The 144,179-nt window shown below is 40.4% G+C and overlaps 1 protein-coding gene across 1 annotated transcript; it reads right to left on the bottom strand.

Moving 5' to 3' along the window:
* Window positions 1–31,092: 31,092 nt before the first annotated feature.
* On the bottom strand, window positions 31,093–131,508 carry LOC124616248 (the record flags this gene model as incomplete). Its single annotated transcript, XM_047144551.1, has 9 exons — window positions 31,093–33,959; window positions 34,174–34,403; window positions 58,380–58,712; window positions 61,396–61,561; window positions 71,936–72,159; window positions 91,177–91,342; window positions 95,134–95,382; window positions 109,598–109,779; window positions 131,314–131,508. Coding segments are annotated over 9 exons (2,079 nt in total), but the record flags the coding sequence as incomplete, so codon positions are not given.
* Between the last annotated feature and the right edge of the window lie 12,671 nt (window positions 131,509–144,179).

The following is a 144,179-nucleotide window of genomic DNA, read 5'->3' as shown; positions in this document are numbered from 1 at the left end:
CTTGAATACGTTGGTTTTTCAAAAATTTCTGATAAAGTTGTCATTAGTGAAACTGGATGGTAGTCATTAGGGTCAGACCTATCCCCATTTTTATGCAGTGGTTTGACAATAGCATATTTCAGTCTGTCTGGAAAAATGCCTTGTGTCAGTGAGCATAGAATCCTACTTACCTATTTGGAACAAGTATTTAGTACTCTGTCGAAAATGCCATCAGTTCCATGCAAGTGAATTTATTGTTTTCCAGATTTCAGTAGGAGAAGTGGATTGAATTTCAATTTTATAAAATTGCAGAGGTATTGCCTCTTCCATATACGACCTTGCATATTCTAATGAAGAGCTGGATCATATTTTCTCTATAACACCTATAAAATTATTATTAAAAATATTTTTTACTTCTGACTTTTTGTTAAAAAACTTTTCATTCAGTTTGATAGAAACACAGTCTGAAGAGTGTAAAAAAAAACAGGCAACCAGTTGCAATCCAAAAGTTGATTTCGCCCTTGACTTGGGCTTCGATATTTATAAAAATATACTCTTCAGAAAATTACATTTACATATTTAGCATATTGCATTTGCCAATATGTGATGTAATAAGGCCTACTCTTTATGAAAAAGATATTTTTATAAATATCTATGCCTAGGTCAAGGGCTGAACAAACCTTTGGTTTGCAACTGGTTGGCTGATTTTTTCAACCTCTTCAAATTTATATAGTTGCTGAATTGCAGCATCTTTATGGTATTGAAATGCAGTTTTCCCATGTTCTCAGCTACCCTGGTTTCCTTTTAACTATATGTCATATTGTTTTAATTTTACTATCAGAGGTGCTATTCTCAGACATGATGCACGTACTACTGGACTTTTTAATAACTTTTCTTAACATAGCACAGTAGTTTTCGTAATGTTTGGCTGTTTCTGGATCATTACTTCTTTTAGCTGTAAGATACATTTCCCTTTTCTGTTTACAAAATACCATTATCTCTTTAGAAAGCCACAGCTGTTTAGATAGTTTCTTACAAATACATTTCACTGTTTTCTTAGGGAGACTGTTCTCAAATATACTCACAAAGATATCATGAAATAAGTTAAATTTTAACTTTTGGTACTGGTACAGTGTGCTGCGCTACAGTGTCACATTTTGTGTACTTTAGCACAACAAACCGTACTAAAAATGACGTATTTTGGAGAGATCTTTAGTGCGCTATTTCACATAAATGCATATTTTCATAATACACAATAAATATGAGCTGTTCGCTTCTCAAACATGTGAATTAATATGGCAGTTGCACGGATTGCTCATGCCACCCAATCACAGCACAAGACCTGTGACGTCACCAAAACATCACAGTATTGTCATGCAAACTCGTAAACTTCAAGCTTTGGAGGTAAACCAAAGTAAATGCCTTAAGTTTAGAACTGAAAACACCAAAAATATTAAGCAGCCGCAAAGTTAACATTCATCGCACTAAAGATCTCTCTGAAATGCGTCTTTTCATATGATTTGCTGCAAAGTATCACAAAATGTAATGATGGCATATAAAAACCCCAACCAAAGCTTTTAACTCGAAGTTAGCTTCTAAAGATATTTAATACCTGATTATAGAAGATACAGTACGTAAAATTATGGGTAGAGAGTGATCAGCCCATCACCCTCCCCCTGAATTCTTAGTTGTTTATGCCAGACTAATCTGTAGCGTAACCCAAGGTCTATGTTGGCTCCGATCGATAAATGCCGGAGCCTTCCCCAGTATAGAAACCACGAGCCGCGCCTGGTTTTAGGTAAACTAAAAAGCACTTCATCCAGTCTATAACTGAATTTTCTGTAACTAAAACATGACCTGTAATACGGCTCACTTATCACTTGCAGTAACTTAGAAGCTTCTATTTTGTTCAGAACGAAGGGACAGGATACCTCAGTTCATAACATTAATTTCCAGACCATAAATGTAATCTTTCCCGAGAGAAAGGCGAGCAATGTGATGTTCTAGTATTACGTCAGTCTGAAAACAAATAACAAAACCGGAGATTTTGTTAAGTTTTTACTACAAATTAATACATCTTGGGTTTTCTCGTCTAATGTGATTGCTGCACCTCCTCTCGTGCAAAATCTTGTGGTCCTAGGTCACTAACACATGACCTGTAATACGGCTGCATTAACTTAGTAGCTTCTATCATGTACAGAATGAAGAGACTCGATATATCAGTACGTGACATAAATTTCCAGCCAATAAATGTAATCTTTTCCCTAGAGAAAGGCGAGCAATGCGATGATCTGGCATTACGCCAGTACTAAAAGAAATTGACAATAACGGGTGGTTTTGTTGTGTTATTACTACTAATTATTACTTCACGCGCTTTCTCGTGAAATGTGGCTGCTAGACTTGGTCTCGTGCAAAATATTAACATCATAGTTCAACTGCTAGGTACTTAAACCCGTCAATAATTGAATTTTCGACAGCTAAAACATGACCTATAATAAAGCTTACTTGTTGATTGCATTATCTTAGAAGCTTCTAGTTTGTACAGGGCGATGACACTGGAAACTTCAATACGTGGCATAAATTTCCAGCCATTTAATGCAAACATTCCCGACAGAAAGGGCAGCAATGTGACGTTCTGTCTTTGCGTCAGTAGGAAAACGAATGACAAAATCGGGAGGATTTCTTAAGATTTTAATACAATTTATCACTTCTCACCAACGACCTATATAAACAACATAGACTGGCTATGGCACCGCCATGTTGGAAGCAACTTGAAAACTGAGCCGCCATGTCTTGTAACGTCAAGGTGCAGCCTACACGTCGTCTGCTAATACTGAACGTTGCTATTATTTACTATGCATTGCGTAAAAAAAAGCCAATCTGTACTGACAATCAGATTTCTCTACTGTGAAACATTTAGTGATGAAAGCTAAAAGAAATGAAACACACTTCTGACATCGATTAATTGAAAAGTTTATTTCGAATTGTTGCAGTTCATTTCGCTGCAATGCCATATAGATTAGGTCAAAAACTATTTTAAATAATTCAGTAGGTCCAAAAACGATCAACTGACAGCGAAGGACCTTTCATTGTCCCTTAAACAATATAAGTTTGTTTATATTTGCCGAATATGTTTCCCTCTTTCTTCCAGTTGCCTGGTTTTTGCACAAATGGTGTTACCTACAATTAAAATACTATTTTAACAGCATCCTGACTAGAAAAGAGTAATGTGACTCTTCTCCAAATTCAGCTGGCACCATTAGATGGTCAAATTCGAGTAAATAAATTCGGCCTGTCACCCAACATTCTGAACAATTCCACACACAACTACAGAAGATAGTTGTTCTTCCATATTAAGGTTTGACAATCCCTGAGAACCCTTTCTGCTACTGTTAACAATTTGAATGCACCCTTTGGGCAGTATAAAAACTATTTTTGATGCATTTTATTGCAATGAAACCTGTTTTCCATCAGTTTCCTCCAATTTACGGAAGTACTACTGCAGTAAATTAAGTTTCACACTTGCTGTTAAACCATTAGGGGAAAACAATAGCCAACAGGAATTTTCCAACTCCTATTAATCCCAGTGACCATAAACACTAGTGCTCTTTTGCTATTTGGCCATCATCACTTTCCGCACATCCTTGCCCTAAATCAACATAACCCCAGACCTTATTACCATCCCATATTCAATCGTTTTTAAGAGCCACCTCATCGAACATAAGTGCAGCTCAAATAGGTCCTGAACTACATTGAACCTCATCTGCTAATTTTTTTTTACGCTTTCTTCTGTAAATCCAGGACTGCCATTTACTGGAGTTGCCCACCTGCGAAGTGTTTGAGGATGGGGTAATTTAACAAACTTCCTCAAATAATTATAAGCTTTGGAGGAGTAAAAATTGAGTGTAAGGGCAAACTGTCTTATTTCTTTAGGATATTCAGGAATTGAACATTTGTTTTGCATTGCAAAAAGTGCTTCAGAATATCACTATTTTTGTCACATCCTATCATTTCAGAAGCACAGTCTTGAAGTCTCTTATTTAGGCCTACAACCACTGTTTTATATGTCACAATTTGTTTCTTCTTTCTTGAAACACTTTGCCTTGCATGTTTCGCCTGCTTCCTCAGCTTCTCGGTCCTTTTCTGTAGTGCCTCATAATTCTATTCAAATTTTTGGGGCTAGGCAAACAATAAGAATAATCTGCATGATCATTCTGATTCACTCTATCACCTACAAAAATGAAGTATTATCATTAAGCTTTATTTTTCTTTAAACATACATTGGTTAATAGTACAATTCACACATAACCCATATAGCAAGTAAATAACAGAAAAACTATTTTACCTGGCTCATTTGATAAGGAAGCTCATTCTTCACTGACAAGCCATTTCCTTGGTTGTTTCTATACTATAGTTGTTTTCTGCAGATGGTCAGGAAACGTAAATTTGTCGGTACTGCGTTTGCCAGAAGTCGCCTTTTCTCGTTTGTACTATACATGTACCAATCTTTAAAGTGAAACGAGCATATGTAGCTATGGCTGCCACTTATCTCGCCTCATATTGGCTACCCACCGACTTAACAGCTCTTTCATTTTCAGACGAAATCTAAAAATAAAGAGACATGTATACAGTAGCTTATTTACATTTTTTATACAGCTTAAACACGAAAATGATGCACAAGACGCTAAGTACAACACGCATTTAGATACTCACCTGCAATATGATATTCCAGTTGTTTTATCACCTCTATTAGCGCAATTGTACGCTGCACATACACTGCGCATGATTCGCGATTGGCCAATAAGACTTTTAAATCAAATTGCAACCGGAAAACAGTTATTTTCTAACGCCAGTACTATACACCAAATGTAAATATACTGACATGTAGACGTTTCAAAAAATAGCGGCCGCTGTTGCTTTTTGCTGCCGCTGGGAGCGCTGTTACCTCACAGATAGCCACTCTACGTAGTTTATATACCTCCTTGCTTCTCACGGTTTCTCGTTCAATATGGCTACTTCACCTCATCTCGTGCAACAAGTTAAAATTTCATAGAGTGGCTATAGGTCCGCCATGATTGAAGCAAATTGAAGTTCTGGCCGCCATGTTTTCTTTAGTCAAGGCATTCGTCTGCTGTGTCCCGCCCCCTTGTAACTGCGTTTGACTTACTTGAAATACTATCTTTATTTTTTCTAAAACAAGCAATAGACAGCAGTCATTTCAGTGTACACTGACAGCAAAAAGGGATGTTTTTGCCGAAATATGGCTAAACTTTTCGATGTAGGTAACACTACAAGACAACTCAAATAAGTCTGTCCATCCACTATAACGTTACTTGTTGCCCATAAATTAATGTAATTAGAGCAGGTACCACCAGAATATTATGGTGAAACTTCTAAACATGCTGTGGTTAACTATTAGAAACAGTAACGGGCGCAGAAATGCGATATTTTTGTCGCTATTTCAAAGTAAACAGTCAAAGCCTCAAAAACCAGCACACTGTGAACGAGAATTTATTTGAAATATGTGTTACAAGTAGTTAACACAAGCATAGTAATTCAATAACAAAGTCGAAGCGTTCTTGGGTGGGGTAATTTCACAAATTTTCGTAAGTAGCTGTATGCCTTGGCAGAATAAAAGTGTAGGGTCAGGGCAAATTTCCTTATTTGCTGAGAATAATGGCATACCTTAGCACTGCACTGAAGTTCCAATAGCTCCTTCAACAAACCAACTACATGTTCACTGTTTAACATTTCAGAAACTGAACTACATAGCCTTCTTCTCAAACCAGCAACTACAGTCTGTAACTGCACTATTCTTCTTTTGTGTCGTACACTAAGTTGCTTCATTTGCTTTATCCGCTTCTTTAGTCGCACATTCTCTGCTTGTACTCTGTTATATTGTGTTTTCAACTTCTTAGGGCTTGGTAGACAGTAATTGTGGTCAGCAGAAACAGATGTGGGTCCGACAGGCACTGAAAGAATGTAGTTACATCATAAGTTTATAACAGTTACACCATAAGATTATAATAGAAAGTATGTAATTCAAAGTAATAAGAACACGGAGTAAAATTAAATTATTGACTTACTTTGTGCTAATGATGTCACTGTAATAGCACTATCTTGCAAATTGTCGAAAGATCGCTTTCTGGGTTGTGGTCGTAATACTTTATCTTGCTTTTGTAAATGTGGTGGAAAGTTAAAGATAGTAGGTACTGGTTTTGACAAAAGGCGCCTCTGGACATTTGTGTGGTACATATATTTTTTTTCAAAATGAGCTGAACAGAGGTAACTGGCTGTAGTAGGAAACCAGTTTTCTCGCTTCATATTTATAGCCCATCTTTTTGTAATTTCCTTATCTTTTAAAGGAAATCTGTAATCAACGATAAATAAATTACTTCCTGCATTTGTCTTAAGCATAATTACAGTTCCAATGCAAATGACTCTTTAATAAACATTAAAAAACGTGTGTCGTATTTCGGTACTAATATACTTACTTATAATATGAAATATTTGTTGTTTTATCGCTGCGATTTGTGCAGTTGAACGCTGAGCACACTGAAGGCATGTTGACTTCATATTTTGTAACAAAAAAGTCAACTAGAAAAGTTAAATATTGCAGTAATATCACAACATCTGACACACTTCCAACACAAACAACAGTAACGCTTTCCTAATGTTTTGACTAAGGAGAACATGGCGGCCGAGTTATCGTTGGTTGCCGCTAGGAGCGCTGTAACTAGTATTTCAGCCACTCTATGAAATTTTAACTCGTTGATCCCGTGCATAATCTGAGGGTCTTAGGTCAACTCCAAGGCACTTAACCATACAATAATGGAATTTTCTATAGCCTAAACAAGACATGTAATACGACTTACTCGTCGATTGCATGAACTTAGGAGCTTCTATTTTCTACAGAACGATGGGACTGAATACCTCAGTGCGTGACATTAATTTCCAGCCGAAATACGTGAATTTTCTCGAGATAAAGGCGAGCAATGTGATGTATTGGCACTACGTCAGTACGAAAACAAATGCCAATAACGGGAGGTTTTCTTACGTTTTAACTACAATTTAATACTTCTCACGTATTCCTGTGTAATGTAGTTGCTACAACCCGTCTCGTGCAAAATCATAAGGTCCTATGTCAAATGGAAGGCATGTAATCCGGTCAAGAATTGAATTTTCTATAACTAAAACATGACTTGTATTACGGCTTACTTGTCGATTGCATTTATGTATAAGCTTCTATTTTGTACAGAACGAGGAGACTGGATACCTCAGTACGTGACATAAATTTCCAGTCGATAAATGTGAACTTTCCCGAGAGAAAGGCGAGCTAACTGATGTTCTGGCACTGCGTCAGTACAAAAACAAGTGATAAAAACGGGAGGTTTTCTGTAGGTTTTACTACAATTTAATACTTCTCGTATAATGTGGCTGCTATATCTCATCTCAAGACAAACCTTAAGGTCTTAGATCAAATGCAAGACACTTAATCCGGCCAATAATTGAATTTTCGATAACTAAAACATGGCATGTATTACGTCTTACTTGTCGATTGCATTAACTTGGAAGCTTCCATTTTGTACTGAACGAAGAGACTGGATACCTCAGTACATGACATAAAGTTTCAGCCGACAATTGTAATCCTTACCGAAGGAATGGTGAGCAATGTGATGTTTGTGCAATATGTCAGTACGAAAAAAATTGTCAAAAACGGGAGGTTTTCTTAAGTTTTTACTACAAATTAATGCTTCTCCCATTTTCTCGTGTAATCGTGTAATGTGGCTGCTATACCTCATCTCGCGCAAAAGGCTGAGGTCATAGGTCAAGGAGGATGCTAAGTTCACCCAACCTGGATATGATGTGACGTCATTATGACGTATATACGCTTTAGCCGATTAACACACCTATCGACTTTTACGAACGTTCGAGATTCTAAACTGTCGTCAGCTAGTAGCTTGTTTCGACACGTGCGATTCTGAAAACAGCTCAGTGTGGTAGCGTATATGTATTTCGCCAAAATAAAAGCGTTGGATATTAATAGAAATATTCCTGACCGTGGCCTTGAAAACACCACGTAAATTAGAGATGAGTCGAACTCGTTCATTCCCGTGAACTACTTCATTCGTTTCACTCTTTGCCGTGAAGCGTTCAAATGAAGTAGTTCATTCATGAAGTACGGAAGCCTGGCGAACTTGCCCAGTTCGCAGCTCAGCCGCGGCTACGCTCCCTCGTACAATAAAGCTTCGTAATACTTCATAATTTTCCCAACAGATGGCCGATTTATGCAGTAACGTGCACGCAACGTTTTACGCTCTTACAGCGTCTGAGTTAACTTAAATAGAGCATGGTCGAAGGGGACAAAGGAAAGATAAACAGAGAAGCCTGTCACATATAAAGAAGGTGATACATTTAATCTTGCTCGACATTTTTTCATGAAGCGCCCAAAAAAGCCTTTATCTGCCAAGTGAAACATTATTTGTTGTATTCATGGACTGAAAACTAGGGCTACCAACGAAATGCAGTCCAATTTTATGTTCCTTTTGAAATTTAATGCAAAATAGAATGAGTATGTTTACCACTGTCACAAAGTCTGTACACCTACGTTAAATAATTATTCAGAAGTTTTCCTGTAGATTTTATTGTTGTTGAGAATAATAACCCTCCACATTCAAAACGTAAACTGTCACCTGTAGTCATTGGTACGATTTCAAGTAAAATCCCTCTTTCAGGCCGGCCGGATTGGCCGTGCGGTTCTAGGCGAATTGCCGGTACGGTAGCTCAGCGTGTTCGGTCAGAGGGTTAGCTGCCCTCTGTAATAAAAATACTGAGTTAATCGATCAACAACGAACTTGAACGGATGTCTTACGACGTCCGCCACGAGCAGATGCAACGAACAAAATCGAACAAAATGAGTAAAAAAAATAATAATTAAAAAAAAAGGCGCTACAGTCTGGAGCCGAGCGACCGCTACGGCCGCAGGTTCGAATCCTGCCTCGGGCATGGATGTGTGAGATGTCCTTAGGTTAGTTAGGTTTAATTAGTTCTAAGTTCTAGGCGACTAATGACCTCACAAGTTAAGTCGCATAGTGCTCAGAGCCATTTGAACCATTTTGAACCCTCTTTCAGTGTTATTAACAAACCTTTTATTTTCATGTTGGCTGCTCGTGCTCACACAGCCAGCCTCTTCGTTTGGATCTTTAATATTCATTTGTCTGCAAGCGCTGCCAACGGTAGGCTACTCGTAGACGCGAAGTATAACTGCACAAATGGTCACGGGTAATGATGCCAGCACTGCAGGAAGCAGCTGACGCTGCCTTCCCCTCGCCCCTCACCGCCTCAACACCTCGAAAACCTATCGTTCCCCACAAACACCGCGCGATTCGTCGACAGGCAGTGGAGGGAGGACTGAAGTGAAGGGAGGATGAGTGAAGTAGCGCTGATGTAGTGGGAGAGGGGAAGAGAGTGAGTGAACTAGGAAAAAGTGTGGAGTATGCTATCTCTGAAGAGTTTGAAGTACCAGTTCATTGAAATTGAGTGGTTAGTTCACACTTCACTGGAGTGAAGCGTTCATTTGAACGACTCATTCACGAGCTCCCCATCACTAGTCGTCAGCTAGTAGCTTGTTTCGACACGTGCGATTCTGAAAACAGCTCAGTGTGGTAGCGTATATGTATTTCGCCAAAATAAAAGCGTTGGATATTAATAGAAATATTCCTGACCGTGGCCTTGAAAACACTACGTAAAAAAGTGAAGTCTTCTTATGTCTCGACCAGATTAGATTGTGTGATTGTTGTATTGAATGCTTACGCCGAAAATAATATTTATTTATTATCAACATTTTAGTATGGTTTCATACAATGTCAGTACATATTAGATTGTAGCAGCATACTCTTGCTGACTTTTTTTCTTAATTTATATAGGTGAAAGAGAACTCGTGCAAGTTTGTTAGCTAAGTAATTTATATGTCCATCCCACGATAGTCTTTTATTAACCATGATTCCAAGTAATTTTACACTCGGACAGGTGCCTTAGTGTCCAGTAATGACTGATGTGTAGAATGATTGAATTTCGAACTTAAAAAGAAAAATATGAGGCATTGTTGAAGAAAAATCGTCGACCGGAGATGATATACGAGGGGAAGTGGATTTCTCAATGTAATCTTAACCAAAGGTTAGTGTCTAGTACTGATTGACGTATGAAATGATTGAATGCAGTGTCAAAGCATTCCATGGTGGTAAGCTTTCCTCTCATTAGTCTCTCGAATGGTGAACACACAATTAGAGACGAGCAAACGAAAAACAACGCACAGGACACAAACACAGTACAATACACGATTTAAACGCAAAACACATTTAAACGAATGGCGCAGAGCACAGCGCCACCATGTCACAATCTCTCGAAAGTTCACAAAAGTCGAATAGTCGATATACGGTTTCTATCGTTTTCGATGTAGCGTGCATGCGTCATAATGACGTCACATCGTATCCAAGTCCGGTGAACTTAGCATCCTCCATAGGTCTACTCCAAGGCACTTAAACCGGACAATAATGGAATTTTCGATAGCCAAAACATGACCTGTAATACGGCTTACTTGTCGGGTGCATTAACTTAGAAGCTTCTGTTTTGTACAGATCGAAAAGACTGGATACCTCAGTATGTGACATAAATTTCCAGCCGATAACTGTAAACTTTCCTGATACAAAGACGTGCAATGTGATGTTTTGCAATTACTTCAGTACGTAAACAAAAGCCAAGAACGGGAGGTTTTCTTACGTTTTTACTACAAATTAGTACTTCTCTCGTTTTCTCGTGTAATATGGCTGCTACACCTCATCTCGTGGACAACATAATAGTGTGAACTGTAATTTCTCAGCTGCCAACACGAAACGGTGTAAAGATGGGTCATGCGCAGCCAATGACATGAATTGGCGTAACACAACACAGTCTGTACTGCTCACTGAAACTACTCCAGTCACCAAGGTCAATGCTCCTGCACCGGCCGAAAAATCAAACCGGTCGCAGTGAGCACCCACTATTCTGACCAAGGGAGTGGCGGCAATACACGTGCAAACACATTATTTGTGAGACACAATGAACAAGTGGATATGAATGATGATTTATATCGACATGAGTACACAGAGTTCGCGAAAGAACTTGCCCCCCTTCTAACAACCGTGTACCGCAAGTCTCCAGAGGAACGGAAGGTTCCAAATGATTGGAAAAGAGCACAGGTAGACCCAGTCTTCAAGAAGGGTCGTCGAGCAGATGCGCAAAACTATAGACCTATATCTCTGACATCGATCTGCTGTAGAATTTTAGAACATGTTTTTTGCTCGCGTATCATGTCATTTCTGGAAACCCAGAATCTACTCTGTAGGAATCAACATGAATTCCGGAAACAGCGATCGTGTGAGACCCAACTCGCTTTATTTGTTCATGAGACCCAGAAAATATTAGATACAGGCTCCCAGGTAGATGCCATTTTCCTTGACTTCCGGAAGGCGCTCGATACAGTTCCTCACTGTCGCCTGATAAACAAAGTAAGAGCCTACCGAATATCAGACCACCTGTGTGGCTGGATTGAAGAGTTTTTAGCAAACAGAACACAGCATGTTGTTCTCAATGGAGAGACGTCTACAGACGTTGAAGTAACCTCTGGCGTGCCACAGGGGAGTGTTATGGGACCATTTATTTATTTATTTGTTCGGCATATACAAGGCAAATATTACACTGTAATTACAATCCACCAGGAAATTACAACACTACACAATGCTACTTATAGTTTTGAGCCAATCTATGGCTAGGTCAGGCAGGTAATGTATGTCCTTCAGTTCACCACTATATCCTACCACTTCACAGACCAGTAGGTGGTCCATTGTCTGGATTTCACCACATTCACACACGGGACTCTCCGCAAGTCCCCACTTATTCATGAGATGTTTGCATCTTCCCACGCTTGTTCTAAGGCGATTTAAGGCACCCCAGAACTTCCGAGGCAGACCAAAACCATTTATCTTCTTGCTGGGGTCATCGATAAGCTTTTGGTTCTTGTGTGTCCCTTTGCGCCATGATTCCCCCCAGACTAGCTTTGGGTCGAAGTCCTGTAATTCCCTGCCAATCTTCCAAAAGGGGGACCTAGATTTTAGCCTGTTGATGGGTGATAAGTCTTGGTGTATAGGGAGTTCTGGATTGTGTACGATCTTCCTATATATTCTTGAGGTCGCCATGGAGCGCCTTATATCAGGGGGTTCTATGTTGGCAAGGACTGGGAGCCAGCCACATGGGGTAGCCCTAAGTGTGCCTGAGATAATTCTCATCGTCTCTTTCAATTGGGTGTCTACTTTTTTTACATGCGCACTTTTCGCCCAGACTGGTGAACAATATTCAGCCACGCTGTACACGAGGGCTAATGCTGACGTCCTTAGTGTATTAGCTCCACACTCCCATGATGTTCCGGCCAGTTTAGACATAATGGCATTTTGAGATTTTAATTTCTGTTTGGTGTCTTCCAGATGGGAGCTAAACGTTAGTGTTCGGTCTAATTTTACTCCCAGATATTTGGGCTTATCTTCATGTCTGATATGCCGGTCATTCAGGGAAAGCTGTAGTTTCTTGCTTGAAGCTCTGTTATTAAGGTGCATTATGGTACTGGTACTGGGACCATTGCTTTTCACAATATATAGAAATGACCTAGTAGATAGTGTTGGAAGTTCCATGCGGCTTTTTGCAGATGATACTGTGATATACCGAGAAGCTGCAGCATTAGAAAATGGCAGCGAAATGCAGGAATATCTCTAGCGGATAGGCACTTAGTGCAGGGAGTGGCAACTGACCCTTAACATAGACAAATGTAATGTATTGCAAATACATAGAAAGAAGGATCCTTTATTGTATGATTATATGACAGCGGAACAAACACTGGTAGCAGTTACTTCTGTAAAATATCTGGGAGTATGCGTGCAGAACTATTTGAAGTGGAATGATCATATAAAATTAATTGTTGGTAAGGCGGATGCCAGGTTGAGATTCATTGGAAGAGTCCTTAGAAAATGTAGTCCATCAACAAAGGAGGTGGTTTGCAAAACACTTGTTTGGCCTATACCTGAGTATTGCTCATCAGTGTGGGATGCGTACCAGGTCGGGTTGACAGAGGAGATAGAGAAGATCCGGCGCGTTTCATCACACGGTTATTTGGTAAGCGTGATAGTGTTATGGAGATGTTTAGCAAACTCAAGTGGCAGACTCTGCAAGAGAGGCACTCTTCATCGCGGTGTAGCTTGCTGTCCAGGTTTCGAGAGGGTGCATTTCTGGATGAGGTATCGAATATATTGCTTCCCCCTACTTATACCTTCCGAGGAGATCACAAATGTAAAATTAGAGAGATTCGAGCGTGCACGGAGGCTTTCCGGCAGTCGTTCTTCCCGCAAACCATACACGACTGGAACAGGAAAGGGAGGTAATGACAAAGGCACGTAAAGTGCCCTCCGCCACACACTGTTGGGTGGCTTGCAGAGTATAAATGTAGATGTAGATGTAGAAGTTCAAGAAAACTTGTACAAAGACCAGGTACAGGCAGTTATGTAACCAATGATATTTGACATGGAAGTTCACTTAGTTTTAGACACATTTGCAACTGCTAACTTACTGTCAACTGAATTTATCCAAGAGTTGGAGAAAAGAGGTAAATTCCCATGTTCCCAGTGCAGAATTGTAGAATACAGACAGCCACTGGAAACAAATCAAAAGTAGTTAAGATACAAGCACTTATTCCATTGAAAATAGGACACTTTACTATCAACTGTAATTTTCTCATCATTGACAAATTAATAGTGAATTGTTTGATTGGGATGGACACATTTAGAACTTACAAGACACAAATTGACATAGGAATTGGTAAATGCTACTTCAGTGAAAATGTACAGATATTTTCTGTTGATTTGATAAAAATGTCAGACAAGAAGATCAAGCAGAAGGACGAGTCTGATGTGACAGTTCAATTTGTATTTTCTACTGTATTTTTGTAAACGTTCACTATAATGAACAAATGTCAGAATCAGATGTAAACTATGAAATGACAGAGCAAAAGGTAAGTGGGTCCAGCATCTTAAATGAACTCAAGCAACAGGAACTTACAGATCTGTCATTTGAGTATGCACATGTACTTGGAAAACAACCTGGAGTTATTAAGGATTATGAGTTCAAAATGGATGTTTATCCACATGAAACTTTTTGTGCATCACCATATCCCATTCCTTGGATGAAAATAGAGGCAGTATGGGAAGAAAGCAATCAAATGATTAAATGGGGGATCATTCAACCTTCCTTTTCACCTTATTGTAGCCCCATATTGCCTGTAAGTAAACCAGACAGATCGGTAAGATTGGGTCTGGATGCTCAAGATATTAATAGGATCCTAGTACCAGTTCAAATCAGGCTTGGCAACCTGTACAAACAAATGTTGAAGTTCCACAATATTCAATATTTTACAATATTGGACCTTGGATTCTGCCTCTGGCAAATCAAACTCCATCCAGAAAATAGAAAGTACACAGATTTTGTATGTGGTGGTAAAAGCCTGGAGTTCTGCATCCTGCCATTTGGCTCGAATATAATTACAAGTGTATTCATCGCAGCATTAGATAAAGTATTAAGCCCAGAGCTACTCAGCAAGTTTACGATCTATGTTGATTACTTGTTAATTGCCACCCCCACTTGGTCAGAACACATTCAGCTGATCCAGAAAGTTTTACAACGTTTTTCAGAATACAGGGTGACAGCCAATTTAAGGAAAGTCTGACTTTGGCAGGGAGACAGTAAAATTTCTTGGTCATATTATCTCCGAACAAGGTGTCCTCCTTGATCCTAAGAAACTCAGTGCCATATGCAATTGTCCTGCACCTATGAACAAGAAACAACTTAAAGCTTATTTAGGTTTAGCGTCATTCTTCTGTAAGTTCATACCCAAATAACTGATGAATGTAATGCCATGCTTAATTTATTACGCAAAACAAACAATGGCTGTGGGATGACAAGTGCCAAGAGGATTTCAATAATATTGAAGAGGCATTAGTGAATGCAAATATACTTTGTCACCCCAACATGGAGAAGGACTTCTGTCTGTGCACGGACACCTCCTCCCAGGGTCTGGGGGCAAGTCTGTTCCAAATGAGAGAGGAAGACGGTAAGATATTGCCAAAAGTAATTAGTTTTGTTAACTGCACATTAACTAAGGCAGAAAGATCATATTCTGTATCAGAATGAGAAAGTTTGGCAGTAGTCTACGGATTCAAAAAATTTGAGTATTTTTTATGGAGTAAGAGTATAAAAGTACATTGTGATCACCAATTCCTTTCATTTTTGTTGACATGCAGATTACTGCACAGGAGACTGGCAAGGTGGTGTCTACAGCTGCAAAAATTTAACTTTGAAATTATTTATCTCAAGAGCAGTCAGAACATCATTGCCAATGCTCTATTAAAGTTATCTCAAGGTCTAGATGAATTTAGTGAATTTTTGGAACAGGATTCTGAGATGAAAGCTTTTCTTATGTAAAGTAAAATACCACAATCTGACTACAGTATATTTAGTAAACAAATAAAAACCATGCAACAACAGGACCTAAGATGGAGTAAGGTCAAACAAAAACTAACACAGGAAGGCAACAAACTGGTGAAAATGTGGTACATCGAATATAAAGGTGTTGTATTCCATCACAAGCATCCTGACTCAGAGCAATGGTGCATTTGTCTTCCTGAGAAGTACTTTGAGGGATTCATAGTGTACACCTATGAAGTGTGGGGACACTATGGGGTAAGTAAATGTACTGAGATCATAGGTGAACATTGCTACTTTTCAAATTTGAGACAATGAGTACTTCAAGTATTACAAAAATGTATAGTGTGTCAGAAGGCAAAACATTCTAACTCTTCTAAACACATTGAGCTTCACCCGATTTTAACTAAGAAACATTTAGATTTAGTGTCTCTGGATGTAACTGGCCCCTATCCAAGAGGCAAGGGTGGAGTAAGATACATAGTAGCACTATATGATGTTTTTACAAAGTATATTAAAATGTATATTATATATAGTGCAACAGTGATGTCCATCACGAAAAGGATTGAAGAAGATTGCTTGAGGAGGATGGGAAAGCCACAAGGGATACTTACTGATAATGCCTCATATTTTATAGGACAGAAATAGAAGCAATTTATGACATCACAGGGCATAAAACACATCTTAGTATCAAGATTCCAGCCCGAGGCATTGCCTGTAGAAAGAGTATTCAAGGAATTTAATCAGTTCATAAGAACATACATACTCCACAAACACAAAATTGATGCAGGTCATTAATAATCTTACAAATTCTTCCACTGGCTTCACACCAAATGAAGTAATGTTTTACACCAGACAAAAGGACAAATGGGAGTAACCCTTACCAAAAATACCAGTGGTGGATATGACATTAGAGGATAAATTAAACAGGCAGGAATCACACTGGACAACAGGGCTGAATATAGGAAGAAAATCTATGATTGGAAATGGAAGCATTTTACACAGTTTAGTGAAGGCCAACGCGTTCTGTTACAAACCCTTTCTAAGTCAACAAAAACAGGAAAGTTAAACAAGAAGTGGCAATTACTTTATACAGTACCACATATAATTTCCAAAATCTCATATCCTGTAGCTTATAGATTGGTTTCCAAGAGGACTGGTTGAGACAAAGTACTCTACCCCAACAAGGCCTTAAAAGCATTTGTGGAATAAACATTTTTGACACAAGTATTTTTACTAAAAATGACTGTACATAGTGTACATAACAGTAATTTAATTTATGTTTTCTTTTGAATACTAGTGTTAAGGGAACATGTTTAGATATAAGAGATTTTACTTGTATTTTGATGTAAACACATCAAAAAAGTTTCGCATCAACTTGGTTCTGAGAGTTCCAAAACCTGTACATAAAATTGGAATAGATATCAGCGTAAACATCATTTCTGCCCTTTTTATTGCCCATGAAAACCAAATATTGTGTGTTTTACCACCATATAGCAAGACCTTCAGAGGTGGTGGCCCAGACTGGTGTACACACCGGCACCTCTAATACCCAGTAGCATGTCCTCTTGCATTGATGCATGACTGTATTCATCATGGCATACTATCCACAAGTTCATCAAGACCTTTGGTCCAGATTGTCCTGCTGCTCAATGGCGATTCTGTGTAGATCCCTCAGAGTGGATGGTGGGTCATGTTGTCCATAAACAGCCCTTTTCAATCTATCCCAGGCATGCTCGATAGGGTTCATGTCTGGAGAACATGCTAGTCACTCTAGTCGAGCAATGTCGTTATCCTGAAGGAAGCCATTCACAAGATATGCAGGGGCATGAACTGTCATCCATGAAGACGAATGCCTCAGAAATATGCCACCGGATTGGTTGCACTATCGGTCAGAGGATGGCATTCATGTATCGTACAGCAGTTATCGTGCCTTCCATGGCCACCAGTGGCATACATCGGCCCCACATAATGCCACCTCAAAACTTCAGGGAACCTACACCATGCTGCACTCACTGGACAGTGTGTCTAAGGCATTCAGCCTGACTGGGTTGCCTCCAAACATGTCTCCGACAATTGTCTGGTTGAAAGCATATGCGACACTCATTGGTGAAGAGAACGTGATGCCAGTCCTGAGTGGTCCATTCAGCATGTTGTTGGGCCCATCTCTACCACACAGCATGGCGTTGTGGTTGCAAAGATGGACCTCGCCATGGGCGTTGGGAGTGAAGTTGCGCATCGTGGAGTCTATTGCCCACAGTTTGAGTTGTAACTTGACATCCTGACGCTGCATGAAAAGCATTATTCAACATGGTGGTGTTGCTGTCAGGATTCCTCCAAGCCACAATCCGTAGGTAGCAGTCATCCACTGCAGTAGTAGATCTTGGGCATCCTGAGCAAGGCATGTCATTGACAGTTCCTGTCTCTCTGTATCCCTCCATGTCCAAAAACATTGCTTTGGTTCACTCTGAGACACCTGGACAGTTAGCTTGTTGAGAGCCTTTCCTGGCACAAAGAAACAATGCAGACATTATTGGACCACAGTGTTGACCATCTAGGCATGGTTGAAATACAGACAACATGAGCCGTGTAACTCCTTCCTGGTGGAATGACTGGAAATGATCAGCTGTCGGATGCCCTCCATCTAATAGTTTACATCTTTGAGCGGGTTTAGTGACATATCTGAACAGTCAACGGGACTGTCTCTGTGATATAATATCCACAGTCAACATCTCCAGGAGTTATGGGAACAGGGGTGATGCAAAACTTTTTTTGATGTGTGTATAAAGTAGCAGGTAAGTGAAATTGAGACAGATATTTTTTTCTTTTCAGTGGCCAGTGCATCGACACAGCATGAAAGAAAAAATGATAAGCTTCAAGAGTGACATGGTACCATACAAATTTAATGGGCTGCACCTAAAGTAAATAAAATTTAGTTGTAAGAAATATTATATATGAATGATTCAAAGTATATGCAGTAACAATCCGGTAAGTAATGTAATGACATAGGTTTGATTCTACCAAACAAGGGGCCAATCTACACACAGGGTACTGTCACTGCTTCAGGAATTCCCAACACCCAATTTTCTCTTTACAATATGTATATATGTATATGTACATGTCGAATGAAAAAAACATTCATGGCAATTGAACACATCATGAATACTTAAGTTACAAGTCATTTGTAGTAAACAATGGTTATTTCTTGTAGTAGGAGCATAACAAGAATCTACCATGAATAATGCTGATTGAGAGTCTTCTTGTAACACAATATATGAGTTATATGTCCTTTCCTTAGTAATCCAATGGGCCTGTAGTCAAGTAGATGCCTTCCTTTGTTCCTAGAGACAATGCTATGTGTAATGACGTATTCAGAAGAATGTGTCTTGTGTATTGTACAAATAAGTTTAATCATTACTGTTTCTTTGTACATGTGTAGTGTACCATTCGATGTTGAATAAAGCTATTATTATTATTAATATTATTATTAGTTACTATTAGGCAAGCAACACGTAGTGTATTTGAAGTAGATGCCAATGCTTTCCCAAGTGCTCCATAAATAAATAACAAGCACCTATGAATAATGTAAAAGGAATTATGTATACCATATTTCTTATGTGAAGATTTGCTAAGTGTAGTTACTATAAGGCAAGCAGTGCATAGTGTATTTGAAGTAGATGCCGATGCTTTCCCAAGTGCTCCATAAATAAATAACAAGCGCCCATGAATAATGTAAGAGGAATTATGTATAATATTTCTTATCTAAAGATCTGATACCCAAACATACTGATGTATATACATATATAAGGATTATCGATGTAACTGAGGTTACGCATGTTTATAATGTGAATGTAAATGAATCTATTATTTACAAACTAAACTGAAATGACTGTTTATGAAAATAATCAAAGCTAATGTAGCATTTTAACTATTCCCAAAATGAAACTCAATGTGAAGTAAGTTTGAGTGGATTTTCAGCAAAAATATGTAATATATGAATGTATTAAAATAGTAACTATGTAAATAACAATCTGTTTAAAGAGTAACAGCATACAAATGCAGACATTTTATGCAAAATAGTTGACTAACAGAGTTGGATGGCAATTAGGTAAGGAACCTGTGTAACAGTGATTTTTTTTTCAAAAGTGAAGTGCATTGACTCTTAGTACATTCATGCAAACCTACAAAAATGTGTACTAAACTGCACTCAACTCTGAATAAATGGAGAAGTGTTTTAAAAGGAGTGAACCTTTTTGGCAGGTGCTGATCGACAGATTTCCTCTCTGCTGAATAAGCATGTTACAAGGATAAACAGTGGGTTCCAGGCTGTAAAATTGGATGTCTTCTGTCACAGCATAGAAATTACCACAAGTATGCACACTCTTTCCAAGAAATGAACAAATATTTGTGGAGGAATCCATAGTGCAACACACAATAACTTCACTATTTCACTCCACATAAAATGGACAACACTAACTGCTTGCCATGCACATGGGCGAAATAATGAAAAAGACTTGACTAAACCAAGCATTGTTGAATATGCACAGTATCTGATATTTGTACCACTTTTTATAACTTGTTTTCCTATTAGTTCTTTGTATTAGTATGTGTAGATATAATAAGGTAAAGCTGACATCTCCACTTAACATAACATACATCTATCTAAAAGACTGAGAAACAAAAGGCCTTTGCCCCCCCCCCCTCCAATCGGTAATAGATAGAAACCAATTAATCATATGATACTGCCTAACGATATATTTATACAATGTCTGTACAGTGTGGAAGGGGGGGGGGGGGGCAATTGTGCAATTGTGTAATACCTAAACATCTAGCTCCCAATATCATATCTTTTTTATTTTTTCTTGTTATTAATTTACATGAATGTTTTCTTTTCCTCATTAGAAATAAGAAATTTGTACATTTCCGCAGAAGATGGCAAAGATAGGCTTTTAAAATTATCTTTGTAACAGAAGAGCAATGTCTGGAGAATATTACAATTTTTTTAACAACTTTTGTTTCAATCTAGCTTCAGAGTACTTATGATTAAGATCCCACATAAAAAGGATGTGCAATTTTTACTAGTGCGTCAACATAGTGTTTAATATATGCTATAGTCATTCATAAGCATGACTTTTGCCTCCAGTCATAAGAAGAGGCAATAATTTCTTCCATCCTTTAAGATATATGTATGTGCTAATCTTCAAGATTTAGTGGGCAGACTGTATGATCAACAACCACAGAAAATTAGATGAAAATTAATGATATCAGTGTAACTTAATAGTGACTTCTATTAAATATATATGTGTAATAATCGAACAACTGACTTTTTGTTAAGCACCAAGTTTGCTGCAAAATCAGACATTCTAAATATCTCCATGGACACAGCAAGAATAATTACTCTGTATGCATTATTCAGTTTTGTGAATTCACTCTTTACACGTTGCATTGTATTTTTTTTTATGCTATGAGGGAGACTGCTCATGCCACTAATTTAGTTTCAACAAGAATCCATGAGTTAATTCCAGTACTGCAAGTAGGAATTATTACTCATTATGTAAATTTCATGCCGATTCATACTCTGTGTGTTAGCTGTTGGGCTGCCTCCCAGCACGATTATTCCAAAACCAACCAATAGACTAAAACACACTCCAAGATTGACCAGCCATTCTTTTCTGTTTTCTGTTGGTAGTTTTTAATCCATTATAAAACAGTAAGGACCTTTCAGCTTAACAGATTGTTGCTGGAGTACAGTTGTCCAATGTCTTGAGTGCTATATACACAATTCGACAAAGTATACATTCTTCACCAAAGTTGTTCTCTGTGTCAGACTTATAGATGGCTTTAAGTTTCTACGCAGCATCATAAATTTGAACAACTCTCTTTAGCACATTTCTCCAATACATAACATCATGTCCACGCTGGAATGAGCAACCGTCTGACGATTCTATTCATCTCATTTCCTCGTTTTTCAATTTTAACAGGCAGTCTCTGTGACAGGCACCATTTTCATGTTTAGTCTATTCGTATTGCAGCATGACTCCAAGCACGGAAGCCAAATGTTGCAAATTGAGATGCACCACCAAGTAATTTACAACATGCACAGAACAATGATTCTTGGCTAAGAGAATATACGATATTGATGGCTGATAATTTCCTCAGTCACCAAAACTCTCTGAAACAATTTTTTGCTGCAAAATAGCTTCAGATCTGTCAGCATATTTTTAACCAAATAATCCAATGTGTGGTCATTTTTTTCCAATAAATTGTGTCAGTACTGGGGAGAGGAAAATCCTCAACTTTAGAGGGTGTAGATTCTTGACATACCTCCGGAATTCCAAAAGTTAGAACTACTGCATTTTGTTTGCCATTTAGAACGCTAATTTTGTCTGCACTTTAGGGCTACACTATTCATTGTTACCGTTTTGAACCACAAATTCACCTGAATGTTCAGAGGCACATGGTTCACCTTCACTTTTACCACTGAAATATGCATCCAGTCCATATATTTTCTGTAACAGCTTACTATACCTCTGTCTTTTTTAATCAGCTTTCTTTCTATATGCAGCACCACTTACCTCCTGTAGATTGTCCAATCATACCGCTACTGTGAACTGTAGGGATAAAAAAAAAGGTCTGCAATGTAGAGTGCTGGAAACTTGAACATACAGCAGAAACCACTATCTGACATAATGTGGTGGAATAGGTCAGAGTTTTATAGGTTCTCTATTCCAACCCCAGCAGTATCATTACGAACACCCTTTTCTATACCAAAAACTAATTTTATCAACATTTTCTGACTTTCATAATCTCTACAAGTTTATTTCATTTATCAATATTTTGGACTCTTTAATTAATACACAAAGGACAGCACAAAATAATAATTTAACACACACACTTTGGCCATCTGATATATAACTGAAGAAATAAAGAACACAGGGTTGCCAAGACAGCTGTTCTCTAAGTGTGTTCATTGTTGTTTGTGATCGCTTCTAAGTATTGTTTTTGAATGAGTGGTTCCCGTAATTTATTCCATATTATAATTGTGACTCCAGATGTGTTAGAATCATGTAAGATTTATGAGACTGTTTGAAAGGCCACGCAGCATTGTAGCCAGAACCTGTTTTCTAAAGCTTGGTAAAAATATAGCATGCACGATAAATTAATTCTCATTTTATAACACAAAAGTATTATTGCGATATTAATTAAGTAGGTCAGATAGTCCAGAGGCCAGATGGTCACGAGCTGGATAGTCAGGGTCTACTGCACTTTGATTATATCAAATACAATGGCACCAACTTCACTATGACCAGTTAATACTCATATTATGTACCTTAATTTTAAGTTGAGGTCCACATGAAACATTGTGTTGTGTATGATGGCAACATGATCATGAATGGATGAAGAACTGAGCAACACACCACATGCAAGATCTTGTAAGCAGCGTGATTACGTGGAGTAAGGCTGTGTCAAACAGAGAGCAAGCTGCCCACGTCCTCAGAACGCTGTGTTTCCCTTTGGTCACACAAGATGTAGCGATCTAGTAGTTAAATGGCACTCTTTGTGAGTGATTCATAGCACTGCTCATGACATTAACTGTTGCATTTATTTGCACTCACCTCGAGTGCATAAATAAAGCACAAATATGAAATTAACACTAAATGACAAAGTGACTGGGAATTTTGCCATCTTTGCAAGGAAATTTGGTCTTGTGGAAGCCATTTGTTCAGTTATTTTTGAATGTCTCACAAACAATTGGAAACCTTACACAAGTTAATTTAACTGAAAATCTTGAAAACTGAAACAAACTAGAGAAAGCCAGTAGGTTCAGAGGAAAGACTTGTCAATTTGCTTGAGGCAAGTGCAAAAACAGTAATAGTCACAACATGTGGAATAATATAACTAAATGGTAAAATGAAAAATATTGTCAACACTAGATTCACTTATGTTTCTCTGGCTCTAGAAAAGTTATTGGAAGATACCCTAGTTCCAGAATTGCAATGGTTTTCTTCTTCTTCCGTATCCAGATGCACCAATTATATCTTCCCTTTCTAGTAATTAGCAACGTAGGTTGCTTTGTCATTGACTTTCAAAATATCGTCTTTAGTGCATGTTATAGACATATCTGGGCAAATGAATAGGTGGTCCAAGTCCTGTATTGCTCCGCATTCACACCTATCACTATCTCTGTAGCCCCATTTAAATAGGTTTGATTTGCACCCAGTTACTCCAGTGCGCAGCCAGGTTAGTGACCTCCAAGCTGTAAAAGGTAGTTGAAATCCTGCAGATCCCTCCTCAAGTAGTTCCATTGTGGAGTGTGGCACCATTTCTTCCCAAAGAGATAGCTGCCTTGCGATGGGCTTGGTGGCAAGCTCTTCAGTAGTTTCAATGAAACTCCTGCGGTATTTCAGCCGGACACGTTGTTTTCGGCGCATATGCATCGGGTGTCGAGGATCATTCTTTTGTTTTGATCTTTCGATCTCGGCGGCTACTTGTCTGCGGATAGTGGGTGGTGCACTGGTGACTTCATTTTATGATATAATATCAGCACTACAACATGACACCACTGAGCTGAGTGATTCAAAGACTTCAGGAAAGATGTGGTGGTGTTTCATCATTTAATATCACAAATTTAATCTCTCAAAACACTGTGCCAGCTGAATTTTTAAATGAATTTGTATTCAAGCTGGGAATATCTTGAAGGAGTGTTTATAATTAAAAATTAAGTTGCCATGTGGTAGAACTCGTGCTTCTTCTCCTGTTACTGTCTGTGGTGTATTGATAATGTATGACGGCAGCTAAATCTTCATTTACTTCTTTTTGTATCGACTTTTTTGCTGAATGAACTGACATTACAGATTCCATTAAGCTTATTTTCCTTTTTCCCCATCGTCAGGAAATGGTTCCTCTGACTCTTCAACATTTGATTATGCATGACATGGCAGCAATATGCCAGGAAGAAACTCCAAATGACCTGCCCAAGACCAATTCTGATACTTCTTGGCTGAACCTGTGCCTCCGTTGAAGAATTTTAGGTATTTGTTGAGGAGTCTCGTAGATTCTTCCATTTTGCTCGAACAGCCTGATCTGTCAGTCAAGCCATATACCAATTATTATGTCTGATTTGAATTTATTACTAACAAATAGTACATTTTGGTCGAGATATTTAGCCACTGGTGATTCACACTATATCATTGCATTTTAATTGCACATGGGAAGGACAACAGTCCCAGCTTAGTCAAATATGTGTGTCAAGAACTGTACAACATTTTATAGCCACCCTATTTACATCAACCAGCAGAGGAAATCTCAAAGAAAATTGAGATGGGATTGATGGAACAGTGGCAATTTCCTAACTGCACTGGCAGCATATATGGGAACCATGCCAGAATGAATTGTCCTAAAAAGGTGGCTTCAATTATTTTCATTATAAGCCTATTTTTAAGTTAGTTCCTATGAGACCAAATTGCTGAGATCATCAGCCCCTAGGCTTACACACTACTTAATCTAACTTATGCTAAGGACAACACACATGCTCATGCCCGAGGGAGGTCTCAAACCTCTGACAGGGGGGAAGCTGCGTGAACTGTGACAAGATGCTCAGACTGTGCTGCTACCCCGCATGGCAAAAACTTACTTTCAATTGTTCTGTTTGCAACTACTGATCATGATTACAACTTCTTGCTTATCAACATGGGCAGCTATGGCAGACACTGTGACAGCACAAGTTTGGAAAACTCTCCATTTTCCCATGAATTCATACAAGGAAAATGTATTCTGCCTTCAAAACATTGCCATGCACAAACATGCCCGTCCTTCATGTGCTGACAGGTGATGAAGGGTTTAAATTACAGAACTACAGGGTGTTTCAAAAATGACCGGTATATTTGAAATGGCAATAAAAACTAAATGAGCAGCGATAGAAATACACCGTTTGTTGCAATATGCTTGGGACAACAGTACATTTTCAGGCAGACAAACTTTCGAAATTACAGTAGTTACAATTTTCAACAACAGATGGCGCTGCAGTCTGGGAAACTCTATAGTACGATATTTTCCACATATCCACCATGCGTAGCAGTAATATGGCGTAGTCTCTGAGTGAAATTACCCGAAACCTTTGACAACGTGTCTGGCGGAATGGGTTCACATGCAGATGAGATGTACTGCTTCAGCTGTTCAATTGTTTCTGGATTCTGGTGGTACACCTGGCCTTTCAAGTGTCCCCACAGAAAGAAGTCACAGGGGTTCATGTTTGGCGAATAGGGAGGCCAATCCACGCCGCCTCCTGTATGTTTCGGATAGCCCAAAGCAATCACACGATCATCGAAATATTCATTCAGGAAATTAAAGACGTCGGCCGTGTGATGTGGCCGGGCACCATCTTGCATAAACCACGAGGTGTTCGTAGTGTCGTCTAAGGCAGTTTGTACCGCCACAAATTCACAAAGAATGTCCAGATAGCGTGATGCAGTAATCGTTTCGGATCTGAAAAATGGGCCAATGATTCCTTTGGAAGAAATGGCGGCCCAGACCAGTACTTTTTGAGGATGCAGGGACGATGGGACTGCAACATGGGGCTTTTCGGTTCCCCATATGCGTCAGTTCTGTTTATTGATGAAGCCGTCCAGGTAAAAATAAGCTTCGTCAGTAAACCAAATGCTGCCCACATGCATATCGCCGTCATCAATCCTGTGCACTATATCGTTAGCGAATGTCTCTCGTGCAGCAATGGTAGCGGCGCTGAGGGGTTGTTGCGTTTGAATTTTGTATGGATAGAGGTGTAAACTCTGGCGCATGAGACGATACGTGGACGTTGGCGTCATTTGGACCGCAGCTGCAACACGGCGAACGGAAACCCGAGGCCGCTGTTGGATCACCTGCTGCACTAGTTGCGCGTTGCCCTCTGTGGTTGCCCTACGTGGTCGCCCTACCTTTCCAGCACGTTCATCCGTCACGTTCCCAGTCCGTTGAAATTTTTCAAACAGATCCTTTATTGTATCGCTTTTCGGTCCTTTGGTTACATTAAACCTCCATTGAAAACTTCGTCTTGTTGCAACAACACTGTGTTCTAGGCGGTGGAATTCCAACACCAGAAAAATCCTCTGTTCTAAGGAATAAACCACGTTGTCTACAGCACACTTGCACATTGTGAACAGCACACGCTTACAGCAGAAAGACGACGTACAGAATGGCGCACCCACAGACTGCGTTGTCTTCTATATCTTTCACATCACTTGCAGAGCCATCTGTTGTTGAAAATTGTAACTACTGTAATTTCGAAAGTTTGTCCGCCTGAAAATGTACTGTTGTCCCAAGCATATTGCAACAAACGGTGTATTTCTATTGCTGCTTGTTTAGTTTTTATTGCCGTTTCAAATATACTGGTCATTTTTGAAACACCCTGTATCTGATGACACCTTTCCCCAAATCAGCGGCCTTGGAATATCCTTCAAACTCAATTTTCAATAAAAAAATATGCAGGGGCCATCGTCTGGTGTACTCACTCAAGAGTGATGAGTCTTTTTATGGCCAACAGACTTACAATCGATACTGCAGAATCTGTTGACAAAGAGGTATATTTATAGCTTAAGCTGTACTACAGTGAAACCACTGGTTTGTGCAAGCATATTACTATTACAACTGAACTGTATTATACACTACAGATTAATCAGTACTATATCATGCAACTGCAGATTTAGTTAAAAAGAGAGAAAACACCTGTTTGATATACACCTACATCAATTTCTTGCCTTGTTGCCACCTTTTTCACATTTTTATAATCACTTTGTCGTATATTGTACAAAATACATTTGCACACACCAACTTAGTGTATCTTTCTGTTGCTGCTGCCATATTGAGCACACCACAGGCAAGGGTGGTTTAGCACAGGCGCCCGCCTCCTGTCTGACCGGGCAATGGCGTAGCATTGCATAGCGTGCAACACAGAGACTGCGGTGAGTGTCTGCGCAGGTTGAACCCTCAGTGTTTTGACAGAGCCTTAATGTACTTGTACATTTATGACATTATACAGGTGTGCTAGGGTTAAAATATGAGTTTAATGACAGGTACAAATATTTGTCAACTCTTTGCCAATACGTTATTGAATGCCTGAATGCTGATGCAATGAACATTAAAACTGTACTTAAAAACAATTTTTCAGTGATAACATTTTGCCACCCCAAAAATTTTGCTGTCCTGTGCAGATGTACATGTTGCACATGCCTAAATACGGACCTGCATATTTTAAGTATGAAGTTATTTGAAAGTAAAGAACAGAATCAAATTAAAATATGAGTCTTACTATGTAATTGCAAAGCATTATCCTGTCTTTCAGGTTCATTTTCGAAAGACTGTTATTACAGAAATGAAGTACATTTTTATTAAAGCTAGGACATACATGCTAGGAAGAAATTATATTCGATATTTTACAAATAATCCTGGAAAATGTAGTATGCATTGTTATATTTACATATCTAACATTTTTTAATTGTGACTGAGATTGATTTATAATTAGATTAATATATTGCATAATCTCATTTTATTTTACATTTCTTACAATTTTATTTACTGTTGTGATATCTGTCAAAATTCATTGTACTTCTTTCATTTTCTGTTTTTAATGACCACATTATTGTAGGAAAAAGGCCCATGTAAAACCATTTTTGTGTTCCTAGTTTTGCTCAAAATTTTGAGGTGGCATCTGTGTTAATCTGATGTGTAAACATGTAATTGATTCTTAAAGGCACATACTGTGCAACTTTGTGCAGTTGTACCATGGCTTGTATTATTGCTAGAACGACTTCAACACAAAAATAAACTATGTTGAAATTCAAGTGTGAGCATTACTACTGACTTGGACAATCTTTGTTGTGCCAGGACTTTAATGTATCTCTTTTCTACAGCAACAGCAATAAATCAACTCTATGAAGCATATAAATCATGTTAAACATTTGATCCCAGTCAAAAATGGAAACATTTCATCTGGTGGAGGAGCTGGGATCAATGTAGATCTCTGACTGAAATGCTTACACAATTTTGAAGCTTCAGGCGCATTTTTATGACATATTGTAAAAACCCAAGATTTGAAACGGACAAGGGAAAGAATAAGCAAAGACAAACAACTATTCGGACAAAATACAATACAAAATTTTGGCCATGAGTACAACAAACTGCAACACCGTACAACTGAGCCGGCAGCAACATCGTGATTAGCAACAAAGTATTTCCAACAGTTGTTTCTACTTTTCCTCAAAGTGATAGCATATGTAGGTTGTGTGAAGAACTTTTTTTAAAGGATTGCAGTTTTATTTTTTGATTTTATTTGGAGTGATTATTCTTCATATTAGTCTCTAGTAACCTGATTTCTATGTTTGGAGCTGTTTAATTATTGTATCTTTGGTTGTCTTATTGAAATTTATGTGTTGTAACTGATCCTCTACCTTGTTGTCTAAGAATGTCAACTGTATGTTAATTTCTTCTATGTGTTTGAACCCTAGGTCAAGTCTAGTTTCCAGTCTATCCATTCTCCCATTGGCTTTTGTTGCAAAATTATTGATATTAATTTCACCAGTTGTAAGCTGGTAACCATTTGATTCAACCTTGAATCTAATTGGGTAAAATTTTCATTCATCTGATCTGTCATTTTTTCTGTAACCTGATGACAACATGATTCCATGTGTGGAAATCGCAGTTCATCTGTGAAAATTTTCATTGATTTGTTGCATGAATGTATGTAACAATGTAGTCTTAGATAAAGGAGAATGGAGGAGGAGGATAAACGAGGAAATCTACCTCTTGAAGCAACAACCAACAATACTCCATAAGCTGAAGAGAAACAGAATCCAGTGGGCAGACACACAGCCCATATGCCAGAAGGATGACAGGTGAAGAAAGCACTTGAGGGGGAACCAAACACCACTCACCCCATAGGACGACCAAAGCAGCACTGGATGGCAGACCCAGTGAAGGACATTAGCCCTGGGGATTGAAGACACCTGGAGGAACCGAGCACAAAACAGAAAGGAATGGAGGCAGTTCAGTTTGTGGAAGCAGCACTTGGTCTGCAGGCCTGTTAACACTGGATATGACATATGACTGTGTTCTCTTTTTCCAAAAAGTTTGATGTTTAACCTCATCATGTAGCCTTCACAATGAAACTTAATTCTCTTTTGAACACACTGCTGCATGAATCTCACTGTTACTGAGGCCTACACAATTATTGTTGAATGATTCTCTACACAACAATCCACACACTAAAACTATTTCTGTGCTTTTACTGTTTTTATACTTTATAAACGATTTATTATCATCACACATCACCATCTTCATGCACTCAACTTCAGGGGTTCAGTGGAAAGATAATGAACCAGAGAGATGACTGTGAATGCGCACAACTGTGACAGTAGTACTGCGGGGGCAATAGAACGAAATTGTACTTACTTTCTGGACACATCTTATACTACTAAACTTGTTTATTCACTTGCTGCCATTCTACAAATTATGTCACAGTGGCACATTTGTAATGATTATGTTTGTATTAGATAATTTCATTGGTAAGTTCTTATAACATTGCAGGTCCGTCTTGGTTTCTTTTTTATACACATCATTTCTGAAGCCTGTAATGACAGCATGATCATCTTTTTTTGTCTCTGTTATAATATTCTCCATATCTCTATTTAATGTGGTACCAGACTTAACCCTCATGAAAACATAGTGCTGTGAATGTATATTTCCACAGATGTGTGTAATACTAAAACACTTATTAGTAGGATCAGATTTTCAACACTGTGTCATTTTTTGAGTCTTAAATTTTGAATATTTCCCAAAACCCCAAAACAAAATGCTTCTACACAAATTATTTGTAACCTTGTCATCACCCAAAACTAAGTCACACTCTGAATGATGAAGATAGTACGAGTCCATCTTTTAAGACAATTTTAATATTTCGTGTACATAAGGTATATGGATTACATAAGCAAAAGAAAAAAATTGTGTCTGGAATGATATTGAAGAAAGTGGAGCTATTGAAGGCGTATGTCATCACATGATTGACTGTGGATATGTTACTCAGATGTACCACCATTTAAAATATTTGCATTACACTACATGCACTGACACTGTATGATTTATTGATCCATTTTCATCTACAGCTGCACAATGTGCAAGATATATTTCGATTTTTATGTTAATATTAACAATTTGAGATATAATAGACCTTTGTACATAAAAATACACATTAATATATCAATTAATGATGAATACTTAAATAAATTGTACTATGACTTGAAGGGATGCTAATGCCTTAGTTTTTCTTTCCTTGTGACATGTGATAAAGTATCTATGTCTCTTGGTAGCAGTCAAATTTTAAGCACAGCACTGACACATGTGTGAGGTGCAGTGCAATAGATCATCAAAAAAGAATAATTTCAATATACTTCTGGAATAATTTTACTTGCCGAGAATACCAGTTGTTAGTGCATAACTGACAATTATAATCAATATTATTTGTGACTACAGGAGGTAAACTAATGGAGGCCAATAAATATTCCAGAAAAATAAAAGATTTAAATATTTATTTTACAACCAAGTATAAAAGATACTTTCACAAATATATGACACACTTATGAGTAAATCCATTGTTAATATGTGAATGCAGGTACACTTATAAGCTTAAGTCATAACATCTCATTCATTCACTTAAATACACTATCACACTTATCACAGAGGTAGCTTAAAAGAAATTGTAGTTCATATGTAATAAATCTGAACAGTCTTTTGAGATCTTCAGAACAAAAATCATCCATTCCGATTCTTATAATACTTGTTGTATCCCATTCTTCACTTCTAAAATATATTCAAACCCAGTGCACACATGATTAAAACCATTCTCTTCATAACAAATGAAATTTATAAAAGATTAAGAATTGTAGAGTATGTATCTCAATGAAATTACAAATGAAGTTTAAATGAGGGGTGTCTTGGTATTTACCTGAAAATTTCCATTTTGGCTTACAGACAATAAAATGACTAGATTAGGAAATTGCTTTCAGCTAATTCAGCTGAATTAGCTCAAAAAGTATTTGTTCACCTGTCTGGACTGGAAATTGTTCAAGGAATAAAAGGTCTTAACAATTATCTTCCATATTTCCATAAATTTAACAGGAGCCTGAAGGAAACAAATGCCTTAGATGACAGAAAAATCAAAACCCATACAGTAATATGCCAACAAGTGACAATATCATAAAGGCAGGTAAAACAAACTTTTGATCCTAAAACTGTAAACAATAATGGAAAACTCTAATAAGAGAAAGGTAGGGCACATGCCATTAAGTTAACTCAGGACTGAACAGATAAAGATAATGAAGTTACTCTGTTTTTCTTCTATTACTTTGCATTTTGCTCACCTATGGTTGTCCACTGAAAATATTTGTGTTTTTGTGTTTGTGTGTGTGTGTGTGTGTGTGTGTGTGTGTGTGAGAGAGAGAGAGAGAGAGAGAGAGAGAGAGAGAGAGAGAGATCAAAATTATTGCAAATGAAAATGACAATAATTGTGAGATTTGGAAGTTTTAAAAATCTAGTGAGAAAGTTTTAAAATGAGTAAAATGAGAATCAATGCATTCATTGAATACAAGGCACACAAGATCGGTTATGTAGCATTTCTGTTTCATGCAGGATTGAGTGGGAGAACAGAGTTATTAAGGTTGTCAATGACTATCTGTCAAAGCAGAAATATGGTTTCTTCAGGCTACATATCATTTATGACACAGGCTTGATGTTGTACATGACTGGATAACTCTCAGCTTTGCATCATTTCTGAATATCAGGTTGTGTGTTCACACAGCATATATTTTACTCCTTCTGTGCAGTTTTATGAATATGGCTGACTTCTTAAAAAGAATTTCTCTCTCTCTCTCTCTCTCTCTCTCTCTATACAGCAGTGTATTTTACTTGTAAGAATTGAACTGTAAACATTGTAAGAACCCATGTATGTTTTAGTTCATCAGAAACAATTGACAACTTGGATACAATCTGCATTGTTATACAGATGAATAAACAAGTCAATCAATCAATCAATCCTTCTGTGAGGGATTTTATGCTTATGGCTGATTTCTTAAAAAATCTCTCTCTCTCTCTCTCTCTCTCTCTCTAAGGTTAAAAATTCTTACCATGATCTCAGCAAATGCACATTCTCTTCTGTGTATGAGACTGACATTCAGTACTTAGTTATTAATGTCTGTGTTTGACTTTTCATTCCTCTCAAATGTGAGAAATCCGATTTCCATTAATGTTATACACTTTGGTTTCTTTTATTAAAATCATTAAAAATATTCACTATTCCTCATTTGAAAGGAAATTTATCTTCTTCAATAGCCTTATAGGTATAATTCTGGGAAAAGCAATACATTAACAAAGAAGGTAGTTCTGTTACAAATACATTTCACAGAAAGTACATTTATTTTTTTAAAATAATTTGTAGTCTCTCCTGTAAATTTTTAATATTTTTGAAGAATGTAATGCTCAGCCAAAAACTCCTACTTTATGTTTCCAACAACAATTTAATTATAAGTTTTATAAAAACACATACAGATCAGTTCAACCTTTATTACTGATACAATGGTAGTACCTAATTTGAAATAAAAAAATTGCCATTGACACTATGATAATATTGTCTTTTCATACAGTAACAGAGCAAGTAGAAATTCAAGTGTGATATCTGTTTGATTGCCATATTTCCAGTTATTTATGAAGACTGAAATATGATGATAAAATAGAAATGCCAATGAAGTAAAGTGCAAAATAAAGTTGATGGGTTAAATTCTATCATGTAAATATTTCAAAAACTATACAGAATAATAGTTTCTCAATGTATGGAGGATGATAAAATGCATTTTATCTTCTCATTTACTGGTAAACTTACTCAAAATGACAATTTATTGAATGGTTATGTAGAACAACTTAAGATGTTCCCTGTGCTCAATTTTTTTTTTTATGGGAAGTTGTGATGATACACTCATTACCTGTATACTAAAATCACTGCATTCTGTAGAGAAAAATATTGTGCTTTCTGTAGAGAAAAATATTGTGCTATTTACTGGAATGCAAAAATTAGAATGAGCAAGGGGACAGCTATTACACAAACCAAGTAAAGGGCAGTGCGAGGTTCACAGGTGGACTGAATAACATATTCATTGTTCCATTCTGAATCATTTGGTTTCAAAGGTGCTGGTAGCTCCAGGACTACCTTCTCATTTGACCAGAAGTCCAGTGGCAGAGAACATGCTTCTGTTGAATTGACACATGCATCCAGGGCATATGAAACATTGTAGACTCTCTTCTCCAGTTGGAAGTATGCCCTCATATAGTTGGTTTGTACTTCATTTTCACTGTTGAATACAAAGAAGTAATAACCAGTGGCTGGAATGCTGCAAATACAGAAAGAAATGGGATTAAAAGCAATTTATGTACAATACTAGGAACAGCTTTGATAAGCTAAATTGGAAACTATTATTTTCTTAAAACAAATTTTGAAGTTTCCCAAGTCACACTTTATATATGAAATATAGTGATAGCATTCCCTGGCTAGTGTCCCAGCACTATGATTATAGCTTTCAGTGAAATATAATATTTGATACTTACATATAAGTCAATGTGTTATGCAGTCCTGCTTTGTTGAGAGACTCTTCAGATTCACTAGCATTGCAGAGCCTACTTGGTGTGAGTGGCAAATTGAGCACAAGCCCTGCACAGTTGAGTAAAGCTTCTTCACTGCTTGAGAATGATGACCAGAATTCTGAATTTGACATGTCTAGTGGGTCTGTTTCATTTATTACAGCATGGTGATCTGCGAAGCCATCAGGCACCAGGTCCTGTTCAGAATGAGAAGGGTTTAATTACCTCTGTGACAACTGCAACTTATAGAAAAGAGTAACATGTGTGAATCAATCAGATGTACACTGATGAGTCAAAACATTATGACCACTGCTCACTGCAAAACTGTATGCCTCCAGTAGTGATTTGGGCATATGATGCAGTAAGGAAAGAATGTTAGTAGAGCAGAGACAAGTGGATAGTCATTATAGTGAAGATATAGGCCACAAATGTGCAAATACACTGATGTAAGCAGTTTTGACAAAGGGCACATTGTTGTGATGCTATGACTGGAAATAAGAATCTTTGAAATGGTAAAGCTGCTTGCCTGTTGGCATACTGCAGTTGTGAACACCTATCTAAAGTGGTTTACAGATGGCCATCTTGTATTGGACAACCACGTCCCATCACAAAGTGGAGAGGTTGGAGCATCCCACACTGTGTAATCCAGCATAGGCAGCATTCTGTTGCAGATCTGATGACAGAGCACACTGTCCAAAGGCCATTGTTGGACATGGAGCTCCACATCATACAACTCCTTCATGCTCCTGTGTTGACCCAATGACACCATCAGTTATGAATGCAGTGGGCACAGCATAAGTGAGTTTTCACCATGGATCAGTAGAAATGGGTTGCCTGTCAAATGAATCACTTTTCTTGTTATACCAGGTCAATGGTTGGGTCCTTACACGCCATCGTCCAGATGAATGGCTGCACAAAACACATACCACACCACAGATGCAGACCAGTAAGGACAGAATTATGCTATGGAGTACACTGAGTTGGGTTTCCATTGGATCTGTGGTGGTACCTGAAGACATCACGACAGCAGCGAAATACGTGAATAGTACTGCAGACCACTTGCATCACTTCATGTCCGAAGTCTCCCCTTACAGCGATAACATCTTCCAGCAGGTTGCAAGGTCAGAATCATACTGCAGTGGTCTGAGGGGCATTATAGTGAACTCACATTGATGTTTTGGCCAACAAATGTGCCTGATCTGTACCCACTGGAACACATATTGGGCAGCAGCTGCGTGCCCGTAAACCACCTGAGCATAGGCATCTGGTGCCATATACTTCTGGAATCCTGTCAAGGACTTGTAGAATCCATGCCAAGCAGGATGTCTGTTTCACTGTGTTTGAAAAGTGGAACAACATTTGGTGAAACAGGTGGTTGTAATGTTTTGGTTCATCAGTGTAAATTAATTTTATGTAATAATATGTTTAATATTCACAGTTAACTCACTCGCATTTTTCTTACTGTTCTACAAGATTCTTCTTCATGGCTCTTAACTTTTGCCATTGGCTAACAGATTTTAATGCCGATAAAAAAGATGAGAACCTGTCTCAAACAAACTGCATGTGAACTGTTGTACCCCCGTCATTGATTGTGAAGCAATTTCCACCAACTGCTTCCTTAAAAGCAAGTGAGATGATGCAGTGATTAGTACACTGGAATCATGTGCAGGAGGACGATGGTTCAAATCCCCATCCAGCATCCAGATTGCTTATGGTAAATGCTGGGACGGTTCCTTTAAAAGGGCATGGGTGATTTTCTTCCCTAATGTGCTCCATCTCTTGTGAGTTAATAGTCAACAGGTTGTTAAACACCAGTCTTCCTTCCTTTTACAGGTTCCAAACAAGTGGATGTTATAGGGTGAGATGTACAGGCTATGTGATGGATGTTGAAGGGCAGTCCATAGCATTTCATCTCATTTTTGTTGGGTTATTGCTACGTGTGGGATCACCTGTTACAATGGAGAAGTAACACAGTTCTTAACAGGGTGATAAGTCTTTTTTTGGTTGGTAGGCATCTCAGACTTGGCAACAAAAATTCTAATAGTAGGTAGCATTGTTCAATAATTCCTGGTGGAAACGGACCAGCAGAATGGATATATAGGCTCAAAACACCATATTGGCACTATTTGATTTGTGGGCATAATGATGGATCCAAGTCTCATCACACGTGACAATTTTGCCCAAAAATGTGTCACTTCAGTTTCTACTATTCATTCAGCATCCTTGACATCCAATGAGCTGACACTTTCCATAATTCCATCACCTTTCAAATGATTGAATACACACTTCCATAGCTGATTTTAAGTTTCAAATAGATTTAAAGCACAGTTATGAGTTAATAAAATTTGATGAAGTCACAAATAGTCTTGATGCTTTTCACTGAGATGCTGCTGAATGAATGAAGCAAGTGGAACATGTTTTCAAAATTCTCTCACCCCTTCTTGAAATTATTATATCAGTACTTCACTTGGGGCCATGCACATTTTCATTGCCAAACTGTTGTTGTGAACAGTAATGATTTTCAGCAGTACTGATTTACTCCTTCACGAGGTCTCTGCTCACTATAAATTAAGCTATGTCATCTAGACAGAAAATAAAGTGAATCAAACAAAACCTTTAGGAGTTTTCCCTTCTGAATGGGATCATTTATATACATATTTCTTCTTTATCCTCAATATTTCCAGTCCTATAAGATTCTTTCACTCCAAATTTTTGATTGTTTCATTATTATCTTCTCCTCTCCCTTTAAAGACAGTAATATACACTGTTAGACAAAAAAGTGAAGCACCCAGAAGACATCATTGGGTATTAATGTAATGTCAAACACACTGACACCATCGACAGATAAGTAAAGAATTAGAGATGGAATTCTCTGTGACAGACAGAATGGTTGCCAGAGTTCATGAGTGTTGTTCACGTTTAGTGTTGTTACCAAGCCTTGTAGGGTACATACTGAATATGAACTGTGACACAAGTTGAGTGATCACTGTGAAAGACATGTAGATGTTGAATATTTGTGTGATGTTATGTTATTGGCATCTAACAAGAGTTTGAAAGGATCCTCACTGTGGGTCTCGATTTGTCTGGATAGTTGAATCATGCAGTATCCAGATTTTTACAGCATTTGGATCTAACAGTGGGCTGATTTCATCAACATAAGATGTGAACAAGTAAACTGTAAAACAAAATTTGGCGAAGTAGGTGCTGAGTAAGTGGATTAAGGACAGAACAGACCCATCATTGTTTAATATCAAAATCTGGAAAATAGTGAGGAAACAGATTGTCACTTTCTCAATTCAACAAAGAATGCAGAAATGTAAACAGGCAGAATTTAGCAGAAATTCATCTGTCTATAAAAAGATTGATATGCAAAGCATACAACAATTTTCACTGTCATACTATAGCAAAAGATCTTACCAAGAACCCAAGAAAATCATGGCCCTATGTACAAACACTAAGCAGATCAAAGAGCATCTGTTCTGTCACTCATCAGCCAATCTAGTGTGGTAGCAGAAGACAGCAAAAAGAAAGCAGAAGTTTTAAATTTCATGTTTTTATTCACACAGGAGGATTGTACATGTGTACCATTGTTTTACCATTTCACAGGCTTTTACATGGAGGGCACAAACGTAGGAATCCCTGGCATTGAGAAGCATTTGAAAGAGTTGAAAATAAATGACCCATGAGGTCCAGATGGCATCCTAGTTTGATTTTACAGAGAATACTCTTTGGCATTGGGCCCTTACCTAGCTTACTTTATCATGAATCTCTCACCCATGCAAAGTGCCAAGTGACTGGAAAAAACCTTAGGTGACTCATGTAGGACAAAAGCACAGACCCGCAAAGTTATGAGCCAATATCTTAAATATTTGTTTGTCCAGAATTTTTGAGCATATCCTAAGTTTGAATATAATAAGTTCTGTGGAGTCCAAAAAATGTCTTTCAGCAAATAAGCAGGGATTTAGGAAGCACTGCTTGTGTGAAACTCGCCTTGCCCTTTTCACAATATTCTGCAAACCATGGATGAAGGGCAACAGGAAGATTCCATATTCCTAGATTTCCAGAAAGTGTTTGACACAGTCCACGCTGCAGATGTTAACAAAGGTCCACACATATAGAACAGGTTCTCAGATATGTGAGTAGTTTCAAAACTTCTTAGGTAATAGAAGACAGTGTATGTTGTCCTGGATGGTGAATGTTCATCAGAGACAAGGGTGGAGTACTGCCAGGAGTTCCCCCAAGGGAAGTCTGATTGTATTGCTCTTGTTTTCTATATACATAAAAAATGACAAACAGTGTGAGCAGCAATCTGCGACTCCTGCTGCTGATGCTGTAGTGTATGGTAAAAGGTCATCACTGAGTGAGTGTAGGAGGTTCAAATGGCTCTGAGCACTATGCGGCTCAACATCTATGGTCATCAGTCCCCTAGAACTTAGAACTACTTAAACCTAACTAACCTAAGGGCATCACACACATCCATGCCCGAGGCAGGATTCGAACCTGCGACCGTAGCAGTCACGCGGCTCCGGACTGAGCGCCTAGAACCACTAGACCACCGCAGCCGGCGAGTGTAGGAGGATAAAGGGTAATTTATATAGAATTTTTATTTGGTCTGATGGATTGCAGCTTACTCTAAATGTATAAAAATATAAGTTAATTGCAGATGAGTAAGAAAAGTAATCCTTTAATGTTCAAATATGGTTTTAGTGATGTGCAGCTTGACACGGCACATTGATTATACATTGCAAAGTTATACAAAATGATATGAGTACATTAGGTTGGCAGTAGGGAAGATGAATGTTCAACGTCAGTTTATTGGGAGAATTCTAGAAAAGTGTAGATCATCTATAAAGGAGACTATGTATAGAACACTAGTGTGACCCATTCTTGAGTACTCCTCAAGTGTTTGAGATCACCACCTGGTAGGATTAAAGGAATACACTTAGACAGTTCAGAGGTATGCTGCTAATTTGTTACAGTTAGATTCAGTCAAGATGGGAGTATTATGGAGATGCTTCGAGAACTCAAATGGAGACCCTTGGAGGTAAGACGACATTCTTTTTGTGAAACACTATAGAGAAGACTTAGAGAACTGGAATTTGTGGCTGACTGTAGTATGATTCTACTGCCATGAATGTACATTTTGCATAAAAACCACAAAAGCAAGATAAAGAATGTAAGGGCTCATATGGAGGTATATAGACAGCTGTTTTTCATTTTCCCTCACTCCATCTGCGATTGCAACAGGAAAGGAAAAAAACAATAGCAATATGAGGTATCCTCTGCCATGCATCGCATGATGTGTTGTGGAATATGTATGTAGATGTAGATGGATGCCCTGCAATATTCTGTGTTGTCCCACAGAACTGATCAGAGACTAGCAGTAGTCAGACTAGAATATTACACCATGCATAGGATGCCATTAACACAACAGCACAAATGGCTGCACTTAGATGATGCTGTTACAGGGAAGCACGGACTCCTGATGAATGAGGTCACATTGTGTTTAGTGATGAATTATGGCTTCCCACTAACCAGGATGACCACTGTCTATGAAGTTGGTGGCAACCTGGCAGGAAGTCCCATTCTGCCAATGTTCTGGAGAGATGGCACAACACTGTGACTTCTGAGGTCATCGCGGAGGGGGAGGGGGGGGGGGGGCAGTCTACTTGTTGGTCACAGCTAGTAGTGATCTATGAAACACCAATGGCACAACAGTACATCACGGACTTCCTGCATTCTCATGTGATACTCTCATGTGACAGTATCTTAGTGTCATTTTTCAACAGACTAATCACATCTGCATATGGCAAGTGTCTCTACAAACTGTCTGTGTGCTGTTGAGGCACTCCCATGACCAGCAAGATCCCCAGATCAGTCCTCAATAGAGCATTTGTGGGACCAGCTTGGACGCCAACTGAATCCCAGCACCAGTATCCAGGTTATCAAGGACTAGTTGCAACAGTTATGGGTCAACTTGCCTCAGGATGGGATACAATAGTTTATGACACTCCTTCCAACTGAATCAGTGGATGCATCCAGGCCAGAAAGGGTGCAGCATCAAGTTAATAAGTCAGCTCATACTGCCAAGTTATTTATGAATTTGACTTGACTTTGTAATCATCTAAGTAACATCATGTACCCACTCAAACTATGAAGTTTAATTTCATTTCCTCTTTCCCTCTGATTACTTCACTTTTTTAGCTGGGCATCATACGTGAAGACTAAATGACCATACACAAATTTCTACATTGGCAACACCCAATATTCCATTTCTGAATATTCTCTTGAAGTGAACAGCAACACTTGAGTACTCATTTCCCCGCACAAGTAATTTGCATTGTCCTATTACTATTTACCCGATTACAAGATGAGTTTTTGTTTCCAAATTCGTCATCTGAAAAATAAGACCATCTTCTATTTGCAGATTAAACTATTGCTGCTGTGGCCAACATTGCTACATTGTTCAGTAGAGTATGTAGGGGTCATGTCAGATTTATAAGTGTCATCTTATATTTAGAGATGAAGCTTTGACTATGGAGGTCACGTGCAGATTTATTTTAAAGAATTCAGAAGGCCTGGGCTCAACAAATGATACTCATGATCCAACAGACTTGAGATTTCACAATGCGCTGAAGCACTTGATACAGTATTGACATTGCTCGAACAATCACGTGGCATTGACTTGCATGGCACTAGTGCAAGAGATAAGCAAGGAACTATGAACTAGCCCCTACAACAGTCTATTGTTCTGATTTTATTTTGACAATTTTGTGAAACACAGGAGGAAATAGCATTCTCACACATGTACGGCTACTGTATAAAAACATTAATGCTGCTTTTTTAAGGAAAGGTAAAACACAAAAATGGAAATTTCATCCTACAAAAAACATTAGGAGATGGTAAAAGTATAGATAGGGGCAATTGGTGTGCTTACCTGTTTCTTGCAGCAATGTTGTCAAAACTTGCCGTGAGGTATGACAGGAATAAATTGAGTTGTGTCAACTGGTTCTACGAGGCCAATGAGAGCAGCCAGTAAGCAATATGCTTGAAAGCAAGAGACATTGTAACAGTCTCATGTCAGTATAGAAGCAAAATCAGAATGAATTCAGAAAAAAACGGCTGTATTCTCAGGTTCCACCACAAGAACAACCTCAGAAATAGCAACATATTCAGAAGAAACAGCCAAATATTTGTGACAATGAAGATATAAATTTCTCAGCTGTCCTATTAGGATGACAATGATCATTAAAACTAGTGATACCACAGACTACAGAATCAGTAAGCAAAAACAGTCGAAAAGAAAATGGTCTGAAAATTAATGAAGGCTAAACCATTTCTTTTGGTTTATTTTATTTCTCTCAGTATTACAAACTGTAGATAATCAGTGGCATACATTTAGAATAGGTATAATGTTACACACACACACACACACACACACACACACACACACACACACACACACACACACACAAAGGCCTTCCTGTTTCACTAACTTTTTTTTTTTTTTTTTTTTTTTTTTGTGTGTAAATTTTTTTACTTTGTTATTTTTCTATGTAATATCTTTCAAATCTAGAACTGCGACACCATCTGGTGTAGCCAACAAAGAGACACTGTCAGCAGAGATACGTACCCTGCAAGAAGACACATGTTTATCCCATGTTATAGCTGGGGCTCATTGTAATTCTGCCATAGGAGATCAAGAGAGAACTAGGAACATCAGTGCTCTCAGGCGCTTTTTTACTTGTTTCAGCTGTTTCTGTCACACTATATGTTGCATTGTACTCTGAGATGAACTGAGTTTTATTTTGTGACTCCAGCTGCTTAAGAAATTCGGATTCAGACCCATCTTCTCCCAGCTCAGTAACAGTCCAAGTACTCTATCATATCCTGGTGTAGGTTGAGTATGTGTTGCTGAATCGGATGATGAGGAGTGATAGGTAGCTAGCAAAATCATGACAGTGGGATTCTTCATTTATAAGGGGCAGTCAATTGAAAATGAGGCAGATGGGGAAAAAATAAGTAACCTGTTCAAAAGTAACTGTTAACACATTTAGCCCACTGTGAGACAATACAAGACATGCCTTCATGGAAAAGTGTTTGTGTTTGCCTCTGGAACCATGATTTCATTTCTTTGTCTAAAGCAAATCATCAGTAACAAATGTTTTTCTTCATGGATACAAAAATAAGGAAATTTAATGCAAAGAGATCGAGACCATATGGATGATGTGTAAGGGCTTCCCAGGAAAACTTCTACAATTTACTCAAAATAACATTGGCCACCTGTGAGCACTCACATACTCTGTACAGCTCTCTACCCATGCAGTTTCCATTTATTGAGAAAGACATTTGTGGGCATCAGTTTGCTTTGGATGAAGAGGTGCATGCCTTGGTAGAATCATGGTTCCGTAGGCAGCCACAAACATTTTTCCATGAAGGCATTGACAGTCTTGTCTCATACTGGGACAAATATGCTAACATTTATGGCAACTGTTTTTGAAATAGTTAACAGTTTACTTAATTTTCCCCCATCTGTCTCCTTTTTATTTGATTACCTCTTGTAGTTTGTAAGTGTTTAGTCATATCATTGCACATCAACCATATTGCTATTGTTATCGCTCTAGTAGTATGACTTATATGTAGCAGCTACTGTTAGAATGTATTAAGTGTTTGGACATGCTTGGAACCAGACATGTTAACAACTTGAGAGTCAGAAACAATAAAATTGCTTCCAAATTGTTGCAGTCATACTAAAGGTTGTTACACTCCATCTGGAATAATTTATGAACAGATATGTAAATATTATTGACTTTTAAATACATGTGTCATGTCATGGAGATTAATAATCATACATGTTGGGATGGTCTTCAAACTTCAGAATGAGCACAATTGATGGTTGAGACTATACATTACAATTTATATGACAAAATTTCATAAGTGGCTACGAATTCACTCCATTACTGTATGACAGTGAGTACTTTAAGCTGCTTCGCAATGGTTATACATGCTGCTGTGAACACAAACTGTATGTTTGTGACCATTGTGAACTTTGCATATCAGGAGTTATAGACTGTGAACAGTGCAGCTTGCATTTTTCTGATATCTATGGATGAATTATTTTGCCAGAATCACATGTGAATGATTTCATGGTGTATCTTTCTCCAGTGCTGTAGGCATTAATTGAATACAGCAGTGCATACTCTTGGTGGAACAGGAGCACATGGCTGAGCATGCCACAGCAGAACAGGTAAATAGAAACTAGTGACAAAATCAGCAACAAGGAGCATATAAAGTGTTTGTGCACAAGTCTGTCAATCTATATTTCTGCTGACCTGCTTACAAGATTACTTTAATTTTATTTTTCTTTATTTCATGAATTGTAATACTGTATTTACTGATGTGCTGACTGGCTGTGTATAACCACAGACATAAGTGAAACGTGTTTTTGCAAAGAACTACTACCCGCATTAAGTCCCATACTGCATCTACATCTCCATCTACATGACTAATCTGAAATTCACACTTAAGTGCTTGTCAGAGGTTTCATCAAACCACTTTCAGATAATTTCTCTACCATTCCTCTCTTGAACGACATGTGGGAAAAACCAACACTTAAACCTTTCCATGTGAGCTCTGATTTTTGTTATTTCATGACAATGATCATTTTTCCCTGTGTTGGTGAGACCTAACAAAATATTTTTGCACACAGAGGAGAAAGTTGGTATTTGAAATTTCTTGATAAGATCTCATCGTAGTGAGGATCACCTTTGTATTAATGATTGCCAACTGAACTCATGTGTCATATTGCTGACACACCCCTTCCTCATGATAGTACAAAATAAGCTGCCCTTCTTTGAACTTTTTCAATGTCCTCCATCAATTATATTTGGTAAGGATCTCATACTCCAGAAGAGGACGGACAAACGTAATGCAGGAAGTTTCTTTGCTACAGTTGTTGCATCTTCGAAATGTTCTCCCAACAGAATGCAGTCTTTCTTTTGCCTTCCCCTTAATATTTTCTTTGTGATAGTTCCAATTTACATATTTAATCCTGATTTTTCCTTTGCAATAAACCCAATTAGAAAAGCAATAGTGAGAATCTCTTCTGATGTGATAGACAAAGATAGTATCAGTGTTACCATCATCAAGATAATTTAATACCAGACTTGACAGACATATCTAAATTTTCACTCTTCATCAAACACAGTTTAACACCAGTCTTGAAAGACATATTTAATCTTTCTCTCATGGGTGGAAAGTATCCCACTCAACCCACTCAATGAAAAAGAAAAATAGTCATACCTATGCCTAATAATGAAAGGCCCCAATCACCTTTCAAATACTGGCCAATTGGCATCCTAACCACAGCATCCAGAACTTTGTAATATATTTTTCAGCTCCAAATTACTGAAAAGTTATGTATGTAAACTTGGCAGATATGAGAAATATCAGCCCAGATTTCAAAAACACTGCACTAATTAAGGTAAGATGTGACCTGAAATATGACACAGACAACCATGCAGCCACAGTATTGACACTGCTAGACTTCAGAAAAGACTTTGATGCTGTCAACCTTCACACATTGCTCAAAATGTGATACCTAAAATTTTCAGATAGTGCATCTAAAATGATTTGAAAGATACTTGGGAAACAGATAGCAGCATGTCATTTGTAAGAACAAAAAGTCATCCTGGGAGCAATATGTTCAGGTGTGACACAGGAGTCAATCTTGGGCCAATTAGTTCTCATAGTGTGTGATATATCACTGATTCTTTTCTCTTGTAAAGATCATTTCCATACTGATGACCTTCGGCCTTATTCAAGAATCAGACCTGAAACATCAATACTTTTGTTGTCCACATGAATCATGATCTGTCTTCAGTGATTAGATGGGTGCAAAATTTAAGAGTTAAACTAAATGCAGTGAAGTTACAAGTAACTTTAGTATACCATCAAAAATTAATTGGTTCTGATTCACACAAAAAAAATGCCTCCTATTATTCTCAGTGGTACCCCAATACCATATCAGAGAACAATGAAGAATTTGGCATAACTTTAGATGTGCACCTCAGTTGGGCAACTAATACTGTTGAAACATGCAGGAAAACTTCTGATTACCTGTGTGCCCTCCAGAGGTTTCAGAAAATATAATTTTCTGCATTACATTCAACATTAGGGTGCTATTCCAGTACCGGAGAGCCTCAGCAATAGTTACAATCTAAGGAGGAGAAAATACGCCCAAGGTGTGAATTTAGGTTTGTGTTGAGGTAGGCATTGTGCTAGGGTATTCCATATAGAGCAATGTTAGCTATATCACTGCAGTGGTGTAATGGGTAGCACACCTTCCTGGTAAGTAAGGAGACCCAGGCTCAGGTCCTGGCTGTGGCACAAATTTTAATTCATTTCTTGAGCTTCTGTCATTATCACAGTTTCAGAAAATATTTCCACAGGATGTGAAACATACACTTGTGCAATCATTTTTTTTCTACCAAACCTCCACTGCAGTGTGTAATCCAATATGTCATGATAAGTGAAAGCTCTACCAATGATTAGAACAAAATATGAATGGTTGTGTGCATTAAATCTGCAACATCCATCTATTTCACCAAGTCAGTGCTGCAGTGCCCAATCAGGATGGTTGCAACCAGACAAGTTGCGTAACTGCCATCTGCTATTTAACTTGACTGCCTCCTCATTGTGCATGCAGCCCAATGACTCACATCAGAGATCAAGTACCTGTCATCATAATCACAACATCAGGTCTCACTTATCTAGCATCCTAGCTGTACCCATACATAAAACAAAAACATTCACAGAACTTACTTGTTGCATATAATTACATGTACATCTACATATATACTCTGCAAACCACTGAGGTGCATGGCAGACAATACTTAACATTGTATTACATGTTAGGGTTTCTTCCTGTTTCAGCCACATATGGCATGGATGAATGATTTTTAAATATCACTGTGCATGCTGTAATTAGTCTAATCTTGTCTTTTTGGTTCCTATGTATGGAATATGCAAGGGGCTGCAATGTATTCCTAGGTTCTTTGCATAATAATGGTTCTTCAAAATATGTAAGCAGGCACTCCTGGAATAGTTGGAATTTATCTTAAAGCACCAGCCAATTCAGGTTTTTCTGCATTTCTGTGATACTCTTTGATGAAACAGTCAAACCTGTGACCATTCTATCCTACGATGGAAAACAGAAGTGTTCTGTAAGCAGTCTCACTGAATCAACTCACAATGTTTTCCCAATATCCTATCAATAACCAAATTCTGCCACCTACTGTACCAATGACTAAGCTTGGATGGTCACTCCATTTCATATCCATACATATTTCTACTCCCAAGAGTTTGTGTGAGTCTATTGATTCCAACCAGAACTCAGTTACATTGTAGTCATTGGATACTACTTTTCTGCATTTTGTAAAGAGTGTAATTTTAAATTTCTGTACAGTTAAACCAAACTGCCGACCTATCACCATTGCAGATGAGTTACTTCTATAGCTCGGTGCATAAAAAAATGTAGTAACACAGTTCACGTTTTCCGTCGCATGTTACATAGCGTAGACCAGGAACTGTCTCCTAGGCATGCCAGATGTGAACTGACTGGGCAAGGCCCGTGCTGCCTGAGTTGTTGTTGTTGTTGTTGTTGTTGTTCCGCTGGCAGAGGTCGCGGCCGAATTCTTGCGTGCCCTCTGGTGGACGGGACTCTACTTGCAGCAACTACCGTCCGTGATGCGCCATGCTGATGTGCGCCTCCCGCGATCTTTCTGGTGGCTACTGCACTCCTCCTCCTTCAGGGGGTGAAGCCACTGTGATCCACTGCATCAGAAGGTGGAGCGTTGTGCAGGAGCGATGACCTCCACATCCATCAGAAGGCTGGAGTCGAGGGGATCTGCCAACCCTTGAGCCGGAACCTTCGAATACGGCTGGAAGTGACCCACATTAAGAGGCCCCCGTCACCCCACCACCGGAGCCCGGGACAGAACGGGAGACAAGCTGTCGAACTCCGGATCCTGGACCACCTCAGGAGGGGCAAGACCCAGTGGCGGGGACGATGGGGAAGGGATGACCACAGGTGAACCAGCCTCCTGAGAAACCGGGCCTGCGAGGGGGGCTGGCTCTCGCTGGGGCATCTCTAATGATGGCGATACTAGTGCTGGAGCTACTGGAGGCTGCCAAGGCTGAGAACCATCGCAGTGCGGTGGAGTCACAGGAGGGAGGGGCGGTAGCATCCCCTGAGAAAGCAATACAGGTGCCGGCAATGGGGAAGCCGGTGCCCGAGAGGTCGGAGGGTGGGTGCCCAAACGTGGACGTAGCTGATTTTGGTGATGACGTACCTCCCGGTCCCCTGCCTGCAAGGTATAGAGCCAGCGGCCATTGCAGCGCAGGACCACCACCGGTATCCAACATGGATTGCAATCAAACCCACATGCCCAGACCGGCATACCTGGTGGAAAGCCAGGTACTCCGTTTTGTGAAGACTGGCGAGGACCAGGCTGGAGGAGGTGCAGCAGAGTCCTAGGTTGGCGCCCGTGGAGGAGCTCTGCAGGGCTGCATTCTCCCATTGGTGTGGTCCGGTAAGCCGTCATGAAAAACGTCAACGCCTCCTCCTCAGGAAATTCGTGCACATACTTTTTCATCTGCGTCTTAAATGTGGGCACCATGCGCTCGGCTTCCATTCGATTGTGGATGAAAGGGGGGAGAGCAAACATGCCGAGTACCAAAGTGCCTACAAAAATCCTGGAAGGTCTGCGAAATAAACTGAGGTCCATTGTTCGAGACCAGGGTGACTGGCAGACCTTCCACAGAAAAGATTTTCGCTAGTGCCTGGATTGCAACTTCTGAAGTGGTTGAGGAGCAGCAAACCACATATGGGAATCGGGAATAAGCATCAGTGAAAATGAGCCAAAAGCCATTGAGAAACGGGCCCGCAAAATCGATGTGAACACGTTCCCATGCCTGGGTTGCAGGCGGCCATGAAGAGAACACTGACCTGGGAGATGCCTGTTGGCTCGCACACTGGGAACAGGTGGCCACCAAGTGCTCAATTTCTCTGTCAATACCGGGCCAGTACACATGTCTGCGAGCCAAGGTTTTAGTACGGGAAACACCCCAGTGCCCCTCATGTAATAACGTGAGGACTTCCCTGCGCAAACTTGCAGGAACAACCACGCGAGGAGCTGTATCATTGGTTGCCAGAAGGAGAACTCCTTCCAAGATGGAGAGGCGGTCTTGTAGAACAATATAATTACGAAGAGGGTCCGAGGCCCAGCCTGGAGGTCGGGATGACCACCCCCGCTGAATGAGGCGAACTACTTGCCAGAGAACTGGGTCAGCTGTTGTTACCCTGGCGACTCTAGAACTAGTGATTGGGAAGCCATCAACCGCTTGGCGGGACGCCACATCCAAATGAAAACACATAATCTCCTCTCGATCGAACTTAGGATCCGGGCCCACTGGAAGACAGGAAAGAGAGTCTGCGTTGGCATGCTGTCTGGTAGAGTGAAAATGAATGTCATAATAGTACTTAGAGAGGAACAAGGCCCAGCACTGTAGTCTGTGGGCCGCCCTATCTGGAATCTGAGAGGCGGGGCCAAACAACGATATTAATGGCTTATGGTCAGTGATTAACTGAAACTTCATGCCATACAAGAAAAGGTGAAACTTGGTAACAGCGTAGACAATGGCCAAAGCCTCTTTTTCCACCTGGGAGTAATGGGCCTGCGTGGGACTAAGAGTTTTAGACACAAACACCAGTGGCTGCTCGGAACCATCCGCGTTGCGATGGGCCAGAACTGCCCCCACCCCATACTGCGAAGCATCTGTAGCCAGGACCGACGGCTTATGGGGGTCAAAAGTAGCCAAACAAGGCGCTGACATGAGGAGGCCCTTCAACGAGGTGAACACTCGCTCGCATGCAGGCGACCAATCAAAAGGAACACCCTTGCACAGAAGGCAGTACAGGGGGCGGGCTATGGTGGAAGCCCGGGGAGTGAACCAGTGGTAATAGGCAATCTTGCCTAAAAAAGCTTGTAACTCCTTCAGCGAAGCAGGCCGCGGGAGGTCGATGATACTTTGGACCAAACTTCCTAGTGGCTGGACGCCGTGCCGAGAGATGGTGTAGCCCACATACTCAATGGACGGTTGGAAGAAGTTTGACTTACGCAGATTGCAACACAAGCCCACGGACCTGAATTTGAGAAAGAGGGTGCGAAGGTTGTGCAAGTGTTCCTTTGTGCTGCAGCCTGTGACAATTATGTCATCCAGGTAATTAATACAATGCGGGATTGTTGACGTGACGTGCTCAAGATAGCACTGGAATATTGCCGGGGCACTGGATATTACGAAAGCCAACCACTGGTATTGGTAAAGGCCAAACGGGGTGTTGACGACCACCAGCTGTTTGGAGTCCTCATCAAGTGGTATCTGATGATAAGCCTCCGAAAGATCGATTTTCGAAAAATATTGGCCTCCCGCCACGGCGCAGAACAATTTATCAGCACGAGGCAAAGGATAGGTGTCCACCAACAATTGGGGATTAAGGGTGGCCTTGAAACCGCGACAAACACGTAATTTTCCCGAGGGTTTCCTGACGATAACGAGGGGCGAGGCCCACTCACTAGAAGAAATGGGAAGAATGACCCCGAGTGCTGTCAGCCGGTCTAACTCTTCTTTTATCTCAGGGCGGAGAGCCAAGGGGATCTGCCTCGCGCGTAGAAAACTCGGGCGAGCTGACACCTTCAACGTTAAGTGAGCTTCAAAGTCTGAAACACGCCCCAGGCCCTCCTCAAAGATATCCGGAAAGTCAGAGATCAAAGATTCCAATGATTGGTAGGGAACATCTTCGAAGACCAACTGTATGGTGTCAGCGATAGAAAAACCGAAAGCTTGAAAGGCATCCAAGCCAAAATGGTTAGCGGAGCTTGCATCACTGACAACAATAAAAGTAATAGGCCAAGTGACTGATTTGTAAGTCATGCCGGTAGTGAATTGACCCAGTAGGGGAATGAACTGTTTACCATAACTGCCTAGACGCCGGTAAACTGGCGCCAACCCAAGATCGGAGTAAGTCTGTGCATTCAACAAAGAAACTGCCGCACCCGCATCTACTTGCAGTTGTAATCGGCATGACCGAACCGACACCTCGATAAAGAGTGTGTGTGCCGATGCATCGGGAGCCTGGCCCGATGAAACTTCCTGAATGTCAACGTCCATGTCCTCTGTACCTGCTTCCTTTGATTCTTTTGAGGCTGAGCGGCAAACTTTAGCAATGTGTCCTTTTTTATTACATTTGCGACAAACGGCCTAACGCTGGGGGCACTCTGACCAATCATGATGTATATAGCATGACACACAGGATGGTAACAGGGGCTGGCGGCCGGAACTCTGTTTACGCGCCGTGCGGATGCAGCCGCAATGGCCGGATTGTACTGCTCGCACGTCGTCCACCCCGGACGCAGTGGACGCAGCCGCACCGCCCTGAACCAGTGCGACATCACACTACGCTTCCAACTGTTGACCTGCGGCATGAGAGACTTCATGCGATTGAGCAATGGGCAGGACTTTCTCAAGAGAAGGGTCTTCTAACTGCAGGGCCCGTTGCCAGACCACCCTATCAGGGGCCGAACGAACAATGACGCAACACGCGAAAGAACGCCAATTGTGTAGTAACATGGTTCACGTTTTCCGTCTCACGGTACATAGCGTAGACCAGGAACTGTCTTCTACGCATGCCAGATGTGAACTGACTGGGCACGGCCCATGCTGCCTGAGTTGTTGTTGTTGTTTCGCCGGCAGAGGTTGCGGCCGAATTCTCGCGTGCCCTCTGGTAGACGGGACTCTACTTGCGGCAACTACTGTCCGTGACACGCCGTGCTGATGTGCGCCTCCCGCGATCTTTCTGGTGGCTACTGCAAAAAGTTTCAAACATTTATCATACAACATATGTGTCTCATTGTGAACTATTATTTGCAGAAAACCTCATTTTGTTATCTGGAATTGTCTATGAGGTATGATGACTGTTATGACCACATGTTTCATCTACATCTACATCTACATTTATACTCCGCAAGCCACCCAACGGTGTGTGGCGGAGGGCATTTTACGTGCCACTGTCATTACCTCCCTTTCCTGTTCCAGTCGCGTATGGTTCGTGGGAAGAACGACTGTCTGAAAGCCTCCGTGCGCGCTCTAATCTCTCTAATTTTACATTCGTGATCTCCTCAGGAGGTATAAGTAGGGGGAAGCAATATATTCGATACCTCATCCAGAAACGCACCCTCTCGAAACCTGGCAAGCAAGCTACACCGTGATGCAGAACGCCTCTCTTGCAGAGTCTGCCACTTGAGTTTGTTAAACATCTCCGTAACGCTATCATGGTTACCAAATAACCCTGTGACGAAACGCGCCACTCTTCTTTGGATCTTCTCTATCTCCTCCGCCAACCCGATCTGGTATGGATCCCACACTGATGAGCAATACTCAAATATAAGTCGAACGAGTGTTTTGTAAGCCACCTCCTTTGTTGATGGACTACATTTTCTAAGGACTCTCCCAATGAATCTCAACCTGGTACCCGCCTTACCAACAATTAATTTTATATGATCGTTCCACTTCAAATCGTTCTGCACACATACTCCCGGATATTTTACAGAAGTAACTGCTACCAGTGTTTGTTCCGCTATCATATAATCATACAATAAAGGATCCTTCTCTCTATGTATTCGCAATACATTACATTTGTCTATGTTAAGGGTCAGTTGCCACTCCCTGCACCAAGTTCCTATCCGCTGCAGATCTTCCTGCATTTCGCTACAATTTTCTAATGCTGCAACTTCTCTGTATACTACAGCATCATCCGCGAAAATCCGCATGGGACTTCCGACACTATCTACTAGGTTATTTATATATATTGTGAAAAGCAATGGTCCCATAACACTCCCCTGTGGCACGCCAGAGGTTACTTTAACGTCTGTAGATATCTCTCCATTGATAACAACATGCTGTGTTCTGTTTGCTAAAAACTCTTCAATCCAGCCACACAGCTGGTCTGATATTCCGTAGGCTCTTACTTTGTTTATCAGGCGACAGTGCAGAACTGTATCGAATGCCTTCCGGAAGTCAAGAAAAATAGCATCTACCTGGGAGCCTGTATCTAATATTTTCTGGGTCTCATGAACAAATAAAGCGAGTTGGGTCTCACACGATCGCTGTTTCCGGAATCCATATTGATTCCTACATAGTACAGGGTGATTCAAAAAGAATACCACAACTTTAGGAATTTAAAACTCTGCAACGACAAAAGGCAGAGCTAAGCACTATCTGTCGGCGAATTAAGGGAGCTATAAAGTTTCATTTAGTTGTACATTTGTTCGCTTGAGGCGCTGTTGACTAGGCGTCAGCGTCAGTTGATGCTAAGATGGCGACCGCTCAACAGAAAGCTTTTTGTGTTATTGAGTACGGCAGAAGTGAATCGACGACAGTTGTTCAGTGTGCATTTCGAACGAATCCGCGGGAAACAACTCAGTATGAACGTGACTCGCCTAAGGTGAACGTTTTCTGTGCCATTTCAGCCAATAAAGTTTTAGGTCCCTTTTTCTTCGAAGGTGCTACTGTAACTGGACTACAGTATCTGGAGATGTTAGAGAATTGGCTGTTCCCTCAGCTGGAACAAGAAGCACAACAATTCATATTTCAGCAGGATGGAGCGCTACCACATTAGCACTTATCTGTCCATAACTACGTACCTGAACGTCAACTACCCGAGGCGATGGATCGGCCGCCAGGCAGCCCGTGACAGAGCACTTCATCACTGGCCTCCAAGAAGCCCTGATCTTACCCCCTGCGATTTTTTCTTATGGGGGTATGTTAAGGATATGGTGTTTCGGCCACCTCTCCCAGCCACCACTGATGATTTGAAACGAGAAATAACAGCAGCTATCCAAACTGTTATGCCTGATATGCTACAGAGAGTGTGGAACGAGTTGGAGTATCGGGTTGATATTGCTCGAGTGTCTGGAGGGGGCCATATTGAACATCTCTGAACTTGTTTTTGAGTGAAAATAAAACCTTTTTAAATACTCTTTGTAATGGTGTATAACAGAAGGTTATATTATGTTTCTTTCATTAAATACACATTTTTAAAGTTGTGTTATTCTTTTTGAATCACCCTGTAGATTCTGGGTTTCCAAAAACGACATGATACTCGAGCATAACATGTTCTAAAATTCTACAACAGATCGACGTCAGAGATATAGGTCTATAGTTTTGCGCATCTGCTCGATGAGCCTTCTTAAAGACTGGGACTACCTGTGCTCTTTTCCAATCATTTGGAACCTTCCGTTCCTCTAGAGACTTGCGGTACACGGCTGTTAGAAGGGGGGCAAGTTCTTTCGCGTACTCTGTGTAGAATCGAATTGGTATCCCGTCAGGTCCAGTGGACTTTCCTCTGTTGAGTGATTCCAGTTGCTTTTCTATTCCTTGGACACTTATTTCGATGTCAGCCATTTTTTCGTTTGGCGAGGATTTAGAGAAGGAACTGCAGTGCGGTCTTCCTCTGTGAAACAGCTTTGGAAAAAGGTGTTTAGTATTTCAGCTTTACACGTGTCATCCTCTGTTTCAATGCCATCATCATCCCGGAGTGTCTGGGAGGCATAAGGACATGAATGGACGTGCTGCATGCAACTGTCTTCAAGCAGAAAACCAAATAACTTCAGAACAAAATGATATACTCATCTGCTCCCAATTTTAAATAAAATTTTAATATCTTATCTATGTTTCTGTACATTTAAAATAAAGTATATGAGCTAAAATCAACCATGTACATAGTTGATGCAATTTGTTTCTAGCTCTGTGAAGTCTTTAAATTTTTTTGAAATCTTTTAGCTAATTTGGTGAGGTGCAATAAGTTTTATGGATAACGAAACAAAATTTAGTTCTTTATTGATTGAAGATGTTGGTCTGTAAGATGTGCAAAAATCAAACTTTTTTACTTAATAGTTTTTGAAAAATTGGGTGATAAGTATTTCATATCAGCCAGAATGCTGTCTCTTGGCACAGGCACCAGTGTTTGACAAGCAGTACAGCTACAACAAAAGCAGCCTCAGCCTGGAATGCAAAGAGCTTATCTGTAGCAGTGAAAGGATAATACTGTCTGCCACATCATCAATATGCAACATGAACAGGAAAGGTTCCAGTAGACTACTCCAGGGAATGCCACTAGTTGTTTCTACTTCTGTTGTGACTCTCCACCCAAAATAAAACCCAGCATCCTCCCTATAGAAACCTGCAGTAGAGTCACAAATACCCTACATAACTTTCCTTCTGTTTATAAATGTGAGTGTGGCATCATGTCAAACACTTTTCAGAAATCTAGGCATATCGTGTCTACACGATTGCGTTGACCGATGGCTTTCAGGATGTCACATCAGAAAAGTGCGTGTTGGTTTTCCATGGATAAATGTTTTTGGAGTCCATGGTGTTTGGCACATAGGAGATCATTCTGTTTGATATACCTAATTATGTACAACCTCAAAATATGCTCTGTACATATCTCATCAAAATACTCTCAGTTTAGATTCAAAACTCCACTTTTGTCCTCATACAAAAGCTGTGAAGTACCTGGAAGTTGATTTTATTTTTTGTATTGTATCAATGTATATCAAGGAAAATCATATTCTGACCAAATTAGAAAAATTGTGTTGCTGGAATTTTTTATGACCTTTCTAAGGCTTTTTATTTTGTAGGCCATAATGTCATACTAGAGAAATTGAGTGTGATTAAGAGACATCATAAGTTTAAAACAAAAATCTCCACAGATATGGGGAGATTTTAATACTGCAACAAGACCCCAGTACATTTTTTTTTAACATTTTAAGATCTTTAAACTTACACTGCATGAACAAGTGTCCTATTCATAATGATGCAGTCTGGACAATATTATTAACTTAGCCAGAGAGGAATATGTGGCTAGCCTGTCCAATGGAGTATTTGCAAATCATGTTCCACTGTTTTTAACATTTTATAATAACCAACCAACCTATTCAAATGAATCTAGTGTGGCATGGGTAAGAGGGCAGAGAGAGGGACACATTATGTCATTTAGCGCCAAGTTAAAGAACGCAAACTGGGACTCTGTATATGAGTGTCAAACAAGAAAAACTGGAGTTGAAAATGATTTTGATGACTTTTTTTTTTTAAAAAAGTATAGAGGCCTGTGGTTTTCATGTTCCCCATTTAAAAAAAAAACAGCTCCTCGAATGAATGTAAATACAAAAATGACATGGTAGACAAAAGAACAGGCAGAAGTCAGAGATAATATGCTCATACGATATCAAAAATGTATAAAAGTGAGGATAATCAAGGAAATGAACAGAGAGATTTGGGTTACAATGCTTACCTAACAAGCAAAAAATATTATAAAGCTAAGCTCATACAAGTTAAAATACAGCATGTGAAAGATACACACAAGGTCCTCCAAATAAGTGTAAGGCAGCAGGGGAAGTTATCAGACAAGATCATTCTTCCTGCCGGGTATTTCAAACTCTGCTTGATGCAGGAGAATCAAATGACTACTTTGTCATATCAGTTAGAGAACTCTGAGAGAAAATTAAGCCCACAGACACACCAGCAAGGGATCTGATTGGTCTCCATTTGTCTGAAAGGCCTTTGTTTCATTGGGATAAAATTACACCTGATGACTTCTGTAAAATGGTTTCCAAATAATCTAATTCCAAAAGTATGGACTGCTACTGGATATCTAAGTATGTTGTTAAACGAACAGTTCACTTGATAAGTAAGCCATTGAGTTTTATATTTAATAAATGTTTGGAGTATGGAGCTTTTCCGGATTCACTCAAAATCCCAAAAGTTTCCCCATATTCAAAAAGGGTGATCAACAACTCCCCAAGAACTACCAACCATTTTATATTTTTCCAATATTCTCAAAATATTTAAATAATTCGTGTAAATTCATTTAAGCAATTATTTTGGAAAGCATGATCTCCTGACCAACAGTCAGTACGGATTTCCGCCAGGTAAAAATACCACTACAGCTATTCTGGAAGTTGTTGATCAGACTTTAACAGCTTTTGAGAAGAAGAAGAGAGTGTCATTTGTACTGTGTGATCTAAATAAGCTTTTGATAACATTCCTTTTAACATATTACTAACAAAATTAGAGTATCACGGTATTAAAAAATCTACATTAGCAGCAATTTCTTCCTACATAGCAACAGAAGACAGTTTGTCTCAATTAGAAATAGATGCTCCCACTTAGTAGAAACTGGCACAGGTGTTCCACAGGGCTCTGTCCTTGGCTCCTTCTTTTTCATTATGGCTGTCAATGACCCGCACCACTGCATATCACAGTCAGTTATCTGCTGTGCTGATGATACAACTTTTCTTACTTTGCATCACGACATACCAACTCTTGAAAAGATTATGCAAGAAACTTGTGACTCTGCATTATTAGCTTGCAGCCAATAAACTTGTTTATAATCCATACAAAACCCAAAACCTTATGTTAGGGCTGTACAAGGATGTAGATAATAAATATGTCAAACTCTGATTGGTACATATTGATGCCAGACTCAATTGGAAAAAACATATCAACCAAGTCTGTAAAAAGATTTCACGAGGGTCCTACCCCATATGGAAACTGAGAGGTATGGTCAGCAATAATTACCTCCGTATGGCATTTTGGGCTCTTTCAGTCACAGGTTTCACATGGGGACATTCTCCCCATGTCAGTAACATTAAGAAAAATGCATGTAATATGTAAGGCTAGTCCTAAAGGACACTGTCGCCTTCTTTTCACCAGCCTTAGGATACAAATAGTGTTGAATATGTACATCTATGAGTCTGCATTCTTATCAAGAAAAAATTTTTAACAAGTTTCCTCTCACTGCTTGATCCTTGCTGTTTAAAAAATTCAAATTTAAATTATATGGCTGGCTAACAAAAAATCAGTGTTACAGTATAAAAGAGTTGAATGACGTGGATAATGTTGATATTAATATTTAAGATTATGGCTGTATATAAGATACTTGATTTGTACATGTAGTATGAATATTAATTTTAAAACTGCAACTTACTATCCCTGGAAAAGCCTACTCTACTGTATGTGATCAGCAGCATTAAAGAATCTGAATTTGAAAAAAAAATGCTAATGTTTGAAGAAGACAGAATGGTTGGCCTGTGCTTATCTTCAGGAGACAAAATTCTAGTAGCACCAATACATAAATATGAATGTAATTGTAGTTGCAGTTCATATGTGGATCACTTATTCCAGGGCACTGGAAATGTAATGCTATTACAGAATAAAATGCATAGTTCATATCTACAGGCATTTACAAACAGTACTTCTAGGTCTAGTTTGTCAAAAATCGAGCAGGTGGTGGGCAGGGGCTTAAAGTAGGAACTATCCCAGTGATGGCCTAAAATAATTTAGGGAAACCTAAACCAGGATGGCTGGTTGGAGACTGGAGCCTCCATCCTCCCTGAATACGAGGTCAACCTGTTTAAAACACTGCAACCTCATCCAGTTTACACCTTGTATACACTACTGTCTTCCTTGTTTCTTCTTTTTTTTCATGTACATTCTTGCAAAGAGATTATTTCATACTGTAAAAAGCTAGTGCAATTCATTTCCAAATACCAGTCACTACACACACTATAATGTAACATTACACACACTGACAGCTGACATCAGTACCGTGGTGATGTTTGGTTTCCATCTGATGTGCAAAAAAAGTGCCCTAGGTATTAGCTCTGTCCTCAGGGAGAAAAGAAGGATAGTTTGGGGAAGGTTAGCAATGAGGGGCTGGTTACTCAGATTTGAGAGTGAGAGAGACTACCTGTTGTGAGGGTGTGGGGTGACAAAAATTAAGATGGAGGTGACAGTGTGTAGCAAATGTGTTGGTTCAGAGATACTCCTTGTAATTTTAACATTCTGGTTTTCTTAGTATGACCCAGTTGGGTTACAGCACCAAGATAATGTAGCCAACTATGTTTGTCCAATGGTGGATATTAAAAGATACCCTATGTTTTCAGTCATTTGCATGGGCCTGTTCACCACTCAGTCCCTCATCTACAAGGTGTGTAGTTAGCTTTACTAATTCCTTTATTTGAGTTCTATTTATTCAATGCATATGTACTTACGATTTCTTCAATGCCAGCATCAGCTTCTGCATCATCGTCAATGAGCTCTGAAGCCAATTTCAAATGTCGTCGTGAACGTATCTTTTCCTCACTAGTGCCAGTATGGTCCAAAGAGCCTTCCTTCTTTTGATGGACAACATTTGCAATTATCTCATGCAGTTTACTTGTATGAAGAGCAGTTTCCCGACGAGTTCTGTTTTGAGGGTTCTGCTGCCCACTTGTTGGCACAGAACCATGTTTTTTATCATAGTTCTCTAACATCTGTTTGAGCACCATACGCAATTTTTCTCCATCTTCATTGCCACCAAGCTGCTCGTTCAGTCGCCTTAATACCTATAAAGTTGTGATTACATTAGTGTTTCTTGGAAGAAAAGTTAAGATAACTGTTCATTTCTTTGTTTAAAAAGTAGTCACCATATATGCTACCACAGTCACAAATATTCTAAATGTATAGCCCACAGGAAATAACTCATGGTTATAAATTTAGTGTCATAATTAGAGGCTTCTCTCTTACAAGTTTATGTCCCCTTAGCACGTTTTCATTATGCTGCACAACACAATCACAGGAAGTTAAGGTGAGCTGTAAATGCATTCCACATTCATGTAGCATAAAATTCAAGGATTAGACAAAATAACATGAAAACCTAGTGTAAAGACCCAGAACTTATTTCCTGACTTATTTTAAGGTTTTATTACATATGTGCTACACATAACAGAACATCATTTGGAAGTCATGGAAACTGCGTAGATGCACCTAAAAGTATGCAAGTTGGTATCTCATTACCACAGGTGTAATGTGAGAAAATGGGGAGCTACTGAGTGCAGGAAAGGAGGAGTAAAGGATCAAGCCATAGATCTTAGTGAGTATTTCAGTGAACAGCTCTTTGAGTGTTGCACTTCAGTAATAGATTAGGAAATGCACAAGAGTGGTTCTTACAGTCTATAGGCTCCAACATCAAATTTCTAAACTTTGTTAAACATTCAGAGTGGGTAATAAGAAGACTTTATGGAAATTACTGGGAAGTGATTGTATGTGAAGATTTCATCTTGTATAGTTTTGTTTGAGGGTACCTCAGGTATATAACGTCCAGTTTTGTTGTGACTCCACTGATGTGAGACCAATAATAAATGGTTTTACAGACCATGATGGTCACATGACTGACAAAGTTCCCCACCAATGAAGTTTAAACAAAAAAGGAAAGTGACACAGAACTGTAAATGTTGACTCAATTACACTACTCACAGAGAATGTACAGGATGAAAAAAGGGAAGAAGTTTACCAAGGACAGAATAATCAATGAGGAATTTATTTATTTCCTAAACATATTCTTACAATATTCTTGTCTAGAAAAACAAATCTTTCCAGAATGATTGAAAATTTCTGAGACCTTGGCACTTCTCAAAATAAGGTTGCCCAGACAATTATAGAACTTTTAGACTTTCCATAACTCATAAATATAATCTTGATAGGCTTGTATAAATTCCAAAATCTTATTGGTATATTTGGTGATTTATCTAAATCGATTGATCTTGTTGACCATAGTAACAAGTTCCTTCTTGACATATGTTAGTTTTTGAAGGCATAACTTACAATTTCCTGCTAATTTATGCAGCTTTTCAGCAGCCTTAGGGCATCACAAACTGTAATAAGCTTTGAATTAACATGTGTCACATGCACATCACATTTCATATTACCCTGGATCCACAGACCTAATAATATAGTCTCCTTACTATTTACTATGTGTTCACTATTAATAGTGACTTTTGGATATCAGACACTCTTATTTTGCTCAGTGCAAAAATTTAGCTCTACTGTGTTATTAAAAATTATCTGGTTCAAGTGGCACCAGTCGCTGAGATATTTAATGATGACTTTAATTTTTCCTTGAAGACCCTCTGCTTCTCAGCTTCTATTATAACTGTCATGTTATCAGCAAGTAATATTGTTTCCAGGCCTCAGTATTCTAAATCCAGTCATTAATATAAATAAAATGGAGTGATCCCAGTGCAGACCCATGTGGAAAGCCATAGGTGACAGAACCACTTTTGATGAGCTTAGATTAGTTTTTCGTTTCATAGATCCATGCTGAGGAGATCCTCGTGGATGTGGAACATGTCAACTTTTTTTTTTTTTTTTTTTGCCTGTAAATCTTATGCTGACTCTCTATTTATAGTTACTAAGAAATGACTGAATCCATTCATTTTATAAGATCCTTATGACATAGCTTTCAAGACTACTAAGGAAATTGTGTGATCAGTCATGCCAAATGATTTTGTTAAGGCCAGGAATAGTCTTATTACTTGCATTTCATTGCCCATAAGTTTTAAAAATCTGTATACAATGTTTTCTGCTGACATATGGCTTCTGAAGTCATCCTGTCAGTGAATTAGTAAATCATTTTTTTCTCAACCTTTAGTAAATCATTCTTTTCTCAACCTCTTTGTCATAATAAGTTCTATGAATGCCACTGAAGAACTGTAGCTCAAAGTCATTGAGCAGTAATTACATACATTATATTTCTCTATGACTTTGTGAATGGGTACAGTTTGAAGGTTTGTATTACTTCTGGAAAAAATCCTAAGTGGACTGAGGTACTGCACAGATGTTTTAGAGGTTCCACTAACTTTTTAAAAACATTTCTTTTTGATGAAACTAGGTATACCATCAATCAACTTCTTGTAACACAACTCCTCAGCCTGTACATGTTGTTTATGGGACATCATTTTTCTCTTATGACTGTAGATTTTTTCCTTTTGTTGTTCCAATTTTAGCATTACACTGTTGTCAAGCATAAATATTTGATGCTGTGCCATGGCACAGATATTAACTACAATTCAAAGTACCCTTCTGGGCTGTTTATAGCAATGGAAGCAGTAGATGTGAACATAGACACAAGAAAATGATGACTAAATTTATGCTATGCACATACAGACTGAAATACAACAAAGCAAATATGTACTTGGACAAGTTCAATAAATGTATATCTTAAGCTGCTAAATATAAAAAATATATTACCTTCTGGCCACGTGGTCCAAGCTGTTGTATTTTATACAATACTTCTTCAAATATCTCTGCAGATGTTGGCTGACCTCCGGTATCATTGGATACTGACGTCTGGATTTTAGTGTCTATATGTAGATATGGTGTTATGGAAGATGAAACATTTTTTATATTCTGGCCCCTGCGCAACAAATGTAGGATATGATTAAAAGTAAAGTAGTTTGTTGACAATGAATGATTAATGGCAATGAATGTTGCATATAAAATGCTCAAAAGTCAAAATTACATTTATATAAATACTATCCAAACCATTGTGAAATGCATGGCAGAGAGTACTTAGCAGTGAACTTCCCAATTGAATCTCTTGTAGAACACAGGAAGAATGTTTGCTTAAACACCTTTGTGTGTGCTGTAATTTAGTCATGTATTTGTTGTCGCTACGGAAATGATATGTAGGGGGCTGAAGAATTCTTCACCTTGTTCACTTAACACTGTTTCTTGAAACTTTGTAAGTGGTCTTTTGTGGGAAACTGGTGTCTGTCTTCCAGCATGCTCCAATTCCAGTTTTTCAGCATTTCTGTGATGATCTCTGATCAGTCAAACTTCCCTGTGACTATTTTTGTTCCTCTTCTTTGTAGACACTGAGTAGTTTCCTTGTCAGTCCTGTTTGATATGGATCCCACACACTTGAACAATATTCTAGGATGGGCCACACAAATATTTTGTAAGCAGTCTCCTTTGTAAACTAACAACATTTTCCTAGTATCCTGTTGCTCAACTGAAGTCTGCTACATGCTTAATCTATAACAGCCTATGTGATCAATCCATTTTGTATCCATATAAATTACCACACCTAAGTATTTGTATGAGTTGATTAATTCACTGATTACTACAATGGATTTCCTAAAGAGTATAATTTTATATTTCAATACATTTAAAGCAAGTTGTCAGTCTTTGTAACACTTTCAAATCTTATCAAGATTTGCCTCCATGTTTGTGCAGCTTTTTAAAGAATGTACTTCATTATGCATAACTACACCATCTGCAAAAGATCTGAGGTTGCTAACAGTATTCTCTGCCAGACAATTAATATACAACATGAACAACAAAAATCCCAACACACTAGGGCATACCTGACATTGCTTTCCCTTCTGTCAAGAGCTTGACATTCAAGACAACATGCTGCCTCTTCCCTACCAAGAAGTCCTCAATCACAAATTTTGTTTGATGCCCCATATGATCATAGTTTGGTTAATAAATGGTGTGGTACAAAGTCAAATGCCCTTCAGAAGTCTAAAACCACTGCAGCCACTTAATTACCTTGATGCATGGCTTTCAGGATATCCTGTGAGAAAAGTGCAAGTTGGCCTTACACGACGCGTTTTTGGGATCTATGCTGGTTCCACATCTACATCTATACCTCACACACCCATAAGAAGGGCATGGCAGAGGATATATCCCACTGTACCAGTTATCAGAACTTTCTCCTATTCCAATGGCATATGTAATGTTGTCATAATAATTGTTTAAATGCCCTTGTGTGCACTGTAATTAATCTAATCTTCTCCATGTGATCCCTATGGGAGCAGTACATAGGGGGTCATATTATATTCTACAGTAGGCTTTCTTAGGATAGTTTACATCTATCTTCAAGAGTCTGCCAGTTCAGTTTCTTCAGCACGTCTGTAACACTCTCCCACATATCAAACAAACCTGTGACCATTTTACTGCCCTTCTCTGTATGTGTCCCATATCTCCTGTTAGTCCTATTTTGTACAAGTCTCACACACTTGAGCAGTATTCTAGGATAACTTGCGTGAATGATTTGTGAGCAATCTCCTTTGTAGACTCATCATATTTCTCTAATTATCTACAGATAAACAAAAGTATGCCAGCTGCTTTATCTTCAACCAAGCCTATGTGATCATTCCATCCCTTCTCCCTACAAATGTTATACCCAGGTATTTTATAACAATAATGGAAGTTCTTCAATTTCAATCTTAGAAGCTAGATTAAGGAAAAGCAAACCTATGTTTCTAGCATTTGTAGACTTAGAGAAAGCTTTTGACAATGTTGACTGGAATACTCTCTTTCAAATTCTGAAGGTGGCAGGGGCAAAACACAGGGAGCTAAAGGCTATTTACTATTTGTACAGAAACCAGATGGCAGTTATAAGAGTCGAGGGACACGAAAGAGAAGCAGTGGTTGGGAAGGGAGTGAGACAGGGTTGCAGCCTCTCCCCGATGTTATTCAATCTGTATATTGAGCAAGCAGTGAAGGAAACAAAAGAAAAATTCGGAGTAGGTATTAAAATCCATGGAGAAGAAATAAAAACTTTGAGGTTTGCCAATGACATTGTAATTCTGTCAGAGACAGCAAAGGACTTGGAAGAGCAGTTGAACGGAATGGACAGTGTCTTGAAAGGAGGGTATAAGATGAACATCAACAAAAGCAAAACGAGGATAATGGAATGTAGTCGAATTAAGTCGGGTGATGCTGAGGGAATTAGATTAGGAAATGAGACACTTAAAGTAGTAAAGGAGTTTTGCTATTTGGGGAGCAAAATAACTGACGTTGGTTGAAGTAGAGAGGATATAAAATGTAGACTGGCAGTGGCAAGGAAAGCGTTTCTGAAGAAGAGAAATTTGTTAACATCGAGTATAGATTTGAGTGTCAGGAAATCGTTTCTGAAAGTATTTGTATGGAGTGTAGCCACGTATGGAAGTGAAACATGGACGATAAATAGTCTGGACAAGAAGAGAATAGAAGCTTTTGAAATGTGGTGCTACAGAAGAATACTGAAGGTTAGGTGGGTAGATCACATAACTAATGAGGAGGTATTGAATAGGATTGGGGAGAAGAGAAATTTGTGGCACAACTTGACTAGAAGAAGGGATCGGTTGGTAGGACATGTTCTGAGGCATCAAGCGATCACCAATTTAGTATTGGAGGGCAGCGTGGAGGGTAAAAATCATAGAGGGCGCCAAGAGATGAATACAGTAAGCAGATTCAGAAGGATGTAGGTTGCAGTAGTTACTGGGAGATGAAGAAGCTTGCACAGGGTAGAGTAGCATGGAGAGCTGCATCAAACCAGTCTCAGGATTGAAGACCACGACAACAACAATGGAAGTTCCTGGATGGAGCAACATGTAAAATAACAAAAAGGCAACTATTCACCTATAGCAGATCACTGCATAGAGCACAGCATTTGTATGAATCACTAGCTCTTTTTCCAGCAGCAGTATACACTTTCATGTGTGTACTATTGCTGGAAAAAGAGCTAATGTGAAAGCTGTTTTCTGTTATGTGTTACTGTGCTCCAGATCAGTTCACTGTAGGGGAGGGTTTCCTTTCCATTATTTTAAATCAAGCGAGGTGGCACAGTGGTTAGCACACTGGACTCGCATTCGGCAGGATGACGGTTCAAACCCATGTCTGCCATCCTGATTTAGGTTTTCCATGATTTCCCTAAATTGCTTCAGGCACATGCCAGGATGGTTCCTTGGAAAGGGCATGGCTGACTTCCTTCCCTAATCTGATGGGAGCGATGACCTTGCTCTTTGGTCCCCTCTCCCAAATCAGCCAACTAACTTTATTTTATGTATTACACCCTGGAATTTGTATGAGTTGACTGATTCCAATGGTGACTCAATGGCATTCTAGTCATAGGACACTATGTTTATTTGTTTTGTGAAGTGCACAATTTTACATTTCTGAACATTCGCAAAAAATTGCCAGTCTTTGCATCACTTTGAAATCTCATCAAGATGTGTATATTTGAGCAGTTTCTTTCCGACAATACTTCATTGTAAATAACTGCATTATCTGTGAAAAGTCTGAGGTTACTATTAATATTGTCCATAAGGTTGTTAATATACAACATGAACAGCAAGGGTCCCAATATACACTCCTGGAAATGGAAAAAAGAACACATTGACACCGGTGTGTCAGACCCACCATACTTGCTCCGGACACTGCGAGAGGGCTGTACAAGCAATGATTACACGCACGGCACAGCGGACACACCAGGAACCGCGGTGTTGGCCGTCGAATGGCGCTAGCTGCGCAGCATTTGTGCACCGCCGCCGTCAGTGTCATCCAGTTTGCCGTGGCATACGGAGCTCCATCGCAGTCTTTAACACTGATAGCATGCCGCGACAGCGTGGACGTGAACCGTATGTGCAGTTGACGGACTTTGAGCGAGGGCGTATAGTGGGCATGCGGGAGGCCGGGTGGACGTACCGCCGAATTGCTCAACACGTGGGGCGTGAGGTCTCCACAGTACATCGATGTTGTCGCCAGTGGTCGGCGGAAGGTGCACGTGCCCGTCGACCTGGGACCGGACCGCAGCGACGCACGGATGCACGCCAATACCGTAGGATCCTACGCAGTGCCGTAGGGAACCGCACCGCCACTTCCCAGCAAATTAGGGACACTGTTGCTCCTGTGGTATCGGCGAGGACCATTCGCAACCGTCTCCATGAAGCTGGGCTACGGTCCCGCACACCGTTAGGCCGTCTTCCACTCACGCCCCAACATCGTGCAGCCCGCCTCCAGTGGTGTCGCGACAGGCGTGAATGGAGGGACGAATGGAGACGTGTCTTCTTCAGCGATGAGAGTCGCTTCTGCTTTGGTGCCAATGATGGTCGTATGCGTGTTTGGCGCCGTGCAGGTGAGCGCCACAATCAGGACTGCATACGACCGAGGCACACAGGGCCAACACCCGGCATCATGGTGTGGGGAGCGATCTCCTACACTGGCCGTACACCACTGGTGATCGTCGAGGGGACACTGAATAGTGCACGGTACATCTAAACCGTCATCGAACCCATCGTTCTACCATTCCTAGACCGGCAAGGGAACTTGCTGTTCCAACAGGGCAATGCACGTCCGCATGTATCCCGTGCCACCCAACGTGCTCTAGAAGGTGTAAGTTAACTACTCTGGCCAGCAAGATCTCCGGATCTGTCCCCCATTGAGCATGTTTGGGACTGGATGAAGCGTCGTCTCACGCGGTCTGCACGTCCAGCACGGACGCTGGTCCAACTGAGGCGCCAGGTGGAAATGGCATGGCAAGCCGTTCCACAGGACTACATCCAGCATCTCTACGATCGTCTCCATGGGAGAATAGCAGCCTGCATTGCTGCGAAAGGTGGATATACACTGTACTAGTGCCGACATTGTGCATGCTCTGTTGCCAGTGTCTATGTGCCTGTGGTTCTGTCAGTGTGATCATGTGATGTATCTGACCCCAGGAATGTGTCAATTAAGTTTCCCCTTCCTGGGACAATGAATTCACGGTGTTCTTATTTCAATTTCCAGGAGTGTACTTCCCTAGCGCACGCATGAAGTCAGTTCTACATCTGTCACTGATTTCCCATCAAAGATAACTTAATGCACTCCCACTCCCCCTTCCCTCACATTACCAAACAGTTCTCAATCCAATCACAAATTTTGCTCAGTACCCCATATGATAATATTTTCCATATTAGGTGTGGATGTGATGCTGACAAGAGTCAAATCCTTTTCAGAAATTGAGAACTACTGCATCTAGCTGCCTGCCTTTATCCATGGCTTTCAGTGTATCACGTGAGAAATTGTGAGGTGGGTTTCAAATGATTTCATTCTGTTCAAGATAGCTCATTACATTTGAGCTCAGAATATGTTCTAAGATTCAAAATAAATCAATGTCAGGGATGATGGATGGTAGATTTGTGTACCAGTTCTGCTGCCCTCTTGTACATGGGAGTGACCCTTGCTTGCTTCCAACTTATTTGCACAGCTTTTTGTTTTAGGGATTTATATGAGCCAGGTCTTCTATTTGAGATTTTGTACATTAGAGGGAATTACAGAAAGATCATACATAATTAAAGCATTTATGAAGTATAGATGGTGACTAAATTATTAGCTTTCAACAGCAGCAACTGGGGAAAAGTTGCCAAATAAAAACATTATATGACAAATTTATACCATTATGAAATTTTCTTCTGAACTGTTTAAGAAAATTTGCCTATGATGAAAGTCAGGGTTATCCGAACCCAGACACAAATCACTAAACAAGGCGAGATAATGATATTCACCAGCAATAAAATCATTATGATAAAGAGTCTACTCTCCAGTAAGAAATTCATAACATAAAATATGTGCAAGTTAAATGTGTAGAGACTTAACTGAGATCTGTTTTAGGCAGTGAATAATAATTTCAAAGTATATGATATAGAAAATAATGAGCAGAAAATTTAACAAATATAAAATTAAAATTCAACATAATAATCAGTTATACATATATTTGCAAGCTTCTTGACCAGAAGCTCCTTCTTCTGGCAGAAGAGTTGAAGGGAAAGGAAGAGGGATGAAGGAAAAGGGCTTGAGAGGCTTGGGCAAAGGGGTAAAGTTCAGAAAAGTCACCAAGAACCACAGGTTAGGGGAGACTTACCCGATGGGATGAGAAGGATTTTTGTGAATTGTGAATTGTGTTTTATTATCTCGTGACGTACATTTGCAATCCATTTGGTTTGTGTACAGGAGACATGTCAAAAATTTATAAAACAATTACAATGATTTTTACATTAATAAATAATAGTACTATAATAAATAACAACAGTATAAGGATATTTCTTTGAACATGTAACACATTGTACCCAGCTCAAATTTTCAGTTTGTCCTGCATGAATTCATCCACTGAGTAGTAACACTTCAGTGTCAGTAGCTCATATAGCTTTCTCGTAAGTGAACCTAAATTCATCTGCATCAACTTGTTCCCTTTTAATTTATTACAAATTTTCATTCCCATATATTGAGGTCCCTGGGCATACAGTTTGAGACAGTGGGTGGGGAGCAAAAAATTTTCTTTGTTTCTGGTATCTTGTGAATGGACACAATGGTTTCCCTCAAATAATTCATGTCTGGTGTACAAAAATATAATAATCTCATATATGTATAAGGATGGCAGAGTTAATATTTTAAGTTTTCTAAATAATGGCCGACATGGTTCTTTGTGATTTGCAGTGCATATATTTTGTATGATTTTTTTTCTGTATTTTTAGTATCCGCACTATGTTTGTCGAGTTGCCCCAAAAAACAATACCATACCTAATAACGGAGTCAAAGTAGCTTGTTTATGCTACTTTTCATGTGTCCATGTCAGTTGCAGTTGATAATATTTGCACTGTAAATGTAAAGCTGCTCAGTTTGTTTGCCAGGTATTCAATGTGTGCCTGCCAGCTCAAATTTTTATCTACATTTAAACCTAAGAATTTGACTGAGTCAGCTTCTTCTATATCTTGGTTGTTGAGTACAATATTAATGTACTAACATTTTGACTGGTTTTGATTTGCATCATGTGAGTCTTAGATATATTTAGCTTCAACCCATTTAGCTGAAACCAAGTTTCTAAGGTACTGAGGGTACTGATCACACATTTGGGAATTTTTTCCGAGTCCTGATGTTCAACTAAGACAGAAGTATCATCTGCGAACGGAACTGATCGGGAGCTGTATTTAATGGTAAGTCATTAACATAAAAGAGAAATAGCACTGGGCCTAACATGGAGCCCTGTGGAACACCCTGCGGGATTTTCTTCTAGTCAGAAAAATAATATGTGCCATTTGAAGAAATGCTAACTCTTTGCTTTCTGTTGGATAAGTAGGATTTAAGCCATTGTAGGGCACTGCCGCTAACGCCATAGTTTTCAAGTTTGTAAACAAGCAATGCATGGTCTACGGAATCAAACGCCTTTGTGGGGGCACAGAAAATTCCTGCCACCTTATTTCTCTTGTCTAATGATGTAGTTAATTTTTCAATGAAACTGTTTACTGCATTGATGGTGTTTTTTCCCTGCTGAAAACCAAATTGATCGTTTAGAATAACAGAATATTTTGCAATGAAGTTTTGGATTTGTGCAACAGCAAGTTTTTCAGATATTTTAGATAGGACTGGGAGAATCGAGATAGGACGATAATTTCCCATGATCTCTCTTGATCCCTTCTTGAAGAGTGGTTTGACTTCAGCATATTTCAGTACCTCTGGGAAACAGCCCTCTTCAAAACATTGATTTATTATCTGAGCTAGTAGATTTGCAATTCTATTGTGTACCACTTTAATAACTTTGGTGGGTATTCCGTAACAACCTGTAGATTTTTTGTTTATTAATGTTAGACTAGCATTTTCTACATCCTCCACAGAAACTTTTGAGAATTTTGTAAAGTTTTCAGAGTTTCTGCCTAGGCCAAAGGGATTTACTTTGTTGAGATTTTCTGTTACATCTACATCAGACTTTGTTACACTTTAAAGAATTCATTAAAGTACTATTGTATTTGAGTTGAATTTATGATAGTATTTCCTTCAATGTAAATTTTTGGAATTTCTTTGTTATAGTTTTTCACACCTAACTCAGATTTTATGAATTTAATATGGTTTTATACAGTCTAACATGTTTAATGAAATCAATATCTTTATTATATTTCAGTTCTCTGTGCAGTTGCCTTTCCTTACACTGGAAATTTTTATGCCCTGGGTAATCAACTTTACTGTATTTGTTATTTTATTGCTGCAGAGTCTAGGTGGAAATGTTTCATTAAAGTCTCCAAGAAAACTATTTAGGAATTTCTCAAAGTTTTCATCACTAGAGTTACAATAATCAAAAGGCCATGGTTTATCTCTTAGCTTCTCACTAAATGTTAGCAAGTTTTCTATGCTAAATTTTCTGCTCATATGGGTTCTCATACATGAAATGTTCCTGTCTGTCTGTGGTAGCTCAATGAACAATGCACAATGATCTGAAATGCCTAGATCTAGACAAAATTTATACACATATTCATATACATAATTAGTTAGAACATTGTCAATGCATGTTGCTGACTGCCCGTTGTCTCTGGTAGATTCAAAGAAATTCAAGTTGAAACCCTATTTCTTTACTAAGTCAGTGAATCTTGAAGCGTGGCTACTATCACGTGTGATATCAACATTAAAATCACCAGTATTACAACTTTTTTCTCTTTTTCTCTACAAAGGTCTTCTAGCATAATTTGAAGCTTAAATGAGAATAGTTCTGTTGTTTATGTCCCTGGAATTCTATATATTGAGAGTATTATAACATTTGCTAGTGAGTCCACTATTTCTGCACAACAGCTCTCAAACACACATTTTTCATTTAAATAATTAAAACAGTTTCTGGTCTCATAATTTATATCACTATGTAGATATACATGAGCCTCCAAGTGACTTGTTTCTTCTGCAAAACCTACTTGCTAATCTGAAGTTCTCTATTTTGATTAGAATTTTAATTGCATCCTCAGTAAACCAGTGTTCATTTAAACAAACAACTTTAATATTTGCACATTCTGACAGAATGATATCCAATTCATCTATTTTGGAGCTTTTATTGTTATAAGCACCAGTGTTTAAGCCATTGATGTTCCAGTGGATAACATACCTGGCTCTGAAAGCTTGTAAGAGAGAGAGAGAGAGAGAGAGAGAGAGAGAAAGTAAGTGATCGTAATATCTGTGTGTATAGTGTGGTTACTTGTTTATGATCTACAATGCTAAGTGCTAAGAGTCAGGTGAGGGTGAAACCTGTCTCTAGCACACAGTTTACTCATCTTAAACAGCAACAATAGTGCTGCTGGGCTGACAGGCAGATCACCATCAACAGTGTCACATGGCCACACTCAATGGGACACTGTGGAGAGGTTTGGAATTTAACTTAGGGCGTAGGTGCAAAGTCTAGTGATCTGTACCACCTCTTTTCCCTTTCCTGGCATTGAATTTTTTTTTCCACCACTAGTAAGGAACTGTCTATCTTGAACTGAAATGCCACATCACAGGAAAGCATCAACAACCTCAGTTCCAGAGGGAGGAACTATATTGAAAATTCTATGCATTAATATATTACCACAATTCTTGTAAAGTTGAAACTTTTGAGCCATGGAAAATAGTTACTATTAAAATCACTTTTTTATTTCTGTTGCTCATTAATAATCATTTTTGCAGTGCTGGGTTTTGCCAATTTTTGCAATATAACTAAAATGTATCTCTATAACACATGATTACACAGTTTTGTGCCATGAACAGAAGTATTTGGTTTATTCCATATGGAATCAAAGCTGGTTATTTATTTTCTGCAGATATCAAGCTAACAGTTTAATTTAAATAGTTACAGATCATGGAGCAATAGCACAGGAATATATATGAATATCCTTGTTGTATATTGTAAGAGCATGACTTATCTTGAACTGCCCTTAACTTTTTGAGAGGTGGTAAATTCAGTTTTATAGTACATCAGAAAAATGAATAACATCCTCGAACCAGTAATACTAGAAAATAGACTTGTAACACAGAATATAGGCTTTGTAAAATAAAAGGTGTGTAACATATGCAAAATAGTAAGTTTTTTAGTTATATTCCCAGGATGATTAATGGAAATCAAAGAGAACCTAAATTAGGCTGTCCAGACAGAAAACTGAATACACCATCATCATACACCAAGAAGAATCATGTTAGATGTAATGATCTGAAAGTGTAGCAACCTAAATTTTCATGTTTGCATATTTCTTACCCTGTTAGCTGATTGGAAGTTGCTGAAACGTTTTGTATTGCAGCAGTGCTCCTTGTGGCTGGTGTTGCCTCTGCACTGGACTGTGAGTTTTCCCACATGCTAGTTGTTGAAGATCTGGCCTGGTTGTGCCTGATTTTATGTTCATCATTTGTGACTTTAGTGGATATGCCAGCTGATTTCTCTGATGACCGTTTTGGCTTATTTGTTGTAGCTCTCAACTTTGACTGAAAAATAAATCCTCTGTCTTTGAGATCTGATTATTTAAAGTAACAAATGTTTCTAAACAATTCATTGGCACATTTAGTTGTCAAATTATCATTCACAAAAATTTGGTTACTATATAATAAAACCAAAGATTCCATGACTTACCAAACACGGTTGCTTCATCAGGAAAGAGGGAAGGAGAGGGAAAGACGAAAGGATGTGGGTTTTAAGGGAGAGGGTAAGGAGTCATTCCAATCCCGGGAGCGGAAAGACTTACCTTAGGGGGAAAAAAGGACAGGTATAAACTCGCACACACACACATATCCATCCACACACACACACAGACACAAACAGGTCTGCTTGTGTCTGTGCACGTGTGGATGGACATGTGTGTGTGTGCGAGCGCACACCTGTCCCTCCCTCCCCCCAAAGCAAGTCCCCCCACTCCGCTCCCGGGACTGGAACGAACCCCCACCCTCTCCCCCAAAAAACCCACATCCCCCTGTCCCTCCCCCTCCCCCACCGACAAAGCAACCGTTTGCCGCGAAAGCTGACTTACCAAACGGGAAAGTGCTGGCAGATAGGCACAATAAAAAAACACACAAACACACATACAAAATTTCAGCTTTCGCAACCCACGGCCGCCCCGTCAGGAAAGAGGGAAGGAGAGGGAAAGATGAAAGGATGCAGGCTTCAAAGGAGAGGGCAAGGAGTCACTCCAATCCCGAGAGCGGAAAGACCCACCTTAGGGGGAAAAAAGGACAGGTACACACTCGCACACACACACACACACACACACACACACACACACACACACACACACACACACACACACACACACACACAAGCAGACATATTTAAAGGCAAAGAGTTTGGACAGAGATGTCAGTCGAGGCGGAAGTGCAGAGGCAAAGATGTTGTTGAATGACAGGTGAGGTAGAGTGGCGGCAACTTGAAATTAGTGGAGACTGAGGCCTGGTGGATAACGGGAAGAGAGGATATACTGAAGGGCAAGTTCCTATCTCCGGAGTTCGGATAGGTTGGTGTTAGTGGGAAGTATCCAGATAACCCGGATGGTGTAACACTGTGCCTAGATGTGCTGGCCGTGCACCAAGGCATGTTTAGCGACAGGGTGATCCTCATTACCAACAAACATTGTCTGCTTGTGTCCATTCATGCAAATGGACAGTTTGTTGCTGGTCATTCCCACATAGAAAGCGCCACAGTATAGGCATGTCAGTTGGTAAATCACGTGGGTGCTTTTACACGTGGCTCTGCCTTTGATCATGTACACCTTCCGTGTTACGGGACTGGAGTAGGTGTTGGTGGGAGGGTGCATGGGACAGGTTTTACACTGGGGGCGGTTACAGGGGTAGGAGCCAGAGGGTAGGGAAGGTGGTTTGGGGATTTCATAGGGATGAATCAAGAGGTTACGAAGGTTAGGTGGATGGTGGAAAGACACTTGGTGGAGTGGGGAGGATTTCATGAAGGATGGATCTCATTTCGGGGCAGGATTTGAGGAAGTCGTATCCCTGCTGGAGAGCCACATTCAGAGTCTGATCCAGTCCCGGGAAGTATCCTGTCACAAGTGGGGCACTTTTGGGGTTCTTCTGTGAGAGGTTCTGGGTTTGAGGGGATGAGGAAGTGGCTCTGGTTATTTGCTTCCGTACCAGGTCGGGAGGGTAGTTGCGGGATGCGAAAGCTGTTTTCAGGTTGTTGGTGTAATGGTTCAGGGATTCAGGACTGGAGCAGATTCGTTTGCCACGAAGGCCTAGGCTGTAGGGAAGGGACCGTTTGATATGGAATGGGTGGCAGCTGTCATAATGGAGGTACTGTTGCTTGTTGGTGTGTTTGATGTGGACAGATGTGTGAAGCTGGCCATTGGACAGATGGAGGTCAATGTCAAGGAAAGTGGCATGGGATTTGGAGTAGGACCAGGTGAATCTGATGGAACCAAAGGAGTTGAGGTTGGAGAGGAAATTCTGGAGTTCTTCTTCACTCTGAGTCCAGATCATGAAGATGTCATCAATAAATCTGTACCAAACTTTGGGTTGGCAGGCTTGGGTAACCAAGAAGGCTTCCTCTAAGCGACCCATACATAGGTTGGCATATGAGGGGCCCATACTGGTACCCATGGCTGTTCCCTTTAATTGTTGGTATGTCTGGCCTTCAAAAGTGAAGAGGTTGTGAGTCAGGATGAGGAAAGGTGATGAGGAAAGAGGTTTTAGGTAGGGTGGCAGGTGATCGGCGTGAAAGGAAGTGCTCCATCGCAGCGAGGCCCTGGACGTGTGGGATATTTGTGTATAGGGAAGTGGCATCAATGGTTACAAGGATGATTTCCAGGGATAACAGACTTGGTAAGGATTCCAGGCATTCGAGAAAGTGGTTGGTGTCTTTGATGAAGGATGGGAGACTGCATGTAATGGGTTGAAGGTGTTGATCTACGTGGGCAGAGATACGTTCTGTGGGGGCTTGGTAACCAGCTACAATGGGGCGGCCGGGATGTTTGGGTTTGTGAATTTTAGGAAGTAAGTAGAAGGTAGGAGTGCAAGGTGTCGGTGGGGGCAGGAGGTTGATGGAGTCAGGTGAAAGGTTTTGTAGGGGTCCTAAGATTCTGAGGATTCCTTGAAGCTCCGCCTGGACATCAGGAATGGGATTACCTTGTCAAACTTTGTATGTAGTGTTGTCTGAAAGCTGACGCAGTCCCTCAGCCACATACTCCCGACGATCAAGTACCACGGTCGTGGAACCCTTGTGAGCCGGAAGAATGATGATGGATCGGTCAGCTTTCAGATCACGGATAGCCTGGGCTTTGGCTGTGGTGATGTTGGGAGTAGGATTAAGGTTTTTCAAGAAAGATTGAGAGGCAAGGCTGGAAGTGAGAAAGTCCTGGAAGGTTTGGAGAGGGTGATTTTGAGGAAGAGGAGGTGGGTCCCTCTGTGATGGAGGACGGAATTGTTCCAGGCAGGGTTCAATTTGGATAGTGTCTTGGGGAGTTGGATCATTAGGAGTGGGATCAGGACTATTTTTCTTCGTGGCAAAGTGATATTTCCAGCAGAGACTACGAGTGTAGGACAGTAAATCTTTGACAAGGGCAGTTTGGTTGAATCTGGGAGTGGGGCTGAAGGTGAGGCCTTTGGATAGGACAGAGGTTTCGGATTGGGAGAGAGGTTTGGAGGAAAGGTTAACTCTTGAATTGGGGTGTTGTGGTTCCAGATTGTATTGACTAGAATTTTGAGGTGTTGGGGGGGGGGGGGAGTGGAGCTGGAAGTGGGAGATTGAGTAGATGCAAGAGACTGGGTCTGTGTGCAATGAGAGGAGGTTGAGGTTTGTTGGAAAGGTTGTGGAGGGTGAGTGAGTTGTCTTTCCGGAGGTGGGAAACCAGGAGATTGGATAGTTTTTTGAGGTGGAGGGTGGTATGCTGTTCTAATTTGCGGTTGGCCTGTAGGAGGGTGCTATGAATAGCCGGTGTGGATGTGGGAGAGGAAAGATTGAGGACTTTGATTAGGGATAGGAGTTGATGGGTGTGTTCATTGGCTGAGTCAATGTATAGGTGAAGGATTAGGTGGGTGAGGGCTATGGATTGTGCAGTTTGGAACTGGTATAGGGACTGATGGAAAGAAGGATTACAGCCAGAGATGGGAACTTTAAGTGTGAGGGCTTTGGGGGTAATGCCAAATGTCAGACAAGCCTGAGTAAATAAAATATGGGAGCGTAATCTGGCTGGGGTGAAGGCATGTTTGCAGAGGGAATGTAAATAAAATTTAATGGGGTCACTGTAGGGATGGTGTGAGGTTGAGTATTAGAAGGTGGAAAGGGTAACATGAGGCTAAAGTGAAAATAAAAATATATAGGTAGAGATAAAGGTGTGAAAAAAGTCGAAAAAGTGTTGGTTTGAGATGAGCTATGTTGATCCTGTGCTGAAATTAGGTTGGTGAACAACGATGGGTACAAAGGTTAGGTAGTTGTGTTGCCTCCAAAACACGTTAAAGGGTGGGGAAATTCACGAAAATTTAGAAAAAAACTGCGTGTAAATGTATTCAAAGGACTGGTTATGCGCTGGCAGACTATGAAAATGAGGCTAACAATTGTCTGACGAAGAAATAATAAGGTTTAAACCTGTGGGAAGCTGCTAAAAAATGATCGGTTAAGTGGGAAAAAACGGGAATGGAAATAAAACGAAAGTTGTTGGAAATAGCTGAAATGGTTTTTTAATGGGTGAAAGGAACTGAATCTGTGAAACAGTATTCACGAGTTTACACGAAATGTTTGTAAACTGGGAACAGTGGATTTTATAGCAGTGGTAATGTTGAAAGCGTTAAAAATTTTTAGGTTATGTTTTGGAAGTAAATTACGTATTATTGAGTATATTAGGCAGGATAAAATGTATGGTAGATTACGGAAAAAGGGAAGATGAATACAAATTGAAACTACTTGTACAAACAAAAAGAGAAAGTAAGATGACAGAAAAGATTTCGAAATGCAACAGTGACAATAACAAACGTAATTGTTGGGTTCAAATTAATGATATAAACAAAACAGAAAGAAACATTCCATATGGGAAAAATATATTAAAAACAAAGATTCCATGACTTTACCAAACAGGAAAGCGCTGGTAGATAGGCACAATAAAAAAAACACACAAACACACACACACAAAATTTCAAGCTTTCACAACAAACGGTTGCTTCATCAGGAAAGAGGGAAAGAGAGGGAAAGACGAAAGGATGTGGGTTTTAAGGGAGAGGGCAAGGAGTCATTCCAATCCCAGGAGCAGAAAGACTTACCTTAGGGGGAAAATAGCGCAGGTACAAACTCGCATGCACACACATATCCATCCACACACACACAGACATAAGCAGGTCTGCTTGTGTCTGTGCACGTGCGGACGGACATGTGCATGTGTGCGAGCGCACACCCATCCCTCCCTCCCCCCAAAGGCAAGTCCCCCCGCTCCCAGGACTGGAACGACCCCCCCCCTCTCCTCTCCCCCCCCCCCCCAAAAAAAATATATATATCAAAAAACAAAGATGATGTGACTTACCAAACGAAAGCGCTGGCAGGTCGAAAGACACACAAACAAACACAAACATACACACAAAATTCAAGCATTCGCAACAAACTGTTGCCTCATCAGGAAAGAGGGAAGGAGAGGGAAATATGAAAGGATGTGGGTTTTAAGGGAGAGGGTAAGGAGTCATTCCAATCCCGAGAGCGGAAAGACTTACCTTAGGGGGAAAAAGGACAGGTATACACTCGCGCACACACACACATATCCATCCACACATATACAGACACATTGGTGTCCAGTCTGATGTTTTTAATCACTTTCCCATATCACTGTTACCTGGTCTTTCAAATGTATTTTGTGTGTCTGCTTGTGTCTGTACATGTGTGGATGGATATGTGTGTGTGTGCGCGCGAGTGTATACCCGTCCTTTCTTCCCCCTAAGGTAAGTCTTTCCGCTCCCGGGATTGGAATGACTCCTTACCCTCTCCCTTAAAACCCAAATCCTTTCGTCTTTCCCTCTCCTTCCCTCTTTCCTGACGAAGCAACCGTTTGTTGCAAAAGCTAGAATTTTGTGTGTATGTTCGTGATTGTTTGTGTGTCTATCGACGTGCCAGCGCTTTCGTTTGGTAAGTCACATCATCTTTGTTTTTAGATATATTTTTCCCATATGGAATGTTTCCCTCTATTAATATATATATAGAGAGAGAGAGAGAGAGAGAGAGAGAGAGAGAGAGGGAAACATTCCACATGGGAAATATATATATATATATATAAAAACAAAGATGAGGTGACTTACCGAACAAAAGCGCTGGCAGGTCGATAGACACAAACAAACACAAACATACACACAAAATTCAAGCTTTCGCAACAAACTGTTGCCTCATCAGGAAAGAGGGAAGGAGAGGGGAAGACGAAAGGAAGTGGGTTTTAAGGGAGAGGGTAAGGAGTCATTCCAATCCCGGGAGCGGAAAGACTTACCTTAGGGGGAAAAAAGGACAGGTATACACTCGCACACACGCACATATCCATCCACACATGTCCATCCACATATCCACATATCCATCCACATATCCATCCACATGATGTGTGGATGGATATGTGCGTGTGTGCGAGTGTATACCTGTCCTTTTTTCCCCCTAAGGTAAGTCTTTCCGCTCCCGGGATTGGAATGACTCCTTACCCTCTCCCTTAAAACCCACTTCCTTTCGTCTTCCCCTCTCCTTCCCTCTTTCCTGATGAGGCAACAGTTTGTTGCGAAAGCTTGAATTTTGTGTGTATGTTTGTGTTTGTTTGTGTGTCTATCGACCTGCCAGCGCTTTCGTTCGGTAAGTCACCTCATCTTTGTTTTTACATACAATTTTTCCCACGTGGAAAATATATATATATATATATATATATATATATATATATATATATATATATATATATATATATATATAATCCTTATTTTCCCTGTCTAAACTCTTTTCTCCATATCGAGGACTTCCTGGCTTTGAGAGCCAATATTCGGAGTATATGTTGCTGATATGTGTTTCTTCTGGTAAGCACAAGGTTTTTGCTATCCGATTATTGACTCCTTGTAGAGGTACTTTTACTCATAGAGTATAACCGTAACATACGTGTAATGTACTATTTCCAAATCATTTTTAGGCATCTGGGTTCCCTATGTCTGAACTGGAATAAGTCAGAAGACTTAAGTTGCTAGTGCTTTGCATCCATCCATGGCTCAATGACAAAGTAATAAAACATAGTGCAAGATACATAGGTTCTGAATTTTCTGTTATCATTAATGTATGATTTGGCACAGGAGCCTATCTAGGAAAAATTTTAAAAAATGCTTATCAAGCCAATTAACAAGGAGGGTGTCCAGTCTGATGTTTTTAATCACTTTCCTATATCACTGTTACTTGGTCTTTCAAAAGTAAGGCATAATGTACGAAAAAACTTTCCAATTTTCTTAATAAAAAGAAAATATGTGTTAGTGGACAAAATGGTTTTAGGAATAATACCTCAAGTTACACAGCCACCTATAACTTTTTAGAGCTGATCATAAATTCCATGGATAATAATTAGTTAAATTGTCCTGTTTTTGGCTCTACCTAAGGCATTTGATGTCATCATCATCCATAGTTTATTCCTTATGAAATTATGCTACTACATGAAGTAATATGTGATTGGTTCAAACCTATCTTTCTAAAAGGTATCACTGGGTACAAATACAACATACAGGTAGAATTTACTCATCAGCATACTAGAGAGTCATGCATGAAGTACTACAGGGCCCCCTATTGCAACCATTGCTGTTCTTAATATTTATAAATGACAGTACAAGCCGTTTATCAGCAACAGATACAGCATTGTTTACCAGTGACACTAAACCATGTGTTAAAGCTATGAATGAAGCTGACCTACAGGCAAGTGTCACTTTAGCTACAGAAGAAGTAATCAGTTGGTTTGGGGATAACAGATTAACTGTGAATGAAAGAAAGAAATAAAAAGAGTCTAGATAAACTACAGCCACATAACAAACAAACTTGAAACCAATCTAACAGTAGAACTTGGCCAGTGTGAGATAGAGCAAATGTTTAGGAGGATGGATAGAGGAACATTTAAGGTGGGAGAAATATACAGAATTGTTAAACAAAGAATTAGTCAATATTGTTATGCTTTTAGAATGCTTAAAACATCCTGTAGTACTGATGCAGTGTTACATCCGCACTTTGCAGTCATGTGTAGCATCATTTTTGGGGGAATACTCTCTGGCTAAACACTCAATTATACTTCAAAAGGGAGCAGTAAGTATAATAAAAGGAGTGACACATAAATAATCATACAGGATTTTTTTTCAAGGAACTAAAAATCATGACCCTACAATTTATCTATATTTATAAAGTACATGCTTTCTGAAGGTACACCAGAACTTTCAGTGTTAAACAGTCATGTCCGTAGTTACGAAATAATAACTAGAGATGATTTTCAGACAGAAAAACACACAAAACTCACATATAAATAGTGTTCTTTATCTGTCAAAAATTCTGTTCAGTGAATTACCAAAGGAAATAAAAAAAAAATAGCTGAATTGCACATATAAAAAAACTAAAAAAATTTTAATTTGCACGTACTTATACAGTATCAAAGACTATTTGAATTATCAGTATTCTTTCATTATAGTGAACTGAAGTGTTCGTCTGAAAAATAAACTGTATTTTCATACATGTAACAAAAATCCCACTGTTGTTATCTTTGTGGTTACTTGTTGCACACACAGTAATATTTTATTTGCAATCAAATAATTGTAAAACAGTTTCATGTACTATTATCTAAACAATACAATCTATGAAAAATCCTGTATCATTGCATATGATAAGACATATGGATGCTAAATAAACAACTGAATTGGGTTATCTAATTATAGCAATATTCCATGATGTAAGTGCTCACCATGTTGGTTTTTCCAGCCAAAGAAAGTAAGGAAAAAGCTTTGCAGGAGTCAAGAAGAACCATACAGACAGCATATACAAAGTGTGAAAAATATACACAATTAAACATTATTTCAGAATTTTAAATTGTTTCTTGATAATAGACGACGATGGCTTGTTGAAAAATAATGCCTCCAAATTTTTTATTTGAAAGCTCACAAACATTTTTAAATAAAACAGATGTTATTAACATTTTATGTCTTTATTCTTCATGTCTACATATTTGCAGTCCTCTTCCATTTGAGAGCTCCAGATTGTAGTGTGTAACATTGCAGTACATAACATAACTATGTCAGTGAACGAGAAACAGCATGCTGTAATTGAGTTTCAAATTCAAAGAGTTCGTCGACACATGGAACACCCTCTCCTTCAGCATGACAATGTCAGACCACACACAAGTGCTGCAACAATCTGGTGCACTGGGTTCACCTTCATGGATCATCATACACACAGTCCCTACTTGGCTCCATCTGATTTGATTTGATTTCTTATTTGGTCCTCTTGATTACATATTGTATAGATGGTATACTAGTAATAGAGGACAAGTCAAGTGAAACAATACAAAATTATGTGATCATACAAATACTTATTTTCTATGAATGACTGGTTGCAGACAACACATTATAACCTGCATTTTACTGGTATTAGTTCAAGTAAATGCTTAAAATAGCAGAATGAATGGAAGTACACATTTTTATCCCAGTGCCACAAATCAATAAATAAATTTACATTTTGTTGTTGTGATTAACATTGAAATGCAAAATTTTTATCTTCAGCACGAAAGTAAGTTCAAGTGAATACTTAATAGTGTATAATAAATGATAGAACACATTTTACCTATGATATAAATAAATTTACATTTTAGCATTATAATTTATGTCAGGAATACACAATTTTGTCTTCATAAGACATGTAAAGATTTTCTTTTAAGAGTGTTTTTATTTTTTTATTTTAATTTTATTTTAAAGTAGTTACTTTTACTTTTACCCAATTGATGCCTCATTACTCTAGAAATTCATTCATTTTATAAAAAGTTTGTTCTCCAAGGAATGTTTTTAGCTTCCTTCTGAATACCCATATGTTATTCATTTCCTTTTTTGTATTGATGGGAAGCTTATTGTATACTTTTATTCCTGACTCAATTACTCCTGTATGGACTTTTGAGAGAGGTTATAACAGAACATCACCTTGAACCCTAAACTAGGATAGTAACACTCGATACAGCAAACAGTTTTGAAGTAACCGATACTCCAATGTCTGATTTGAAGACTGTCAGATTCTGTATATTTATCTTTGCACACTTTAACGTTGCTTACATGGCAATGGTGTCTACAACTTATGACTATTGAATCGCATATAATAGTTCCCAAAGCACATTGAATATACCATTTAGCGTAACCTTGAAGCAAGCAGAAAACATTAGCTAGCCTTCTCTGTGCATTCCTCTGTATTTAAACTAATGGCCTGAATCAAATTGGTAATTGTGAGATGTAAAATTATTTATTGCTGTAATTTCTTTACATGTAATATTTTGTGTAAATATTGTCTTTGGCTTCGAGTTTAACAACTTGAAGAGACTGTTATCTTTGGTCATGTGGGGAGGAGATGGATCTTTGGAACACGAGGTTCGGGATCTTTTATCGCTAGTGTCAGTTGGGTGAGATTGTAAAAGGGTGTAGAAGATGAAGCTGAATTACTAAAAATCTGTAATGATTTGTAGAAACCAAAGTCATGATGAAAATTGGAAGTTGGTTAAAGTTATATAGGAAAAAAGGGAGGAGAAAAGGTAGATCAGTTTTATATAGTACAAAAAGGGATTTTGTTTAGGAGACCTAGACCTGACACAGACAATTGGAAACTATGCTGGCCTGAGCAATGTATTGACACGTTAATCAGTTACATACATGAAAGCTTTGGACACTGTGGAGCAACAAAACATATACAGAAGACAGGAAAATGTATACTTCTATAATATCACTACGAGGGTGAAGAAGAAACTTGCAACCTGTGATCATTGTCAGAGAGTAAAAGTGAGAAACCAAACATCTAAAGGGTTGATGCAAAACATTTTACCAAATAAAAATCTTGAATTGACAGCTACCAAAATCAAGTTACATCTTTGTTATTGTTGATGTTTTCTCTAAATTTATAAAATTGTACTCATTAAAGAAAGCAACCAGTAAACAAATTATCCTCAAGCTGATGAATCATTATTTCATAAATGTTGGTATACCGCAGGCCATCATGTCTGATAATGGGTCACAGTTTACATCAAAATTATGGAAAAATGTTATTGAAGATACAAGAATAAAGCATATTTTGATTTCGGTCTGTCACCCGTCAAGCAACCCAGCAGAAAGGTACATGAGGGAAATTGGAAGGCTTTGCAGAACATATTGTAGTAAAAATCATGTTAATTGGATCGAAAATGTCACTGACTTTGAGGATATAATGAACAGCCTACAGCATTCATCCACCGGTTTTTCACCTTGTGAAGTAATGTTTAATAGACGACCTGCAGACTTGATTTCTGAGAACGTTGATTTCCCACCTTGTCAAACTATGACACCCCAGGAAAGGGAGACAGCTGTTAGGGACACTATGAAATCGGTAGGAGAGGTAAGAAAATGGAGACATGATGCAAGAAGTAAAGGAGTACAGTTCAGGACAGGAGATCTGGTTTTAGTAAAAACACAGGAAAAATCTAAATTGATGACTTCAGAAATAAAGAAATTTTTTGACATCTATATAGGCCTCTTTGAAATCAAGGAAAACCCACATCCCTAATGCCTAGAGGCTAATCTACCCAAAATCCAAGAAGTTATTTGGACTACACAATGTTACAGAGTTAAAACTCTACAAACATGTCCCATAAAACAGTAGTTAATAAGTAAAATGCTGCTTGTAAAGAAATAGTTGGATGGACCAACTATATCACTTTGTTTTATTATTCAAGGAAAACTTTCTGTCGAAGTATGAAACTATGTCAGCTAAAAGTATGAAGTAGATTTTGTGTTAATGTGAATTATGTTTGTGCTGATTTCTCTTTGTTCTGTAATATACCCATTTATTAAATTTAGAATGAGATCAGTGTGTCAGACCATTCTACTGTTTCATAGTAATGTTTCTTAACAGCAGCCAAATGTAATGATGGGCATAATATGTGAGAGGCATTCAATGAATTCGAAAGTAAAGTTCTATGTACTGACTTGGCAGAAAATCCTAAGAAAGTTTGGTCTTATGTCAAAGCGGTAGGTGGATCAAAACAAAATGTCCAGAGACTCTGTGACCAAAATGGTACTGAAACAGAGGATGACAGACTAAAGGCTGAAATACTAAATGTCTTTTTCCAAACCTGTTTCACAGAGGAAGACTGCACTGTAGTTCCTTCTCTAAATTGTCGCACAGATGACAAAATGGTAGATATTGAAATAGATGACAGAGGGATAGAAAGACAATTAAAATCGCTCAAAAGAGGAAAGGCCGCTGGACCTGATGGGATACCAGTTCGATTTTACACAGACTACACAAAGGAACTTGCCCCCTTTTGGGCAGCAGTGTACTGTAGGTCTCTAGAAGAGTGAAGCATTCCAAAAGATTGGAAAAGGGCACAGGTCATCCCTGTTTTCAAGAAGGGACATCGATCAGATGTGCAGAACTATAGACCTATATCTCTAATGTCGATCAGTTGTAGAATTTTGGAACATGTATTATGTTAGAATATAATGACTTTTCTGGAAACTAGAAATCTACCCTGAAGGAATCAGCATGGGTTTCGAAAAAGACGATCGTGTGAAACCCAGCTTGTGCTATTCGTCCATGAGACTCAGAGGGCCATAGACACGGGTTCCCAGGTAGATGCCATGTTTCTTGACTTCCGCAAGGCATTTGATGCAGTTCCCCACAGTCGTTTAATGAACAAAGTAAGAGCATATGGACTATCAGATCAATTGTGTGATTGGATTGAAGAGTTCCTAGATAGCAGAACACAGCATGTCATTCTCAAAGGAGAGAAGTCTTCTGAAGTATGAGTGATTTCAGGTGTGCCGCAGGGGATTGTCATAGGACCATTGCTATTCACAATATATATAAATGACCTTGTGGATAACATTGGAAGTTCACTGAGGCTTTTTGCATATGATGCTGTAGTATATCGAGAGGTTGTAACAATGGAAAATTGTACTGAAATACAGGAGGATATGCAACAAGATGACACATGGTGCAGGGAATGGCAGTTTAATCTTAATGTAGACAAGTGTAACGCGCTGAGAATACATAGAAAGAAATATCCTTTATCATTTAGCTACGATATAGCAGGTCAGCAACTGGAAGCAGTTAATTCCATAAATTATCTGGGTGTAGGCATTAGGAGTGATCTAAAATGGAATGACAATATAAAATTAATCATCGGTAAAGCAGATGCCAGACTGAGATTCATTGGAAGAATCATAAGGAAATGCAATCCGAAAACAAAGGAAGTAGGTTACAGTACACTTGTTTGCCCACTGCTTGAATACTGCTCACTGGTGTGGGATTTGTACCAGACAGGGTAGATAGAAGAGATAGAGAAGATCCAACAGAGAGCAGAGTGCTTTGTTACAGGATCATTTAGTAATCGTGAAAGCGTTACAGAGATGATAGATAAACTCCAGTGGAAGACTCTGCAAGAGAGATGCTCAGTAGCTCGGTACGGGTTTTTGTTGAAGTTTCGAGAACATACCTTCACCAAGGAGTCAAGCAGTATATTGCTCCCTCCTACATATATCTCACAAAGAGACCATGAGGATAAAATCAGAGAGATTAGAGCTCTCAAAGAAGCTTACCAACAATCTTTCTTTCCACGAACAATACGAGACTGGAATAGAAGGGAGAAACGATAGAGGTACTCAAGGTACCCTCCATCACACACCATCAGGTGGCTTGTGGTGTGTGGATGTAGATGTAGATATAGATATTTTTAAAGTAATAAGACATTAATAGTGTTTATGTGTAAGAAAACCTAACCTTGTCATTTGTAAGCTATGCCAAATGGGACATTATTTAAAAGATAAAGCAAACTGGAGATATTCGTCAGATTATGAGAGTGTGCATTGAAAGACCAGGTATGTTGTAGTGTGTTAAAAATATGGTGGGTAGTCATGAAATTTAATTATGTGAATTAAGAGTGTATTGAGGTTTAGAGCATTATGGAGACAGTTGTTGATGTGTTAACTTTGAAACTCTTGTGATGTATTGAAGGTTATGTGGTACTAATTTTGAGTTTTATACTGTGAGAGAATATTTTGTAATAGTTTAGGCAATTTAATGTTCAAGTGAATGAAGAGATGTTAGGAATTCATACCATGCTCTGTTACACAATTTGAAATAATTTCTATTCATAACAGAATGCTATGTGAAACACAGGAGAGTAAATCAAAATGAAACACTGTTTAATAATGATGTGAAGCTGAGATATAAATACTAACAATCAGACACAATGGAAGTGTAGAGTTTGTCATGATTTGACCTATAAAGCTGACGTAGATGTACAATGTGAGTATATTGCAATGATAGAGACACAATCATACAAGGAACATCTCAGCTACTTTATTATAAAGGAAACATTAAATCATAAATATGTAAACCAGTATGACTCAGAAAATACAGTGCCGATCATGTATCATTGAATTTGCACTTGCTTCATCATGTGATTACATTTGTCACATATACATGAATTTTCCCTAAGAACATTGTGTATAAGTATTGCATCATTTTGAACTATGTCTATTTTATGTATGTGGTTAAAAGAACCTGTTTATTATAGAATAATGATTTCTTTAGATTTAATGGTTGTTTTGGGCACAAGCCATGCCATATGGTATTTTATTGAAACACTTATATTAAAAGGTTGTGAGAGATGCCCTCATTCCACAGTTCACTTAATGTATTCTAAAGAAACCCCTAACACTGTTATCTGCTATCAGAAGAGTGAGTTTAACTAAGATGCATTGAGTCAGTGTTAAAGTAAACTTGAATTTATACAGATACCATATAATTATGTACCCATTTTAACATGGCTCTGCAGCTACCACGATCAATAAGGTGCCATATTTTGTTGTTAGCTATAAGTCAATTGCACTTCTTACTCAATACAGCCTATGTAACCTTCAAATTGTATATTATTCCTTGGGAAATCAATTTTATTACTAACTTTTGGAACTGGAAATTTTATTATGACGTGTGTATTAGATATATTATGTTCCATATCTATACTATAGTTAGAGACATAGTCAGACTCACACCCTTCTTAAAAAAAATTTCTATCTATGCACGACAAAACTTCCTCCAAAAATTAGTGCTATAATGGACATTTCAGAAAAGAGATGAAAAAAGCATAATACTGAAGGCTGAGGAGGAAATGAGAAAATACGTTTATAAATTACCATGGACAACCAGTATTAGGACACTACGTGAGCAAGGTGGTGATCATCTGATGGGCATTTATCAAGAGATGAGAAGGCATTGATAAGTACCATAATTGAACTACCGCAATGAAAATTGAATACTGTGTAATCAAAGACTCAAATGGAGAAAAAAGAAATCCTCCAGCAATTTAAATTTGTGAGCTTGAAGAGCCTTAAACCATATGTTAAAACTTCTGCATGAATTCAGCTGTAAAAGTTTGGACTTATCTGACCTGTTGTACATCCTTTTCATAGTGATACATATTAATTAAGAAATATTTAAAAAGCCTAATTTGTGTGGAATAATTTTAAGTAATATCCTTGTTATGTTGTACTCAGTCAGATCTTTTCTGGAGTAAACAATTTTGCGTGTCTTAGGACATATTAATCAATGGGAAAGTTAATGTTTTCACAAAGTGCTTATGTTCCATAGCGACACACAATCCCATGCATGGAATTGTGTGTGTGTGTGGGGGGGGGGGGGGGGTATTATAACAGAATGACACCATGACCCCTAAACTACAATAGTAATACTCGATACAGCAAACAGTTTTGAAGTAACCGATACTCCAATGTCTGATTTGAAGACTGTCAGATTCTGTATATTTATCTTCGCACATTTTAACCTTGCTTACATGGCAATGGTGTCTACAACTTATGACTATTGTATTGCATATAATAGTTCCCAAAGCACATTGAATATACCATTTAGCGTAACCTTGAAGCAAGCACAAAACATTAGCTAGCCTTCTCTGTGCATTCCTCTGTATTTAAACTAATGGCCCGAATCAAATTGGTAATTGTGAGAATGTAAAATTATTTATTGCTGTAATTTTTTTACATGTAATATTTTATGTAAATATTGTCTTTGGCTTCGAGTTTAGGGTCTTTTATCACTAGTGTCGGTTGGATGAGGTTGTGATACAAATATGTGGTGGAAGACGCTTGAGTGTAAATTTGGTGAAAGACAATGTTTCATATCATATTGGTGTAGAAGTGTTAAATGTGAGAAGATTTATTAAATATGTGATGTGCATAAACTAAAATAACTCTTTTTCTCTAAAAAAAACAAACAAAATAACATGTTACCATACAAATCAGTCAGTCTCATCCTAACATAAAGAAAACCATAGGTATCTGTCAGTGGAATCACTCCTAGACTTAACGAAGCCAAGATATACTATGAAGACAATAACAAAGCCATCACTGTAAAAGCTAAGTACCAACACCGTTCGTATGTGTTAATGACCACTAACTAAATTTGAACCTCCTGTAGATCCTAAAGTCACAAAGGAGTAGGACAACTTATAGACTGTGGAAATTTAGGAAGGAAGAGGTCTGTTAAAAGTTGCAGAGCCTTGGTGTTTCCAAAACTTACAGAACACCTTCTAGGACTTCTCTTTTCTAGTGCTGAAGCAATGGAAGCACAGGTGAGGTTGTGGCTCTGTCAACAAAGTCAAAAATGCTACAATGACAGTATCAACAAACTGGTCTGTGGCTGGGAGTAATGTTGTAGTGTTTCAAGAATTTCCGCATAAATTCTAGAACCACTCGGCCTTCTACCATCTTGAACACATGATATTTTAAATATAAGTGTGAGAGAGCCTATTTACTGCACATCACTTGTCTGTGTGTGCAGGTTTGAAGTTTATTGTCAGACGACTATAGATGTGGTGGTCGAACAGCACTGACAGGTGCTTGCCAGTCAAGCTGTGGAATCCGTAGTGAAAGAACAAGGAATGTTTATGTATTATGTGCTGTTTTATAACTTTGACTATTGTAGTGAAAAAAAGAAGGACCATTGAAGAACTGTTAATTAATGTTCGTTTAGGACATGGAGAGGATAAGACATGTATTGAAATTCATATTGAGAAAGGACCATGTTATAAAGCCAACCTTACCTTACGCATAAATCTACTTTGTTTCTAACATTTGGAGACGTGAAGAGACTTACTTGATAGTATTTGTTTATGTGGAGACTGAGATTTGTAAAAAGTTTGATGTTCAAATATACATTGTTGAGTGAAGCAAAAGAAACTGCGTACACCTGCTTATTTTTATAAGGAGAAAGAGTCTTGAGAAATTCCTTTTTCTAGCAAATATACTCCAGAGAAGAAAAGAAAAGGAGGTTGTAGCAGCAAGCTAACCAGCAAGGAAAATCAGCTGACAATCTCAAGTAAGTCATATTGTTAAAGAAGTGGGCATTTACACACATACTTCACCACTTTAAGTCGTCCAAAGCGTTAGAATGTGTTCTTCACCAGGACGACTGTGTTGAGAAATAAATATGTAGATGTGAAGTATAAAGATGTAGAATGTTAATGACTTTTTTTTATTTAAAAAAGCTTTAAGAGTTTTCACATTAAAAATTTGGAGGTATTACTTTTCAGCATGCTCCCACATAATGGTATCGTGAGAATCGGTTGCTTATGTCTGTGGATCAGTCCTAATAAAATGAGTGCTCTATAGCCAATGGGCGTTACAGAAAGCAATGTACTGCTTTTTGTTTTTCAGAACAAAAAAAGAAATTCAGAATAATTAAGTTGCAGTGTGTAGATGGTTGTCCAAATAAAGGGAGGTGTAAATCTGAGTGGAAGGATTTCAAAATGGAAGCATAAATACCAACATTTAATGCAGAAGTATAGCATAAATAAAAATTACAAATGAGACAGACAGAGATCAAGCAGTATACACATGAGAAATGACAAGTAACTGTTGATGCACAAGCTGTGGTACTGAACACATATCACATTCTGCATAACAACTGTCCACAGTTACCACAGTTACAAGAAACAATGAGAAATGTATAACATTTGGACCAGTGCTCCCATGAAGGAAATACTTTTCTTGATGTGGTGACCACAGAAAACAAATCAAGAGCAACTAGATGCACTTTTACGGACCAAAACATAATGGAAATTGAGCTACTAAAACATAATTCTGATGCAACCAGTCAACTCCACTTATATAATAATGAAAGATAAGTCTTCAAATGGAATATTTCTTATTGAATTTTATGTCATGGTTATACAGACTATATGGAAGCAAGGCTTTGAGATGGGGCTATTTAATCCTTGTGTGTTAAAATAATCTCGTAGTGGTAAAATATATGGCTCCCTAAATGGAATGCTACTTCAAGCAAAGCGTAAACCAGCAGTATGAAGTTTGATTAACATAAAATGCTCTTCTGTATGGGAGCTATTATGAGGATGTTCTTTCTCACAGATTCATAATGCCTCTATGATTTCATACCACATCTAGCAGTAGCTACGACTGCTGGGAGCCACTTTGAAGCAGGAGATCTATATGACTTCTTTGGCAGTTTTCCATACAGTACCAAAGAGCTGTCAACATGGAAATTTTGGAGTAGTTGAATTATTGGATACAAATGAATGTCAGGAGTCATATAGTTAATATCTTAATGTTTACTAACACCAATCTGGAGCATTTCAACTAATAAACTAAATATATTGGAAGGAATGTGTATGAATCTGAAATACAAAAATTAATTCTAACTGAAACTGTAATAAGTTGGTTCAAGAAAACACTAAAAAGAATTGGTTAATTGTGGAGTTGAGTTTACATGAATGTAGAATCATGTTGGGAGACTCCCAAGAACCACCAGTACAATAGCAGCCCCCTCATTACCTGATACCATACAGGGCTGGACCAATTGAACTACATCTTTTGCCAGGAGTTTGACCAGTTATCACTGTGCCCAGAAATGAAGAACATCCAACCCACAATCCTAGTCACCTCTCCTAAAGTGGTATTCTGCTGCATACCCAATCTCCGCAATATCCTGGCCTATCCCTATGCCACATCCATTCCCAACCCTCACCACATACTCCTGTGGAAGACTCTGGTATGATCTGTCTGATTCGCTCACTCACTACATCCATTCCAGCCCATCGCAGGCTTATCCTGTCCCATCACAGGCACAGCCACTTATGAAAGCAGTCATGTCATATGCCAACTCTATTCCAATCTCTGCACATATTAGGTGACTTTTCCAACCTGCCTAGTTTTTAGATTTTCTTTTTTCTGCCTTTCTTACAATGTTACAACAAATAAATACAGAAAATATGCCATAATGTAATTTACCTTTGGGGGTGGAATCACTCTGACACCTGCATGTATTAAATTGTAAGCAACTTTGTGCAAATCCTCCTCAGGCTCATAATGGTGATCAGCATCATCAGAATGGTTTATAAGTTCATGTTGTGCAATTGGACCAGGTTTCTTGTGAATAATTACACCTGGACGAAGCCTGCAAAAAGAGCAATGTTTAGTGAGAATTCTTAAATTAGCTTGCCATAAGATAGTTACAATAATGACACTGCTATTTATTTATGACAGAAAGCATAAACAGAACTTGAGATGAGGTAGCAGTAGCTAACTGTGATACTGATGGGATGGTAGTGGTAATTGGAGGGGGGGGGGGGGGGGGGGGGAAGGTAGGTGGGAAATGAAAAAGTAACAAGGGTGGATACTGAAGGCAGGTGGGTTGTAAAACAGATGGATGTGCTGGAGGGACAATTCCGACTAACACAGTTCAAGAAAACTAATTTGGGTGGAAAAGGGTGAGGGATTGAAAGAGTCTGAGAAGTTGTTACTCATTTCTGGGTACGGCAAAAGGTACTCGAACCCAGACAGATGATCTGCAGATCTCCTGCTCTGGGATGATACTCTTTCTAGTAGGTTTAAGATTGTAGTTGGGTAAATAGGACTGAGGGAACCCCCGACAGGGAAACTTTGTTTGTGGGTCAGTTTTGGGAGATAGTGTTTTAAATACTTTAACAAGATTAGGAATGAGGACAATCTGATTTATAAATTAATATTACAATGAGCCTGCTGAAAAGTAATGCCTTCAAATTTTTAATGCGAAAACTCTTAATAATATTTGTTTTACTTAAAAAGCTTTGACATTCTACCTTCATGTCCACATATTTATTTCTAAACATAGTCATGCTGGCAACTAACACATTTCTCCTAGTTTGTTGATACCATCACTGTAAAATGTTTGTCTTTGCGGACAGAGCCACAATCTCATACCTGCTTGCACTGCTTCATTATTAAAAACCGAAGCCCTCAAAGGCTGATCAAAATTGGATTGGGTCAAGTTGGGACTGGATGGAGGATGATCGACGGTGAACCCAAGGCACCAGATTGTTGCAGATGTTGCAGCACTCATGTGTCGTCTGGCATTGTCATGCTGAAGGAGAAGGTCCTCCATGTGTGGATGAATTCTTTGAAATCGAAACTTGATTACACCAAATTGTTACATTACACACCACCGTGTTACACTAGAATTCTGATCCCTCTAGTGCCAGAGGGATGCAAATATGTAGATATGAAGAATAAAGATGTACACTCATGCTCATAAATTAAGGATAATGCTGATACATGGTGAAACAATGCTGTGGTGGGCAATTTGCGGGTTTAAATCACCTCGGGATATGACCATGCGGTGCATTTGACCTGCAGTCCATCTCACGGTGGCACTGGTAGCAGTCCACATACACAGAGGTGTGTTGGTGCATGTCAGAGTATGGTGCAGTGAGTAAGCATGCAGACGTTTTCAGATGTGCTAATGGTGACTGTGTGTTGAAAATGGCTCAAAGAACAACATATTGATGAGGTTATGAGGGGAGAATACTAGGGCAACTGGACGCTGGTCAAACACAGCAGGTCATAGCACGGGCCCTCTGTGTGCCACAAAGTGTGACCTCAAGATTATAGCAGTGATTACAGCCAACAGGAAACGTGTCCAGGTGCTACAGTACAGGATGTCCACATTGTACTACACCATAAGAAGACCGATATCTCATCATCAGTGCCTGCAGACGGCCATAGAGTACTGCAGGTAGCCTTGCTCGGGACCTTACCATAGCCAATGGAACAGTTGTGTCCAGACACACAGTCTACAGACGACTGAACAGACATGGTTTATTTACCCAGAAACCTGCAAGGTGCATTCCACTGATCCCTGGTCACAGGAGAGCCCGTAAAGCCTGGTGTCAAGAACACAGTACATGGTCATTGGAACAGTGGTCCCAGGTTATGTTCACGAACGAGTCCTGGTATAGTCTGAACAGTGATTCTCGCCGGATGTTCATCTGGCATGAACCAGGAACATACCAACCCCTTAATGTCCTTGAAAGGGACCTGTATGGAGGTCGTGGTTTGATGGTGTGGGACAGGATTATGATTGGTGCACGTACACCCCTGCTTGTCTTTGACAGAGGAACTGTAACAGGTCAGGTGTATCGGGACATAATTTTGCACCAGTATGTCTGCCTTTTCAGGGGTGCAGTGGGTCCCACCTTCCTCCTGATGGATGATAATGCACAGCCCCACCGAGCTGCCATCGTGGAGGAGTACCTTGAAACAGAAGCTATCAGGCGAATGAAGTGGCCTGCCTGTTCTCCAGACCTAAACCCCATGAAGCATGTCTGGGATGCTCTCGTTTGACATATCTCTGCACATCTTAAAACCCCGAGGACACATCGGGAGCTCCAGCTGGCACAGGTGCAAGAATGGGTGGCTGTACCCCAGCAGCTGCTCGACCACCTGATCCAGAGTATCCCAAACCATTGTGTGGTCTGCGTTATATCCCATATTTATGTTGGGGAAAAATGCACAGGAAACAGTGGAATTTTGTAGAACATGTGTTTCGGGACAGTTTTCTCAACTGATCACCAATACTGTGGGCTTACAGATCTGTGTCATGTGTGTTCCCTATGTGCCTATGCTATTAGCGCCAGTTTTGTGTAATGCCACATTGTGTGGCACCACATTCTGCAATTATCCTTAATTGATGAGCATGAATGTAGAATTATATATATATTAACAAGGTTTGTAATACTATTATGAAAAGGAAAGTTGCTACTCACCATATAGCGGAGATGCTAAGTCGCAGATAGGCACAGCAAGAAGACTGTCACAAATAAAGCTTTCAGCCAGTAAGGCCTTTGTCAAAAATAAACCACACACACACACACACACACACACAAGTATATCTGTTGTCTATTTTTGACGAAGGCCTTCCTGGCCAAAAGCTTTACTTGTGACAGGCTTTTTGTTGTGCCTATCTCCACTACATGGAGAGTAGCAACTTTCCTTTTCATAATATTGTTACATTCCATCCTGGTTTTTCATTGTTTATTAGTACAATTTGTTTTATTTAAAAAGCTTTTACAGTTTTTACATGTAAAGTTTGGAGGCATTACTTTACAGCATGCCCTCATAGTTGCTAAGGTTACAAGTAAATAAATGCTATGTGCTACATATAGATCTCCTAAGTGTACTCTTATTGACACTTCATGCAAAGCAATGGTTCTCTGGAGAGAAAAATCATTCATTTGTCATCTAGTTGATAGAACCGTTTCAGCATTTAGCTGAACTGATACAGAGAAAAAAATGGAAAATCAGGGTGACCAGATGAGTAGCTACTTTGCAGCTGAACTTTGCTCTTCCTGAACATGACGCCCATCAACATTTTACCAATGAGCACTGAGTGGCCATTGTCTAATACCAAAATGTGGATTTTGTTGACCATTTGTTAGGTTTCAACCTCCACTAAACATTACAGATGCTCAACTTTACTGTTGTTCATTCCACTACAACAAATTTCTGTTGACCTCTTAAGTATTCATTGACTGATTAAAATGAAAATACAACTGCTCTTCATATTCGGATAAAATTCCTGTCTTATGAAAAGAGTATGATGATGAGCACTGTGATATTTGAACTTCTCTAACAACGCAATGAATTATGAGTTACGCAATGGAGACCTTTGGATGGATAATTTCATTTCTAACCACTTTAACCCTTTCTCAACTATGTTAGTGACTAGAAACTTTGGCAATTCTAGATGGCAAGTTCAAAAGTATTTTTATGTATTAATTAGCCATAAATATCAAAGCACCAATTGAACTCTTCTTCACAGTGCTGACTGATCCAGCTCCAATACTGAGAAGTTTTCAAATGCACAGCCTACAGATTCGGGAAGAAGACACACAACTGTTGTCTGCAAACAGTATTCTAGATGCAGCATACCTGCGCATTACACTGGGTGAATTGGCAGGGCTGTCCTCATCATCGTCCTCACCCTTGGACTGGGGTGCCCTTGCAGGGGTGGCCTGGGGCAAGGACAAGGGGCTGGTGGTGACTGCTGCTGGTACCCCCTGTTCTGCTGCCTCCCGTAGCAGCTGCTCCTCTTCTTCCTCTGAAGAGTCATCACCAATGTATGCACACTCGTGCAGGTGCTTATGTCCACGGATCACAATCAGTGAGGCACCAGGCCATCTGTGAATATGTACCTCATTATTATGCTATCAAATCTCATTTACTCTAATACTATAAACACACACATTGGATCAAAGGTTCCAGAAAAAAAGGGTACCTATCAAAGAACTGTAATGAGAACATATTACCAGAGAAAGGCAAATATCATTTATTGCTTTATTACAATACATTAACTGCATACTAACAATAATGGTGGTTTTGCAAATGCAGTCTCATCCCATGGAAATTAGTTTTTCCCTGTTTATTCTTGAAATGTTTGGAAATGATTATCTCAGCTGTACAAGATGAAGGTGCATTCAAGGAGAAATAAAGCCAATTTTAAAAATATACAGTGAGTGTTTACCTTTACTCCTTTCATGTCAGTTAATGCTTCTAGATTTATCTTAGGAACCGAGATGAATTACAAGTAATGAGAAATAACTTGAACTATTAGGAACTGACAAGGATTACAAGCACTGGGATATAATATGACACAGTGAAATGAATTCACTGTGCAATTTGAAGAAGCTACATGAAGTTGTATATTGGGAAAAAAATAAACTCTTTGTGATGAGTTCAGACTGCCTGGCAAAGTGAGATTATAGCACATGTATTTGGAATTTATGGACAGAACACTGTCAGCTGAGAGTAATTATGCTGCACATACGCCATTTTCAGCAGGAGAAAACAATTCAGTGACATGAAAGAACTTTATGAGCTCTCCAAATTCTAATTAGATCTTAAAGGATTCATTATATAAGTCCTGATCCATCACATATCTTTAATTCATCACATGCATTCATTTCAGAGCACTGTCCACTCCAAAACAACTGCACATGAACATACAAGTTAAAAATTTGTTTCTGACTGCACTATATAAACTTCTCTCTCTCTCTCTCTCTCTCTCTCTCTCTCTCTCTCTCTCTCTCTCTCTCTCTCTCTCTCTCTATCACAAACTGCCTGTCCCCTGCACAGAGGTTCATCACCTCCTCTCGGCTGCATCAGTCAGTGATTTTCTTTGTCCTGATGTCACCATAACTGTAAAATATTATGAAAAGGATAGTTGGTATTCACCATATAGTTGAGATGCTGAGTCGCAGATAGGAACAACAAAAGGACTGTCAAACAAATCTTTTGCCCAAACAGGCCTTCATCAGAATAGGCAACATGCCCACACATGTACACTCAGGCTAACACAGCTCTCACACACATAACCATTGTCTCTGGCTGCCAAGACCAGACTGTGAGCTGCAGTGCATGATTGGAGAAAGAACTGGATGGTGGGGGTAAGGAGGAGGCTGGAGTGGAGAGGGCAAGAGGTAGCGGGGTAGAGGCAGGGGACAGTAAAGTGCTGCTTGTAGGAGCATACAGGTACAAGGTGTGGAGAGGGTATGGCAGCTAGGTGCAGTTGGCATGTTAGAAGGTGAGTAGTGGGGGGGGGGGGGGGGGGGGGGGGGGGGGCGCTGCAGCAGAAAAGGAGAGAAGTAAAAAGACTGTGGGTGTATTGGTGGAATAGAGGGCTGTGTAGTGCTGGAATGGGAACAGGGAAGGAAACACATGGGTAAGGACAATGACTAAGGAAAGTTTATGTCAGGTAGTGTGCTCAGTAACTGGGTGGTCCAACTGTTTCTTGGCCACAGTTAGCCAGTGGGCATTCATGCAGACAGACAACTTGTTGGTTGTCATGTCCACTTAGAAAGCAGCACAGTGGTTGCAGCTTAGCTTGTAAATCACATGACTGGTTTCACAGGTAGCCCTGCCATTGATGGGATAGGTGATGCTTGTGGCAGAACTGGAGTAGGTGGGAGGATGTATTGGGCAGGTCTTGCATCTAGGTCTTTTACGGGGATTTGATCAATGAGGCAAGACACTGGGAGCAGGTGTTGTGTAGGGATGGACAAAAATATTTTGGTGGTTTGATGGGTGATGGAATACCACTGTGGGAGGGATGAGATGAGAGGTATTTGAAATCCTGGCAGAGAATGTGATTCAGTTGCTCCAGTCCTGGGTTGTATGGAGTCATTAGAGGAATGCTCTCTATGGCTAAAACGTGGGTCTTTGGGAGGTGGTGGGTGACTAGAGAGATAAGGCATGGGAGATCTGTTTTTGTACAAGGTCGGGTGAGTAATTACGGTCTGTGAAGGCCTCAGTGAGACCCTTGGTGTATTTTGAGAGGGACTGCTCATCACTATAGATATGGTAGCCACAGATGGCTAGACTGGATGGAAGGGACTTCTGGGTTTTGAATGATTGGCAAGTGCTGAAGTGGAGGTACTGCTGGTGGTTGGTCGGTTTGATATGTACGTAGCTACTGATGTAGCCATCTTTGAGGTGGAGGTTAACATCAAGGAAGGTGTCTTGTTGGGTTGAGGAGGATCAGGTGAAGAAAAGGGGAGAAATTGTTGCGGTTCTGGAGGAGTGTGGATAGGGTGTCCTCACTCTCGATCCACATCATGACAATGTCATCAGTGAATATGAGCCAGGCGAGGGGTTTGGGATTCTGGGTGGTAGGATTCCTCTAGATTGTCCATGAGTAGCTTGCAATAGGATGTTGCTATGTGGATGCCCATAATTGTACCACAGATTTGTTCATAGGTGATCCCTTGAAACAAGAAGCAATTGTGAGTGAAGATATAGTTGGTTATGATGACTAGGAGAGGTTATAGATTTGGAATCCGATGGCCATTGGGAGAGGTAGCGTTCAATAGCAGCAAGGTCATGGGCATTAGGGATTGTTAGTGTAAGAAGAGGTGCCATCAGTAGTGACAAACAGGGCACCATGTGGTAAGGAAACAGGAGCTATAGAGAGTCAGTGGAAGAAACAGATGGTATCTTTTTGGTATCTTTTATGTAGGAGGGTAGGTTTCAGGTAATAGGCTGGAGGTATTGGTCTATGAGTGCACCAGTAATACCTCCGCTTCAACACCTGCCACCCATTCCATACCAAGATGTCCCTTCCTATCTTTAGTGACAAGCAGTCCCTGTCATAATACATCAAGGGTCTCATGGAAGCCTTCATAGACTATAATTATCCTTACAATCTTGCACAAAAACAGATGTCCCATGCCTTATCTCTCCAGTCACTCACCACCTCCCAAAGACCCATTGTCTGGCCACAGAGGAGCATTCCCATCTTGACATAGTACTGCTCAGGGCTGGAGCAACTGTATCACATAATCCACCAGTATTTTCAATACCGTTCATTGTGCCCTGAAATGAGAAATGTCCTACTCACTATCCTTCCCTCCCCTCCCACAGTGGTAGTCTGCTGCACACCAAACCTACACAATATCCTTGTCCATCGCTACACAAACCTCACTGCCATGCCCTTGCCTCATGGCTCATATCCCTGTAACAGACATAGATGCAAGACGTCCCATACATCTTCCCACCACCATGTTCTACAGTCTGGTGATAAACATCACCTGTCCCATCAAAGGACTACCCATGAAATCAGTCACATGATCTAAGCTACGCTGCAACCACTGTGCTGCATTCTACATGGGCATGACAACCAACAAACTGTCTGTCCGCATGAATGACTGCCAATAAACTCAGACCACGCAACAGCTGCACCAACCTATAATTTCAATGAATGCTTCGCAGCAGATGCCGTCTGAATCCGTCCCACCAACACAAGTTTTTCTGAATTGTGCAGATGGGAACTGTCCCTGCAATATATCCTATGTTCCCTTAACCCTCCTGGCCTCAACCTTCATTAGTCAATCTTCTTACCCACCTGTCCCCTTCCCTGTTCTCATTCTAGCACCACACAGCCATCTATTCCACTAACACACCCACAGTCTTTTTACTTCTCTCCTTTTCTGCTGCTCTCCCCCCCCCCCCCCCTCCCCCCTCGCCCTCCGTCTAACTTCCCAACTGCAGCTATCTGCCCTACCATCTTCTCACCTTGTCCTCATATGCTCCCACAAGCAGCACTTTACTGTCCCCCACCCCTACCCTGCTATCTCTCCCCTCCCCCACTGCTGCCTCCTCCTTACTCCCGCCATCCAGTTGCTTCTTCCATCATGCACTGCTGCTTGCAGTCTGGTGTTGTCTATTCTGATGAAGGCCTGTTTGACCAAAAGATTGGTTTGTCAGCCTTTTTGTTGTGGCTATCTGAGACTCAGCATCTTCGTTATAAGGTGAGTAGCAACTATCCTTTTCATAATATTGTTGTTATTCCATCTGGTTTTCCATTGTTTAATTGTAAAATATGCAATTTTTTGACAACTGCAGCACAACAGAAGGGGTAACAGAAATAACTGAAATTTGGCCTGCATTTGACCTATGGTGATACAAAGAATAATCAAACATATAGCAGGAAAACATATTAACACATGGTATCAAATGTTATAGTCTTCAAATATGTCTCTAATGAATAATATGTACCTGATTGACAAAATTCCAATGCATTCATTCCCTTTGTTATGGGTATTATCTTGCATTATCTGCATTTAAAGAGGGTTGCCATTCATCTAAATTGTCAGTGTATTGCCTTTCTTATACTGATAGGTGTTTGATGTTTGCAAACTGTCACATTATATGTCACAGGCAGAGAGAGCAATTATAATTCATTCAAATAACTGACAAACTGTGGCAGGCTGACTTTCAACAATTTGACTGGTTTCCTTCTGGTATCATGCTGTTCTACATGGATGCTCACTTAAAAATGTCTTGTGAAATAATTTTCTGGGGTAACTCGTCACTTAGAGAGGAAGTACTGATTGCAGAAAAGTGAGCAGTAAGAATAATATTGGGTTTCACCTATCCTCTTCAAGGATTTAGGCATTTTAACTAGACAAGCACAATACTGCTAATGAGATTTGTCATAAATAACCCATCACAATTTGTGAAGAACAGTGATATCCATACTTACAAAACTAGAGGAAAAACTGACCTTCATCACCCATTTAAAAAAAAAAAACTGTCAGTGGCTCAGAAAGTAGTTTAATGTGCAGGAAGAAAAATTGTTGATGATGTGCCCAATAACATAAAATGTAAACTGACTTGTTGCACATCTGTTCAGTCATTCAGTCAGTTAGTTAAATGTTCCTTTAATCATATGAATGATTCCTTTATCAAAATGATATGGAAGGAGTCAGTTTACAGTATATATGTACATGATAAGTGTTAACATTAATGAACACATTATAAAAGAATCATTCAAATGATCTACAGAATATGTAACAAACTAAATTATCAACAAAAATAATCAATTTTTGAAAATATAATGTAATTTGACAAATAAAAAATTTACTCACCAAGTGGTGGCAGGAGAAAACACATATAAAGGTATTGCAATTTAGAAGCTATCAGAGCTGGTGGCTGCTCTTTCTCATAAAAGGGTTGAAAGGGGAAGGAAGAGTTGTGAAGAAAAAGGATTGGGTGATACATGTAGCTCCTGATACTTATGGCATTTGATTTTTTGGACATGTTAGGTGCCTTATGATGTGACTATTTGCTCGTGAAATGATAGAACATGAATTAAAAATCAAAACAAATTATGTGAAACACCTGTATGGAGAAACTGACATCATCTATACAGTAAATTTAAGAACAGCTGAGTAAATGCTCATATAATGCCCTACCCACAGTGGTCACCTTAGCCCAGTACTGTGAACCAGGGTTTGACCCTCACAGAAAGCATTCATTTTATTGGTGACAAATCATTGCAAACAGTAACTACCATAAAATACATAACAGGAACTAACCTGAGTGACCTAAAATGGAGACACCACATAAAGCTAATCTGTGGTGTATTTACAGTTTTGTTTTGGGAGGGAATCTATGGATTCAACTTTACAATAGCTTAAATTGAAAATTAATTTTATTGATCCATACCAATTAAATGTTTAAAATTATAAGAATACAGTGTATCATTGGCTTATATTTGTTTAATTATAACACTAATTACATTACCAAAATGATTTATTGAAATTATGAATTACATAATGAAATCAGATTACAGGGTTATGAAGTCTGAGTAATTTTAATCAAACATAATCCAACTGCTAAGAAAATTTTCCACACTGATTCGATTAATTTCATATTTTTTTAGTCCAGGCCTGTGTTAACTTACTTTGAAGGGTACTAAATCTGCTTTTGTCTGATACTTAAATACACATAAGTAGAACAAAACACAATTAAATCATTTACTAGAAATTTACAACACTAAAGGAAGACAGCAGTCTCTCTGTTTTTCAGTACTACTCATCACACTTTGGACATCAATAATGGTGAACTGTCATCATGTGACCCTGTTCAGACATGCCTCACTAGTTGTATTCCTGAAGGTATGCCTTGATTCTCTTAAGGGTGAAGGAACTGCATGCATTCATGGCCATTGTTAGTGGTAGAGTTGTCAAGAGTTGTAGAAACTGAAGCACGTTACGATACAACAGAGTCACAGACAGACAAGGCTTCCATCGCAGTTTGAGGCAACTGCTCAAGTTGACTCAGATGTTGATGAAAGAGTTTTAACTCAGCTGTTGTCATTTTTAAATCAGCAACTAATGGATCTGTAGCATAAAATGAAAGGGGTTTTGTAACTCCATCAATAATACCTATGTCTTCCGTTTTTGTGGTAGAAGCCAATTAAAACTGTTAAAAAGTTCAAAATGTATTAAAAACCAATCCAGAAGCGAACAATAAAGTCATCCAGAGAGGATATGAACATACCGTATTTACTCGAATCTAAGCCGCACTCGAATCTAAGCCGCACCTGAAAAATTAGACTCGAAATCAAGAAAAAAAAATTTTCCCGAATCTAAGCCGCACCTGAAATTTGAGACTCGAAATTCAAGGGGAGAGAAAAGTTTTAGGCCGCACCTCCAAATCGAAACAAAGTTGGTCCATTGTAATATGAGACACAATTTAGGTCGAATGAATGACGATACAGCTACAGTAGGCTCGAGTCGTAAGCTTAGCAGTTAAGCTTTACTAGGTAGCCATTGCTATGCGTCACGCGCTCCGTCCGTATTTATACGGGTACCTTTCCGTTTTCACGCGCTTCGTCTGGTTTGAATTAATTGCTTATTTTGCTTTGATCTGGTAAGTGCCGTTCTGTTTGTTATTATAGGTGTTTACGTCACTATAAGCTGAAAATGCATTACTGTACTGTGTCATGAATTGTTTGTCGCATTCTGATAATGAGTGTTTACGGCCTGTCCCTGCAGGCGGCATGGCTTGTTTTCGTGCGCGCTACCGCCGCTTACAATTAAAAAAGAGAGGAACTGTTTCATTAGCAAAACAATGGCAAGAGACTGCTATATGTTGTTACTTACACTGCTGCTTTCTTTGATAATGATCAACAAGAACCAAATAATATATTGCTTTTGATAGAAGACGTTCTGAACGAGAGTTTAGCGAAAATTTTTCTCCGTTTGAAAATCTTTGCAGACGCCTCTTTAGTACATTACATTCTGCACAGAAATTAGTCATCTTAGATTTAAAAATCTAGTCAATTGTCGTGCTTCATTTCAGCCTGTATCACTATTAGGCATAAGAATAATACGAATATAAACATGACATGATATGTATATTCCTACGCGTTTGCTGTTGTCTCACCCTAGTTTCGTAGTTTATTCGGCAGATAGGATTTAAATGAGATAGCAGCAAACACGAAAGAATACACGGCAAAATGTTTATATTCGTATTATTCTTATGGCGAAGAGAATACTGTATGTGATTCACAATTCATGAAAGTTCCTATTAGCAACCATCTCTTCTCACAGGTAGGAATAAATTCAGAACGTAGTGTTGGCCATATTGACAAACATCCCAAACAGTCTTGCCAGTCGGATTTTCGTACTACATTGAAATGCTGCTACATTCGAAGATGAACAATACGGAATTTGTATTTACTTCGTTGGATAATGTATAAAATGCAGTGGTCGAAACTCGGGGCGGAGAAGGAAGCTTGTCTTCCACCCTTTTTTTTTTAATTTATTGACTGACGCGGAGATTTTGGCGCTAGTATTTATCTTTGTGCCTGCAAAGCATGCCTATGCAGCGCTACATATATTCGACGGCAGAAGTCATTTGTGGCGGCACCTACCAACATTTTTCAGAACTTCCGCTTACTTTGCACTCGATTCTAAGCCGCAGGCGGTTTTTTCGATTACAAAATCCGGAAAAAAAGTGCGGCTTAGATTCGAGTAAATACGGTATACTCTTTATACTAATCCTCAATATCATCACTGGTATCCTGATTTGCATGCTGTTCTTGCTTGGCAGAAATGCGTGCTTACTCAATTTCAATGCCACTGGCAGAAGCTAATTGTTTGGCACCTAAGAAAAGGTGGCTGCAAGTATCAACATTTTCTATCATTGCCAACAGTTCCCTTTTGAGAATCCTTGGCGATTCTGATTAACTCTGCAAAATCTGCATCTCGGAGCTGAAGTTGCCAACAGATGGACTCACCCAGTGCAAACAGTTCAGAAACTATAACCGAGTAGATGATATAATCTCCCGTGCTGATGGCTGCTAAGAGATTCATGGCATCATGGGATGTCATCTTGCTGACAAGTTCTTGAATCCTCCCGAAGTTGCAACAACACCATCATATATTTTCTTGAAGTCTTGCATGCTGCGAAGATGCTGAGTCCATCTAGTGAGAGTGGTATGTTTCAGGCTTCTGACTCAAACATCAGTTAATGATTCAAGGGCATCATTTAATATTTGCATACACTTTGGTGGCCTAAAGAAATTACCTACCATTTCCAGTGTTCCTAATGAGTTCCTGATAAGTGAAATATTGCATGTGTTGGTGACTACCAAATTGAAATTATGAGCTGCAGAATGGGAATATACAGCTAAAGGGCAGTCCTGTTGTATGACAGCCATGCTACACACGTAGCCCTGTCCTCATAAAAATCACACATCAAGACCAAATTTTACCAAGTTTTCAATTATAGATCCAGCTAATCTTTTGCCAGTCATATCAAACACTATTCACACAAAGTCAGAAGTTTCATCTGCAAGAACCTTGAAATCTTTGGCATCATAAATGCAGTCCTTCTGAGCAATCCTTCTCAGGAGTTGGTTATTGATGCAACTGATGAAATGATTTTGGACTGGGACACTCATGTACTTGTTGCATTTACCAGTTCCTTCCAAACTTGCTCATAGGTTTTTCTGCCTTTGACATGATATTTTAGAATGGTGTGAAAGTTATGCATGTTTTTGTCACTTTGTTTGTCAAATTCAATAAGTCTGAAGTTCCTGTGTCATCTTAATACAATGGACACAGAGAATCACTGCCTCAGTGATAGGGATTATGTGTTTTCTATTTTTTTTTTTCACTTGATCCACCAAGCCTTTGTACAGACAATGTTTTATATCTTTTGTCTTGTTCATCATTATGTGAACAAAACTATCACAATTGGTTACAGCAGCCTTACGGTAAGTATAGCCTACATGGATGTTGAAATGTTTAAGAGAGGGTTTCCACTTTGAAAACTTGTAGGTTATTATGTGTGCAAACTAAGTCAACACATGGCATGGCAGCTGATGAGAGCAACTGTAAATAGGAAATGCATTTACAGTTGCTTGCATCAGCCACTGCACCAAGTGTCAGCTTATTTTGCACAATTAGTTTAGAAAATGCTGTTTTGAGTTTCATGGTTATTTTTTCTTGGTAAATTTAAGTTGAGTCTATCTCTTGTTGCATGGCCATGGACAGAGCTGTTTGTGCAGTAATTACCAATGTTATTTTTGATTTTTACAACTGACTGGTAAATGTATTCACATGGAGCAGTGAAGATCCCTAGCGTTTAGAACAGATCTTTACAATGTGCTCGACTAGAATTTTTGGTTATTATTCTTATGGCTCTTTTCTGGAGATTGAAAATTGTGTTCATATTTTGTGCATTTGTTCCCCAAAAAAGAATGCAATTGCTAAGAATTGAGTGTACATATGAATAATATGAAACTAAAAGACACTGCATGTTACACACTGATGATAGGATTCTAAGGGCATAACATGCTGATGACATTCTGTTTGCAACTACCTTTGTGTGTTCATACCACTTCAACTGAGAATCAATATTCATCCCTAGAAATTTTACATTTGTTACACAGTCTGTACAGGTGCCATCTAGGCCTACATTTAATTTAACGTTGTCATTTTTCCTCTTGAAACCGAAATTCATGGCATTAGTTTTCTTTATGTTCAATGACATTTTATTGCTTATTGACCAAGGATAAACTTCCTTGAGAGTTACATTTGCTTTCTCGGCAAGGAGTTCTTGTGTTTTCTCGGTGACAATAATATTGCTGTCATCAGCGAAGAGAATTTTTTCACCATCAGTAACACTGCTGGGAAAGTCATTGATGTATATCAGGAACAGTACTGGTCCTAATATGCTACCTTGCCGAATCCCTATATTAATGTATTTTGATTCTAGTAAGTGTTTTACTAAATGGTTTGATGCAGCTCTCCATGCTACTCTATCCTGTGCAAGCTTCTTCATCTCCCAGTACCTACTGCAATCTACATCCTTCTGAATCTGCTTAGTGTAGTCATCTCTTGGTCTCCCTCTACGATTCTTACCCTCCACGCTGCCCTCCAATACTAAATTGGTGATCCCTTGATGTCTCAGAACATTTCCTACCAACCGATCCCTTCTTCTAGTCAAGTTGTGCCACAAACTTCTCTTCTCCCCAATCCTATTCAATATTTCCTCATTAGTAATGTGATCTATCCATCTAATCTTCAGCATTCTTCTGTAGCACCACATTTCAAAAGCTTCTATTCTCTTCTTGTCCAAACTATTTATCGTCCATGTTTCACTTCCATAAATGGCTACACTCCATACAAATACTTTCAGAAATGACTTCCTGACACTTAAATCTATACTCGATGTTAACAAATTTCTCTTCTTCAGAAACGCTTTCCTTGCCATTGCCAGTCTACATTTTCTATCCTCTCTACTTCGACCATCATCAGTTATTTTGCTCCCCAAATAGCAAAACCCCTTTACTACTTTAAGTGTCTCATTTCCTAATCTAATTCCCTCAGCATCACCCGACTTAATTCGACTACATTCCATTATCCTACTTTTGCTTTTGTTTATGCTCATCTTATATCCTCCTTTCAAGACACTGTCCATTCCATTCAACAGCTCTTCCAAGTCCTTTACTGTCCCTGACAGAATTACAATGTCATCGGCAAAACTCAAAGTTTTTATTTCTTCTCCATGGATTTTAATACCTACTCCGAATTTTTATTTTGTTTCCTTTACTGCTTGCTCAATATACAGATTGAATAACATTGGGGAGAGGCTACAACTCTCTCTCACTCCCTTCCCAACCATTGCTTCCCTTTCACGCCCCTCGACTCTTATAACTGCCATCTGGTTTCTGTACAAATTGTAAATAGCCTTTCGCTCCCTGTATTTTACCCCTGGCACCTTTAGAATTTGAAAGAGAGTATTCCAGTCAACATTGTCAAAAGCTTTCTCTAAGTCTGCAAATGCTAGAAACGTAGGTTTGCCTTTCCTTAATCTTTCTTCTAAGATAAGACGTAAGGTCAGTATTGCCTCACATGTTCCAGTATTTCTACGGAACCCAAACTGATCTTCCCCGAGGTCAGATTCTACTAGTTTTTCCATTCGTCCGTAAAGAATTCATGTTAGTATTTTGCAGCTGTGGCTTATTAAACTGATTGTTCGGTAATTTTCACATCTGTCACACCTGCTTTCTTTGGGATTGGAATTATTATACTCTTCTTGAGGTCTGAGGGTATTTCACCTGTTTCATACATCTTGCTCACCAGATGGTAGAGTTTTGTCAGGACTGGCTCTCCCAAGGCCGTCAGTAGTTCCAATGGAATGTTGTCTACTCCGGGGGCCTTGTTAGGTATGATCAAAACAAGTCATTAGTTACCCCTCTTATTCCTAATGCTTCTAATTTATTTAATAGAATCTTGTGGTTGACTGTATCAAACGCCTTAGAAAGATCCAAAAATATGCTTGTGACACACTCATCTTTATCAAGAGCATCAAGTACAGCAATGGCTGACTGTATTTTTGCCACTTCGGAAACCAAACTTTGACGTGCTTAAAAGATTGTTTTTATTCAGGTAATTCATTAGTCTGTCTTTCATAATTTATTCTATTTTTTTTTGAGAATGCTGACAGCAGGGAAATGGGCCAGTAATTTTCTATGCCTTCTGCATTACCTTTCTTAAGTAAAGGTACAACTCTTGCCTTTTTTAACTGCTCTGGAAATGTCCCTGATGTGAGGGATTCATTTATTATATTTGTTAAGGGGCCTTGTGTAATCCCTATGCATTGTTTCAGTACACACATCGGTACTTCATCTAAGCCTACTGACTTTTTATTTTTTAGTTTTCGAACAGTTTTATTGACTTCATTCTCTGTGGTTGGAAGTAACATCACTGTATTTAGTGCAACATTATTTACAGGTGTTATATTTGTTTTGGGAAATTTTTGCTATAACTTCTTTGCAATACTTGAAAAATGCTCGTTTACATAGTTTGCTAAGTGTTGTTGATCGTTTATTACCATATTCCCCTCCCTTAGCAGTATGTTAGTCTGTGTTTGTTTGCTTGTAATGCAGAGAATCATGTACAAAACAAACTAGAATATATCCTGGCCAATGCATGGTCTGAGAAAGTGTCCACCTTCTCTATAAAGTGCATTGTTTCAGTATTCATTAATGTTCGTATATGAGTACTGTAATATGATGAGAGTGGGCTCATAAACTTTGTATTTAATTCACCACTTATGTTAAATTGATATTTGTAACTAAAAGAAAACTGAAAATATGTAATGTTACTATATAATGGAGCATGTTGTTTAAATAAATAACCTTTAATAGTTGAAAAAACACTATTTATTATTAACCAATCACAACGTACAACCACATCAGCTATCGGTGATCCTCTTTTGTGTAGTGATTCATTCAGAAACAGTCTGTTATTGACATACTCTAGCAGCATACAACCCGCTTCTTCATACATTGAAGAGACATATTTTTAATCCTTGTTTTCTACCCATAGTATTACAATATTGTGTGCAGATAAGTAAGAAATACATGTTTATAATTTCACATTTCAGGGAAGAGGGCAGGAGTGGAGAGGGACTGGTGGGGGACTGGGCTTAAGCTGAGAAGCTCCACTCCTCCACCAACGGAAGCAAATTACAGGAAAAATAGGGTCAGGCTGAGAGTCATAGAAATCTTAAGAAATGTAATCCATCTAAGAAACAAGTGGCTAGCAAAAAATGTTTTACTGGTTCTTGACTACTGCTTGTCAGTTTGAAAGCCTTAGCACGTTGGATTAATAGAGAAGACAGAATATCAGATAGAGAGAAGCAAGTCTCATCACTGGATCATTTAGTTAACACATGAGCATTACAGAGATCCTCAATAAATTCCAGTGGCACACACAAGAGAGGCACTGGGCATCACAATGAGATTTACTGTTGAAACTGCAAGAGCTTACAGTCCAGGAAGAGTCAGGCAATGTATCACTTCCTCCAACTTAGGTCTTTAAATGACAACTTCAGGAAAATTTGAGTAATAAGAGTTCAGATGAAGCATTACTGATAGTCCTTCATCCCACATGCTACTTCCAAATGGAACAGGGAAAGTCTGAAAGATACCTAGTGGTACCAGCATTCCCTCCAACACACACGTGGCTTGTGGAGTACACACGGCGTGGTCATAAAGTTTTAAGTATCGCCCCAAAAATTGAAGTTATATGCTTAATTTTATGCTTGTTTACAGGTATGTATTTCCAGTCCTGATAACCTTGAAATCCTCACATCACAATATCATGGCATGCCTCTAGAGGAGCCAAAACAGAATGGCACAGACTATTAATAAAGTCAAGTATTGTATGGTTTTTTGTTATTGGCAGTGGGGGAAATGTTGCAGCTGTGTGAGACCAATTTGGATGACTTCTTTAGCTGCCCAGACATGCCTGACACAGCTGCAATGTTTTCACCACTGCCAATAACGAATTATCATAAAAAACTCGATTCTATCAATAGTATGTGGCATTTTGTTCTTGCGCCTCTAGTGGCGTGCCACAATACTGCGACATGAGAATTCTGAGGGGTACCAGGACTGCAAATATAAACCTGTAAACAAACAAAAAATCAACTATGCAACATTATTCTTCCAAGGTGATAATTAAAACTTGATGACCACCAATCACATATCTAGCTGGAGGACTGGGTGAAAGTTGTAGATTGAGGGGCCCACCTGGCACAGGTGGAAACGGTGATGGAGGATCCCTTGAGCAGGTAGTAGGCCCAGTACTCCTTGAAGTCGTCGTCAAGTTCCAGATGCCGCACCATGGACAGGCGCACTGGTTGCGCTCGGATCTGGGGCAGCTCTGGCATCAGGAAAGCGTTGAAAGTCCTGTTGACGCGCACCAACTGCCTCTGTGGGCCGAGAAAATTAGTCAGATCAGTTACCTCCCAGCAGGACACATCCTTCATAAATTGGATCTATTGAGGACAGCACACGTGTATAAGAATGAACAGAAGGCGCATGCTCAACTTGAGTAAGGGTTTCTTTTCTTTTCTTTTTTGATCCCACAATCCTGAAGTTGGCATATGAGTAGCAACATGCTGAATGACATCCACTGGGAAGACCACTGGAAAGCTGGAACTTTTCATAAGGAAGGCAGAAAAAGAAGACGGAAATAATATACGACATATCGAAAGAGATCTGTGAACAGGACGCTCAGTGGAAAGGTATCATAATATCATTCTGCTTACTGACACATAATGCTGGAAACTATTTGAAGGACAAAAAACAAATGTGTGGATCATTAGACATACTTGAGTGCTAGATGTAATTATGAAAAGGATATATTACTGTACAGAACATACAACACATGTAAACTACACTCCTGGAAATGGAAAAAAGAACACATTGACACCGGTGTGTCAGACACACCATACTTGTTCCGGACACTGCGAGAGGGCTGTACAAGCAATGATCACACGCACGGCACAGCGGACACACCAGGAACCGCGGTGTTGGCCGTCGAATGGCGCTAGCTGCGCAGCATTTGTGCACCGCCGCCGTCAGTGTCAGCCAGTTTGCCGTGGCATACGGAGCTCCATCGCAGTCTTTAACACTGGTAGCATGCCGCGACAGCGTGGACGTGAACCGTATGTGTAGTTGACGGACTTTGAGCGAGGGCGTATAGTGGGCATGCGGGAGGCCGGGTGGACGTACCGCCGAATTGCTCAACACGTGGGGCGTGAGGTCTCCACAGTACATCGATGTTGTCGCCAGTGGTCGGCGGAAGGTGCACGTGCCCGTCGACCTGGGACCGGACCGCAGCGACGCACGGATGCACGCCAAGACCGTAGGATCCTACGCAGTGCCTTAGGGGACCGCACCGCCACTTCCCAGCAAATTAGGGACACTGTTGCTCCTGGGGTATCAGCGAGGACCATTCGCAACCGTCTCCATGAAGATGGGCTACGGTCCCGCACACCGTTAGGCCGTCTTCCACTCACGCCCCAACATCGTGCAGCCCGCCTCCAGTGGTGTCGCGACAGGCGTGAATGGAGGGACGAATGGAGATGTGTCGTCTTCAGCGATGAGAGTCGCTTCTGCGTTGGTGCCAATGATGGTCGTATGCATGTTTGGCGCCGTGCAGGTGAGCGCCACAATCAGGACTGCATACGACCGAGGCACACAGGGCCAACACCCAGCATCATGGTGTGGGGAGCGATCTCCTACACCGGCCGTACACCACTGGTGATCGTCGAGGGGACACTGAATAGTGCACGGTACATCCAAACCGTCATCGAACCCATCGTTCTACCATTCCTAGACCGGCAAGGGAACTTGCTGTTCCAACAGGACAATGCACGTCCGCATGTATCCCGTGCCACCCAACGTGCTCTAGAAGGTGTAAGTCAACTACCCTGGCCAGCAAGATCTCCGGATCTGTCCCCCATTGAGCATGTTTGGGACTGGATGAAGCGTCGTCTCATGCGGTCTGCACGTCCAGCACGAACGCTGGTCCAACTGAGGCGCCAGGTGGAAATGGCATGGCAAGCCGTTCCACAGGACTACATCCAGCATCTCTACGATCGTCTCCATGGGAGAATAGCAGCCTGCATTGCTGCGAAAGGTGGATATACACTGTACTAGTGCCGACATTGTGCATGCTCTGTTGCCTGTGTCTATGTGCCTGTGGTTCTGTCAGTGTGATCATGTGATGTATCTGACCCCAGGAATGTGTCAATAAAGTTTCCCCTTCCTGGGACAATGAATTCACGGTGTTCTTATTTCAATTTCCAGGAGTGTATATAGCCTTCATTGACTTAGAAAAAGTGTTTAACAAGGTTGAGAGGTGAGAACTTTGTAAGATGCTGTGAGAGACTGGTATAAAGTATGAGGACAGAAAAGTAATGCAGAGACTGTATAGAGAAAAACTGGCTGTGTAAGCTGTGGAGAACATCAAGAAGAAGCCACTATTAAGTGGGATGTATGACAGCACTGTTCACTGTCGCCTGTCTTGTTCAATGGATACATTCAGAGGGAAATAGTTGATGCTAGAGAGAAATTAGGAGCTCTAGGTGTGCAGTCCTAAAGCATAGACTGCTTACCAAGCAGTACAGTGCCATGAAACGGCATCAAGAAGGTAATGACCCACATGCCAATAGAAAGAGTGGGCAACACCACACCTCCAGGAAGACAGAGCTCAGTGCCCGCTGTCAACACTAATTTAAGAAGCCAACCACCAGTGGTCAACCCAGTTTGGTCACAGACTTTGAGAGCATCAATACAGAGTATTAGAAAGACTTTACTTAGCCTGTATTCTGTGATTAGTAATAGAGACTAAAGTACTTGCAAGTAGAAGGCACAGGTAGCCACTTCACTACTTTCTAGAAGTAAAGTGTCCTTCTAATTAGTAAGTGTTTTGTACATATGATTTTGGATTCCTGCTACTGGTCATCATAACTTCCCTCCTCCTATGTTTGTGTTGGTGCTGACGTCCTGAGTAGCCGAAACAGCAATAGGAGGAATTAAAATTAATGGTAAGAAAATAGACTGCTGAGAGTTTCTGATGATATTACACGGTTAACTGAATATGCTGAACATTTAGAAGTGAATATGAAAATTAATGAAGGTAAAACAAAAAGCTTAGTGGTGAGCAGAAACACTGTTGCCCAATGCTCATTTAACAATGAGGAACTAGAGAATGTCAAAACCTAGGATGTAAAATTACATCAGACAGAAGGTCAAGGAAGGATACTGCAAACCGAACCCACCAGGCAAAAGCTGCTTTTAAGAAGAAAAGAAATCTTTCTTCTTCCTAATAGAGTCATTTAACAAAATAAACAAAAGTATATTAAACAAAATAAATAATTACCTATTCTTCTGGGATGAAAAACTTTGGTCATTTTGTTTATACTTCCCAACCTTCACAGACAGCCGCTGTGGGAATGTGACTGGCTCCTTATCAAATTTACCTGGAGGATTAACGAGGAGGATTGGTGTGCCGGCCAGTCTGGATGGGGTTTTTAGGCACGTTCCCAAATCCCACTAGATGAACAGTGTGCTGGTATCCACATTGTGTGCTAGGTTCTTTCAGCTGCTGAAGAAAATTGTAGGACACAGACCTAAGACCAGCACTGGTTAACATGCCCTTATGGTGTATGTATCTCCTTATTCCTCCTTACGCTTATCCCTTGCATGTACATAATTTGCTTGGAAAAGGCTTTAGTTGTGCATTCTGTATTTCATCGCTAAAAAACTGAACATGTCAGATTTTTGGCAACCCTAGTGTACAGGCCTAATTTCTAGATATATTACTGTGTCAGTTGAGCTGTACTTTACTCAGTAATATTCATGTGGTGGTCTGTATTAGAGAAGTATGCATTTATTTATAAATATATGGAATAAATTAATAGTTGTTTGATTCACAGTCATTTAGTGCAGGTGCCCGCTTCCTGTTTGACCAGGATGTACTTGTAAGTGTGTATTTAGGCATGCCTTTTAGTGCAACAGTCTGCAGAGTTGGGCAGACTACCCACACCTTGCTGGTGCATGTTGCATGGAACTGAGGGCAAATCTATACCTGTGCAGGAAAGTGCATATGATGTTACGTGAATGCTGGTGATAGAAGCCAAAGTGTTCACTCACGTGTGTGCCTTCAAGCAGTGAAGATGTCTGCAGCTGTGCACTTCAATGCAATGCTGACTAATCAATTTTGAAAATAAAGAAGGTATAATAAGACAACTTGGTGCAAAGAACACTTGAGTGTTGCAATTTAACAATATGAGTTGAAGCCATGTCTTTTTGACAACATGAGTAAAGACTATCATAACAGGAATCAATGTGACACAACATTAAATGAAATATGCTGTATGATAAAAGCTGTTAAAAAGAGGGTACTCAGCAGACAACAGTAAAGGAAATTAAAAATAAAAACTCTGCATTCACAGTACTGTACCACTGGGAAAGACACGTCATTGAGACCTCAAGGGGAAGCTGTGCTGGCAGTGAGCATATTTAAGCACCAAAAGGATAGTTTTTTGATAGACTTTGATTCACCAGTGGCTTAGAGCAGCAGATACCATCTCGGAAAAAGTGTACCGAGCGAGGTGGCACAGTGGTTAGCACTGCACGCATATCCGAGAGTCTGTATCCAACATCCAGATTTAGGTTTTCCTTAATTTTACTAAATCACAAAAGGCAAATGACAGGGTGGTTCCTTTGAAAGGGCACAGCCGATTTCCTTCCCCATCGCTGGAAGAATCCGAGTATGTGCTCCATTACTAATGACCTTGATGTCGACAATACATTTAAACCTAATCTTCCTTCTTCCCTTCTTCAAAAGAAGTAATTGGTTTTTCTCATCACAGTGTCCTGCTTCGTTAATTTTTGTTGTACATGGTCCAGTAGAAACCTCTAGTTATCCTCACCAGTTCTCAGTTAATTTCGAAATGAGTATTTGTGTTCTAAAAGAAGTTGTTTTCGAAGAAATGTCAGACTTCCCCTCTTCTCTCTCCTGCTCATCCATTATTTCACCCATAATGACCGTTTTCTTATTTTGTCTTGTTCACTGCTACAGAAAAAGCAAGAACTGCTGATTTCCTTTTAGAATTCAACGCCATGATATTCTGCACTCTGTCTTTGCAGTACTGATGAGCGCTTTGTGGTTCATCTAACCATACGAGACTTTTTTTTTTCATTCTCTTTAGCGTGCGCTCTATTAGCCACTTTAAGGGGTAGTCCACCTTGAAAATTTCAAAACATCGATTTTTTCGGCTTAATATGTTCTCTGGGACATATACTCTATTGTACACTCAAGCTCATAAATTAGGGATAATGCCGATACAAGGTGAAACAACGCTCTGTTGGGGGGTTTGCGGGTTTAAATCACCTTGGGATATGACCGTGCGGTGCATTTGACCTGTAGTGGTCTCACAGTGGCGCTGGCAGCAGTCCACATACGCAGAGGTGTGTTGGTACATGTCAGAGTACAGTGCAGTGAGTAAGTGTGCAGACGTTTCCAGACGTGCTAATGGTGACTGTGTGGCTCAAAGAACACATATTGATGAGGTTATGAGGGGTAGAATACTACGGCGACTGGAGGCTGGTCAAACACAGCAGGTCATAGCACGGGCCCTCCGTGTGCCACAAAGTGTGATCTCAAGGTTATGGCAACGTTTCCAGCAGACAGGTAACGTGTCCAGGCGCTACAGTATGGGGCGTCCACAGTGTACAACACCACAAGACGACCAATATCTCACCATCAGTGCCCGCAGACGGCCATGGAGTACTGCAGGTAGCCTTCCTTGGGACCTTATTGCAGCCATTGGAACAGTTATCTCCAGACACACAGTCTAAAGACGACTGAACAGACATGATGCATTCCACTGACCCCTGGTCACAGGAGAGCCTGTAAAGCCTGGTGACAAGAACACAGTACATGGTCATTGGAACAGTGGTCCCAGGTTATGTTCACGGACGAGTCCTGGTACAGTCTGAACAGTGATTCTCGCCGGATATTCATCTGGCATGAACCAGGAACATACCAACCCCTTAATGTCCTTGAAAGGGACCTGTATGGAGGTCGTGGTTTGATGGTGTGGGACAGGATTATGATTGGTGCACGTACACCCCTGCTTGTCTTTGACAGAGGAACTGTAACAGGTCAGTTGTATCGGGACATAATTTTGCACCAGTATGTCTACCTTTTCAGAGGTGCAGTGGGTCCCACCTTCCTCCTGATGGATGATAATGCACGGCCCCACCGAGCTGCCATTGTGGAGGAGTACCTTGAAACAGAAGATATCAGGTGAATGGAGTGGCCTGCCTGTTCTCCAGCCCTAAACCCCATCGAGCACGTCTGGGATGCTCTCGGTCGACGTATCGCTGCATGTCTTCAAACCCCTAGGACACTTCAGGAGTTCCGAGTGGCACTGGTGCAAGAATGGGAGGCTATACCCCAGCAGCTGCTCGACCACCTGATCCACAGTATGCCAAACCGTTGTGTGGCCTGTGTACATGTGCATGGTGATCATATCCCATACTGATGTCGGGGTACATGCTCAGGAAACAGTGACGTTTTGTAGCACATGTGTTTTGGGACGGTTTTCTTAACTTATCACCAATACCGTGGACTTACAGATCTGTGTCATGTGTGTTCCCTAAGTGCCTATGCTATTAGCGCCAGTTTTGTGTAGTGCCACGTTGTGTGGCACCACATTTTGCAATTATCCATAATTTATGAGCATGAGTGTAGTATTCCGTCTCAAGTTCACCCAAAACTCCATTATCGAGTCACAAGGCGATTTGAGAAAAAGTGGCACCTAAAACCATTCATAGCAGGAAAAAAGTAGTCGACATGTAATGTCAACGACGCCCAAACAGGCATCATGAAAATTATGATAGTGCTCAAACTTGAAATGGGACCAGTCTGTTCCAGGTTCAGCACTGAAGTGGACAAAAGTGTATCGAGCAGGCAGAGTAGCAGATGACAGAAGCTGACAAAGAGCCTTGCAGGACCATCATGTCCACGAAGAACATGTAGGAGGGCCTACTTTTGGATCTGGGAGGATTGCTGTATAGTTCAGTGATCGCTGAGTAGAGGTATGTTTAACATAACTATTCAAATGGTTCAAATGGCTCTGAGCACTATGGGACTTAACATCTGAGGTCATCAGTCCCCTAGAACTTAGAACTACTTGAACCTAACTAACCTAAGGACATCACACACATCCATGCCCGAGGCAGGATTCGAACCTGCGACCGTAGCGGTCGCGCGGTTCCAGACTGAAGCGCCTGGAACCGCTCGGCCACACTGGCCGGCTAACATAACTACAAAGAATGTTACCCAAAACCTTAAACGCGTTTTTCTCGAAACTGTATTTTTCAAAATGCCGGGAAAGATAACTTGAGAACGGTACAAACGATTTCGATCGGAAATTGATGCTGGCATTCTAAATTGAATCCTCTAACAGTGTACAGGCCGTTTTGCGATATCTTCAAAAGTCTATTTGCATTGCACACTTTTGTCTCGATTTTGTGGGCGAAGAAAACGACATTTGTTTCAACACGTCATAGTTTGTTAGAACGTAATATTTTTCAATTATCCTATGTATGACGACAGAAATTATACTGAAAATGACTTATACATAATTATTTTCTTACAGGTCCAACAGGAGTACTTCAGGAATTCCCCCCATGACCAGTGTTTCAGCTAGAAGAGGTCCTTCCACCTGATGCAGCGGTTACAGGGAGCGTCCGAAGTGGACACGAAAATGATTTATTGAAGACAAAAGTGTAAGGAATAAACTTGTGTCATCAGATTTAGCATTATGGTAGCTGTGGGTAAAACTTCGATGGGGTAAAAAACACACACGTAGGTTTTGAATTGACTGCCTTCGATTCAGGGCTTGACTACCAGGTGGCAGGTTTGTCTTTTTTGTAACTTTCTGTTCTTTGAAAGTTCGTCCCAGTGGGCCGCTTCAGAGGTGAGAAAATGATGTGAGTCTGTTTTTTACTGCTTACATATAACTTTTCTGATGTTTTACTCGAATATTGTATAGCCTAAGTTTTGAAAAGAAGAATCAATGAATTACTCGTTGACGTTATTAAATTTAAGCTTCACTTACGCGTGGAAATAATTGTTCCAGTTGGTCCTCAAAAGCAACAACGGCACATTTGCCAGAAAATGGCGAAATGAGACAAATCTCGCTGGTAAAATCCCTGCAGCTCCAACAATGTGACGATAGCTCTTCAAAGGTAACCCCACATGATGACATTCAACACACACTGGAAAAACATTTTGGCAAGGAATTGAAATCTGTGCTTCTAACGTCGACACCCAATAAAAAATGGAGGAAGAATGCCTGGGAAAAGAAAATTTTGCTACTGAGAAGGAAAGACGTGCCAAAGAAAGAAAAGAACGTGCTATAGAAACAAAATGATGTGGTAAGCAAGATTTACGTGAAATGTATTCATAGTTGCAAATATGGACAACCATCAGCTAGCTCTATAATGGAATGGCAACAATGAAAATTTGTGCCACACCGAGGCTCGAACCCAGATTTCCCGCTTATCGCAAATGGTCGCTTTGCCATTGGCTGTCCGAACACGCCTCATGGCCAGACCCAAACTTCCATACATTTGTGGCAGTTCCTCCTGGTTTTATTTCTTCGTTTGTTGTCCTTGGTGTCGACGTACTGGCTGAAAGATGGGGTGTGTGGATTCCGACACTGACTACTTTAAATGATGTAGCCGACATATGCACAGTTACGTTTTACAGTACTTTAATTTCACTTTCACAACTCGCTAATAATACACAGTTATATTGCCAGTGCACTATTATGTAACCTTCGATAAGTCTCATTAATAGTTAGCCGGCGAAACTCCACATACTGGCATACGGTAATAGTTTCTTCTTTGAACATCTACGAGCAGTAAAACCTAACCACAAAGTCCACAGTTCTTGAAGAATAATCAGGTATGTGTGGAGCAGACACTGACACTGCTTTTACAGATGACCTAATTGATTAACACACTATTCCACAGTTAAATTGAAGCATTGTTGTTGTTCTAACCAGCACAGGTTACTCGTTTGAAACTCGGCCGTGGACTGACTGTCTCGTGACCAAAATTCGGGCCTTTATACATCATAACAATAATAGGTGCAGAAACTACACATTGTTTAAAGTTAAAATTACAGAAATTACAATTAAAACTTAACTCACTCAATTAACTGAGTACATCGAAAAATTGAGACTCTTTAACAGTTACTTCTACTACAAAAGTTAGGCCGAATTATTTGTTTAAATCATGAAATTAACAAATATAGTTACCCAAACAATCCTTTTGACAAAACTGTTAATTACTTTGGAATTAATGAAGGGCTGGTTTTACTAACATGTTTTTGAATAGAGCTGAATAGATACTTTAAGATTATTACTTAGTCTTACAAATGTTTACAATTATTACAGAATTTATACTTGTTTGTATGTTAACAATAGAATCAAAGTTACAAAACAATCACGGATTTCACCCTATAACAAACGATACTAACTAGGAATAATCAACATAAATTAGAAAATCAATTACATAAATAAAACTAAGCACAAAATTAGATCTGGTGTTATTTACTTTAAAACTGAGGGCCAACCTTTCTCTTACATGAAAATACAGATTATATTCACATATGTTAATTAGTTAAAAGTAACAAAACGAATTTAAGGAGGCAGATAGCAGAACATGTTGTCAACCATGTATCTACAGCCTACATTAGCGCATTCATATTGCCATACAGAGAGACATCTTTAATTGAAAGTCGCTTGCCTGGTGTCAGCAGATAAATATGATATTGCAGTGCCTTTGTTGTTCAGAAGCACAGAGCAATGTTCCTTTGGACAAGCATACATACAGTTGCAAATATGGACAATCATCATCTGTACAATGGGTCTGACAGTGAGTCATACTCAGATAGCCTAATGGCATGCCAGCACGGTAGCTCAGGATGTTCGGTCAGAGGGTTAGTCGCCCCTGAACAAAATGAGATTATCAAAAAAATATGGTAAGGTGACTACTCACAATAAGCAGGACCCAGATTTGAGTCCCGGTCCGGTACAAATTCCCATTGTAATCTTTCCATTATACAGCTGAAAGCTGTCCATATTCACAAATACGAATACATGTCATGTATTTCATAGCAGCTGTTGTCACCGCTGTGTCTGTTTCTTCGGACATGCATGCTTGTCGGAAGAAACAATGAATCGTGCTTCTGTAGGCACTGCAATATTGTATTTTGTTACATCAACCCCAAAAAAAGAAAGAAAACAGATCCAACAGCCAGTTGACTATTCTCAACTCAGATTCAGACTCCTTATATGATGACCATAGCTCAGATATAGATATGGACTTATTATTTGGTGAAGATGTACCCGAAGAAGAAGAACAGGAGCCTGGGACTTCAAGAAAGAATGAGAGGACCTAACAAAGTACACTATTTACTAGGTATCTAGATAGACTAGCCTTAATAATTAAACTCTTTCAGGTTACCCTACTAATTCTCTTTTCATGGAGAAGGAAGTATTATTTTTGTACAAGTATTTGAAGCATTATGTTCAAATTTACAGAACATTTCAGTTCAATATTGTGTGGGTAACTTAGCTACAATGCAAGAATGTTACAAAGGGTTATTTCAAGTATTGTTATTGTGCAGTTATCTAAGTGGGTCAAACACCCGCACTGCACAGTTTTTTGTATTAGCTGAACTGTAAATTTCTCTGTAACTAATAATTAGACAAAGATGGAATCTGGAAAGTTTTTAAGAATTGGTTTATTCGACTATTGTCTGCGCTGGAAGAAGGGTCAATTATCGTGATGGATAACGCCAACTATCACTCTATTCAGATAGAAAAGCTGCCACGTTCAAATTGGCGCAAGGCACATATTATGGGGTGGTTAAGAGAAAGAATGTAAGGAAGAAATCGTAGGTGCGAAAAAGACTTACGAATTAGATCAACTGGCAAACGAAATGGCACACCAAGTGGTATGTCTACCACCATATCACTGCCAGTATAATCCCATTGAATTGACATGGGCAAAAGTAAAGCGAGAAGTAGCAAAAAGAAACACTACTTTCAGACTTGCTGATGTCCAAAAGCTAACACACGAAACTCATGACAATGTTACTCAGCAGGACTGGTAGAGGTGTGTAAAACATTCAGAAGCATTGCAAGAAACTGATTTCTTGAACGAGGGTTTAAGAGACGCCATGGTGGAATCTGTGATGACACAAGTGGCTGAAACAAGCGACAGTGAATCTGAAGGCACGGAGCCAGAAGATCCTTCAGTTTGGGTAAGTGCCGTCTATGAAAGAAGCTAACTTGATTTAAATGTTGGTCTATTCATTTCAGTTATAGAGGACATACTGCGAATGTTTTTCCCTTACATTAGACATCTGATAAATTGAAACTTCCTGGCAGATTAAAACTGTGTGCCCGACCGAGACTCGAACTCGGGACCTTTGCCTTTCGCGGGCAAGTGCTCTACCAACTGAGCTACCGAAGCACGACTCACGCCCGGTACTCACAGCTTTACTTCTGCCAGTACCTCGTCTCCTACCTTCCAAACTTAACAGAAGCTCTCCTGCGAAGCTTGCAGAACTAGCACTCCTGAAAGAGCACTTGCCCGCGAAAGGCAAAGGTCCCGAGTTCGAGTCTCGGTCGGGCACACAGTTTTAATCTGCCAGGAAGTTTCATATCAGCGCACACTCCGCTGCAGAGTGAAAATCTCATTCTGGAAACATCCCCCAGGCTGTGGCTAAGCCATGTCTCCGCAATATCCTTTCTTTCAGGAGTGCTAGTTCTGCAAGTTCGCAGGAGAGCTTCTGTTAAGTTTGGAAGGTAGGAGACGAGGCACTGGCAGAAGTAAAGCTGTGAGTACCGGGCGTGAGTCGTGCTTCGGTAGCTCAGTTGGCAGAGCACTTGCCCGCGAAAGGCAAAGGTCCCGAGTTCGAGTCTCGGTCGGGCACACAGTTTTAATCTGCCAGGAAGTTTCATATCAGCGCACACTCCGCTGCAAAGTGAAAATCTCATTCTGTCTGATAAATTTGTCACAAGTGGTGGCGATTAGTTTACTCGACAGTAACTGTCAGTTAAAATAAGACTGTCAATTCTGCATTAATTAACAACAGTTTTTCCTAAAAACCTGTATCAAATGCCTTTACATTCGGATATGATCTTACTGCATTTGCTTTACTTGTACATTCGAAATTTAACTCCTTTTTCCATAGAAGGATTTATTGGCTGTTTCGTAGTAAGGGTAATGCAGTTCATAAAATGACAAAACGTTGTGGTGCTTCTGTATGGACTATACAAATAAACAGTGCAGTAACATCAGAACAGTCCCAGCACCTAATCTGATTCTCTGAGAAGAGCATAGAAATCTATGATATTTGACAACTTTTACAAAAAGCTAGAACGTAGAATTGTATTACTTTAGTATGACAGAGGATGGTATCAGATGGCTAGAGAAATACAGAATAATGTCCGTGATAAATCTGATTATTCTGGCCAGTCACTTCAATGGAATGTCTTCTCCTCCCACTTGGATTTTTAATCAGAAACTGTAATGATGGGCGAAATTAGTAACACAAGACAGGGACTTTGCAGTAGTAAGAACGAGGTTTTTGTGTACCAAGCATGTATTGCGTGCTGAGAATAAAAAGGCTTACAGCAAATTTAGATAAAACTTGGGTTTCACAAAACTTTTCGAACAAATATTTTGCTCGACTTCAGTGAAAATATTGGCTTCAAAATAACTACAATTACTTTTGCGTAGCGTATATTGACGTTTTGAATGATGGATGCAATGACGAAGACTATGTTTATTTTTTAACATTAGCTGCCAGTAAAATATTTTCCGGAAGTAGAAAATATTCTCGGTCAAATTAAAGCGAGCCGTCCGAACAAAGCTCTTGGCGACGGCCTACAACGGCTGGTGCGCTGCTGCGCACGCAATATCGCGAAAATATGCTGTGACCGAAATCTTCAACAGACGTCGGGTCAACTGCTTTCCTCCCTCTGCCACATTGCTCTTCAAAAGAAGCTGTGTTTAGCATTTTGTATTCATTTCCTCCACGGACCAAAGCCTTTTGGCTCTTTCAAGCAGCTGATGCCAGAATGAATTATCACTCTGCAGCGGAGCGTGCTCTGATTTGGAACCTGCTGGCTGACCAAAACGTGTGTCGGACCCGATATCCATCCTGTGATCCTTTCCCCCGCCGGGAAAGTGCTCTACCGACTGAGCTACCTTTACGACTCACAACTCGCCCTCACAGCCTTACTTCTAGCAGTGCCTCCTATCCAACGTGACACGATGTCATGACATGACGTCTGAAATGTTACCAAAAATAATTTTGTGATTTTCTTGACAACTTCCTCGCGGGAAGTTTCTTCGCAGTCCTACAAAACGAAAATTCATCAGCGATTACACTTTTCGCTACGCAGTCGGCTCAGCTTCACACCTCTTATAATATTTTATTTTTTTATCTCAGAATACTTTTATGTTTCCGATATAAAAGATGCAGCATACGCATCTGTAAACTTTGAGGATGTTCATATTTTTTTTCAGTCCAATTACCAAAGGTTGAAGAAAAAATTTATTTTCCTCCAAAATTTCTTGTTACGTTAATTTTCATTTTTTTCCCCAAGCAGTTAGTGAGAATTTTCTTTTGGAAAGTACTCCATCGTATTCTAGACTAAAAATAGAGTTGTCCAATATCTTTTTAAATTTTTATGAACATTTGAAATTATCACTATAAAAAAAACTGGCAATGCTGTAAGACGGCGAGATGACCTTGAAGCCCTATTTTCCTGCCGGCCACAATAGCGCGAAACAAACCGTAACTGAGCACTGCCCGCCGTGCAACGCATTCACTCGAGTTAGTAACAATCTCAACCCAAGATAGCGCGTTCCATAAACAGAGCTGAGCCTAAAATTGTTCAAACCAAGCTGGTAGGGAAGGCTAAATTAACGCTCGTCGTCATTTGCCACCTTCGCATCTACTCTGGTTGTAACTTCTTTTAAAATACGGTAACCTAATCGAGTTTATAGGAAAATTCTAACAGCGTTTATTTCTTTCATTAGGGTCTATGCAGTTTGCTTGAAACCGGCGATCAAACTGAAAAGATGCTTTTTATTTTCTGACAAGCATAATCTGATATCAAAGTAAGCATATATATATTGATTCACGAAGATATGCAAATATTTTAATGTGTTATTCTACATGTCAAAACTAAAAAAAAAGTTCATATAAACACAAGTCCACCAATGTTTAGTTACGGAGTTACGACTAATAAAAGATTTTGCCTGAAATTTAGCAACTTCGCTAATATGAAGCCATCGCAAAACTGTACGAGGTTGAAGTAAAGAAAGATATCCATTTATTTTTGTTGTTATTAATCTGATGAGTCTAATGAAACATGTCCCAGTCGTGTATCTGCAGTAGTTTTCCAGAATCTCCAGAGAAGCAAAGACGTAATTTCGTAAAATTTTTAATTTATTAACTACTTCGCCCAAACTGTTTTTTAAATTCCAGACAGTTACACAAAGTTTTCAACGGAAGTTGTAGAGAATTTAATTTTGGAAAAATGATGGTAATAACGTTAACTGAAACTGTATGAATGTGTCAGATAATCCACTTTTATTACTACCATAGAACACATGAATTAATGTAACAAAGCTCCGTGTTAAGGAAGTTGTACAATGTGCATACAGTTTCACAATACGTTCACCATAAATGTTCAAACATGTCTCCACCGAGTTCAGTGCATTTAGCTGCATGTGTATGAACAGATTTTGTTGCTCGTTTCAGTTCCACAGCATTGTTCTTAAATTCGTCTATTGCAGTCATAATGCGAGCAAGTAATGCCTCAATTGTATTGACGTTGTTCTCATAAACCATGTCTTTCATCTATGAAGCACCACGACCAACCCATTACTGAGGAAAATGTTCATTTAAATGTGTAGTAACGTCGTTGCTAAAATGTGGAGGCGCGCCGTCACGTTGAAAATACATTTGCAATCACGTAGCAAATGGAACATCTTCAACATAGCGGGACATTTCTTCTTGAAGGAATTGTAAGTACGTCTCGCGAGTTAGACGTGCTGGGAAAAAGAATGGTCAAATAAAGTGTGTGTTGATTATACCACACCACACATTTATGCCAAATCACAGCTGGAAATTGCGATGCACTGTTGCATGTGGCTCTGGCTCTGAGCACTATGGGACTTAACTTATGAGGTCATCAGTCCCCTAGAACTTAGAACTACTTACACCTAACTAACCTAAGGACATCACACACACCCATGCCCGAGGCAGGATTAGAACCTGCCACCGTAGCGGTCGCGCGGTTCCAGACTGTAGCGCCTAGAACCATTCGGCCACCCCGAGCGGCCTGTTGCATGTGGCTTTGCTTGAAGCTATACGTGTTCGTTATGTAAATTGTTTATACGATCTTGAGTAAACTGTGCCTCATCAGTAAATAAAATCTATTTGTGTAACCGCCGATTAGTATTTAACCAGTTGCACAACTCCAAGCGAAGGGCAAGGTCTCCCGGATGTAAATGATGCACTTTTTGTTTATGGTACCGATACAGATTATTGTGCTTCAGTGTACGCCATACCTTGGATTGTGAAATGCCTAATCGTTGAGAGATACATGTGCTGGTACCCGGGCTACGTTGAACAGCATCCATAATATCCTCACCATCGTCTTCACGTATCGAGCGCTCGTACTGATTATGTACGCTAGGTAGAGAATCTGTCTGGCGTAACTTTCGAAATACTTCGCTAATGGTTCGTGCATTCGGAATCGTCCGAGTTGGATAACGTACGCGATATTCGTTAACTGCAGCCGTAGCATTACCTACACATTTGCCATAAATAAACACCATATCGGTATATTCCTCTGTCGTAAATTTTGAAAAGCATCCCTATTTCATGAACTATCTACAAACGCCGGTCGGAGGGCCGTGCGGTTCTAGGCGCTACAGTCTGGAGCAGAGCGACCGCTACGGTCGCAGATTCGAATCCTGCCTCGGGCATGGATTTGTGTGATGTCCTTAGGTTAGTTAGGTTTAATTAGTTCTAAGTTCTAGGCGACTGATGACCTTAGAAGTTAAGTCGCATAGTACTCAGAGCCAAACTATCTACAAACCACGACAGTTACTATGTCGCTTCACTTAAATTACTCCGTCCGAACAGGCCTTGGAAGGCCCAACGGAACTGACCGGCCGCCGTGTCATCCTCAGCCCACAGGCTTCACTGGATGCGGATATGGAGGGGCATGTGGTTAGCACACCGCTCTCCCGGCCGTAAGTCAGTTTCCGAGACGGGAGCCGCTACTTCTCAATCAAGTAGCTCCTCAGTTTGCCTCACAAGGGCGGAGTGCAGCCCGCTTGCCAACAGCGCTTGGTAGACCGGATGGTCACCCATCCAAGTGGTAGCCCAGACCGACAGCGCATAACTTCGGTGATCTAACGGGAACTGGTATTACCAGTGCGGCTAGGCCGTTGACCTTCATTTTACTACACTGTTGTTATTATGTTCTTTCACTGAACAATACAGAAAATTAACTCGTTTCAGACCTACATCGAAACAAGGCCCCGGGAGTAGACAACATTCCATTAGAACTACTGACAGCCTTGGGAGAGTCAATCCTGACAAAACTCTACCATCTGGTGAGCAAGATGTATGAGACAGGCGAAATTCCCTCAGACTTCAAGAAGAATAAAATAATTCCAATCCCAAAGAAAGCAGGTGTTGACAGATGTGAAAATTACCGAACTATCAGTTTAATAAGTCACAGCTGCAAAATACTAACATGAATTCTATACAGACAAATGGAAAAACTGGTAGAAGCCGACCTCGGGGAAGGTCAGTTTGGATTCCGTAGAAATGTTGGAACACGTGAGGCAATACTGACCCTACGACTTATCTTAGAAGAAAGATTAAGGAAAGGCAAACCTACGTTTCCAGCATTTGTAGACTTAGAGAAATTTTTTGACAATGTTGACTGAAATACTCTCTTTCAAATTCTGAAGGTGGCAGGGGTAAAATACAGGGAGCGAAAGGCTATTTACAATTTGTATAGAAACCAAATTGCAGTTATAAGAGTTGAGGGGCATGAAAGGGAAGCAGTTGTTGGGAAGGGAGTGAGACAGGGTTGTAGCCTCTCCCCGATGCTATTTAGTCTGTATATTGAGCAAGCAGTAAAGGAAACAAAAGAAAAATTCGAAGTAGGTATTAAAATCCATGGAGAAGAAAAAAAAATTGAAGTTCGCCGATGACATTGTAATTCTGTCAGAGACAGCAAAGGACTTGGAAGAGCAGTTGAACGGAATGGACAGTGTCTTGAAAGGATGATATAAGATGAACATCAACAAAAGCAAAAGTAGGGTAATGGAATGTAGTCGAATTAAATCTGGTGATGCTGCGGTAATTAGATTAGGAAATGAGACACTTAAAGTAGTAAAGGAGGTTTGCTATATGGGGAACAAAATAACTGATGATGGTCGAAGTAGAGAAGATATAAAATGTAGACTGGCAATGGCAAGGAAAGCTTTTCTCAAGAAGAGAAATTTGTTAACATCGAGTATAGATTTAAGTGTCAGGAAGTCGTTTCTGAAAGTATTTGTATGGAGTGTAGCCATTTATGGAATGAAACATGGACGATAAATAGTTTGGACAAGAAGAGAATAGAAGCTTTCGAAATGAGGTGCTACAGAAGAATGCTGAAGATCAGATGAGTAGATGACATAACTAATGAGGAGGTATTGAATAGAATTGGGGAGAAGAGGAGTTTGTGGCACAACGTGACTAGAAGAAGGGATCGGTTGGTAGGACATGTTCTGAGGCATCAAGGGATCACCAATTTAGAACTGGAGGGCAGTGTGGAGGGTAAAAATCGTAGAGGGAGACCAAGAGATGAATACACTAAGCAGATTCAGAAGGATGTAGGTTCAGTAGGTACTGGGAGATGAAGAAGCTTGCACAGGATAGAGTAGCATGGAGAGCTGCATGAAACCAGTCTCTGGACTGAGGACCACATCAACAATAATGTTTGCTTCTGTGGATGTTCCGGAATACTACTGCAGATACACGTCTGGGACATGTTTTATTAGATTCTCCAGACCAATAACAACAAAATAAATGGAAATCGTGCTTTACTTTATCCTCGTACAGTTTTGCGATGGCTTCGTATTAGCGCAGTTGCTAAATTTCAGGAAAAATCATTTATTAGTCATAACTTCGTAACTAATCATTTGCGAACCTATGTTTAAAAGAATTTTTTCTTTGGTTTTACTTGTAGAATAACATATTAAAATATTTTCATATCTTCGTGAATCACCCTGTATATATATTCTCTTTAACTTGGTTTTAGATAAAATAGTAAAAACATGGGAAAGCACATTAAAAAACAGAGGCACAAAGGGAATAAGCATTGGCCAAAGAAAGAACAAATTTGAAGTGAAATGTTTAGCCTTTGTGGATGATATGGCGTTGATAACTGAAAACCGAACAGACGCAACAGTTATGCTTGATCTGTTACACGAGATTGCTGAAAAGACTGGGTTAAAAATATCCTATAAAAAACCGAGTATACAGAACACAAACATAATACAGGAAAGTTTATGAAAACAAAGTACGGAAAAATTAAAATAGTTGATAGATTCAAATACCTGGGGGACTGGATCCAAGCCAATGGACTGGATAACACAACAAACAAACAAAGAATAAAAAAAGTTAGAAATTTCATATAAATTAACACCAAATTACTACAATAAGAAATCAATATCCATACAGGCGGAGATTAAACATTATAATTCAGTTATTAGGACACAAGCAATGTATGAATCAGAGTGCCTAACATTGAATAAGTAAGATGAATTAAGAGAACTAGAAAAAAGAGAGAGAAAAATACTAAGAAAAATTCTAGGTCCTGAGAAAAACAAGGAAAATAGGAGGACTAAAAGGAGAAATGAAGACCTATACAAAAATACAGAAAAGATCACAGATACAATGAGGAAGAGACGGCTAAAATTTTATGGACATTTAAAAAGAATGGAAGAAACAAGGATTACAAAGAAAATTTTTAATTACGTTAGTGAGCTGAGAAAAACTATAGGATGGATGGAAGCCGTAAAGAAAGACGCCAACAAAATAAGTGTTACAGAAGAAATAATACGTGGCAGGAATCACTTTAGGCTACTTATAGAAAACGCAAATTATGAAGAAGATGAGCCAAAACCTCGACCCAAGAGAGTGTGGGCAGATGAGCAGAGACGAGCAGTTGGCGAGAAAATGAAGAAGTACTGGGAAGAATGGAAGAAAAAGAAACACCATAAGTGTTAAGTTGTATGCGGTCCATAGCTGGCCAAATTTATTTATATATATATATATATATATATATATATATATATATATATATACCGGGTGATCAAAAAGTCAGTATAAATTTGAAAACTTAATAAACCACGGAATAATGTAGATACAGAGGTATATATGGTGTTACAAAAAGGTACGGCCAAACTTTCAGGAAACATTCCTCACACACAAATAAAGAAAAGATGTTATGTGGACATGTGTCCGGAAACGCTTAATTTCCATGTTAGAGCTCATTTTAGTTTCGTCAGTATGTTCTTCCACCTACGCTCAATGGAGCACGTTATCATGATTTCATACGGGATACTCTACCTGTGCTGCTAGAACATGTGCCTTTACAAGTACGTCACAACATGTGGTTCATGCACGATGGAGCTCTTGCTCATTTCAGTCGAAGTGTTCGTACGCTTCTCAACAACAGATTCGGTGACCGATGGATTGGTAGAGGCGGACCAATTCCACGCTCTCCTGACCTCAACCCTCTTGACTTTAATTTATGGGGGCATTTGAAAGCTCTTGTCTACGCAACCCCGGTACCAAATGTAGAGACTCTTCGTGCTCGTATTGTGGACGGCTGTGATACAATACGCCATTCTCCAGGCCTGCATCAGCGCATCAGGGATTCCATGCGACGGAGGGTGGATGCATGTATCCTCGCTAACGGAGGACATTTTGAACATTTCCTGTAACAAAGTGTTTGAAGTAACGCTGGCACGTTCTGTTGCTGAGTGTTTCCATTCCATGATTAATGTGATTTGAAGAGAAGTAATAAAAGGAGCTCTAACATGGAAAGTAAGCGTTTCCGGACACATGTCCACATAACATATTTTCTTTCTTTGTGTGTGAGGAATGTTTCCTGAAAGTTTGGCCGTACCTTTTTGTAACACCCTGTATATATAACGCCACTCATTGTGTTCCTTAAAAATGCAGTAGCTTAATGTTTGTATATAGACCCACGTGTAAAATGCACTTAGTAAACGCTTCACTAGTTTCGATCAAACAAAGTAAGTAATAAGCTACTGCGCTTTTATAGAGTACAGTGAGTGACGTCCCGTTCTGTAGGCAAAGACTCAACCTGATTGAACTCGGGTTCGGTCGGCGCGACGGCAATAAACTCCAACATCGCACGAATTCACCATCGATGGCTGCTGCAGCCGTGCAACGCGTGAACACAACTCTTCTTACAAGTGAACCTCCCCATCGCACCCCCCTCAGATTTAGTTATAAGTTGGCACAGTGGATAGGGCTTGAAAAACTGTGGGCGCTGATGACCACGCTGTTTAGCGCCCGTAAACCTCAAACACACACACACACACTTGAAAAACTGAACACAGATCAATCGAGAAAACAGGAAGAAGTTGTGAAGAGCTATGAAAAAAATTAACAAAAGATACAAACTGAGTAGTCCATGCGCAAGGTAGGTAACATCAGGGATAGTGTGAGCTCAGGAGCGCCGTGGTCGCGTGAGCAGCTGCGGAACGAGAGGTCCTTGGTTCAAGTCTTCCCTCGAATGAAAAATTTAATTTTTTATTTTCAGACAATTATCAAAGTTCAGGCACTCACACAAATCAACTTCGCTCTCCAAAATTCCAGGACGTGTTCAGATTTGCTTGGACACAAGCAGGATTTGACGGTCTACACACGGAAAAATTTGAAAACGTTGAAAACATATGTTTTGACAGAGAACAGGGGAAAATGTGAGACTGTGAAACTGTTGCATTCATTTGTTGCAGTTTATGTGACAAACTTACGTTTTCATCACTTTTTTGGAAGTGATTATCACATCCACAAGAAAACCTAAATCGGGCAAGGTAGAAGAATCTTTTTACCCATTTGCCAAGTGTACAAGTTAGGTTGGTCGACAACATATTCCTGTCGTGTGACGCACATGCCATCACCAGTGTCGTATAGAATATATCAGACGTGTTTTCCTGTGGAGGAATCGGTTGACCTATGACCTTGCGATCAAATGTTTTCGGTTCCCACGGTTTTGCGGTGCGGTCGCAAAACAGACACTAAACTTATTACAGTGAACAGAGACGTCAATGAACGAACGGACAGATCACAACTTTGCGAAAATAAAGAAACTTTCACTCGAGGGAAGACTTGAACCAAGGACCTCTCGCTCCGCAGCTGCTCACGCTAACCACGGGACCACGGCGCTCCGGAGCTTACACTATCCTCGATGTTGCCTATCTTGCGCATGCACTACTCAGTTTGTATATTTTGCTTAATTTTTTCATCGTTCCACACAACTTCTTCCTGTTTTCTCGATTGATCTGTGTTCAGTTTTTCAAATCTTATCCACTGTGCCAACTTATAATTAAATCTGAGTGGGGTGCGATGGGGAGGTTCCCTTGTTAGTAACAATTTAACATCAGGTGACTTGAAATCCCCACAATCCGAGCTAACCTGGTTTGGTAACTCTAGTCGAACCACTCTGAATTCTGCCACACATAGGGACTACGGCGGGCTGCTTGACCAGGGCTCGAGCGGGGACGAGGGCACTGACCTGGCACCAGGTGGTGGAGACGCGGGCGTCGATGACGCGCATGTCGGAGGCGGCGGCCGGGTAGAGCTGGTCGCCGTAGATGCGGTAGCGCATGTAGAGCGGCGCCGCCACCAGCGCCGCGGGCAGTGCGACGGCGAGCAGGAGCAGCCGCAGCAAGCGCAGCGGCACCTTGAGCCGCGACGCCGCCGCCGACGCCGCCCCCGGCCGGCAGCTGGGCCGCCGCGCCGCCCCCACCGCGGACCCCGCCTCCAGCGACAGCAGCCGCTGCAGCTGCTCCGGCCGAGCCGTCACCTGCCCGTTCGGGACTGCAACACACCACACAACTGTAAGAACCTAAAATAACGCCATCCTTTTACAACGAGGTGAGAAAAGTTATGGGATACCTCCTAACATGGTGTCGAACCCTCTTTCGCCCGCCGTAGTGCAGCAGCACTACGTGTCATGGACTCAACATGTCGTTGGAAGTCCCCTGCAGAAATATACAACTGGCCATTAAAATTGCTACACCACGAAGATGACGTGCTACAGATGCGAAATTTAAGCGACAGGAAGAAGATGCTGTGATATGTAAATGACGCTTTTCAGAGCATTTACACAAGGTTGGCGCCGCTGGCGACACCTACAACGTGATGACATGAGGAAAGTTTCGAACCGATTTCTCATACACAAACAGCAGTTGACCGGCGTTGCCTGGTGAAACGTTGCTATGATGCCTCGTGTAAGGAGGAGAAATGCGTACCATCACGTTTCCGGCTTTAATAAAGATCGGATTGTAGCCTATCGCGATTGCGGTTTATCGTATCGCGACACTAATGCTCGCGTTGGTCGAGATCCACTGATTGTTAGCAGAATATGGAATCGGTGGGTTCAGGAGGGTAATACGGAATGCCGTGCTGGATCCCAAAGGCCTCGATTCACTAGCAGCCTAGATGACAGGCATCTTATCCGCATGGCTGTAACGGATCGTGCAGCCACGCCTCAATCCCTGAGTCAACAGATGGGGACGTTTGCAAGACAACAACCATCTGCACGAACAGTTTGACGACGTTTGCAGCAGCATGGACTATCAGCTCGGAGACCGTGGCTGCGGTTACCCTTGACGCTGCATCACAGACAGGAGAGCCTGCGATGGTGTACTCAATGACGAACCTGGGTGCACGAATGGCAAAACGTCATTTTTTTCGGATGAATCCAGGTTCTGTTTACAGCATCACGATGGTCGCATCCGTGTTTGGCGACATCGCCGTGAACGCACATTGGAAGAGTGTATTCGTCATCGCAGCACTGGCGTATCACCTAGCGTGATGGTGTGGGGGGCCATTGGTTACACGTCTCGGTCACCTCTTATTCGCATTGACGGCACTCTGAACACAGGACGTTACACTTCAGATGTGTTACGACCCGTGGCTCTATCCTTCATTCGATTCCAAACCCTACATTTTAGCAGGATAATGTACGACCGCGTGTTGCAGGTCCTGTACGGGCATTTCTGGATATAGAAAATGTTCGACTGCTGTCCTGGCCAGCACATTCTCCGGATCTCTCACCAACTGAAAACCTCTGGTCAATGGTGGCCCAGCAACTGGCTTGTCACAATACGCCAGTCACTACTCTTGATGAATTGTGGTATCGTGTTGAAGCTGCATGGGCAGCTGTACCTGTACACGCCAACCAAGCTCTGTTTGACTCAATGTCCAGGTGTACACTCCTGGAAATGGAAAAAAGAACACATTGACACCGGTGTGTCAGACCCACCATACTTGCTCCGGACACTGCGAGAGGGCTGTACAAGCAATGATCACACGCACGGCACCAGGCACCAGGAACCGCGGTGTTGGCCGTCGAATGGCGCTAGCTGCGCAGCATTTGTGCACCGCCGCCGTCAGTGTCAGCCAGTTTGCCGTGGCATACGGAGCTCCATCGCAGTCTTTAACACTGGTAGCATGCCGCGACAGCGTGGACGTGAACCGTATGTGCAGTTGACGGACTTTGAGCGAGGGCGTATAGTGGGCATGCGGGAGGCCGGGTGGACGTACCGCCGAATCGCTCAACACGTGGGGCGTGAGGTCTCCACAGTACATCGATGGTGTCGCCAGTGGTCGGCGGAAGGTGCACGTGCCCGTCGACCTGGGACCGGACCGCAGCGACGCACGGATGCACGCCAAGACCGTAGGATCCTACGCAGTGCCGTAGGGGACCGCACCGCCACTTCCCAGCAAATTAGGGACACTGTTGCTCCTGGGGTATCGGCGAGGACCATTCGCAACCGTCTCCATGAAGCTGGGCTGCGGTCCCGCACACCGTTAGGCCGTCTTCCGCTCACGCCCCAACATCGTGCAGCCCGCCTCCAGTGGTGTCGCGACAGGCGCGAATGGAGGGACGAATGGAGACGTGTCGTCTTCAGCGATGAGAGTCGCTTCTGCCTTGGTGCCAATGATGGTCGTATGCGTGTTTGGCGCCGTGCAGGTGAGCGCCACAATCAGGACTGCATACGACCGAGGCACACAGGGCCAACACCCGGCATCATGGTGTGGGGAGCGATCTCCTACACTGGCCGTACACCACTGGTGATCGTCGAGGGGACACTGAATAGTGCACGGTACATCCAAACCGTCATCGAACCCATCGTTCTACCATTCCTAGACCGGCAAGGGAACTTGCTGTTCCAACAGGACAATGCACGTCCGCATGTATCCCGTGCCACCCAACGTGCTCTAGAAGGTGTAAGTCAACTACCCTGGCCAGCAAGATCTCCGGATCTGTCCCCCATTGAGCATGTTTGGGACTGGATGAAGCGTCGTCTCACGCGGTCTGCACGTCCAGCACGAACGCTGGTCCAGCTGAGGCGCCAGGTGTAAATGGCATGGCAAGCCGTTCCACAGGACTACATCCAGCATCTCTACGATCGTCTCCATGGGAGAATAGCAGCCTGCATTGCTGCGAAAGGTGGATATACACTGTACTAGTGCCGACATTGTGCATGCTCTGTTGCCTGTGGCTATGTGCCTGTGGTTCTGTCAGTGTGATCATGTGATGTATCTGACCCCAGGAATGTGTCAATAAAGTTTCCCCTTCCTGGGACAATGAATTCACGGTGTTCTTATTTCAATTTCCAGGAGTGTATTAAGGCCGTTATTACGGCCAGAGGTGGTTGTTCTGGGTACTGATTTCTCAGGATCTATGCACCCAAATTGCGTGAAAATGTAATCACATATCAGTTGTAATACAACATATTTGTCGAATGAATACCCGTTTATCATCTGCATTTATTCTTGGTGTAGCAGTTGTAATGGCCAGTAGTGTATTTAGGCACCTGTCTTTGCAGCCGTCCATTATTTCGAAAGCGTTACGGGTGCGGATTTACAATCAGTTATGTCCCATGTCTGGCGATCTGGGAGCCGCAATCATTCGCTCGAGTTGTCCAGAATGTTTTTCAAACAATCGCGACAGTTGTGGTCTGGTGACATGGACATGGCGCATCATCGTCCTGCGGCGGCGCGTTTTCTTCCGTCCCTTTACGACGGAACTGCACTTACCTGTGAATATTGTCTCAGCAGTTCATCAGTAGGAAAGCCGAGTGACCGAGCGAGGTGGCGCAGTGGTTAGACACTGGACTCGCATTCGGGAGGACGACTGTTCAATCCCGCGTCCGGCCATCCTGATTTAGGTTTTCCGTGATTTCCCTAAATCGCTCGAGGCAAATGCCGGGATGGTTCCTTTCAAAGGGCACGGCCGACTTCCTTCACCGTCCTTCCCTAATCCGATGAGACCGTTGACCTCGCTGTCTGGTCTCCTTCCCCAAAACAACCAACCAACCAACCAAAGCCGAGTGAAACCTACTGTACTTCGACGTGAACCAGGCTGCAATTTAAGTCACTAATCTACATTTCGGGAGAAAGTTTTCACACAAATGAAAGTTTGGAAATTTTGGCCTCAATTAATATTCTGAAACTTAGGTGAACAAGTATCACTGCCAAGCCCGTGTTAGTCTTAACACAGTCACTCACAATCCCTTTCACTCAAGTTAGCAAGTTTATGGTGTTGCATTTCCCGAAAACGTAATAGCTACAAAAATACGGATTGTTTTTGATTGAGAATGCTCGCCAAATATTAAGTCTGTCGGTACCTAATGAGTCACAGTTTTTAGCCACCGACCCGCTCAATACGCCACGCCGAATATATATCTTACCTCGTCATAAAATTCACTTAAAAATTCCGAAATTTCTACACACCCATCGGAATAATTATGCCGTCACTTTCCAACACTTTTGATGTATGAAACACTGCTAGATCCGGCAACTATCATTTCCATCGGAACTACTACTACACACGTCCCACCTGTTTCATGGCTAGACTTCGACTCTTCTCTAGAATACTCTGTCTTCTCTGCCAGCAGAGAAAGGCGCGCGAAGAATATTGCTTTCCCATTGGTCAGTATACTCAACAGCCAATAGCAAAACAACATTCTCCCGCGTCAGTCCGCGCTTTTCATCAATAACCAATCGCAAAATAGTAAACGTAACGACTGCACTTTTTACCGATGTAATTATCTAATATGTTGAGGTTTTGCTTATGCATAAAGTTATTTACTATTGTTATTTATACCTGAATTAACTTTCCCTTTGCCATAAACTTACTCTACAAATCTATTCTACAAAAATCACCTTTGTTCATATCCATACTTCTTCGAAATGTTCCCACACTAAATCCTACTATATAACTCGTTAAACAATTATCTTCATATTAAAGTTAATCCACACTCACGCATCATTCATGCTGCTAAAACACATTTATAACATTTTACATACACAAAAAGACACAATAACACTTTATGAAAATACTAGAACAGTTTATGAAAAACCTTCTATTACTTTAGTGCACTCAAGTGGGCACAATCGAAACTAAATCAGTCCCCTATCCAATACTGTCCTCTATAGGCGGATACATAAACTACGTGCGCGTCCAATCTCTGGTCACAATCTGCCACTATCCAGCTCTGAGACACATCTCCCACTTAACCGCCTCCAAGGCAGGATCGTTATACGGCGCTACGCCTCAATTCATAAAAATTCCATCGTTGTTTGGCAACATGCAGACCATTTCCAGTCAATGGACGGTTCAGTTGACCAGAGGACTCAGTCTATTCCATGCAAACAGAGCCCACGCCATTATGGAGCCACCACCAGTTTGCACAGTACCTCGTCGACAACTTTGGTCCACAGCTTCGTGGGGCCTAAGCAACACTCGAACCCTACCATCAGCTCATACCAACTGAAATCGGGACTCATCTGACCAAGCCAAGGTTTTCCCGTCGTCTAGGGCTCAAACGATGCGGTCACGAGCCTAGGAGTGGCAGTGCAGCTGAAGTCGCTCTATTAGCAAAGGCGCTCTTGTCTGTCGTGTGTTGCGATAGCTCATTAACGCCAAATTTCGCCGCACTGTTCTACATCTACATCTACATCCATACTCCGCAAGCCACCTGACGGTGTGTGGCGGAGGGTACCTTGAGTACCTCTATCGGTTCTCCCTTCTATTGTTCGTGGGAAGAAGGATTGTCGGTATGCCTCTGTGTGGGCTCTAATCTCTTTGATTTTATTCTCATGGTCTCTTCGCGAGATGTACGTAGGAGGGAGCAATATACTGCTTGACTCCTCGGTGAAGGTATGTTCTCGAAACTTCAACAAAAGCCCATACCGAGCTACTGAGCGTCTCTCCTGCAGAGTCTTCCACTGGGGTTTATCCATCATCTCCGTAACGCTTTCGCCATTACTAAATGATCCTGTAACGAAGCGCGCTGCTCTCCGTTGGATCTTCTCTATCTCTTCTATCAACCCTATCTGGTACGGATCCCACACTGCTGAGCATTATTCAAGCAGTGGGCGAACAAGGGTACTGTAACCTACTTCCTTTGTTTTCGGATTGCATTTCTTTAGGATTCTTCAAATAAATCTCAGTCTGGCATCTGCTGTACCGACGATCAACTTTATATGATCATTCCATTTTAAATCGCTCCTAATGCGTACTCCCAGATAATTTATGGAATTAACTGCTTCCAGTTGCTGACCTGCTATATTGTAGCTAAATGATAAGCGACCTTTCTTTCTATGTATTCGCATCACATTACACTTGTCTACATTGAGATTCAATTGCCATTCCCTGCACCATGCGTCAATTCGCTGCAGATCCTCCTGCATTTCAGTACAATTTTCTATTGTTACAACCTCTCGATGTACCACAGCATCATCCGCAAAAAGCCTCAGTGAACTTCCAATGTCATCCACAAGGTCATTTATGTATATTGTGAATAGCAACGGTCCTACGACACTCCCCTGCGGCACACCTGAATTCACTCTTACTTCGGAAGATTTCTCTCCATTGAGAATGACATGCTGCGTTCTGTTATCTAGGAACTCTTCAATCCAATCACACAATTGGTCTGATAGTCCATATGCTCTTACTTTGTTCATTAACCGACTGTGGGGAACCGTACCGAACGCCTTACTGTTCTTACAGATACGTTCACAGTGCGTCCCACATTGATTTCTTCGTTTATTTCACGCAATGTTCCTTGTCTGTTAGCAATGACAACTCCATGTAAACGCCAATGCTCTCGGTCGTTAGGTGAAGACCGTCGGCCACTGCGTTGTCCGTAGTGAGAAGTAAAGCCCATTCTTGACCCTATGGATCTCGGAATATTGAATTCCCTAACGATTTCCGAAGTGGAGTATCCCATGCATCTAACTACGACCACCATTCCACGTTCAAAGTCAGTTAATTCCCGTCATAGGGCATTAATCACGTCGGACACCTTTTTACATGAATCACCTGAGTATAAATGACAAAAATGGTTCAAATGGCTCTGAGCACTATGGGACTTAACATTTGAGGTCATCAGTCCCCTAGAACTTAGAACTACTTAAACCTAACTAACCTAAGGACATCACACACACCCATGCCCGAGGCAGGATTCGAACCTGCGACCGTAGCAGTCACGCGGTTCCAGACTGTAGCGCCTAGAACCGCTCGGCCACCCCGGCCGGCATATCTAGTTCAAGACAGTATCTAATGGAAGCGCCAATCGAAGTGACCTGAAAAACTGACGTCTCAACAGAGCACAAAGGTTCGCAAAGACTAGTGAATTAAATCTTACCTCACCTCACATATGAACGATTTTAGAAAGAGAACTGGCGGGAGATACGGTATTGCAGTGCCTGTACTTTTCAGAAGTACGATACGAAGTTTCTTTGGAGATGAATGCGACACGTTTTCGACCTGAAATCTCATTCACCGGAGTAGAATTGTCTTCATTGATGAGTCCCGCTTCGAAATGAGCTCCGATGAAAAGCGAAGACCTGTCTGCAGATACTCTGGACGGCAGAGGAATACCAACCTGACTGTCCCCTGACGTACAACTAGGAGTGATAGTCTGGGTCGCCATTTCATAGCAGAACGCTTTTGGTTGTCATCCGCTTACACCGTTAAAGCACAGCAGTACAGTGATGATATTCTACGTTCCGTTTTGTTGCCCTTCATAGCAGGCCACGTTGGGCTTACATTTCAGCAAGATAATGCACGCCCGCACACGGCGAGAGTTTCGAACGCTTGTCTTCGTGTTTGCCAAATCCTACCTTGGCAAGACAGGTCGCCGGATCTCTCTCCAGTTGAGAACAGTTGGAGCAATATGGGCAGGGCCTCCAACCATCTCGTAATTTTGACGATCTAACGCTCCAATTGGAATGAACCTGGTGTGGTGTCACCGCCAGACACCACACTTGCTAGGTGGTAGCCTTTAAATCGGCCGCGGTCAGTTACTATACGTCAGAACCGCGTGTCGCCACTATCAGTGATTGCAGACCGAGCGCCACCACACGGCAGGTCTAGTCTAGAGAGACTCCCTAGCACTCGCTCCAGTTGTACAGCCGACTTTGCTAGCGATGGTTCACTGTCTACATACGCTCTCATTTGCAGAGACGACAGTTTAGCATAGCCTTCAGCTACGTCATTTGCTACGACCTAGCAAGGCGCCATATTCAGTTACTATAATTACTATCTTCAAGAACAGATAATATTGTGAATCATGTACCGTCAAGAGCGACGGTCATCATTAATGGATTAAAGTTAAGTATCAAACTAATGACGTCCGCTTTCTGAATTCTCATTTCTTGTCATGTTCCAGACCTCACATCAGTATAGTTCTTCCCTCCTCACGCCAGCCTGCGTGAGCTAAAACGCGTGCATTTCGGCCTCGACTAGTAACACGGTGTTGGCTCTTCTGCTAACACAAAACCTGGCATAGTATCCCTCAAGAGGAGATCGAATATCTCTGTCAATCACTGCCACGCCCAAAAACTGCTTGCATTAGGGGCAGAAGAGGACCAACGCGTTACTGACTTGTCAGTTCCTAAAGCTCTTTCTCTTGAATAAATCATTCAACTTTTTGAAATTCTGATCATTTGATTGTCTGTTCATGTACATCACATCTACCAATTTCTGTCTCATTCCGATAATTTCTTTGTGGCGCGTCATTGTCTCTCTTAGGGTGTATTATTAACAAATCGCAAATGAAGATATTTAACCGCCTCTGTCACCAGAACAGGCCAATCCCTCAGTTCTTGAAAGAAGAAGAAGACGAACGAACGAGGTAAATGTCTTTTAGTGCGGGGAAAAATTGGCATTACGCAACAGCAATGAAAGTGGCTACCAAATCATTCGATAGGAGAGATGAAATATCAGACCTATCCAGTTAACTGCACGGGGTGCACATTTTGAAAAAAACTAGGGTAGAGGTTTGCTGGTAGTGTGGGTCCCTTCAACCTCTGGTTGGATATCACTGAGTACTTTGGTTCTCAGTGCAATGATTAGCAAAGTCTATAAACGACGCATGTTGATATTTTGTTTGTCTTAAGGCAATAACTACAACTCAGGGTAGTGACCCTGAGATAACTATTACTACATCTGGCGTATTATTTCTAATTTTTAGTCTTAATGTGTTATGGGAGGACGTCAGTTGTTCAATAAACGGTCATCTAAAGAGTAACTGAAAAAATAACAGGTTGTTCTAGTTTTCAGAAAGAGGCCAGACGCACACTACTATTACAACACATTACCCTTTCTCCCTTTACAACTATGAAGCCCAAGCATGATAACCTTTGTAGTTTGGAGACCAATCAACTTTTTTCCCCTCCGTGCCCATACATAATGGAGCTCGAACTGATGCCGCTTTCCTGAGGATTTGGAAGTCCTCGCATGAAGTTTCACACTGGTATCCCAGCAAACAAATATTGGAGCCTGTGGGGTTGGGCCGAAGACTTCTTGACAGGAGGACTCAGTAGGTTGTTCTCTGTGGGAATAAACTGTCTTAAGCGAAAGTGGATCAGACATGCTCCAGGCAAGTAATATATATGAAATGGAATAATCGCATAGATTTTGGTTCATTTCTAAGATAATGCGAAAATTTAGTCCATCTACGAAGGAGACTGTTTAGAAAATACTTGTACGATTCATGCTAGAATGCTGCTCAAGTATGTGGGACCCATACCAAGTACGAGTAACGAGGGAAATATTGAACGTCTACAAAGAAGAGCATCAGGAATGGTCACAGGTTTGTTTGCCTGACAGGAGAACGTCAAGAGATTGCTGCAGAACCTGAACTGCCAGACACCACCTATCCCGCAGAAACCTACTTACAAAGTTTCAAGAACCATTATTAAATGAGGAATCTCACATAGCCCCTTACGTGTGCAAAGACAACGTTAAATTAATTACGGGCGCGAACAAAGTGATTTAAACATGCTTCCCGCTCTCGGCGCACGAATGGAACCGAGAAAAACCTTGTTCATGCACTTAACAGTAGTTTCAAAGGCATAGATTAAATGACAGTAGACTTCTTAAGCTCTTCGTGAATGACGCAGGTGTACGCTGCATACACTGCACAGTTATGCATAGTCTATATCACACTTCCTATGGAAAAGGAGCGCTTACTGCTTCGAACAGGGACGTGACACAAAGCGCTAAACTGATCTCAGGGGTAGACCACAGCCCCAGCACAACTGAATGTACATTTCAAGGCTCTGATGACTGTTTTGAAACACAGGAAATGTTCTTGACAAGTCAGTTCGAGTTTGACAACAAAACATATCTCGCCGTCATTGACCACGATACCCAACGACGTCTGAAGAGGGAGCAAATTCCAACTGTCTCAGGATTTGCAGTTTACCGACCAAGTGTGTACCAGATCCTCAATGACTGGTCTGAATGGCAGGCAACAGGCAGTGTTTGTCCGTTCTCGACATACAGCGGTGTGCAAAACTTAAGAATGAAAGTTATTTTTGCATGACGTTCCGCCATTTTTAATGTCCAGAGGGCCATCATGAATCCCGGTGACTTAAATGTAATTATTGTTTTTGAATAAAAGTGTCATTTATGTTCGTCTCATAGCATATTTCTTTCAGTTTTCTTCTGTACTACACTGTACTGTAGCAGTTATTTCTATGTATGATCTAAGTGTCATCGAGTTAAGTTACTTGGCAGTGATACATCACGCTAAAGTTACGTTTGTCTTTAAATTTTCCACACCAGTGTATTTCTGCGCCTACAGTTGCGTCTCCTAATGTTAGAGACATGATCAGAAGCAAAGAAGACTAAGAGAGCAATCTCAAACTTAAACAAGCTCAAGAATTGTGGAAAGAGCTCTTCAAAGATAAATGAGCTTTATCGTACACAATTATTGTCACAACACATGCCCTGGAGAGAGGAAGTGCTAACCCATATACATAAGCGGAAAAGAACATAGCAACACTAGAAAGTAATCAATGTGGAGTAATGAAATTTCAGGAATGTTTTGTCTAGGTAACATATTTAAGTACCAAATTTTTGTCGGGTTTCCAGCCGGATCAAACCGTCATCTGAGCACAATATTTCAGCGGTCCACCTGGCCGCCATCATCATGTGAGAAAAGCTACGTTGCTGTCGCCGATATCTGATTCTACTCGCAAATGACTGCACCTTTATATGCATCGGAAGTACAACAGTGCATACGCTAGATACAGTGGGCGCGCGCTCAATCATTCCTGCTGCCCGGTGGCGAAAAAAAAGAGTTGCGGCGCCTCCGGTTGTGAATGCTATTGGATGATTATTCATAGTCGGCCGATTCAGATGCCGTTGTTTCTTCATGTCCGATAAAACAGGATTCCACGTTTTACTTCGCGGGTATCCATTATCACGATTAATGATACTATCTGCTAGTCTGATTTCGACAGATTCTTTTAAAACACAATCGCAATACCGAGAAGCATTTGCAACTACTTGTGTCTCATTGTATAGCATCCTGTGTCCCTCTGAAAGGCAATGCTCAGCCACCGCAGATTTATCTGGTTGTAAAAATCGCATATGGCGATGATGTTCAATATACCTGTCGTTGACGGTACGAAAAGTTTGGCCAATGTAAATTTTCCCGCACTCACACGGTATTTTGTAAACGCCAGACTTCTTCAAACCTAAGTCATCTTTGACAGAGCCAAGAAGTGCTCGAATCTTAGCTGGCGGATGAAAAACACATTTGATCTCACATTTCTTCTAAAGTCGACCTATCTTGGCGAGCACATTAGCAGCATACGGAAGAAAAATTTGATATACTAATACGCCGGGAGAGTCTACATAGCAACATACGTAAGTGATTAACATTGCAAGATCGCAGGCTAATGCAAGCACGAGATAAGCTATTGCAAATGTGAAATGCTGGTATATTAATAACTGGGTTAACCGCTAGAGTGTTGAATGCAAGCGTGCAAAAGTATATGCATTGTGTTGTACAGGTGCCGGATGTCAGTTTATGGATGGAGTTTCATGCCTGTTGCACTTTGTCAGTCAATACAGGGACTGACCCTGGAGGTGTCGTCCTGTGATGCCCCATAGGTGCTCGACTGGAGACAGGTCTGGTGATTGAGCAAGCCAAGGCAACATATGGACACTCTGTAGAGGCGTGTTGGATTACAGCAGCGGTATGTGGGAGAGCGTTATCCTGTTGGAAAATCCCCCCCTGGAGTGCTGGTCATGAACGGCAATACAAGTGGAATCACCAGACTGACGTACAAATTTGCAGTCGGGGTGTGTGGGATAACCACGAGTGTACTCAGTGAGGTGTTTATAATGGCGTTCTTGTTGCCTTAAAGGCATTCTTGACTGACAACAACTCAAGACTTCCAGGCTCAAAGTTAACTAACGCTCACGACCGTTACAGCGTGTATTTAGAGCAAACCTGATTTGTATCCTCGCAGTGGCGCTACTAGCGCTACTCATTTGCACCTGCAGGAAATTTTTCAGATGTGGAAACACGCCTACCAACTATCGTTTATGTCCCACAACTCCTCCTCGGTACTGCGATTTTTTTCCGTCAGTGTAAGTATTAGGGCAACACCACTTTTATTCCAAAGTACCATTATCCAAGATGGCGGCGATGATGTCATCCAAGATGGCGGCGACGACTTCAGCTGATGATGCAAGTACCGTTATCCAAGATGGCGGATTTTGGTGGAAAGTTTGCATTTTGGCGGGAAAGTGCCACGCCCCCCTCGCCCAGAAAAATGGCACGTAGTTCAAATTCCACCACCATAATGCATCACACCCCCATTATCTCTACTACGCAAAGAAAATGGCGGGAAAAAGGACTTTATTAAAAAATGGTTCAAATGGCTCTGAGCACTATGGGACTTAACATCTGAGGTCATCAGTCCCCTAGAACGTAGAACTACTTAAACCTAACTAACCTAAGGACGTCACACACATCCATGCCCGAGGCAGGCTTCCAACCTGCGACCATAGCGGTCGCGCAGTTCCAGACTGAAGCGCCTAGAACCGCTCAGCCACCC

Source organism: Schistocerca americana, chromosome 5 (genome assembly GCF_021461395.2).
Source record: "Schistocerca americana isolate TAMUIC-IGC-003095 chromosome 5, iqSchAmer2.1, whole genome shotgun sequence".
NCBI lineage: Eukaryota > Metazoa > Arthropoda > Insecta > Orthoptera > Acrididae > Schistocerca > Schistocerca americana.
This window is presented reverse-complemented; position numbering and strand designations above follow the sequence as displayed.